A 122,008-nucleotide genomic window follows, 5' to 3' on the forward strand; every position below is an offset into this window, starting at 1 on the left:
ATTGACAAACTTAGTTATTGCTGTGACATACAACATGTTAAGATACTAATTAGAATTATGATTGATAGCATTATACCAGCACATATCCAATTTTTAGAAATTTTATATAATTTCTAGAATATTTATATTAATGACTTTTTATCCATACAATGCAAGCTAAGAAGTTTTATCTCCACTCAGCTGACAATGCTTCCCATGTAATCCAACATACCGAATAATGCTAATTAGTTTAATCTCTCTCTCTCTGGGATGCTTCAGGGACCCTCTGAAGCATTCCAAAGTTAGCTGGAGGCAGGAGAGAATTTTATGTTTAAAAATGTTCTTGTCCTCAATGCTTGGTGTCAGTTTATTTATCTCTTGTAAAAATAAAATACAGTGTGTGTGTGAAAAAAAAAAAATGTTCCTGTCCTCCTGTAACAGGGAAGAGCCAAATCATGTTGGATCTGTTTCTTTTACTTTAAGCTTTTCTTCCCATTGCTTTTGTTCACTAAAAGGATATAGTCTAAACACAGTGGTCTGCCTCAGGGAACCCTGCCCCTCTGCCTGAATGTTAAACCAGGGTGCCTTTGTTCGGGGAAATATCCTGACCCTGTCCACCTGTGGATGGCTGCAAGAAAGAAGAAATGAACACAACCTCTCCCCGAGGCTGGCCATTCCAGGGGACATTTGCAAATCTTATGGCCTTTTTACTTACTTCCTCATCTCCTCCCCATCTCTGTGCTATAAAAGAAACTGGCATCCAAACCCCGATAAGATGATTTTCGGAGGCATTAGTTCGCCATCTTCTTGGTCTGCCGGCTTTCTGAATAAAGTCGTATTCCCTGCCTCAACATCTCATCTCCAATTTATTGGCCTGTTGTGCGGCGAGCAGAGCGAGTTTGGACTCGGTAACACTCCCTTAAAATAAAAATAATTTTATTCCATCTATATATCTATAAAAATACACAAATGGTATTGCATGATGGGTATTGTTGTGCATCATGATGTTTTTCACTTTCACATAATTACTATGGAAGTTTTTTTCATACCTATAGATTTATCTCATTGTTTTCAAATGTTGCATAACATTTTACAGGATGAACTATAATGTATTGAGCTAGTGCCCTGTAAACATCTTTTTAAAAATGTTTATCTTTGGGGTGTAGTGGCATCGTGGGTGACTTTTTCTGCCCTATATTTAGAACAGTATTAATGTTGCTGTACCATTTCTATAATTTTTTTAATTAAAAAAAAAGAACCATCTTTTAGGGTGTGGTTTGTAGTAACAAAATTCAATAGGGGACTCTGGGAGTCAGTAAACACTGAGAATGGGCATTCAAATCCACCCATTCAGGAGTAGATAATGGTCCCTAACTACATTTTCAATAGAGGTCAAAACCAAATTATTGGAAGTTAAGAGGTAAAGATAATTGCCAGGGCAGGTGATTTGTTAGAAGAGTTTGCCAAAGACTGGTGGAAACAGGACAGAATCTTTGAAGAGCAGCAAAGTTGGGCAAAGGCTTTGTTCCAGTTTGGAAAGGCACAGACAAAACAGGTGTAAGCTCTGCCTCCTTAGCTATTTTGATTATAAGCCTAAAGAAGACCTGATTAACAGTGGAGAGTTGGTAGCAGCCTAAGAGACAGCTTTCTTACCTTTTTCTTTTCATTGTTTTACTTTGTAAAAAGTGAGTGAAGGTAAAGTGTCATTATAAATTATGCTCTTGCGAGGTGACAGGGCATTGGGAAGGGGAGGAAACCACTTGATTGTAAATCCCTCATGTTTCACCCATAAGCAAAATCTAGTTTGTGTCAAGCTTGCTCTTTTGAAAACGTGGGCCGTGGGAAAATGTATGATATTTAAAATCCTGAAATCAGATTTGCCTTGGTGAGGGTCTTTTTGTTTTGTTTTTGTTTTTTTTGGTTTTTTGGGGGCGGTTTTGGACGCGCCAGGCGGCATGCCGGATCTTAGTTCCCCGACCAGTGATGGGACCGAACCCCCTGCAGTGGGGCTGTGGAGTCCTAACCACTGGACTGCCAGGGAATTCCCCTTGGTGACAGTCTTTTGAAGAAAACGGAGAGAACAAAATAACCAGATAAAGACAGAGACCTACTAGAGAATGGACTTGAGGATATGGGGAGGGGGAAGGGTAAGCTGTGACAAAGTGAGAGAGTGGCATGGACATATATACACTACCAAACGTAAAACAGATAGCTAGTGGGAAGCAGCCCCATAGCACAGGGAGATCAGCTTGGTGCTTTGTGACCACCTAGAGGGGTGGGATAGGGAGGGTGGGAGGGAGGGAGATGCAAGAGGGAGGAGATATGGGGATATATGTATATGTATAACTGATTCACTTTGTTATAAAGCAGAAACTAACACACCATTGTAAAGCAATTATACTCCAATAAAGATGTTAAAAAAAACCCCAAAAAACCAGAGAATAATGATTAGGTTGATAAACAGAAATGCCTTAGGTAAAATTACTGAGTTTGACAGTTACCCTTTTCCTGTGTGGTTCTGGAAGTAAAGTCCTCATCTTTGCTTAGCATTAGGGTTAGCTCTCACGAGGGGGTTGAGGTGGGGGGGGGAATTTCCTGCTAGGTTAAAGGGGAAGGTGGTACTAGGCCAGTGGAGATATATTTTGGACAAAGCATTGGATCTTAACACACTTCTCAAATCACACCTCTGTGGACAGGGAGTGTTGCCTGCTATCCCAGTTCTAGCCACTGCAGCACTGACAGTATGCCCTGAGGGGAATTCAGGATGGAGAAAAACAGGAAGCATTCTGTGCTTTGGCTATTGGCCCTAGATAGTTAAGATGCATATCTAAGGAGTAATTTCAATGAACCCAGATCCTTGCATCTTCCCAAAATAGAAAAGCGCTAAAATCATCAACTTGAGATACCTGTTTTTCATGATTAGCAGTAATCTTTTGATGTTTGACTACTTTGTTTTCCAGCAAAAAACTCGTATACCCTGGCTTTCCCCTTACCTCTTCAGAACAGTTCCTCAGTTTTCTGAGAAGCTGTCTCCCAGGAGGGCTGTAGTCCTCAGTAAGAGCTCAGAAACAACTTGAAACTTTTAGGTTGTGCATTTTTCTTAAGCTTGACACCATGTAAAGAGCATTCTCTTCTAACACCTAGAACGTTCTCTGTTTAGGCTGAATCAAGGTCTCTGGATACACTATGGTGGCCAGGCTGGCTGTGTGTGTGTTGGGGGGTGTGGTGGTCGGAGGAGGGAGGAATAGTGACTTTTTTCATGTTACATCTTTTGTATCTTTTATTATGAAAATATATCATTTTATTCAAAAAATTAAGTTGTTGTTTTAAAGACTTGATTGAAGCTGAGAAGAGAAATTTGGTTTTGTTTTCTGGTCAGCACGGCCTCCTGGATTTACTTCATTTCATTCCTACTTCTTCATTTGCTCTGTGATTTCACAGTGTGACGTTTTAGTTTAGGGCCCTCTCCCCGCAAACCACGCCCCTGACCCAAATTAACTAATCTAATCTAAACAAGTCAGTTTATGTGTAACGTCTTCTTTTCTTCCACCTCCCTTTTTGTTTCCCATCAGCAAACAAAACATCTTGTTAAACAATGATTCCCCACCTCAAGCTTGAGATCTGAGTAACAGGCAGACGCCAGCCCTGCCTGCTATTTATTAGCTGCATGACCTTCAGCAGGGCTCTCGGAAAATGCTCTGGAATTTGGTTGCCTCATGTGGGGCCGTGGAAGGTGCACTCACAGAGGTCAAAGGGCGTGGGCTACATTTTCATTCTGCCACTTTGTTGCTGTGTAAACCTGGGCATGCTGCTTGGCCTATGAGCTTCAGTTTCTAAAAATGGCGATAAATCTTCCTTCCAGGGAGGTTGTGAAAGTGAGACAAGCTATGTGAAAAGGCCTGATGTCCAGGACAACTGGGCTCTCAAGCCATGTTAGTGTCTTTCCCTTCCTCTTCCCCTTATTTCCACTTTTGATTTGTTTTAACTTTGTAAAATGGGAATGGTGAACTTTGTCAAGCCTGCCTGTTACTCAGGCCCCCTGCCTTTCACAGTGCTTTGCAAACTGCGACGCAGAAATGTGATTGTTTTGGCACCAGGCAGACATGGGCCCCAGGCTGTGAATTTCTCTGCCCTCTCTAAATTGTGTTTGAATTCCAGAGGAGAGCTCTGTTTTTCTAGGTGGAAATTAGGTAAACTTTTCCAGGAGCTCGCCCCAGGCAGTAAGCTGGGGGCTGGGAGCTCCTTCTGGAAGACCTTTCCATCATTTTCACAGGGCTCAGCATCCCAGAGCCACCTGGGGTGGGGGGAGTCAGGGAAGGGTATTGTTCTTAGAAGCCACCTGGAGGCTGGCTTACTCCCTTAGGACGAGAGAAGCTGCTCAGACCTTTGAAACACATTACTGAAAACCTATTCACACTTATACGGAAGCCAAACTGATGAGGATGGCGAGGATGACAATGACTACAATAATGATAATAAACCACACCTGCTGTTCACTATGTATACTGTGCTGTGGGAGAAGAGAGGATGCCCTCAGCCCAGTCCTTGATTTGATTTTTAAAGCTTTTATTGCATTTCTATCTCCTCTGAAGTTTTATTCCTATGGCACATGGAGGTGTAAAAAGTTTTAAACTTGGACATACTAAGAGCAGGGAAGAGAGAAGACAGTTAAACTAAAAATTAGTAATTTAGTCAATTTAATTAGTTTAGAAATGAGCCAGAGGTACACATGGAGGTTTAGAAGACTTCATTAAGACACTTGGGGGAGCTCCTTGGTGGCCTGGTGGTTAGGATTCTGGGCTTTCACTGCCGTGGCCTGGGTTCAATCCCTGGTTGGGGAATTGAGATCCTGCTAAACCATGAGGTGCGGCCAAAAAAAAGAAAAAAATAAAATAAAGACACCTGGCATTGCCACTCAGCAGATTCGTAAACTGTATTAAACAAGCAACTCTCCCTGCCCCTCGGTTTCCTTGTCTTAAGATGAGGAGGGGCTTCCCTGGTGGCGCAGTGGTTAAGAATCCGCCTGCCAATGCAGGGGACACGGGTTCGAGCCCTGATCTGGGAAGATCCCACATGCTGCGGAGCAACTAAGCCTGTGTGCCACAGCTACTGAGCCTGTACTCTAGACCCTGCGAGCCACAACTACCGAGCCCATGTGCCACAACTACTGAAGCCTGCGTGCCTAGAGCCCGTGCTCCGCAACAAGAGAAGCCACTGCAATGAGAAGCCCGCGTACCACAATGAAGAGTAGCCCCCGCTCGCTGCAACTAGAGAAAGCCCACATGCAGCAACAAAAACCCAATGCAGCCAAAAATAAAGAAAGAAAGGAAGATGAGGAGGATTGGTGAAATAATATCAAACCCTTCTTAGCTCTAACTTTCCTAGGCCAGATGCTTACAAATTGAAGTTCTTTTGTTTCAGCCTGTCTTGTTCCATGGACAAGGGGGAGGGAAGAAAGGGTCCTAGTTTTTATAGAGCAAGTAGCATATGCCAGGCTCCGCATGAGGGATTTTGTTTACATTAATGTATACATTAACTCCTAGCACAGCATTGCTCTGTTAATTTGACCAGTGGTCTTAAAATGGGGGGTGGGAACGCATGCCAATAGTACCATCACAAGGTTCTATTATTTCTATCTTATCAAGAAAACAAGAAAGTAATTGATAAACAGAAATGGGTAGACAGAAGTGTGTATATATATGTGTGTATATTTATTATAAATAACATATATATAAATTATATATTTATATGTGGTACATAATTTAAATTTTACACTGGGGTTCAAAATTTAAAAAAAAAAAGGAGTTGAAACATTATCCTAGACACTGGAAATAAGATAATTACTGTTAATCTACCAAACAGGTATTTTACTTGGGGGAAATTGAGAGTTCGTAGTATGTCCAAATGAAGTTTCATGTATAAATCACAGGTGAGCTGTTTCTTAATCCATCCTTTCTGTCCTTCCTTCCCTACTTCCCTGGCGGTCCAGTGGTTAAGACTCCATGCTTCCAATGCAGGGGGCAATTACATATGTAATTCACTAAAACATTCTCATTGTAAAAGAATAAAAAAACATAGAGCAAAGCCTTCTGGGCCATTCTTCACTCTGCCCTCCTCCCCACCCCCAGTCCTTGAACTTACCCTCCTACCCAGTCCTATCCCCAGAGATAACCACAATTATCATTTAGATGTATATTCCAGCCCTATAAAAAGTAAAGTTTCCTCGTTGCTCTGCTTAAGTTGTTGCTTTAAGAAAAAAGAGACGGGAAAGAGTAAGGGGAAAGTGGGACTCGGTAACCGGTAACCGACAAAACGTTTTAGGCAGGACGCTTTTCAAAACCCAAGAGCAGAACTGGAACTTGAACCGTGCGTGGTTTCCAGCATGAGCATCTGGTCACCTCCACCTTGGTAAATACTGCTGATTGACTGGCTCTGGCTCTGGCCCACCTGCCAGTGACGGCCAAACACAGGAAAGCTGACAAATCAATAGCATCTTTCACTTTTTTATTTTTATTCTTTATATTTATCAGTCTCCCGTACTCTGATGATTGCCAAGAATAGGAGTTTCTCTTACACACAGTAGCAGGGACGTAGTTTCTCTCTTTCTCTTTCCTTTCTAAAGGACAGTGTCAAGGACATGTTGAGGCCAGGTCAGTAAATGTTACATCAGAGATACTGCTGCTATATTTACTCCCACTTGCCTTTCAAGCAAAGCAATTTATATGATGAAAAACAGCAGAGACAAACTGACCTGGGTATCTTCAGAGAAAGAAAACATGGAATTTTAAAGCTGTGTATGATCTTACATTGCAGTAAATTTCTCTGGGGGCTAAATTTCCTTTTTCTCTCTCTTTCTACTTTTTAGAATTCTCTCTGAGGAGAGAGTTAAAGAGACATACTACTTCATCCCAGGCCTACAGACCTGCAGTTGCTATTCAGGGTTTAATTCATTCTAGGCTGTCACCATAGCCTTGAGATGAGAGAGACTAAACAGACAGAAGAATGACAAGCAGAATTACCACTGGATTTGCTTTGGTCTGGAAGTTCCCATATCAGCTTCTGTCCCACCCCCACCCTGAAACCCCCTCTGGACCAATTATTTTTATTCTTCAAACCTCAGTTTTCTGCTCAGTAAAATAAGAAGAATCAATTCTGTTTCACTTGGAGGGGTATTGTTAGGAGAATGAATAAATATGAATAAGGTCTTGTGGGGAAAGGAAGGTTATTCAACACTGATTCAATTCAACAAGCATGTCTTTTTTTTTATTGAAGTAGAGTTGATTTACAATGTTGCGTTAATTTCTGCTGTACAGCAAATTGATTCAGTTATATCTATATTTATTTATATGTACATTCTTTTTTTTTTTTTTTTTTTTTACTGTTTGGCCGTGCCACGCGGCATGCAGGATTTATGCAGGATTTTAGTTCCCCAGCCAAGGATCAAACCTGTGCCCCATGCATTGGAAGTGTGAGTCTTAACCACTGGACTGCCAGGGAAGTCCTTATACATTCTTTTTTTAATATTTTTTTCCATTATGGTTTATCACAGGATATTGACTATAGTTCTCTTTGCTATACAGTAAGACATTGTTGTCTATCCATTCTATATATAATAGTTTGCATCTTCTTACCCCAAACTCCCACTCCATTCCCTGCCCTTCCCCTTGGCAACCACAAATCTGTTCTCTATGTCTGTTGAGTCTGTTTCTGTTTTGTGAATAAGTTCTTTTGTGTCATATTTTAGATTCCACATATAAGTGATATCATATGATATTTGTCTTTCTCTTTCTGACTTACTTCACTTAGTATGATAATCTCAGTTGCGTCCATGTTGCTGCAAATGGCATTATTTCATTCTTTTTTATGGCTGAGTAGTATTCCATTATATATATGTACCGTATCTTCTTTTATCCATTCATCTGTCAATGTACATTTACATTGTTTCCATGTCTTGGCTATTGTGAATAGTACCACTATGAACATAGGGGCGCATGTATCTTTTTGAATTATGGTTTTGTCCAGATATATGCCCAGGAGTGGGATTGCTGGATCATATGGTAACTCTATTTTTAGTTTTTGAGGAAGCTCCATACTGTTTTCCATAGTGGCTGCACCAACTTACATTCCCATGAACAGTGTAGGAGGGTTCCCTTTTCGCCACACCTTCTCTAGCTTTGTTATTTCAACAGTCATTTCTTGAGTACATATTAAGTGCTGGCAGAGAATACCATCCAGAGTAAAACATTGTACCTACCCTTAAGTAGTTAACAATCTGTTAACTGGAAAAAAAAAACAAGTTTACAAAGAACCTTAACCTCAGGCAGCAAATGATAAATGACAAATGAGGGAATAGGAGAGGATTGGGGACGTTTCAAAGGGAGAAGCTGCACTGAGATGAGAGATAAGAAGAGGACATTCCAGATAGAGAAGAAAGATTAAAGAAAGGTGTAGAGGAGGCAAAGCTCAGGAGGAATTCAGGGGACAAGGAGTACAGCAATCTGGCATACGTCAGGGAGCCATGGATGGCAAGCTGGGTTCATATTGGAGAGGTTAAGAAGTCTATACTTAATCCTATAGGTGTCACAGATGTTTCGTTGAGGAAAGACACGATTAAAGTACTGCTTTAGGGCAATTACTATGGTGGCTGGGGATGGGGTGGGGAGGGGCAGCTTGGAGGGGTAAAAGGAACAGGTGAGGGTGATGGCAGAGCATCACAAAATCTTCCCTGACCCCCAATGAATCTCTGCATCACATGCTGTAAAGGAAGAACTTCCCTCCTAGTATTTACATATTCAGCATTTACACTCACCCCAGTTTGGTTTTGGTGGGTCTCTTTTCCAAGCATGACTCCTGACTCCCCATTCAGGGGGTGCTTCCTGAGAACAGGGCCTTTATTTGTTCTTTTCCTCTTTCTTCTCTCTGTGCCAGCAGCCCAAATGCCTATGCTATGGCCAGCCCTCACTCAGGTGGAAAGACTGGCACTTTCTTTCTGCTTTGGTTTTATGCATTTTTTAACATCAACAAGGACATGCAATGAATTCAGAGGGTAAAAAAAGGAAATAATTAGTAGGCAGATGGGGGAGGAGGAGATGTACCAGTGTCATAATGAAAGACTAAGCTTTGGTTATGGTCCTTTAAAGAAAAATTTAAGACAGCATTTGTTGAGCATTATTATATATCTTGTATTTCACATGCATTATCTCATTGCATTCAGTCAGCAATCCTATGAGATAGTTACTATTATTTACAGATGAGAAAACTGAACAGAAAAGTTCGATAATTTGGTCAATAGCCCATAACAAGTGACAAAGTCAGAATCTGAATGATGTTTCTCTGCCCATTATCTTAACCACTATAGTCTATTGGTCCTGCATTGTGGACCTAGATACCGAGGTCAATTAGTTCTTCAGTCCATACCCTTCTCCTCCAGTACAATGGCACTGTTGCTTGAATGTTTACTGAAGCAGTTGATCCCTTCAGGGTTAAGACTTTGTTACTGGAGATTAAATTGCAAAGCCCTAACCTTTTCAATGCTAAGTAGCTCTCAGGGGGATCTCAGTGCTTGGAAAGATTTTAGCCTGCCAGACGAATATCATTTATTAATAAATTCCATTTCCCATAAGACAACAAGACCTCCTACACTGAGTTGATGGGACTCCAGACAAAAAAAAAAAAAAAAGAAATCAGAGTAGCCTAAAAAGAACTGACAATTTCTATCAGGCTCCTCTGAAATGAAGAGCTCTCAGACCTCCTTGGAACCTCAGGGTAGTGGCCTGTGGGATAGTGAAAACTGAACCCCTGCTGGAAATCCCTGCTCCCACCATTTCTGTTAGATTTGCTTGAGTGTCTGGCATTTTGGAGATTTGATGGGAAGGGAGCTGCAAAAGGGAAGAGAGCAGAGCACCTGAGGAATGAGGGAGGGAGGAAGGGACGGTGAGAGAGAGGGAAGGATAAATTAAGGGGAAGAGAGACTCTGGGTATTCTCCTGGCTTGAGAATGACGCCTGTAGCTTTTAGCTAATTAACTAAATTAGAGCCTGTTTTGGTTCAGTTGAGAAGGCAGTGTGATAGGGCCTAAAGACGGTGGATTCTTTTTAAAAAAAAAAAAAAATTTATTTATTTTTGGCTGCGTCAGGTCTTAGCTGTGGCACGCGGGGGGGTTGCCCCGAAGCATGTGGGATCTTAGTTCCCCAACCAAGGATCAAGCCCATGTCCCCTGCATTGGAAGGTAGATTCTTAACCACTGGGCCAGCAGGGAAGTCCCAAAAGCGTGGATTCTGAAGAGAGACACATTTGGATTTCAAGTCCTGCTTTTTTCACTACCTGCATAACTTCTGAATCTCATGGAATAAAATAGCTATTTCTTAAGATTGTTATACATGAGAGCGGATAAGTTTTAAAAACTCCTGCTATTAATAGGCATTAAATGAAGGCCATTTATTCAAAGTCTTTGAGAACTACCATTTTGTATTAAGAGGCCTCAGAATTAAACAATTTGCATAATTCACACCTTCTTTTGAATTTCAAGTCTGTTATCTCTAAGAAATAATTGTTGAATTAAACTAGAAAGACCTCAGATATTTTTAGGAGATGATAGTGGTCAGCCAAACAGAAGAGCATGACCTTAATGAATTTGCTGATCCACAGGAAGACAGAATGTTGACGAAGCCACCAAATTGTCAGAAGTTTTCATTTAGCTTTTCTAACATCATCTCTATCAGTTTTAGACCAAAATGTAATTCTTTTCAACCTAAGGATCACCAAGAATGAACTAAGTTGCATCGTTTCAAGTTAGATCTTGAGACAAATATTTCTGGGGGGCTTGGGGTGGGGCCGGGGGCACCAGCCGTCTCACGGGATCCTAGTTCCCCATCCAGGGATTGAACCGGCACCCTCAGCAGTGAAAGCTCAGAGTCCTAATCACTGGAGCGCCAGGGAATTCCCCCCAATTTTCGTTTATTTCTGTTTTTAAGAGTTCTCATTCCAAGATCTTCTGGGTTGGAAGCTTGATATTTCAAGGTCCTAGTTTTCGGTTGGAAGCTTTTTCCTGACTTTCCTGTTTTGTTTTGTTTTCTCGCCTGAGGCCAGATGCTGAGCTCTAGTGCCAGGGTCTTAACCAAACACATGACCCTATTTCTCTAATATCTCCAGGGGATGTGGGGAGGAAGCAGTGGGGGGAGGCTGGCTCTCAAGCACTAAGGCAAGTGCCTCCTAAGCAAGGCTATTGTGTTGGTGGGGGGTTGTTTTTGTTTTTTTAAATATTCCCAAGTAATAACAAAATTTGCATATTCCATAGCGATTCTTGCTGGATTTCTGAGTTCCTTAATTTCAAAAAGTGTAAAATAAAACCATGTACCTCCATTGTAACCAATTTTAAAATTCAAGGAATGAGCACGATAGGTGTGTGTGCTCTCTCCCCTGTCCCACATGGAGATCTGTCCCCTTGGAAACTGGTTTGGTCAGGTAGGGGTGGATGGATATCTTTGTCTCTCCAGTTCAGGTATTACCCAGGGATGGGAGATGAAAATCAGTGAAATTTGTCAGATTTCCCTAAAATTAGTTAGGAATTCTACACATTAATGTAATAAATTAATAAATTAATGTAATAAAACAGCAAGACCGTCACATGGTCAGGCAGGGTCTCGGCCTGAGACCTCTTTCCTTACATTTTCATTTGGTTAGAGTCAGCTCAGCTATCCCCTCCTCTGGGAAGCCTTCCCTATCACCTCTCCAATCACTCTGGGTTAAGGGTAGGCTCAAGCTTCCTTCTCACACTGTCTTAACCTCTGTGTAGCATTGTCATCCACTGATTACAAGTTGATTGTCTTGCCAGAGCATTTGTTTCTCAAGAGATTTTTTTCACTCCATCTCTAGAAAGTAGTGGAGGACCTGGTATATGATAGATTTTTTTTTTTTTTTTTTTTTTGGCTGAGTTGGGTTTTCATTGCTGTGCGGGTTTTCTCTAGTTGCAGTGAGCCAGGGCTACTCTTCATTGCAGTGCGTGGGCTTCTCACTGTGGTGGCTTCTCTTGTTGTGGAGAATGGGCTCTAGGTGCATGGGCTTCAGTAGTTGTGGCATGCAGTCTCAGTAGTTGTGGCTCACGGGCTCTAGAGCGCAGGCTCAGTAGTTGTGGCGCATAGGCTTAGTTGCTCCACGGCATGTGGGATCTTCCTGGACCAGGGCTCGAACCTGTGTCCCCTGCATTGGCAGGCGGATTTTCAACCACTGTGTCACCAGGGAAGCCCTGTGATTGATATTTAATACCACTTTGCTCATGGAAGGAAGGAAGGAAGGAAGGAAGGAAGGAAGAAGAAAATGCATTTTGCATTCCCAGTTCATTAAAGTTTATCTATTTACTAGGTCTCTTCAATCCAGCACTGAGTAATTGAGAATGGAGGGCTTTCATGCACCAAACTAGCATATTTTAAAAATTCTCCCATTCCAATCAAAGCTTTTGTTCATAGTCAGATCTAGCTCCCTGCAAGAAAAGTTGAGTGTTCTAATTCTGGTATTGATGCTGGTGGTGACTTGGGCTTTCCTTTTGTTTCAGTTTGTTCATCTGTAAAATGAGCCTGTGTTTCAAAAATGTGAGTTGTAATCCATTAGTAGCTTTCCTTACCAACTTAGTGGGTGGCAACTGGCATTTTAAAATTGAAATCATAGTGTAATTGTTTGTGGTAAGGTAAGGATTGCTTCATGAAGCTTAAGGTTTTGGTTATACTCTATGTATGCAGGTACTAGGTCGTGGTGTAAAATGTACTTCTTACTGTGTTATCACAACAAAAAATTTTAAAAGAATTGAATTGGATGATAAATGAAGCCCCTCTAATCTTAATCTGTGTGAATTTGGCAGGACTGCAGTGTAACTACTAAAATAGAGGGGAAAGAGGGGCTGCCAATAATTAAAGAGAGATCAGAACAGTTCAAAACAGTAAGCAAACTACAGAACAGGAGGAACTGACAGAAGAGCACCAGAAAGGTTCAAAATAGAAATCCTTCAGAGAATTGTGCAGTTTGGCCCTTCCCACCTTTTGAGCCTTAAATCTCTGACCTGTCTGTTGCCTTTGTTTCTATGAGTTGGGAAGAACAGTGGTATTTTCATGAGCTGTTCCCTCGAGCCCCACCCTTTCTCTTCTCCTCTGCTTATATATTATAACTCCTCTCCTTGCCTCTCGGCAGCTCCTCCCCACCCTGATGCACCCGCATGTGTGTGCTCGCACCTCTTTCTATTCATGCTTGCTGGTCAGCCACATGTAACCCACATGGAGCCAAGAAGTATGTGTCAGAATGTGGGGTCTGGACGGGGTGGGTAAAGGGGTGGAGTGATTCCCTCAGCATCCCAAATCTTCCCAAGAAGGCAGATCAGTATAAATTCAAAACACATATTTTTGGGCTTCCCTGGTGGCACAGTGGTTAAGAATCCACCTGCCAATGCAGGGGACACGGTTTCGAGCCCTGGTCCGGGAAGATCCCACATGCCGCGGAGCAACGAAGCCCGTGCGCCACAACTACTGAAGCCCGTGCTCCACAACTACTGAAGCCCACACGCCTAGAGCCTGTGCTCCACAACAAGAGAAGCCACTGCACTGAGAAGCCCGCGCACCCCAACGAAGAGTAGCCCCAGCTGGCGGCAACTAGAGAAAGCCCACGCACAGCAACAAAGACCTAACGCAGCCAAAAATAAGTAAGATGAAATAAATAAATTTAAAATATAATAAAAATTAAAAAAACATTAAAAAAACCACACATATTTTAATCCCAAACACTGTTTCAATTCACATTAAAAGAACATATCAGTATTTATTATTATTAATTTTTAATCAAGAGGCATCATGAGCTTTAAAAGTTTGAGAATCACTGGTCAATAGAGGCAAAAGTGCCTCCCATTACCCACCAACTCCAATCACCTGTCTTTGTTTCAGGGTATTAAGGCCAGCCAGCATCAAGGAGATGCAACTAGAGAGAGATGGAAATGGGTCTTAGAAACCCTGCTGTAGAATGACTGATGGGAAGGGTTTGGGCCACAGAGCAAGGACAGTTTGATTTCTAAAGTCCCTTGTAGTTATTAGATTCTTAAAAACTAAGATTTTTAGGATTTAATGAACAAATGAGAAGTGAGAGGAGGTTTTAGCACGTACCTACTCTGTTTTGTGATTGGGGGGCCCAGCCTTAGGACAAGGAGACAAGAGACCTTGGTGTATAAGCCTCAGCTCCCTATTCTGGCTGTGGATGCTTCTGGACAGTGCTTAGCTGAAACCCATGAAAGAATGGATTGTTCTCAATGCTTGTGTCAGGAAAACGTGTTATGGACCATTCCTCCAGATTCTTCAGCAAGCTCTGAGTCACTGCTAGAAATTAAGGGTGGGTGGGCTGAATGCTGGCATCCCAGGGTTTCAGTCCTTTGCAACTGACCAATCAAATAATCTTTGACATCTGGCTTGACCTCTCTGTTTCTCATTCTTCCTTTTCTGTTAAATGAGTATTCAAGTAAGCAATAAAGACTTCCACTGCCAAGCACTTTTTAAGGTAACTTACGTAAGTTAAAAAGAAGTGGTAGTAGTAGAAAAAGTAGTAGAAATGGAAGCAGTAAATATTATTATTTTATAAATTAGAAAACTGAGGCACAGAGAGTTTAAATATCTTGCCCAAGGGTAACCAGGGATTTGTGTACGTGACTGAGTCTACAACCACCTGAGTCTGTGTGACTCCAAGGTGAGTAACCGGTGTTGGGTGCTGGGAGCTGTGGCGAAAGGGGCTAAGGAGGAACTGAAGACTGGTCTGGCCCTGCCCTGAAGAGTCTTGGAGTGGTGCTGAGTCACAGCCCTTCTAGGTTCCCCCTCTGGAAATGACTTTAGCCTAGAGCTGGAGTCCTCAAGTGTTTTTGCTCCTGTATCTTTCTGAAAGAGTTCTGAAAAACCATACATCTCTTTGCACATTTTAAACTTGACATCTAACGTTTTTCATTGTAAGCTTAAAGAGTTGTAAGAGTTGTAAAATATAATTACTGGCTTTTGTAAATATCAATATAATAAAACTATGAAATCATTCTTTTAAGTAAATCTAGAGGATTCATAGAAATATCATAGTAGTTTGATATTAACATCATCAATTTCACTAATTCATACTAAACTCTCTAAATTGGAAGTTTTATATTGTTTTTTTCTTTGAAATCATATTTTGATTCCTCTTTCATGTAATCTTGTCTTAATATAATTTGGTAATTGAAAGCATTTTACTGATTCTCTATTATACATACTTTTCTGCAACAAAAATACATAAATTGACATTCATTTAAAGATATTTCCAGGGACTTCTCTGGTGGTCCAGTGGTTAAGACTCTGTGCTCCCAATGCAGGGGACCCAGGTTCGATCCCTGGTTAGGGAACTAGCTCCCGGATGCCTCAACTAAGAGCCGGCATGCCGCAACTAAAGATCCCACAACTGGCAATGAAGATCCCGCGTGCCGCAACTAAGACCCGATGCAGCCAAATAAATAAGTAAATATTTTTTTAAAAAGCTATTAAAAAATATTTCCACTGACAGAAGGTTCTAATTGTTTAAAAAATATTACTGTTACTAATAGCATTTATCAAAACAACAGATATTACAAATCTTTATAATTAGTAAACATTATTACTGTATAATGCTTATAATTAGTAAGAAGTGAAATTTTATTGGGAATTTGTCTCTTAAGGAGATGGAAAGAATGGGGAGGTGTTTATGGTTCTTTGGATTAAAATAATTGTGGAAATGTCCCTTTGATGTCCCAGAGGATTTTATACCTTAGAGCAATGAATGCATCATTTAGCAGGATTAGAGAAGAGGGAGAGGTAAACTCCTTTCTTTTTTGAAGTGGCAAGAGGGCAATTGAGAAAGAGATAAGGAAAAGAAAATCAGGGCTGCAGATGTCCTCTGAGGTACACCAATTTTAGGGAAGAACATGAATGAAAACTGAGGACCTGGAAATTGAGTCCTTTGAAACCACTATGGTCCTGTACCCTTTGGAAAGGATTTACATGCCCGAACCCCTAGCAGCCCTGTCGATCTCCATGTTAACTGGGTTCCCCCATGTGCCCAGGGGAAGAAACTGGGTCATGGTAGCCATAACCAAGCAATGCTCTTTGTTTCCTACGCCAGTGTATTTAAACAACCTACCCCTCCTTCAAGGTCCTCCTGAGTCATTCTGGAGTCACTGGGCGTGGCTTTCTTGTGCTCACAAACTGGTCAGCTGGGCCCTTTTGTGGTTTCTGCCCGTTTTGCTTATGTTCTACAGTCTGGCACAGCAAGCTGCTAGCCCTTTAGATGCCAGAGCCACGTAGATGGTCATATGAGGAAGCTGAGCATCAGACCCTAGATCCTCAGGCCTCTTCTGGCTCACACAGTGGCCTCCAGAGGGAAAAGTGACCCCACCCCCCTAGTGTCTTCCCTGGGATAGAGGGGGTCTTTGCAGGGAAAGTACCTCCTGCTGACAGTTCTTAGAGGAGTTTGTGAAACAAACCTTCCCATTTGGTCTCCTTTTTGGCTTAGTAGTGGTGATAAATGCCCAAAGTGGGCTGAAGTACCAGGTGCTCTGAAAGGGGACCCTCATCCCAGCCTGCATTTTATATTTCAGCATTTCCCCAATTTTCTTCATATCCCAGTATCAAATGGCTCCTTCTCTTGCCCTTGACCTTTTGTCTCCTTGGTGAACTCATATTTACTCATCAAATCTCAGTGCAATTTCTTCTTTCAGGATGCCTTCCCTTTCCTCTGATGGCCTCAAGGGTTTTTTGCTATCTCTCTGCTCTTACTACATTTTGGTAACATTTGCTCTTACATATTTGTCAGTCTTTCTCTCCAATTAAACTATGGGCTCCTTAAGGGCTAGGACTAGGTATATCAGAGTTTTCTCTGTTATCTTTCGGTGCACAAGCAGAAGTGAGTAGCTCTCCTTAAGTCACTCTACTAGATGCCTTTAAGTGCTCAGCTCTCTGGAGGATAACCAGCTTATTCCACCAACCTCTGTGACTATAGAGGTTCTGGAGTTTGGACGATGCTGAGGAGGGGACAGAGGCCTCTGGGCACAAGCTATTGAACACAGCCAGGGTTGTGTAGATAGAGTCTCCATCCCCTGCCTACTGTGAAGGAAGGGCCTATGGGATTCTCCCGCCCTGTTGGGATGAAAGAAACAGTTAATGGAGAACCAGCCTATTATCTGAACTCAGCCCCCTCCAAACAATGCTCTGCTTGATACAGTCTCTGCTCCTTTTCCAAGGGGAGGGAACAGCAGTAGGCTGATCTATGAGATCTTCTGGCCTGGATTTGGAAGGATCTGGACTGCCTGTTCTAAGGGAGTTGGCTTTATCAGGATTTTATTCAAGCAAGCCCCTGACGCAGATCTGTATAGCCTGTTCACTGCATTTGGTGTACAACAGTGCTACTCGAGATGTGGTCTACCACTGGCAGCATTAAAATATCTTGGGAGTGTTAAGAGTGTAAATTCTTGGGCCCCTCTCTGGACCTACTAAATCAGAATTCCTCAGAGAGGCCCCGGAAGCTGTGTTTTAATAAGCTCTCCTGATGATCTTGATGTACACTAAAATTTAGAAAGTACTGTTATACTGGATACACACACACATTCCTTCTCTCTGTCTCTCTCATACACACACACACACACACACACACACACACACACACACACACCCCCAGCTGCCTACAGCTCCTACAGCTGTTAATGCCACTTGGTCATTTCCCCATGGTTTCCCTCATCAGGGCCCTGGGATTTGTTTTCCTCCACTGTGGATCTTGTTCATTTCCTGCTGCTTCCAAGGGGTTGGGAGAGGAAAGAGCCAGCATGAAGGCAGGAGGGAGGGGGAAGGGGTTAGCTAAGGCAGTGGAGCTTTCAAGAATGAAAAGGAAAATGCTTAGTGACAATGTTCCTTTGTGAAGAGGTAGCTTTATGATGTAGCTGCAAGTCATTAGCGATCGGGCGCGCGCGTGTGCGCGCGGCGGGAGTTGACCCGGTCATTCTCCAGGGCCAGACCGCCCTCTGCTGCCGACTGATAAATAATACTCCGGGACTCTGGGACTGCCAAGGAAAAGAGGAAGAGTCCCTGGGGCTGGCTGGGGTGGGAGAGAGGACGTGACTAAGGCCAAGAGGTCACAAAGTCACCACTTCAGGCAGTAGAAGAATCTTGTTCCAATCTTGTTTGCAGGAAGGACGAAGAAGCCAATTCAGTGGGTGTTTCCAGGACCCATCCAACAAACAGTGCGGTTCTGCCGAGATCTCCACCGGCTCCCGTGATTACAGACTCTCAGCTTGATTTGGCGCTGCAGCCACGCTTTCCCCATTACCTCACCTTGAAAAAAAAGAAGGGGTGTTTAAAATAGGAAGAGGGATTTAAAAAAAGAAAAAAAAAACACGAAAATTTTTTGGTGTGATGCCATCTAGGGGCAGTTGGTCAAGGCTCAGACTTTTTTAAAAATGTCATTTTCTCAGAGTCCCTTTTTTCCTTTTGTCTCCATGAAAGCATTATGTCTTTCTATCTTTCTTCTCTTGCCAGGGAACACATACACCACAGATGTGGAATCAGTCATTCTTTATTGCCCCACTTTATTGCTGTTGGGAATTATGGTTCATGCAGGTCACTGGCGAAAAGAGCAAAGATTTGTTCCTGGAATAAAAGCTCAGGCACAGCAGTTGTTCCTGCCAAGCACTGGGCAGTGACCCATTTCCTCCTGGTTCTTGTTTTTGCCACTTCCCAGCTGTGACTGGAGCCGGGCACCCGTAGGCCATTACCCCCGTATCCCCAACTCTTGGGACTTCTGCAGATTATAGGACTCCTGATGGGGAGATACCATGAGGGTCCAGTCTAGAAAATTCCTTAAACTGCCCTAAAAGGGGTAGGGTGGAGTGGAGGAAGGGAGGAGAAGAAGAGGGTGGGAGATTAGGGAGATGATGAGTCGGGGTGGGGATGGGAGTGTAGGTGGGGAGGAGATGAGAGCAGCAGCCAAAGTTTTCAGAATGTTCTGGTATCGTGGAACATTCTGGCCTCTCCCCAAAACATCCTCATGTGCAGAGTAAGTCTATGTGATTCCAAGTCCCTCAACCAAAACACATCTTAGATAAACCTGTGGTTGTTTTCTTGGTTTTTGGTCTACTTGCGACCAAATATCTGGATCTTTAGATAACCACATTTCGATGATGGGATCTGTATGACCCCAGATATATGCTGGTTATCTATTTGTATTAAAATCAAAGCACTTTGGGCTTCCCTGGTGGCACAGTGGTTAAGAATCCGCCTGCCAATGCAGGGGACACGGGTTTGAGCCCTGGTCTGGGAAGATCCCACATGCCGCAGAGCAAGTAAGCCCCTGCACCACAACTACTGAGCCTGTGCTCTGGAGCCCGTGAGCCACAACTACTGAGCCCGCATGCCACAACTACTGAAACACATGCACCTAGAGCCTGTGCTCTGCAACAAAGAGAAGCCACCGCAATGAGAAGCCCGCGCATGGCAGTGAAGAGTAGCCCCCGTTCGCTGCAACTAGAGAAAGCCCGCGCAGTAATGAGACCCAACGTGGCCGAAAATAAATAAATAAAAAATAAATAATATAAATTAAAAAAAATCAAAGCACTTTATACACTGCCTATGGTACTTGAAGGACAATTTCATCTCTCATAAGTGATCTACTTGGTTGTCTTCATTGTGAGCAGGGTTGCATCTCTGGAGCAGTTTGTGCCTGGAGTTGGACCAGAATTCTAAGTACAAGGGGCATAATCGTAGACACTTTGGCTGGTGAGAGTGATCTGGTCTCTGCCAACATAGGCAGCTAGGGAGTTGGGTAGAGGAATTGTTCATAGAGGGTGTGATTGTAACAATGTATGGTGGTTAATTGTAACCAGAATTATTGTGGTGATCATTTCACAGTATACACAAATAGTGAATCATTATGTTGTATACCTAAAATGAATATAACATTTTATATATATGTGAATTATATATCAATTTAAAATATGGAGAGTGTGAGTAGCTACATAATTTGCAAGATTCATGGCAAAATGAAAATACAGGACCTCTTGTTCAAAAATTTATTAAGAATTTCAAGATGGCAACAGCAGAACATTAAATGTGGGCCCCTTGTAAGCATGGGAGCCTGTGTGATTGCACAGGTTGAAAGCCCATGGAGCCAACTCTGGTAGAGGCTCCCCTTGGGAGGGTGTGGACTAACAAATTCAAAGAGCTGTGATATGTCCCCTCCAGTTTAGGTGCCTCTCCATTTCAGTGGCATGCCTTATGTGAGACTTAAGGCTCTGTCAGACTTTTTTTGACACCCACTTGCTGGTCTTAGCTCTATTTTGGGGAGGGAAGGGCAGAGCCTGTGTCCATGTTGGGGAGACACACCTTGGGGAGAGCAGCAGCAGTATCCAGTGTTGGGGAGGAGATAGTGCCCAGATGGCATCCTGTGGCCTTGGAGATGTGGAACAGCCGCAAAGGTAGCAAATGTACCTGGTGAGGAAACCTGCAAATGCCAGGATCATGTTGGCTTTCTTCCGTGATTCCTGCCACAAACCAACGAGAAAGAAAAGTGGGATCCAGGAACTTCACTGGTGGTCCAGTGGTTAAGACTCCGCGCTCCCAATGCAGGGGGCCCGGGTTCCATCCCTGGTCAGGGAACTAGATCCCACATGCATGCCACAACTAAGAGTTCACATACCACAACTAAAGGAGCCTGCATGCCGCAACTGAAGATCGCGCATGCCACAACTATGACCCGGAGCAGCCAAATAAACAAATAAGTAAATAAACATTAAAAAAAAAAAAAAGAAAAGTGGGATCCAATGAGAATCAGCTTCTCATATTCTAGAGAAGACGACTTGGAGTCATTGTAATGTGTATATTTAAAAAGTGTGACCTGATTCTCTAGTCTTGGGCTAATGAAGTCTTGGGACACTTTGGTTTGCATAATCAGGCATAACTGGTATGACATGCCTTGTAGCTTAGGGTATAAATATAGTCTCATCTTTTAATTTTCCATTTATCACCTAGCCCCTAACTTTCTTTAGTGGCGGGAAGTCCAATATCTCCTTGGAGACCTTCCCACCACCCTTCTGAATTGTTCAAGAAGGTCTTCTGTAGGTCTGGCCAGGTCCTTACTTGGAAGGGGGAACAGCAGCAAGGAAAGCTTGAGAGAGCAAAGGAGATGATGCCCAGGTGCTCACTGAAGCCGAGAAAGCAGCACCCCCCCAAGTTCTACTTTATTTCCTTCCCCTCTTGGTCAGGATCAGGACTATATCTGTGGGTTAATGAGCCAATTACATCCTTCCTGACTTTTTTTTCCTCAGAATTACGAAACCCTGATGAGCTTTCAAAACCTCACTTTTCAGAGACATCAGTCATTAAAATATCAAGACCTAGGCAACACACTGATGACATCTCATATTAAGGAAGTTAATAAAATATATTAAAATATGTTTAAAATGTGTACTTTAAAATGTGTTTAAAATATGTATTTAAAATATTTATGTCTCAATAATTAAAATTGCAGTTTAAAATGAGAATTGATTGTTATAGCTTCTTCCTTCTAAGGAAGGTGACAAAATGCACACTGATAGGGAAATAAATTTCTGTCTTGGGCTTCCCTGGTGGCGCAGTGGTTAAGAATCTGCCTACCAATGCAGGGGACACAGGTTCGAGCCCTGGTCCGGGAAGGTCCCACATGCCGCGGAGCAACTAAGCCCGTGTGCCACACTACTGAGCCTGAGCTCTAGAGCCCACGAGCCACAGCTACTGAGCCCGCGAGCCACAGCTACTGAAGCATGCGCCTAGAGCTCGTGCTCCGCAACAAGAGAAGCTACTGCAATGAGAAGCCTGCGCACCGCAATGAAGAGTAGCCCCTGCTCACCGCAACTAGAGAAAGCCTGCGCACAGCAACGAAGACCCAACACAGCCAAAAATAAATTAAAAAAAAAAAAAATCTCTGTCTTGGTTCCTGATCCTCCCAGGGGCTTTTGGGGAAGAAGAAAGGAAAAGAGTTTTCTAAGTGGCCCTGGAGGGTTGGCTCTGGGAAAATGCTCACAGGTTAGCAGAGCATAGTCAGGAGTCTATCTTTGCAGAGAAGGCCTGGGGTTGAGTTAGCGGGTGGACAGGTCAGTTGTTTTGCATAACGGAGAGAGGGGAACTGAGTTTCTGAGAGGTCAAAGGAAGGGGAGTGGGGTCTGAAAATTGGATAAGCAAGGAGGCTTTGGGGGAGAAATGATGATCAAATTCAATTTGTGGTGTTAGTATTTCTATAACATCTCCCCAAGTCTTCAGTAATGTCTGCTACACACATAAATACCTTAGGCTAACAATTAATGAAACAACAAATAATACTTGCTGTGTATCACATACTATTCTGAGTACTTTACATATACAAACTTATTTAATCCTCATAATAATCTTATGAAGCTGGTCCTATTATCCCATTTTTATGGATGAAAATACTGAGGCACAGAGAGGGTAAGCAGTTAGCCTAATGTCACTCATGGTTATTTTGAAATGTCACTAGAAATTAACATGCTTTTACTTATTTAAATGCCAGTAATTCAAAGGGTTCAAAAAATTGTACATCAAATACCTGATGAATGAATTTTAAGTTATCAAGTTTAAAATTAATGGAGAGATGTAACAAGGAGGAGCGTGGGCCAAGACTGATTTTTGTTGATTTGGTTGTTTCCTATTTTTCCTTCCCACACTAAAGAAGCCCTGAGACCAAAACTCATCTACACTGCAGACACTGTAAGGTAGAAAGGGTCTAGCATAGCAAGTGTAAAGACATGAACAATGCTGAGAAGAAATTGAAGTCAGAGGGAGTAAGGAGATGGTAAATGAGCTTTTTAAAAATGCTCCCCCCACGAAAAAAAAGTTTTTAAAAAATGCCCCCAAATCTCTGGGCCCAGAGAATTATATTTCATAGTAGTAAAATAATTTGTTGATGGGATCATGGATCTACTAGCAATTTTCTATCTTTGACCATAAAGTTATAAACATTTTAACTTTAAAAAACTCTTGAGAAGTTGTGGTAAAAATAAAAGGGTGCCAGAAGACAGGAAACATGAAAACATAAATTTCATAAATGAGAAAAGGGCGGATTCCAGAACCTCAGTAGCAGAATGTTGATCACAGGAAAAAATCTCAGAACAGTGTATTAAATAGTTATGTTGACACTTCATAAAGAAAGATGTTGACACTTGGAATGAGTTTTCTAGGAATATTTCCTGTCAAATTGTCTGTATTTTATTTTATGATAAAGTTACTAGATGTGTGAATTAGGGCGATACAATAGTTATACTCTATCCTGATTTCAGCAAGACAGTTACAGAATTCATTGATATCATTATGGAAATGATGAAAAATGTGACAAGATTCTAATATGGTGTGCTGGGTTGTATGGGTTAAACAGCTCATGTCAATGTGAACTGATTCAGGGCCTTTGGTCTGTCCTCCTTGGTGTTTCTTTTTTAATTTAATTAATTAATTAATTTTTATTTTTGGCTGCCTTGGGTCTTTGTTGCTGCACGCGGGCTTTTCTCTAGTTGTGGCGAGTGGGGACTACTCTTCATTGCGGTGCGTGGGCTTCTCATTGCGGTGGCTTCTCTTGTTGTGGAGTACAGGCTCTAGGTGCATGGGCTTCAGTAGTTGTGGCACTAGGGCTCAGTAGTTGTGGCTCCCGGGCTATAGAGCGCAGGCTCAGTAGTTGTGGTGCACGGGCTTAGTTGCTCTGCAGCATGTGGGATCTTCCCGGACAAGGGCTCGAACCTGTGTACGCGCACTGGCAGGCGGATTCTTAACCACTGCGCCACCAGGGAAGTCCCCCTCCTTGGTGTTTTAATCAAGGACTTAAGAAAGTATTTTTATTAAATTGGTAGATGACAAATTTGGGAGCAATATCTAATGAATTAGCTAACAGAGCCAAGATTCAAAAAGATCTTGTTGTTTTGGAATAATTACTCCAAATCAATAAGAATGTTATTGCATCCTGCAATTAAGTCTAGAAACAGATTGAACAGGTAGGAGATTTTGGATGAATGGTTCTAAAGAAAATCCTATGAAAAACCCTGAGGAGAAGGGGCCTTCATTATATTTAGTATGACTACTAAAAACAGACATTTTTTCTATTATTTATAATAGAAAAAAACTGGAAATGTCTCAAACATCTATCAATAATGAATGGATAAACATACTGAGATACATCCATACCATGGAATATTACTCAGCAATAAAAAGGAATAAAATATTGATATACACAATAACATGATGGATCTCAAAATAATTACATTGCATGGAATAAGCCAGACCAAAAAAAGAGTACGTTTTGCACTATTTAATTTACATAAAACTCTAGAATATGTGAACTAAGCTATAGTGACAGAAGGCAGATCCGTGGTTGCCCGTGGACAGGGTTGGTGGGTGGGGGAGTGAGGGATAGATTACCAAGGAGCATGAGGAAACTTAGGGGGAGCAATTATCTTGATCATGGTTATGGCTTCACAGGTGTATATGTGTGTTCAAACTCACCAAGTTGTACACTTTAACTATAGGCAGTTTATGATATGTCAATTATACCTCAATTAAAGCTGAAATCAAAAAAAGAAAATGTGTGAAAGGAAATACAGGACACCATAAACAGTAATTACCTCTGAAGTTAGGACTGTGGAGGTGATAATTTAATTTCTCCTTTTTGTGCTGTTTAAATTTTTATAAAAAAAGATAAAAAGTTAACAAAAAATGTTTTAAAAATAAAACCATTCACAGAAGCAAAAAAAAAAAAAAGCCTGTTTTGAACCCAGAAATTAATGGATTTGGTGAAACTTTTCAAAATGGTTGCATGCAGAACAAAAAAGGCCACTGTAAGAAGTTGTTCAAAGGTGGCCTAGTTAGAACTGCAAAGGCTGAGCTATAAGCTCTCTCAAAGGTTTCCTCATGTTCCTCTTCCCTTGGGGTCAAAGTCTTTGGGACTCATCAGTAATCAGAGAATAGCATTCTGCCTCTCTGGGATTAAATTAGAGGTCTTTAGGTTAAGAACTCTGGTTGTTGTTCACTTTCAACAATGTGTACTTAGTACTTAGAACATGCAGGGGACTAGGAGGGGAACTGATTGTCTTTGCTGTCAGTTGTAATCATCGTCATAGCTAACCTGTGCAAAGAACTCTGCCAGAGCACTTTAGTTGCAGTATCTTGTTTAATTCCAATCATCATGTGTGATATGGATATTATTATTATTATTATTATTTTAAAATTTTATTTATTTATTTATGGCTGTGTTGGGTCTTCGTTTCTGTGCGAGGGCTTTCTCCAGTTGCGGCAAGCGGGGGCCACCCTTCATCGCCGTGCGCGGGCCTCTCTCTCACTATCGCGGCCTCTCTTGTTGCGGAGCACAGGCTCCAGACGCGCAGGCTCGGTAATTGTGGCTCACGGGCCTAGTTGCTCCGCGGCACGTGGGATCTTCCCAGACCAGGGCTCGAACCCGTGTCCCCTGCATTGGCAGGCAGAGTCTCAACCACTGCACCACCAGGGAAGCCCTGGATATTATTTTTAAATCCTCGTTTTACAGATGAGGAAGTTGAGGCAAAGAGAATTATCTTACCCAGGGTAATAGAGCTAATGAGTGGTAGAGCTGGGATTTTAAACTAGGCAATCTTCCTCTAGAACCAGTTTACTTAACCATCACTTTATACTGCCTCTTTAGGGATACTGAGATGATAAAGATAGAGGCCCTGCTTGTGAGGCAACCATGGTCTGGTGGGGAAGACTGGCGCAGGAACACATGGACCCTAGCATGTGAGAAGCACTATGATGAAGGTGTGTACAGAGGACCATGAAAGGACCAAGGAAGGCCCTCCTGCCCTGCCTCTGGAAAATGGGGAAAGTGATACTTGAGCTGGACCTTGAAGGTGGATTTACCACGTAGAGAAGGGGGAAAGAGTATGGCAGGCAAGGGGAACTGCATGTGCATAAGGCACTGGAGAATGAAACACGAAAGCATATTGGATTTGGAGAATAACAAATAGTTTCACGAGAGAATAGGGTGGTGTAGCGAGAGCTGAGAATGGAGGCAGATTGTAAGGGTCCTTAAGGGGTGTTGAGGAGCCATGGAAAGTGTGTGAGTAGAGTAACAGGGTCCGAGCTGTGGTGATGATGCTGGTGTAACTGCCCCTCAACAACTTAATGAGGAGAACCTAAGACTTTTGCCACAAGTTCAAAAGACCCTGAGCTCAAACTGGTTATGACTTTGAAAGGAGAGTAGTCACTGCTCTGTTTATTGTTTATTTGCTTTTGCTTAGGGAAGTCAACCTTGGGGTATGGGTTCTAGAAAGAGCAGGAAGAGGCTCTAGCAAAATACTTGTTATTTTCATGTGAAATAGAAACACCAGGCATTCCTTGTCCACTGTTATTGCTACCTACATAAGAAGTACTTTATTGGGATGCTTTCAAACAGAAAAATAGACTTGAATAAGGAATTTGTCAGCTCATGATGTTAGGAAGTCCAGAGACAACTAGCTTTAATTATTATTTTTTTATTTTTTGTTTTTAAATTTTTTGGCAGTACCATGTAGCATGTGGGATCTTAGTTCCCCAACCAGGATCGAATCCACGTCCCCTGCATTGGAAGGGTGGAGTCTTCCCGCCAGGGAAATCCGGAGAGACAGCTTAGCTTTAGATGAGGCTTGATCTGGCAGTGAAACAATGTCTTTCTTTCTTCTCTGCTGTCTTCTTACTAAAGCTGACTCCCTTTGGGGTCCCAAGATGGCTAAAAACAGTTCCCAGGGATACCTGCTTTCTCATTCACACTCAGGAGGAAAGACAGCATCTTTGTCCCAGTATTCCCAACAATAGTCCTGAAAGTCACGTGATTACAACAGTTTTGATCACATGCACACTTTAAACCAATCATAGTGGCAGTGGATAAAATGCAACGGCTACCTTAGCCTTCAGGAGTCTCCTGCTTGACCTCTGAAGTCAGGGGAGGAGTCAGCTTCCCTAGGACTACACAGATCTCCCCATGTAAAATAGGATTACTGGGAAAGTGAAAAGGGGTCAACCAACAACCATCCTCTACCATCAGATGTCAGAGATTCAGACGACTCGCTCAGTTAAAGCGAGTCATCTGAATATAGAACCTCATTATATAACCTCATATAATATAACCTCATTCATTGATTCTTAGTAGCCCCCAAAACTTCACACACATGGCAGTGATTCTCAACACCTTCAGGGATTCTGATTTCTTGGCCTAGCCATCAGTATTTTGTTTTCAGCTCATCAGATGATTCTAGTGAGCAACCAGGGCAGCAGTAGAGAACTACTAGGTTAATCTTTCGTTATTGCCACTTCTTCAGTCATAGGCTTAGCTTTATGTACAGCTGAACTATGTTGAATCTAACAAATAAAAAGAATATAGGCAAACATATAATAAAAATGAATAATAACTACACTTACTGAGACTTATATGTTCCAGGCATATTACAAGGTGTTTTACATGCATTATCTCATTTCATCCTCTCAATAATAATCCAATGAAATAGAGAATTTTATCTCTTTTTCACAGATGAGAAACGTGAGGCCCAGAGAACTTAACTTGGTAGTCCAAGGTCATACATCTAGTATGTGGTTAAGTTAGGACTTGAACCCAGGTGTATCTGATTCCAAAATTCCATGCACTTAAACCCTGTTACACATTGTTTGTTCCAGGATCATGGCTATAAGAGATCTCATTTAGAGTTCCTTTCCCAACCCTTTTTAGTCTCTGACATACTTTTTTCTTCCAGTTTTATTGAGAGGTAATTGACTTACAGCACTGTATAAATTTAAGGTTACAGCGTAATGATTTGATTTACATGCATCATGAAGTGATTATCACAAGAAGTTTAGTGAACGTCCTTCATCTCACATAGGTACAAAATTAAAGGAAAAGGAAAAAAATTCTTTTTATCGTGATAAGAACTCTTAGGATTTACTCTCTTAACTTCCATATATAACATACAGCAGTGTTAATTATTTTTGTCATGTTGTAGTCCCTGACATACTGTTTGTCAGGGCCTGCCAGGTGACATTTAGGCGGGGGTTTTATCTTTAAGCCACCTCTTAGTGTCTCCTGCACAGAATGTATATAAAATCTACCACATTTTATATACATTGTATTATACATACAGAGATTACACCTAGTATATGTCTATTGGTATAAAATAGGGGTATAATCTAAATAAGTGTTCACAAATTACACATGGTGTAATAGTGTTTATATCTATACACACACATATAAAAATTGTGGATGTAGTGTAAGGGGAAGAACACCGACTTAGAGTTCCACTTTTGACTGCCACTGTGACCTTAGGCAAATCACCCAAATTTGTTAGTCTCCGTTTTATTATCTCTAAAAAGCAAATGCTTGCTTTTTTCTAACTGTATGATTATCTGAGGATCAAATGAGATCCCAAACCTAACAAGAAGTCTTGACCATACATTTTTTTGCCTGCTAATGAGCTGTACATTTGAACTCTAGTCAATATATATGATGTGTTGGCATCACCTTTTACAGAGTATTGCATCTCTGTGTGTCCCAGTGGATGAGCCATAAATCCCGCCTCCCCTTGTTTCCTCATCTACTGACAAACCTTTGGAATTCTGTGTAATATGCATGGGTCAGAGGTTGTGAATTTAATAGAAAGTAGGTGAAAGGACAGAAGGAAAGGGAAAGAGCGGGAGAGGTATCTTTACAATTTACATACTAGCATTTTTTTTTTTTTTTTTTTTTTTTTACTACAAAGTAAGTCACTGTTGGCTAGGATGGAAGGAAATGTGCCCTTTTATACACTGTTGGTGGGAGTGTAAATTGGTATAAAATTTTGGGCAGCTTGTTGTCAAATTGAAGGTCAACATATCAATCCCGTTTTGTGTTAGATAATAAAAAATAAAAAATGTAAGCTCATAGTTATGCCAAGATTTAGCAGAAAAAGGTATGAAAAGATAGACAGTAGATAGTTAGCAGTGGTTATGGTGGGTGGGAGTATCTGGGAGGGGAAGTTTCACTTTACATTTTATATTCTTCCATATGGTTTGAACTTGCCTTACAAGCATTTCTTATTTTTTGCAAAAAACAAAAGAAGCCCAGAGCAGAGGACAGCTAGATATGCACTAGCTATGGACAGCTAGACATATCAGCTGTGCTCCTGTGTCTTTATTCTTTGACTCCTCTCTCTGCAAGGCAGAACCACAGTCCTCGGAGGGCGCTGAACCCTGCCCACCAGGCCCTTCCTGTGTTGTTTTGCAGTCCATTACCAGCTGCTTAAGCAGCAGGTTCCCAGTGGCTGGTCAGCTGGAACTGCTTCAGAAGGACAAACAGGAAGGATGCAGCTACCAGTGCAGATTACCCTGTTGGCCTCGTTGACAGAAGAACACTTTTTTAATCTTAAAATGTTGAGGAAAACTTCTTGCTATTAACAACCCCCTCAAGTCTCTGCCTGGAGAGGGGAGTGAGCCGGATTTAGGTTGCCCTGAAGGAACACTTGTAGTTGCATCCATTATAAGCTTCTAGACCCAGATCCTGGCAATTTATCTTCCATGCTTGCTTGCTTAGGCTTCAGTTCCACAGGCTAAATCTCCTGGCGATCCCTATCCTCTAGGTCAAACTGGAGCTTCCACTAGAGAGAACTAAACCGTCTCACCATTCCTGCAGCTAGCCTTCTCTTACATAAGATGCCTGCAAGAGCTCAGGGCAAAGAGAGATTAAGGGAGGCAATGAAATAAGGTAAAAACTCAGGTAGGCGGAGAGCAAACCCCTGCTCTCCACCCACCTGAGTTGTGTGGTCTTTGGCAAATTACTTTACCTCTCTGAGCCTAAATTTCCTCATCTGTAAAACAGGGACAATAAACCTACTTGTCTTATAGGGTTGAAGGTGCTGCTACCTATAAAGGGTTTAGCACTCTCTGCCTGAAATAGAGGAATGCTCAATAAGAGCTACATTTATGAACGCTTGGAGCCTTATTCCCTACCACTTCCCACAATGGCAGTAGTAAAGAGTCTGGGCTCTGTTACTCATTACAAGTATGATTTTGGGCAAACCTCTTTGGGTCTCATGGGCAAAATGAATATAAAGATTCCTATCTCATATGGATCTTGTGAAGATTAACTGAGATAATGCTCCTAAAACAATAAATTGCCCAGATCACAGGCTTTCAGGAAATGAGGATGTTGCAATTTGCTGATGAAAATTTACCATGTTTCCTATAAAAAGCGTGAGTGTTGTGAAACCATCCTCCAAATCCCTGCCTGCCCACTCCCCGAGCACATAGAAAGTGAGCCGCTCGTTCCAATCTGAAATCTTGTCCTGAACTCCTATGCTGTAGATATTCCTGTCTTCATCCCCTTCCTTCTCACTCTTCCAGCTTCTCTTTCTCTCCCTGCCTAAGCCTCTCATTAGTCCAGTTAATAAACTGTTGCTGTCATTTTAGTTCAACCCCCAGGAGCAGGGTCCCGTGGGGATGCACATTATGCTGGGGAAGTGAGGCGGCAGGGGAGCTGCAGGGACACCCCCATTTCCACAGGGGAGTAGAACAAGGAAGCAGAGTTGGCAGCAGATGGGCCACCAGGGGCCCCTGTCTTTCGGGGCATCATCAGGATAATCAGTGAGCACTTCATTATACAGAGTGAGAGTCTGGCTGTTTGGCAGAGTATCAGGGTCCCATTTAGGGATTGGAAGGTTCTGGCCTGGAGATAATGACCAGCCGGAAGCCTCTGGCCTTTGGCTCCCCCTTGGGCATGGACACACACACACTCACACACTCACACGCAGGCACGTACGCAAGTTCCTTGGGTTTTAAGTCAGCTAAAAAGTTTGTGGGTACATTCCAGGCCTGGAAGGCTGGTGAACAGAGTGAAGCTGGAGGGCCCAGAAACGCACGACTGCTCCTGCTGATTGCTGAGAATATCCAAACCCCAAGGTTCCCAAGAGCCCATTAAACCATCACAAGTGCCTCATCCAGAGTGGGAGTAGGTTCCCTCCCAACCTGGGAAGGATAAAGGAGCAGGCCTGGGGAGTGGCTCTGCTGGCCGAAAACAGGCCAATGGACTAACAAGTTAACTCAGAAGCTCAAGCAGCCCAGGGAGAGTTGGTTTGTTGGGTACACAATGGAGTCAGCATTTTCAACCCCCTTTCCCCCCACCATCAGTGTGTGAACTGGAGTTTATACTGAGGATGGGGGAGGTGGGACAGTGAGGGTTGAGGGGAAGCCAGCCAGGTTACTCTCTCAGCCAGTTACATCACACACACCTGTTTAGGCATATATTTAGGGAAAACTCATTCCACTGACACCTGGCTCCTACCTGTTGTACTGTCAGCACTCCCATTCGCCACCTAGAATTTTGAGCTTCTGTGCTGGCCTCAGCCCAAGGTAAATGCAGAGAATGCCTCATTTTCTTTCACCGCTTTGTTTCCTAGTTTCCCACAACCACAAAAACACATGTGCTGTGTATGATAGACTGTACTGTAGGTCTCCAAGTGTGGTTTTCAAAGTGTGGACCAGCTACTTCAGCATCACCTGGGAACTTGTTAGAAATGCAAATTCTCAAGTGTCTCCCCACACCTACTGAATCAGACACTCTGGGGTTTGTGTATTAACAAGCCCTTCATGTGATTCTGATACTTACTGAAATTCAAGAACCATTGCTGTATGTTTGTATATAACTTGAAAAAAATTACAATGTAGGGAAGGAGACTAAATTAAAACAGAATTGTAAATAGGACTGTTTGCAAGTCTATAGGAACATAAAAAGGGTCTTTCATGAAGTTTTTTTTTTAATTAAGTAATTTAATTAATTTTTGGTTGCGTTGGGTCTTCCTTGCTGTGCACGGGCTTTTCTTTAGTTGCAGCGAGTGGGCGGTGTACGGGCTTCTCATTGCGGTGGCTTCTCTTGTTGCGGAGAACCGGCTCTAGGCGTGCGGGCTTCAGTAGTCGTGGCATGTGGGCTCAGTAGTTGTGGCTCGTGGGCTCTAGAGCACAGGCTCAGTAGTTGTGGTGCATGGGCTTAGTTGCTCCATGGCATGTGGGATCTTCCCAGACCAGGGCTTGAACCCGTGTCCCCTGCATTGGCAGGAGGATTCTTAACCACTGTGCCACCAGAGAAGTCCTCTTTCATGGAGTTTTTAAAAAATTAATTAATTTATCTACTTTTTGGCTGAGTTGGATCTTTGTTGCTGGGTGTGGGCTTTCTCTAGCTGTGGTGAGTGGGAGCTACTCTTCGTTGCAGTGAGCGGGCTTCTCATTGTGGTGGCTTCTCTTGTTGCGGAACACGGGCTCTAGGCGTGTGGGCTTCAGTAGTTGTGGCTCGCAGGCTCTACAGCGCAGGCTCAGTAGTTGTGGCACTCAGGCTGCAGTAGTTGTGGCTCGTGGGCTGTAGAGCACAGGCGCAGTAGCTGTGGCTCACAGGCTCAGTTGCTCCGCAGCATGTGGGATCTTCCCGGGCCAGGGCTTGAACCCATGTCCCCTGCATTGGCAGATGAATTCTTAACCACTGCACCACCAGGGAAGCCCCTTTCATGAAGTTTTGCTTCCCTCTCTGGAGGTCCACATGCAGAGGTTGATTTCTTCTCATACAAAGACAATTTAAAGCATGTGCGCACACACACACACCCCACACCACACCTCTCCAGAGAGGCCACAACATTCTTGAATTTGGTGTTTATTATTCACACGCATGTTTTTTTACTATATATTTACTAGATAGTATTTTTTTGTGTATTTTTATCTTTGTGTATTTTGGACATGCTGTACATATCTATTGGCAGTTTGCTTTTTCCATTTGCCATTAAGTTTAAAGATTTACGTTTGGTGCTCCTATATCTGTCTATTTTCTTGTTGATGGACTTTTAGGTTGTTGCCAATTTTCAGTTATTATAAATAATGCTGCAATTAACATTCAAGTATATGTCCCTTTGTACCAAGGTACAAGTGTTTCTCTAGAATGTATATGTAGGAATGGAATTACTGGATGATAGTAATGTGCAACTTCAGCTTTACTGTGTCTTTCAAAGTTATTCTCCAAAGTAGTTGTATTGATTAAGCTGCTACAAAAACAGGGTACAAGAGTTCCTGTTGTTCGTGCCAAATATGGTATAGTTAGACTTTAATATTTTTGTTATATTTGCCAATTTTTGGATGTGAATGGTATTTTTTTGTAGTTTTAATTTGCATTTATCTGATTACTGTTTAAGTTGAACATTTTTTATATGTTTATTTGGCCATTTGGTTTCTTTTGTGATTTCATGTTTATTTCATTTGTCTATTTTTCTATTATGTTATCTTTTCTCCATTGATCTGAGGAACTTTTTATACTCTGGATATGCATTTTAAGTATCTTTTTTCAACCACAGCTTGTATTTTCATGGTATTTATGCTGTTTTGTGGTATAGATATCTTTCATTTTAGTGTAGTCATATTTATTATTTCCCCATCTAGATGGTGCTCTTTGAATCATGGTTACAAAATATTTCTTTTAGTGAAGACGGAGATGCCAGAGCAAACAGACCCTAAAATACAGTGGTTTAAAGAACAGAGACATTTATTTCTTTCTCACAAAACAGTCCAGAGATGAGTAGTCCTCATTGCTGAGCTGGTTTTGTTGTACATAGGCAATGAGGGACACAGGTTCATGCTATCTTGTGGGTTTGTCATCCTCCTGGGCATATTACTATTTCATATAGCCAAATCTGGGTCACTGCCATATTCAGATTCTAACCAGCAGGAAAGAGGAGAGCATGGAGGAGACAGTCCTAATGTCAAGTCCCAGAGCTGCAAGTGGCACCCATCACAATCGTCCTCCTCTTCTGTAGAAGTCACCACTCTTAGCTTTTATAATTTCCTTGCTTTTCTTGATGGTTTTACCGCCTATGTATGCATCTTTAAATAAAATAGTTTTCCTTGTTTTTAAGCTTTATATGAAAAGAATAATATAGTATGCACTCTTTTGTAATTTGGATTTTTGTCTCAACATTATGTTTGGGTTGTTTCCAGTTTTTGGCAATTATAATAATACTGCTATCAACATTTTGGTACATGTATCTAGGTGCATAAGCATGCCTATCTCTAAGGTGGACACCTAAAAGTAGAATTGTTGGATCATGGCATATGTACATTTTCAGCTTTATTATATGATGGTATGCTGCTTTCCAGTGGGTTATGCTAATTCCCATTCCCGCTAGCCTTTGGTGAGACACCTCACTGCTCCACTTCTTACCAACACTTGGGATTGTCAGGTTTTATAATTTTTGTCAATCTGATGTGTGTAGTGATATTTCACTGTGGTTTTATTATTCTATTTCTCTGGCAAATACTGTGATTGAGCAATGTTTCATGTGCTTTTGGCTATTTGTATTTTTTTTTCTCTTTTCAGGAGCATGTTAAAATCTTATGCTCAGTTTTCTTTTGGGTTTTTGCCTTTATCTCATTGATTTGTTGAAATTCTTTGCAAATTCTGGATACTTTTTTGGTTAAGAATGTTGCAAACAGGGCTTCCCTGGTGGCGCAGTGGTTAAGAATCTGCCTGCCAATGCAGGGGACACGGGTTCGAGCCCTGGTCTGGGAAGATCCCACATGCCGTGGAGCAACTAAGCCCGTGAGCCACAACTACTGAGCCTGCGCGTCTGGAGCCTGTGCTCCGCAACAAGAGAGGCCGCGACAGTGAGAGGCCCGCGCACCGCGATGAAGAGTGGCCCCCGCTTGCCGCAACTAGAGAAAGCCCTCGCACAGAAACGAAGACCTAACACAGCCAAAAATAAATAAATAAATAAATTAATTAATTTTAAAAAATTAAAAAAAAAAAGAATGTTGCAAACATCTTTTTATGGTGTCTTTTGTGAATTAAAATTTATCATTCTTTTATTTAGAACAACTATTTTTTCCATTTTAAGATATCATTTTGTACTCCAAAGTGAAAAAGATAGTCTTTACTATTCTGTTCTAAAACTTCATGATTTTGCCTTTCATTTTTAGGTCTTGAATTGATTTTTGTATATGGTGTGAGAAAGGATCCAATTTCATTTTTTTCCCATATGATTATCTAATGATCTCAACCCCATTTATTGAAAAGTCTGTCCTTTCTCCACTGATCTGAAGTTTCACCTGTGTCATAAGTCAAATGTTCAATCAGGTCTCTCTTATGTACCAAAAGTCTATTTAATTTTCCCTGTGGCAATCCTACCCTTTTTTTTTTTGAAAAAATTGAGGTATAGTTGATATACAGTATTATATAAGTTTCAGGTGTACAACATAATGGTTCACAATTTTTAAAGGTTATATTCCATTTATAGTTATTATGAAATGTTGGCTATATTCCCTGTGTTGTACAATATATCCTTGTAGCTCATTTATTTTGTACACAGTAGTTTGTACTTCTTAATCCCCTATCCCTACTTTGCCCTTCCCCCTTCCCTCTCCCCACTGGTAACCACTAGTTTGTTCTCTATATCTGTGAGTCTGTTTCTTCTTATTTATTTATTTATTTTTGGCTGCATTGGGTCTTCGTTGCTGCACACGGGCTTTCTCTAGTTGTGGGGAACCGGGGCTACTCTTTGTCATGGTGCATGGGCTTCTCACTGCGGTGGCTTCCCTTGTTGCAGAGCACGGGCTCTAGGCACGTGGGCTTCAGTAATTGTGACACATGGGCTCAGTAGTGTGTCTCGCAGGCTCTAGCGTGCAGGCTCAGTAGTTGTGGTGCACCGGCTTAGTTGCTCCACAGCATGTGGGATCCTCCCGGACCAGAGCTCGAATCTGTGTCCCCTGCATTGGCAGGCAGACTTCCAACCACTGAGCCAACAGGGAAGTACCCATTTCTTTTTTGTATATTCACAATTATGTTTTATTTTTTAGATTCCCCATATAAATGATATTATACAGAGTCTGTCTTTCTCCGTCTGACTTATTTCACTTAGCATAATGCCCTCCAAGTCCATCCATGTTGTTTCACATAACAAAATTTCACTCTTTTTTATGGCTGAGTAGTATTCCATTGTGTATATACATATACACACACCACATCTTCTTTACGCATTCATATGTTGATGGACACTTAGGTTACTTCCATATCTTGGCAATTGTAAATAGTGCTGCTATGAACATTGGGGTGAATGTATCTCTTCGAATTAATACTACACTTTTTTTTTTTTGGCCATGCTTGTGGCATATGGGATCTTAGTTCCCCAACCAGGGATTGAACCCATGCCCCTGCAGTGGAAGTGTGGAGTCCTAAACACTGGACTGGACCACCAGGGAATTACCCCAAACCTATGCTTTTTAATTGCTACAACTTTAAAACCTATCTTGATATCTGGTAAAGCAGGTTCTACATTTTTTTAATCCAAGAGTGTCTTTGCTATTATTTTCCCCTTGCAATACAATGTACGTTTGGGATTTTTACTGGGATTGCATTAAGTCTACAAATTGACCTGAGGGAATCGATATCTTTATAATCATTCTTTCAGTGTAAAAGCATAGTAAAACTCTCCATCTACTTAAGTCTTTTAAAAATACTTTTCAATAATGTTTTATAATGTTCTCTATATATTGATACTTTTTTTCTTGCACTTCTTTGTTTGATCTAGGTATCTTTTAGTTTACTCTAAGATTCTTTTAGTTTTTACTGCTATTGCATATGCTATCTTTTAAAAAATTATATTTTATTATTCCTCACCTACTAGAATAATATTGATTTCAGTATGTTTATCTTGTAGGCACAAACTTGTTGAAACTTTTTACTAGTTCCAATAGTTTACTTGAAGATTTTTTGGATTGTTTTCTTCAGACAATCATATCCTCTGTAAGTACGGGTAGTTTTCTTTCTTCTTTTAAAATCCTTATGTCTTTATACTGGCACAGAAAAAAAACAAAAAGACACATAGATCAATGGAACAGAATAGAGAGCCAGAAATAAACCCATGCACTTATGGTCAATTAATCTATGACAAAGGAGGCAAGAATACACAATGGAGAAAAGACAGTCTCTTCAATAAGTGGTGCTGGGAAAACTGGACAGCTACATGTAAAAGAATGAGATTAGAACATTTCCTTACACCATATACAAAAATAAACTCAAAATGGATTAAAGACCTAAAAGTAAGCTTTTGCACAGCAAAGGAAACCATCAACAAAATGAAAAGACAACCTACTGAATGGGAGAAAATATTTGCAAATGTTGTGACTGACAAGGGGTTAATATCCAAAATATATAAACAGCTCATACAATTCAATACCAAAAAAACAAACAATCCAATCAAAAAAATGGGCTGAAGATTGGAGTAGACATTTTTTCAAAGAACACATACAGATGGCAACGGGCACATGAAAAGATGTTCAACATTGCTAATCATCAGAGAAATGCAAATCAAACCCATGGTGAGAGATCACCTCACACCTGTCAGAATGGCCATTATCAAAAAGACCACAAATAACAAATATTGGCAAGAATGTGGTGAAAAGGGAATGCGTGTACACTGTTGGTGGGAATGTCAATTGGTGCAGCAACTAAGGAAAACAGTGTGGAGGTTCCTCAAAAACTAAAAATAGAACTACCATATGACCCACCAATTCCACTCCTGGGTATATATCCAAAAAAAAAAAACAAAACAAAACCCAAACCAAAAACACTAATTTGAAAAGATACATGCACCCCAATATTCATTGCAGCATTATTTACAATTACCAAGATACGGAAGTTACCTAAGTGTCCATGAACAGATGAATGGATAAAGAAGAAGTAGTATATCAATGTGATGGGATATTACTCAGCCATAAAAAATAATGAAACTCTGCCATTTGCAACCATGTGGACAGAAATAGAATGTATTATGTTTAGTGAAATAAGTCAGACAAAGAAAGACAAATACTCTGTTATCATTTACATGTGGAATCTAAAAAATAAACCAACTACAGAATATAACAGAAAAGAAACAGACTCACAGGTATAGAGAACAAACTAGTTGTTACCATTGGGAAGAGGGAAGGGGGAGGGGCAAGATAGGGATATGGGATTAAGAGATACTAACTACTATCTATAAAACAGATAAGCAAGGGACCTCCCTGGTGGCGCAGTGGTTAAAAATCCATCTGCCAGTGGTTAAGAATCTGCCTGCCAATGCAGGGGACACGGGTTCGAGCCCTGCCCCGGGAAGATCCCACATGCCGCGGAGCAACTAAGCCCATGAGCCACAACTACTGAGCCTGCGCTCTAGAACCCATGAGCCACAACTGCTGAGCCCACGTGCCACAACTACTGAAGCCCGCGTGCCTGGAACCCGTGCTCTGCAACAAGAGAAGCCACTGCAATGATAAGCCTGTGCACCTCAATGAAGAGTAGCCCCTGCTCGCCGCAACTAGAGGAAGCCTGTGTGCAGCAACGAAGATCCAACGCAGCCAAAAGTAAATAAATAAATAACTTTAATAATTAAAAAAAAAGTTAATAAAATAGATAAGCAACAGGATATATTGTACAACACAGGGAAATTTTGTAATAACTTTAAATGGAGTATAATCTATAAAAATATTGAAAAAAAAGAAAAAAAAATATTGAATCACTGTGTTGTACACCTGAAGCTAATATAATATTGTAAATCAGCTATAGTTCAATTTAAAAAATCCTTATACCTTTAATATTTTTACTTGCGTTCCAACCTCTAGTACACTGTTATATAGAAGCAGTGATAGACATTCTTGTCTTGATCCTAATGTGAAATAAACAGTTTTAATGTTTCACTATTAAGTATGAAGTTTGCTGTAGGTTTTGGTAAATACCCTTTATCAGCTTAAGGAAGTTCATATATTCCAAGTTGGCAAAGAGTTTTCGTAATGAATATGTCTAGAATATTATGTTTTACACACATGTATATCTCATATAGTAGATATTTACATAACTCTTATATGGTATATGTGACCTATGTTATATAACATATACTGTACTAGTGTATATATGTGTGCATCGAAGAAGAAAAACCATACAACTATTTCAGTACATATGTCTCTGTACTGAAATAGAGACAATGGGAGAGTTAATGGGAAATAGATAATGGGAGATGGGACAGCTGAATTTTAAGGGGGTAGTGTTCATACAAAGGTCTGGTATTTATACAGAGGTCTGGAACAAGGGATCTAAAGTGAGCAGTTTTCTTTAGGAGTCTGGAGCTGAGTTATCTCTGCTTATAGGTCACACTGAACTCTAAAAACTCTCCCCAGGTACTTTGGTGCCCAAGGATTAATTAGATAATTCTAGGGCAATGAATACAAAAACTATTCCATTTTTAAGGAGAAACAGATCACTAAACTCTTTATTTTACTTTTAAAAATTTATTTATTTAATTTATTTTTGGATGTGTTCAGTCTTCATTGCTGCGTGTGGGCTTTCTCTAGTTGCAGAGAACCGGGGCTACTCTTCGTTGTTGTGCGTGGGCTTCTCATTGCGGTGGCTTCTCTTGTTGCGGAGCACGGGCTCTAGGGCACAGGCTCAGTAGTTGTGGCACACGGGTTTAATTGCTCTGTGGCATGTGGGATCTTCCCAGACCAGGGCTCGAATCCGTGTCCCCTGCATTGGCAAGCAGATTCTTAACCACTGCGCCACCAGGGAAGTCCCTAAACTCTTTATTAAAAACATGTATTTGGTAAATCTAATTGGCTACATGGGGGCTTACACTGTGATTCTCTTCATTGCTACATATATTTTTCATACCAAGAAAGTTTTAAAAAAAAATTTTTTAGATAACTTTATTAAGTAGAGTGTAAAATAATCTCATCATCTAGTCATTTAACAAACATTTATTGAATATTTATTATGTGGCAGTTACTGTGCTAGTCCATATGGGAGTACAAAGATATATAGGTACATATAAGTGCTATCAAATATGGTAAAAAAATAATGTGCAGAAGGCATTAAGAGCTAGGAGGGACTCCTAGCTGGTGTGACCTGCACCACTTATTGGGGAAGACACAGGATAGAGAGCATGAATTTCTAAAGAGCCCATAGGGAAGCTTTGAAATTATAATGCAGAGTGGTACTAACATGTCTCTCCCCTTTTTTTTTGTGGGTCTCTTGCCTATGCCCAGTTTCTTAGTGGAGGTTGTTAAGCATTTTCAAGAGCCGGGGAAGTGAGGCTAAGAGTAAGTTTCACTCTGCTGTCTTGGTTTTTTGTTTTTTGTTTTTAATTTATTTATTCATTTATTTATTTTTGGCTGTGCTGGTTCTTTTTTTTTTTTTTTTTTTTTTAATTTTTATTTATTTATTTTTGGCTGTGTTGGGTCTTCATTGCTGCACGCGGGCTTTCTCCAGTTGCGGCGAGCGGCGGCTAACCCTCGTTGCGGTGCGCGGGCTTCTCATTGCGGCGGCCTCTCCCGCTGCGGAGCACAGGCTCTAGGCACGCGGGCCTCAGCAGTCGTAGCACGCGGGCTCAGTAATTGTAGCTCGCGGGCTCCAGAGCGCAGGCTCAACAGTTGTGGCACACGGGCCCAGCTGCTCCGTGGCATGCGGGATCTTCCCAGACCAGGGCTCAAACCCGTGTCCCCTGTATTGGCAGGCGGATTCCCAGCCACTGCACCACCAGGGAAGTCCCCTCTGTGCTGGTTCTTCGTTGTTGCGCAGGGGCTTTCTCTAGTTGCAGGGTGAGCAGGGGCTACTCTTCATTGCGGTGGGCGGGCTTCTCATTGCCTTGGCTTCTCTTGTTGTGGAGCATGGGCTCTAGGTGCGCGGGCTTCAGTAGTCGTGGCACGCAGGCTTCAGTAGCTGTGGCACGCGGGCTCTAGAGCGCAGACTCAGTAGTTGTGGTGCACGGTCTTAGTTGCTCCGTTCGTGGCATGTGGGATCCTCCCGGACTAGGGCTCGAACCTGTGTCCCCTGCATGGGCAGGCGGATTCTTAACCACTGCACCACCAGGGAAGTCCCCTGCTGTCTTGGTTTTAAAAGTTCAGTTTGGATTGGAGCATTGTCCTTGATTCCAAGAAATATTTCAATATTAAGAAACAGAAAAAGGTTTTTAAAAGCATAATTGTGACTCCAAACCTGCCATGGAACGACTGATTTCAGTTACTTTCTAGGACAACCCTATGTTCTAGGCATTATCATTTCCTTTTAACCTGCTCAGGTTTATAATTTACAAGGGTCAGAAAACCCAAAGTAATGCCAGCCTACCTCTGTTTCTGGCTAGGTTAGTTTAACCTGTCTGGGCTTGTTTCCTCAGCAGCAGTAACTGTCTTGCCAATTTCACAGTAGTGGAGGGATCAAACAATGTAACAGACGCAAACACTCCTTGAAGAGCATAAAAGCACTAAATGTAAGTGAACTATCACTGTTATTTTTAAAGTCTTATCCATAATCTTGGGTATAATGCACGGCTGAGTGAATCTAAGGTTGTAACTGAATAGGACCTTATGTCGCCTTCCCAGGACAGGCCTTCCCCCATATCCTCTGCTTTAGCTCTTCTCTGAAGTACATAGATAACAGTATTTGATGCACATTTCCTGAGTTGTTTTACAGGTGTGAAAAACCCCCACCAAATGGATGATAGTAACTACTTGGTGACCATGAGCACATAGCCCCAGGCCTCCTGGAGCCTAAGGACTGATAATGTTAACCCCTGTGACACCGCCCTGTTACCTCACCATCAGCCAATCAGAGAATTGTGCATGAGCTGATCACATACCCTGCGACTCCCCTCCCTCATCTGGCCTTTAAAAATGCTTTGCCAAAACCCTTTGGGGAGTTTAGGGATTTTCTGGGCCTGAGCCACCTGTCTACTTGAATGGCCCTGCAATAAACCCTTCTCTTCTCCAGACTCCGACGTTTTGGTTTGTTTGGCCTCACTGTGCATCGGGCACACGAACTTGCGCTAACAAGGTGGCCAGACTTCACTGTTCCTGGTAGGTTTTCCACAGCCTCTGCTTCAGAATAAAAAAATTCCTTACATCCAACCTTTACTTTGTTGACAGTTCGACACCCTCTTTATCTACATGCCCTGCTTGCTTTTTTGAGAGAGTGTAAATATAGGACAGCATTCTCCAAAACAGAGGAAAGAAGAGTATTTTCCTTAAAGACATGCCTTGCAAGTGCGGCCCAATCAACATTTATTGAATTCCAAGACAACAGAAGCTGGAGGTACACATGCAAAAACAGGGCATCTGGGCTTCCCTGGTGGCGCAGTGGTTGAGAATCTGCCTGCTAATGCAGGAGACACGGGTTCGAGCCCTGGTCTGGGAGGATCCCACATGCCGCGGAGCGGCTGGGCCCGTGAGCCACGGCTGCTGAGCCTGCGCTTCTGGAGCCTGTGCCCCGCGACGGGAGGGGCCGCGATAGTGAAAGGCCCGCGCACCGCGATGAAGAGCGGTCCCCGCACCGCGATGAAGAGTGGCCCCCACTTGCCGCAACTGGAGAAAGCCCTCGCACGAACCAAAGACCCAGCACAGCCAAAAATAAATAAATAAATAAATAAATAAATAAAAAAAAAAAAAACAAAAAAAACAAAAAAAACAAAAAAAAACAGGGCATCTGCCTTGAGGAGCTTAAGAACCCATCAACTGATAGTGGTAACCTGCTTCCTGTTAGGAGAGTGGGAATTTCCTTCCACTTGCAGGATTGCAGGAGCCGCAGACCAGGAGGGGCAGAGGAGGACCCAGCTCGGCTCTGGAGGCCGTGGGCTACATGAAAGCTCCCGCGCCCCCTTAGTGTTTGCGACTTGGAAGGCACCCCTTCTGCCATTCCCCTTTCTTGGTGCCGGGAGAAGATAAAAGATCCTTTTCTACGACTATAGTAGATACATCTCAAATCAGGACTTAGGACTTCAGCGCTTCAGCCCTCACTCCCTCCTAAGGAGCCACTGCACCCTCCAGCGGAGGAACGGCGGCGGAGCTCCAGGAGGCTCCCCAAACAGCTGAGCACCTTAAAGTCCTCCTTAAGGAGCTCGCTGTCTCCAGCCCCGCCCCTCGTGGAGTCCCGCCCCCGACGCGACCTCGTCCTGTGGCACCGATTGGTTGGCTCCTGTGCGTGAAGACGTTGCGTCGTGGGGCGGGGCGGAGGAGCGTTGTCCGTAGAGCCTCAGCCCTGTGTCCTCGGCCACCGCCCCCGCTGCTGCCCCGTATCCGCCCCTCGCCTGCCTTTAGAGAGTACAGGCGACAGCAGTTTTTCTAGGTGGTCAAACAGCCGCCAAACGTCTTCGTCGAGCTGCCTTTTCTAGCTGGCGGCTCTTCTGGGCTGGGTCCAGGTCGGGGGGTGGTGAAAAATGGCGCCGGCGCCCCAAGGCGTCCGGGAGGAGCCGCTGCTGGAGTGTGGGTCCGGACTGCTTTCCCGGCTACTCTTCCTCGCCCAGGCAGTCCTCCTCCTGCTGCCGGCCGCCCGGGCAGGCCTCTGCCCCGCGCCCTGCTCCTGCCGCATCCCTCTGTTGGATTGCAGTCGCAGGAAACTGCCAGCGCCCGGCTGGAGGGCGCTGTCGAGCTCGCTGCCCCCCGACGCCGTCAGCCTGTGAGTAGAGTTGCCGGGCGGGGGACCAAAGGAAAGGGGGTGCTCCCCTTCCTCGAGGGACAGGAGGGAGACGGGCCTGGTCGGAGGGCGCGGCCAGAAGCCTAAGTTCTGAAGGGGAATGCCATTGCGATGTTGTGAACTTTTTTTTGTGGGGGGTGGTGGTGGTTGGAGCCTGAAAACCTGGTGTTCAGGTTCTGGAGACTTGTACGAAGACCGGGGTTAAAATTCTTGGGAGCAGGGAGTCTCTGATTCCTGGGCTCTGATTCCTGGGCTGAGTTGGGGCGGCGATATTGTTAAGGGCTCACTGGTCCTGGGCTCCGGCATTGGCTCTTGAATGGTTGGGGCTCCTCGCTCACTTTGGGCTGCATCATCCTGTGCATCAGCTTGAATGGTCCCCAAGCACGTGATTTTATAACCACGACCATAAAGACTTATGAACTGTTTTTTGGCTGTAGTTCACGTTGTGGCTAATTTTGCGCTGTATTTTTGACAACTGGGTTAAAACTTCATGTGTTAACTACAATTACATCCAGTACCACCTTGAACAAATATCTTTACAAATAGCATTTTTGATCTAATTTAGGATTCACCTTGTAAAGAAGGGAAGGTGTATCTGTTACAAAATTAAGTGATGTTTTGTTTTCAGTGCATTTCCTTGTGGCAAAGAACTTAAAAATCAGTCCTCTTTGTTTATGTGTGAGAAGCAAGTACAATGGTTGGATGAATTCTTCCGGAGACTCCACTGCAGAGTGCTCATCTAGACAGGCCTGTGTTAGACAGTGGCACCTGGAGAGCTCATTAGTCTGAGTCAGCCTGGTGGCATTAGGAGCAACAGTAGGTATTAAATGCTGCAATTATGGGGCTTGTTAACCACTAACATACGGTTATTTCTTTGCCGCTAACAGAGCAATGTATTTATTAATTGACAGACTTCTAACAGAGTCATCTCTAAAAAAAGACCTGTCACAAAAAAAAAAAAAAAAAAAGCTCGAGGTGTGATTAAAATATGAGGGGATGTTTGGATTTCCATTGGAAATGGAATACAAATAGAAGGTCTCTCTCTGCAGACGTTAAAGTGTGTATACATTTGCAAATAGCTTATGTTAGATAGGAAAGGAAGCCACCTCATAAACTCCTTGAGAAAATTAAGGTAACTTAAATAACCAAATGTAGTAGCATAGATTTGCAGTGTAATAAGGTGTTTCCTGTTGTTTTATGATAGTGATACCTGTAGCTAATTCTGGTTCTGTTGATGCAAATAACATTTAGAAATTCATATCAGTTGCAGCATAGTCTGAATTAAACCTAGCATAACATCTTAGTAATGCAGTAACTACCTTTTTCTAAGAAATTCTTGGAACAACTACCTGATTCTGAGAAACTGAATCTGATTATGACAGACTAAATCTGGTGCAGGTTTAAAAACGACACAACTTCATTTAGCTGTAATTGAAATAAATGTGGCCTACTTTTTAAGATCCTCCATTGGTAGATAAACAATAATTAGAAATAGTTTTATGTAAGATACATTTATTTTGTGTCTAGGTTTGATTTTTTTTAATCAAGACAAATTGTCTAAAGCCAAATGACATTCAAAAATTTTAAATGTCCTATAATGAAATTGACATTTTCAGTTGAAGTGAAATGCCTTGGAGAGCAATTCTCTTGTAGAAATGTAATTGGATGGAAGTCTTACATTAGCAGAAGAACTCTTAGAATATTAAAGAATGAGGTTGTGCTGTTTTAAACTGAGAAATGTAATATTTTTCATCAGTTGCCTTCAGCTATAAAACAGGTACATGTGGTTTTCTTTATGTAATTTTGAATTTTTAAAACACATGCAATGCTTTAAATGTATTAGTGATTCAAACTCAAATGCTCAGACTTGCACCAATCATCAAAAAGATGGTAGACAAAATTCCTTAACCCTGGGTTTTAAAATATGTATCTGCCCCCAGTTACTGGCACAGAGCCCCTGAAACCCTTGTATCAATAATTTCCAAAGTGATCGGAGAACTAGGAGCACCTTTCCTTTTTATATTTGGTCTTTGACCCTAATTCCTGGCACAGAGCTCCTACATCTCTTGGAATCTCCTGGGTGATAGGAGTATCGTAGACCTAACGAGGTGACTCTTGGTCGGCTCCTGGATAACTTCAGGATTGGGGTGGGTCACCAGAAAGACCAAGCTGTGCTTAGAAGCTTGGAACTTTCAGCCCCCCCCCCCATCCTACAGAAGAGGAGAGGGGCTAGAGATTGAGGTAGTAATTGATCATGCCCATGTGATGAAGCCTCCATAAAAATTTTCAAAGTATGGAGTTCAGAGAGCTTGTGAGTTGGTGAACACACCTACCAGGAGGTATGCTGTGAGGGTGGTGCATCCCAACTCCATGGAAACAAAAGCTCCTGCGCCAGACCCTTCTGGATCTCGTGCTATGTATCTCTTCACCTGGCTGTTCATCTGTGTCCTTTATCATGTCTTTTGTTATATAGTTAACCAGTAAACATAAGTAAGTGTTTTCCTGAGTTCTGTGAGGTGTTCTAACAGTGCTTGAATCCAAGGATGGGGGTCGTGGCAACCTCCAATTTGTAGCCAAGTTGGACAGAAGTTGTGGGTAACATGGGGAGCTACTGCTTGTAATTGGTTTCTGAAGTGGGAGGCCGTCTTATGGGACCGAGAGCTTAACCAGTGAGGTCTGCACTAACTCCAGTTAGTGTCAGAATTGAATTGAATTGCAGGACATCTCGCTGGTGTTGGAGAATTGGTTGGTGTGGGGAAAAAGCACACATCTAGTGTCAGAAGTACTGTGTGTGTGAGTAAAGGAAGAAACCAGTGACAAAAATTTTTTGCTTGAGCAAACTTTAGTCAGGCTCCTGAACCTTATCCTGGGCCATCTGTGCACACCCTTGTAAAATGCAGTTTTAGCAGTATCCCTGCTAAGTTAGTTTAGTAGGAATCCCCCACCCTCAACGTCTGATCAGATTCCTTCTCCTGCACCATCCCCCAGGTGATATCTGAGTATCCTGGCCTGTCTTCAGCAAGAATCCTGTTGGGTCTGTTTAGTTAAAAACCCCCTTACCAGATGTTTTGTCTTAGTAGTTTTCCATTCACCGACCCCACTCTGCTCCTTAGCTATAAGTTTTCTCTTATTCATGGAGTATTCAGAGTTAAGCCCAATCTCTTTCCCCCACTTTAAAGTTTCACTGTAGTGGTTCCTTTATGTATCGAGAAAGCCCCGTCCCCCAAAGTCTTCCTTACCATGCTTCAACAAGTATCATTGAGTATTTTTTTTCCTTTTAACAGTTATGGTGCCACAACTCGGGATAGGATCAGATTCATCATTGGACCCCCGGACCTCTCACCCAGGACCCTAAGTGCGTACCTTTGAAGCCTTTATCTTCACTCCTGACTGATTGATCGGGGATCCATTGTTGAGTCCGACTCCTGAACCATTGCTCCGGACAAACGTCCGTGGAAGCTGGTAAGGACAGATTTTGATTGTTAAGAGTCTGAGTACAGTTGACCTTGAACAACGTGGGTTTGAACTCTGTAGGTCCACTTATATGCAGATTTTTTTCAATAGTGAATACTCCAGTACTACACGGTCCATGGTTGGTTGAATCCATGGATGCAGAGCCTTGGATACAAAGGAACTGCACGTATGGAAGGCAATTACAAGTTATATGTGGATTTTTAACTTTGCAGAGGGTCGGTGCTCCTAACCTTAGTGTTGTTCAAAGGTCAACTGTATACTCCAGGAGTTGGGATAGAGTCCCAGATAAACACAGGCTGGGTTAGAGTACCAGGTTTCTCTGTTTGTAAGAAAGCTCAGTTAGAGTCCTAGGCTTCTTTGTCTGAAAGGTACTTACTGGGTTGGAAATCTCTTCTTCCTGGCTCTTTTTTTCCTGAGTGGGGATTATTTATTCCCTGACTCTTTGGGCTGAAGTCTCTTCTTCCTGGCTCTTTTTTTATTATTCCCTGACTCCTTATGCTGGAAGTCTTTCTTCCTGGCTCTCTGTGAGGCCTCTTTGTTCTCTCTCTTGGGTCCTGCTTTTCCCATGAGAACTTATCAGATGGCTCAAGCCCCCTTCTTGAACCCCTGCTGAGTATATTCTCTGTCTACCTCCATTCTTGTTGGCATGCTTTTGTTGAGGATAACGTGGAACTTCACTGGCTTCTTTCGGAAACTTGTGATCTCTTCACACTGGCTCCGCTAAGACGTCTCCCTTCTCATTGCTTCTGCTCCTCCTTTGCCCTCTCACCACCTTCAGTCTTCCCTCCAATTCTCTTGAATACTATGATATGTCCTTCTCAAAGCCCCTTCATCCTCCATCCCCTGCCAGACCTTTTTCCACCTCCGTCTTTTTTTTTTTAATTAATTAATTAATTTATTTTTGGCTGTGTTGGGTCTTCGTTTCTGTGCGAGGGCTTTCTCTAGTTGCGGCAAGCGGGGGCCACTCTTCATCCCGGTGCGCAGGCCTCTCACTATCGTGGCCTCTCTTGTTGTGGAGCACAGGCTCCAGACGCGCAGGCTCAGTAATTGTGGCTCACGGCCCCAGTTGCTCCGCGGCATGTGGGATCTTCCCAGACCAGGGCTCGAACCCGTGTCCCCTGCATTGGCAGGCAGATTCTCAACCACTGCACCACCAGGGAAGCCCAACCTCAGTCTTAATAGTCACTTGATCTTTGGACCCCCTGCCCTCCACTGGAGGCTGTTAAGAAATTTAGGGACCCCCCCCAAAACAACTACTTGAAGCTGAAAAGGAAAAAGGCTAATTGGAAATAGACTGGATGTTTTCAGCAGTTGGATGGGCTTTGGAGACCTGCAGACAGACTCTAGATGCCTCTAGATGTCTCCTTGGTCAACACCTAAAATTTGGTCCATAGCCTCCATAAGATTACATATCAGGGCAAGGGAAGGTGGTCTGTACAAAATTGGTAAACAGGTAACCTAAACTTGTCCCATTTGCCATAAACACAATTCACATAAAAACAGAGAGTAAAGACAAGAGATTATTATTTTATATAAACCAGTGAGTTTGTATTACTATGTTTTACTAACTCATGACTAAAATTTTCCAGTGAGAACTTAAGATCTCTATTAGCATCTGTCTGTATATTTATGTATGTCTGTATATATGTTGTAGAGGTGTGCTGTTTTTCTACTTCTAGATGGTATTACCAAATTAATTTATAAAATCCAATCCTGTTCAAATTAGCTTAGAGATAAATGAGCAATTACATAAATTAAGTATTCCTGAAACTCCCAGAAACACAGAAGCTCAGTGTTTTAAGTTTACATGATCTGGGATAATTTTTTGTAAATCTAATTTGAAAATTGCTGGTAAAATAAAAACAGGCATGTCTTCAGAGTTGTCAGCATTAAATATAGTGCAGACATTAAATCTAAACTAAGAACAAAATGTACAAAAAAAATGAATTGCTTCCTGTATGTCAAGCACGGCAGTAAAATAAAGAAAAAAGGGGGAAATACCATGTATGTAACTTTTTAGGTTTTTGCTTTTGTGATGTTTGCCTAACATGCATGTGTTATAAAAAATAGTTAATAGGGAAATAACTTCAGATGATGGCTGGCTTTGTTTGGTGTTGTGTCTGCCTAAAATAAAAATCAAGGTCATTTGTAAGTAAGATAAACTACTGAAACATTCATTATTGAACCTAAATTTAAGTTTATATACTTTTGGCATCTTGTTTTTACATATTATAAAGAAACAAGATATTTGGATCTATTAGTAAACATTCTTTGGCTACACTGAAAAATTGTACTAAGAGGAATCATATGCCTCTAGAAATTGCAAAATTGTATTATATTCAGAAATATACTAGTCTACTACAGAAAACTGATACATGACAGACCACAATTGCCTACTTCCTAGTTTTCTCTGTTAAAAAAAAGGTTATTAATGGTTAAAAATCATAATATATGTAAATGAAACTACTAGAAACTGTAAGAATGAAGAGAAATAACTTTGTATGCAAGGTATGAAGGATGTGTTTTAGTTAAGGGAAAAAAAGATTTTTATTCTAAGGTAGAATGAGTTCCAGAATGAGAAAGAGGAAAAATACAGTACAAAAACTGAATAGATATTAGAAAAATGGTTGTAGAAGATTTGCAGAACAGGAGTTTTGTGTTTGGTTAAGTTGCTAAGATTGAATGGATTTATTTATAAGTTACAAAAAAAGTGAACTTTAATATCAAAAGTGTACTGGAATTCCCTCGCGGTCCAGTGGTTAGGACTCGGCGCTTTCACTGCCTCGGCCTGGGTTCAGTCCCTGGTGGGTTCAATCCCTGGTCGGGGAGCTAAGATCCTGCAAGCTGCGCGGTGCGGCCAAAAAACAAACACAGAAGTGTACTGATGCAAAACTAGAATCCCAAAGTTTTATTGGATTGTTGGTCTGTTCTTATTAAGAAACTGTAAAAAGGTTTACCTTTTAAGTAGTCTGCCTAGGAAACAAAGATTTTGTGTCTTATCAAAATAATTTCCTGTGTTTCATGTTGTCTTTATCAGGTCTTTGATTACTCTAAAACATTGAGTTTTCTCAATATTAGAAGAGCTAAGTTTTTTTTTTTTTTAAACAACTGTGTGACTTTCTGTATTTGCCTTTGAAATCTTTTGTCACTTTGTTTAAATGGATGACTAAGTATTGTTTCACAGTGACCTGTCATCTTATTTAGTCAAGTGTTTAAACTTTTCAGTATTTTTGACAACTTCTCAAGATCAGATTCTAAATGGAGTCTTTTTGACTCCATTTAGAATGGAGTCTTGAACTAACTTCGAGACTTTCCAGAGGCCCCTGGAAAATCTCAAAGGATATGTCTCTCACGTTTTAAAAGGATATGTTAAACTAATTAGGTTTATTTGGTATTTTAAATTACATGAGAAGCATAGTCAAATAAATGAGGACAAATATTCTTAGGTTATAGACGTACAGATATATGTTACTAATAATAGGTATTCCAGAGAAGTATGAAGTTCATAGAGATTTGAAATAGCCTTGTTGTCTGGTTATTATGATAAGATATTGTATGCCACAGAAATAACTAATTTTTCTTATCAAATGAACTCTCATCAGAACTTTAACCATGGCCATCTTAAGTCTTTTTTCATTCACGGACAAGTTGTTGTTTTACTCTCATTCTTCTCTGAAAGCATAAACAGTCAGCCATAGGCAAGAATGCTCCATGATGCCCATCAGTAAGGCCATGCCACGAGATTGAGAGAATTTCCAGAAGTAATGAAGAAGCTGATGGATTTATGAAACTGTTAACTCAAGATCAAGTAGAACAAGAATTAATTACGTTGGACTGAATAAACTGATGAGGATGGTTATAACTTTTTTATCACTCTTTGTTTGAAACATTACTGGTTCTTTAATATTTTGTTCTTCAGATTTAAATAACCTTTTTTGGACTTCCCTGGTGGCGCAGTGGTTAAGAATCCGCCTGCCAATGCAGGGGACATGGGTTTGAGCCCTGGTCCGGGAAGATCCCACATGCCATGGAGCAACTAAGCCCGTGCGCCACAACTACTGAAGCCCGTGCACCTACAGCCCGTGCTCCGCAACAAGAGAAACCACCACAGTGAGAAGCCTGCGCACCACAACGAAGAGTAGCCCCCGCTCGCTGCAACTGGAGAAAGCCCCCACTCATCAATGAAGAGCCAACGCAGCCAAAAATAAATAAATAAATAAATTAAAAACAAACAAACAAAAAATAAATAACCTTTTTCTTTTCTCTTATGTTATCTATAGCTTACAACAGTAATCTGGTAGATAATACCTTTGTGAACAAAGATGAAACAATTACTTTTTCTCCCTACCTGATTCCTCCAGAATTCAGAAACTTTTAGCCAGTATTGTTATTTTCATGACAATGTGGTAGTTTAAGTTCAGTAAGAATGTGCTCTTGTAAGAGGATACAATTGGAAATATAGGTTATATTACCATGGCTTTGACTGAAATGTTATATTTAAGAGTGAACTGTGCATAGAATCTGGTTTAAGGGACTAAGGTTGCCTTCATGGAACCAGTTTTTCCAACCTTCTTGGAAAAACTGCCTGCTCTCTGGCTTACAGGGTTCTCAGCCTCATAGGTGAGTAAGGAAAGTCACTTCCTGGCAGGCCCAGGAACCCTAGGATATCTTGGGGACATCAAGAAGAGAGATATTCACCTGAATCTTTAGGAATGGGAGATGAAGTCTGGTGGCTAGTTCCTGAGCTGGCTTCCTAGCTTCGAGAGGCTTTTAAAAGCCTAATCTGAGATTCCTTATGAAAAGTTTCAGCAAAACCAACTCAAAAAGAGCCTGCCTATATGGTCAATAACTATTCTTGCTGCACTTAGTGAATAATCAGGACAAATCTAATGAGACCAGAATTATGTAAACAAGAAATAAAAGGTTAACTATAGAGAGAAGTTTTTTTTGTTTCATTGTAAAACTGTAGTGCACCCTTGTGGTCTCCATCTTGCACACTGGCCCGTCCTTACCACATTCTCAATTCTGGTTTCCTCCAGTATCTGACTCTAACTCTCCAAACTAATGTTTCCAGTTTTTTTTTTTTCCCACCCTCCTGACGTGATCACTGAGAACTAAAATTGCCCTTTTCCTGAAATCCTGCAAGCTGAAGCTGGATGACTTGATATAAACTTAAAAAAAAAAAAAAAAAAGACCACAACACATTGTATATGGGCAACCTTTGTGCCTCCTGCTGTGTGGACCACTTACAGAGTTCACCAGAACATTTAATGCCATCCATCACCAGAGACATTCAAACTGCAAACCAGGAAACTTCTTCAGGTGGCCACTGCCATCCTCATTCTACCATTTAAAGATGCTTCAAGTTCAAATCTAAGAATCCCAACTGGCTACCCTCTGGACTGAGAAACTGGATCTCTAACTATTAGTTTTGGCTTTTCTTTTACTTTCATAGAAACTCCCCTCATTAAATACCTGACTGCTGGTACCATTGAGCAAATATAATACCAAGTCCCTACAGAAGGTTCACCTGGTCCTTAATGAGCAAAAGGCTACTGAATGAGAAAATAGACATATTGTTCAGAGGAAAGAAGAATGTCTCTTCTTTCCTTGAACAAGAAAGGGGCCTGACAAAGATTCTTTGACTAAATTTTAATTGACTCCTGAACCATCTTCATCCAGGCTCATCTGTACTTCCTTGTAAAATGCAATTTTAGCAAGAAGCCTGCTAAGTCAGTTTAGCACGAAACTCTTGATACCTAATCACCCTTGATATCTGATCCGGTTTCTCATCTTCCACCATCCTCCAGGTGATGTCTGATCACCATGGCTTGTCTTCAGCAGGAATCCACTTAGGTCTGTTTAGCCAGAACCCCCCTTACCCTTGTTTCCAGTTTTCCATCCACTGATTTTGTCCACCCTGCTCCATGGCTATAAATTCACACTTGCCCATGCAGTATTTGGAGTTGAGCCCAATTTTTTTCCCCCACTGCAATATTTCATCATAGTGGTCCCTATACCCTTAGAGATAACTTGCACCACCTTGAATAAAGCCTTTCTTAACCAGGTTTTAACATGTGTCATTGAATTTTTTTTTTTTTTTCTTTTAACAGAGTTTTTCCTAGACATTTGGTATCACAGGAGTGAGATTTGCTAGAGTGGATCTGGCTAATGGAAACGTGGTTTGGGAAGAGATAGGATAAAAAGGCAGGGGATCCAGAACCTTTGATTCCTGGGCGACCACATGGTCACCCATGGTATGGAGCAGCAGCTGTGCTGCTCTCAAGTTACTGAAGGTAAAAGTTACCAATGGAATTTAGAGATGGATCCAATTCCTAGCATGTTGGTTCACTGGATGCATAAGGAGATGGGAACTAGTAAGAAAAAGATGAACTGTTTAATCCCTTGGTTATTGTGGTAACCAAATTACAATAGCTAAAATTGAAATAATGTAATAATATAATAAGTAATATGTAAAAGCAAAATTAAAGGAGAGTGCCGGGTCAGACCTTGATGCTGGACCAAGCTCAGATTTCACTAAGTCTGAGCTTTGGTCACTAGCCTCAAAGCTGCCCACCAAGAGAAAAATTAAGCAAGGACAACAGAAAGTACTTCTAAGACCTCTGGTCACCAAGAATGTAGTCAGTGTGTGGGGAGGGCAAAACCAAGAAACTACTGAAATCAGGGAGTACAGTGTGAAGGAGTTGTTTCATTTTGTGGATCAGTAACATCAGCTTCCTGAAGAACCTTTATTAAAATGGATTGTGAGAGACTTCCCTGGCGGTCCAGTGGTTAAGACCTCACCTTCCAATGCAGGGGATGTGGGTTCGATCCCTGGTCAGGGAGCTAAGATCCCACATGCCTCGCAGCCACAAAAAAACCCAAAAACATAAACCAGAAGCGATATCGTAACAAATTCAAGAAAGACTTTAAAAAAAAATAAAAATAAAAATGGATTGTGAGAGTCATTAGTTTAGGAGCAGTATCTGGTTTTAGACGCTACAGTGGGGAAAAGCATGTTTGGGTTGATGGAGGATCCGCAGGTCACTATGGAACAATCACTGATGGCCATACATGATCCAGACACAAAGTAGTTTATTCCTGAGGGAACAGCCAGCCTAATGGATTGGGCAGAAGCCACTGTAAGGTCTGTTTATCCCTGAGAAAGAGGACTGTCCGCCTCCTCCAATAAATGCCAAGTGGAAGCAGATGATATGTTTTGTGTATAAGCCATGTGGGATTATCTTTATGATAATTGGGATATTCACTTGCTGAATGTGCCTGTTACCCAGTCCATGGTAAATGCTGTGGTTAAGGGGAAACTCTTACATGGACACCCCATATAACCTTACTGCTGCAAAACCAAGGGACAGTTGGGGAAGCCTTATGTATTGGCTGCATCAGCTTCCCCTCTGGGTCTTACAAAGATGCTAATAAAAACATTAGGTTAGTTAACAAGAGAATGAGGAAAGGCAAAGGAGAGAGTCAAGGAACTGATCTTAGCAAGGTGGACATTTTTAAACAGTTATTAAGAAATAAGGTGAATAAAGCAAATATTGTTAGGAGCAAAACAAAGGAAATAGGGAAGAATCATGGAATTCAACCCAGCAGAATGGAAGGCTTTAGATGGTTTTAAGAAATGGGATGAATAAAACAGACATTAGTGGGGTTAAAACAAAGCTTTTAATACTGCACTACCCAAGGTTGGGCAGGCTGAAAAGACCTCCTTCTGATCCCCCAACATTAAAGGTCTCCAAAGAAGTCTGCTCTGTTTAGTTTGAAGAAATCTAAAAATCCAAAGACTGAGATTGCAGTGAGAAACTTGACCAGCACACGCTTGGGTCATTGGTTAGACAGATTAAATGAGATAAAAGTTGACAAAAAGGTACACTTTCCTGGCTGTCCAGTGGTTGGGACTCCGTGTTTCCACTGCAGGGGGTGCGGGTTTGATCCCTGGTCGGGGAACTAGGATCCCACATGCCTTGCAGCACAGCCAAAAAATAGAAAAAAAAAATTGACAAAAGGGCCAGGGTCCCTTGACTCAACCCAGAAGGGGGGACCCCAAAACCTTTTGCAGTAGAGTGGATAAAATGGTCAGAAGGTAGAGAATTTCCCAGGATTTCCTGATAGGAGATCATCTTGCATTGTGGTACCAAAACCCACTGGTGAAACCTGATACAGCTGAGAACATAAAAATATAAGGGTTGATAGGATTATGAAAGTTGGAATGTTTAAACAGGCTTTATGTAAAGAAGTTGTATTTTCTTTACCTGAGTGTTTTATAGGAATGGGTGTTATGTCTGGATGGGGACTGCTTCCCCTACCTAGTATTCTAAAACCAAAATTTGTTAATATAAGCCCTAATGGAGGCTACAGTTAAAAATGTAAGGTGAAAGTTTGTAGGAGAATGGTATATTTGATCAGACTTTTACCTGGTTGTATAATGAAGATGGACATTGTATCTGGTTGGGGAATGTTTTCTCTACCTAGTGTTGTAAAACAGAAGGCATGTAAATCTACACTTCAAGCAATATTACTAATTGGACACGCTAAATGGGAACCAATAAGGTGGCCCAAGCCCACATAGCATAGAATAGAAGCTGGAGTGTTGGTATGGGAAAATTCTCTGTGTGATAACCCTGTGTGTACCTGAGTGCCTCCCAGCAACAGCTTCTAGAACTTTGGACTGGAGAATTTCCAGTTGAAGGGTAGTTATTGGCTTCCTTTGGACATTAATTGAAGCTGCCAGTATGACTAAAAGCCATAAAGTAATCTTGAAAAGAATCTTCATGTCTTGCATAATGTCTGATAAACACTCCAGTGGGGAGGACAGTGCCCAGAAGACTTTCATAGTAAAATAGTAATGGTTTACACAGGATCATACTGCCTGGGGAATGCAAGGAGATACTAAAGAATAGGGAGCCTCTTTTCCCTTAGGACTGACTCTGGAACTGTGTGAGGAGCTGCTGGATTATGTTGTCACTTGAAAGTGTCCTATAAACAGCTCATAACTGACCAAAAAAGTTGCTTGGTTGGTGAATGACAGTTGCAAGGTGAACGGACAGCATCCTATTTTGAAGGCCACCACGGATAGAAGAAGGTAAAGACATTAGCTCACTGGGTTGAATTGCGTGCTGTTTTCCTAGAGTAATGCAAGAATTGAACAGTGGTAAAACCCCCTATGTTTGAGTTTTTACTGACTTATGGACAACGGCCTATGGCCAGACCATATGGTCAGGCAGAAGAGCAGTGGAAACTTGGCCTATTAAAGGGATGCCCTTATGGGGCATAGCCCTATGGGAATTACTGTGGGAATTTGAAGGGTGCATTAAAGTAGGGCTTTGTCGATGTCCACCAGGAGAAGCCCCTTCTAAGTTCAGAAGGTGATTAGAATCACCAGGCAAATACCCCTGTGTGCTCACTTGAGGTGGCCACGTGGGTCCATGAAATGAGTGGATATGGGGGCAATGCAGCGATGCAGAGATGGGCTAAATCCAGACGTATTTCTCTTGTACCCTCTGAGGCACAAAATGACAGTAAGTATTGACAGGATAATGTTCTGTCTGCAAGCAAAAAAGACAGAGATGGCAGATGGCTAAGTGTCAGATTCCTCTGGGGGAAAGGCCTTGAATATAGCTAGTAAGTGAGACTGATGTTGGTAGACCTGGGGGGCTACAAATGAGTCCTGATAGGAATAGACATTGACTCTGGACCAGGCTTTGCTTACTTGGTGGTAGATGCAAATGTACAAGAGTGCTTTAAAACAACTGCAACAGAAGATAATTGTACCAATTTGGATGGCCGACCATCATCTCTTCAGACCAAGGAATACACTTTATAGCCCATAATGTCCAAGAGTGGGCAGAGAGAGAGCCTCCTCAGGGTACTAGTTTGGAGAACTAGAATGGGCAATTAAAACATTGGTTATCTAAAATGGGAGAGAAAAAGACATGAAGGGCTGGCTTATATACCATGAAAGTGTACTCATACTCAACATGGGGTGGGGCTAAAGGAGTGGCCCTACTGTGTAGAGTCCTCTTTCTGGTGGGTCTGGGGAAGAAGGTGTGGAATGACTATGCAATTCTTACCAAGGGAGAAGTATTCTGGTGTAACAACTATACTTTTTTCTTTCTTCCCCCTATTAACTTTTTTCCCCCTGCTTGATGCAGTGGTCATAGGACCAGGCCTGCAAATATAAGTGCTGGAAACAGAGATGATTCCTAAGCAAGAAGCTAACTGTAATTTAAAATTTGGGCTCAAGATTCCTAAGTACCTGATGGGGTGGGTTGTGCCTTCACCCCATCTCGCAAAATTGAGGTTAACAGTGAATGCCACTATATTGCCTGGTGGTAAAAATAGCCCAGGTAGTTCTGTAACTGTGTAACCTTACCCTAAATGAACGGTGGACTGAAGGGGAGGAACTTGCTAAACTAGTGTTGCTGTTTGCTATCTAGACCAGCACAGTGGCTGAACCTGATGTTCCTTCCAAAGCTGAAAGAGTTTGGGTATACAGGGAGAGGAGGAGCAATAGTAGCTGAAGATAAACAAATAAATGGGTTGTGTAGTGAGGGAAATCCAATAACAACACCTCAAAAGGGCTCAGAGTAGTCGATTATATCTCTTAATTCAGTTACACCAGATGACTGAAAGAGTGAAACCATATGTTTGCCTAGACCATACCTGCATTTGGAACCTGACAAGATTAACTGGAAGCCTGCAAACCCGAGTGGCCTTAACTGAAAATTATTTTTCATACCATATGATGATGGACTGGTCCAGTTATTAATGACTGAATGGGATTCTAACAACGTGCCAGTATCTTTTGAGTATATATATTGGTCTCTGCCCCTGGCACACAGCTCCTGAAACCCTTGTAATTTCCAAAGTGATAAGAGTATTTGGAGTGCCCTTTGTGCTAATATTTGGTCTTTGACCCTGATTCCTGACACACAGCTCCTACATCTCTTGGAATTTTCTGGGTGATAGGGGTGTCTTTTGATCTGATGGGGTGACTTGGTGGGCTCCTGGATAGCTTCAGGATTGGGGTGGGTCACCAGAAAGACCAAGCCGTGATTAGAAGCTGGGAACTTTCAGCCCCACCCCCCCATCCTACAGAAGAGGAGAGGGGCTAGAGATTGAGGTAGTAATTGATCATGCCCATGTGATGAAGCCTCCATAAAAATTTTCAAAGTATGGAGTTCAGAGAGCTTGTGAGTTGGTGAACACACCTACTAGGAGGTATGCTGTGAGGGTGGTGCATCCCAACTCCATAGAGACAGAAGCTCCTGCACCGGGCCCTTGGATCTTGCCCTGTGTATCTCTTCATCTGACTGTTCATCTGTGTCCTTTATCATATCATTTGTCCAGTAAATGTAAGTAAATGTTTTTCTGAGTTCTGTGAGCTGTTCTAGCAGGTGCTTGCTTCCAAGGAGGGGGAACCTCCAATTTGTAGCCAACTCGGACAGAATTTGTGGGTAACATGGAGATCTACTCTTTGTGATTGGTGTAGGGAGAAGTCTTGTGGGACTGAGCCCTTAATTTGTGGGGTCTGCAGTAACTCCAGTTGGTGTCAGAGTTGAATTGCAGGATATCCAGCTGGTGTTGGAGAATTGGTTGGTGTGGGAGAAAAAACCCAAAAATATCTGGTGTCAGGAGCATTGTGTGTGTGAGTAAAGATAGAAATGAGTTTTTTCCTAGACAGAACTTAGATACTGTTTTTTTTAAAAAGAATTTGTCGTTGGTTTACCATATTGTGTTGGTTTCAGGTGTACAGCAAAGTGATTCATTTATATATATACATATATCCATTGTTTTTCAGATTCTTTTCCCATGTAGGGTATTACAGAATACTGAGTACGAGTTTCCTATGCTATACAGTAGGTCCTTGGTGATCATCTATTTTATGTATAGTAGTGTGTATTTGTTAATCCCAAACTCCTAATTTATCCCTCCGCTCCATGTTTCCCCTTTGGTAACCATACATTTGTTTTTGAAGTCTGTGAGTCTTTTGTTTTGTAAATAAGTTCATTTGTATCTTTCTTTTTTTTTTAGATTCCACATATGAGTGATATCATATGATATTTGCCTTTCTCTATCTGACTTGCTTCACTTCGTATGGTAATCTCTAGGTCCATCCATGTTGCTACAAATGGCATTATTTCATTCTTTTTTATGGCTGAGTAGTATTCCATTGTATATATTTACTACATCTTCTTTATTCATTCCTCTGTCAGTGGACATCTAGGTTGCTTCTGTGTCTTGGCTATTGTAAATAGTGCTGCAGTGAACATTGGGGTGCATGTATTTTTTCAAACTATGGTTTTCTCGGGATATATGCCCAGTAGTGGGATTGCTGGGTCATATGGTAGTTCTAGTTTTAGTTTTATAAGGAACCTCCGTACTGTTCTCCATAGTGGTTGTGCCAGTTCATAGATACTGTCTTTTTATTTTGGGCCACACTACTTGGCTTGTGGGATCTTAGTTCCCCCACCAGGGATGGAAGCTGGGCCTGGCAGTTGAGAGCACCGAGTCCTAACCAATGGACTGAGATACTGTCTTTATGCTTCTTCTTTTTTTAAATAAATTAATTTATTATTTATTTTTGGCTGCGTTGGGTCTTAGCTGATGCGTGCGGGCTTTTCTCTAGCTGCGGTGAGCGGGTGCTACTCTTCGTAGTGGTGCCTGGCCTTCTCATTGCGGTGGCTTCTCGTTGCAGAGCATGGGCTCTAGGTATGCGGGCTTCAGAAGTTGTGGCACGTGGGCTCAGTAGTTGTGGCTCACGGGCTCTGGAGTGCAGGCTCAGTAGTTGTGGCGCATGGGCTTAGTTGCTCCGCGGCATGTGGGATCTTCCTGGACCAGGGCTCAAACCCATGTCCCCTGCATTGGCAGGCAGATTCTCAACCACTGCGCCACCAGGGAAGCCCTGTCTTTATGCTTCTATATGTCAGAAACTCTTTCAAATTTTATTTGGTTATTTAAAACTTGACTGGATTCTCCATGGCAGAGCTCTGTGTCACATTGTTCTGATCTTACACACACAGACACAGACACACACACACACAGAAGAATTGAAAGACCAGGTATGTTAGTCAACTTCTTGTTTTTTCAAGTAAGGGCATTAGAACCCCTCTCCTCCAACAATTATTTGCTGTTATGGTCATTTCATGATAGCACCAAAAAATTAGGAAGTACATGATTTTGTTTTATTTTTTTAAATTTTTATTTATGTATTTAGTTTTTTGGCCACGCGGCATGCGGGATCTTAGTTCCCCGACTGGAGCTCGAACCCGTGCCCCCTGCAGTGGAACTGTGGAGTCTTAACCACTGGACCACCAGGGAAGTCCCAGGAATACATGATTTTAGAGTTAAGGAAAATTCTGTAGATTAATTATATTTAGCTTTATGGAAAACTTGTAACCTTGACCTTATTATTTTCATTGTACTGTTGACTGCTGAAAACTTCATCATGGATTTGGGAACCACTGCTGTACTAGATTAATTGGAAAGAGATGGCAGAAGACAGCCATCTGCCATCTCTGTCTCTTGCTTGCAGACAGAACATTTTTCTGTCAATAATTAACTGTCATTTTGTGCCTCACAGGGTACAAGAGAAATACGTCTGGATTTCATATACATTTAGTTGTTACTTCTAGTTTCTTAATCTCCTCTGTTCTCATAATAGTTACTGTTTAAGATTTGTCCACATTGTTCTTTGGAGCAGTTGTGAACAGATTAGTTCTTTAGCATAGGAAAAGGGCAATTTATGTTGAATCACTCCAGGAAGTCTTTCAGATTTACACATAACTTGAGCTTTAACCTCTTTAGCTGTTGCTCTGTGTGAGTGACATTGGTAAAATGTTTTCACTGTTAGTTACAGGTGGAGTTAGCCTCAATTCCTTCAAAGGTCCTGAGCTCACTACCAATGACTTGCGTGATGTCAAGCAAAAACCGCAGAGCTTTGCCTATACTTCATATTTCTTTCCTAAAAGGGCAAATAATTTGTAGTATCCTTCCATTCTGCATTTTTAGTGATACTGGTAAGGACTGAGATACTCTTTGGAAAATATTCTTAGGTTTTAGAAAGGTAATATGGTAGAGGAGTTGATGTGAGGATGTTTGTTTTTCTGAAAATGAACTCTTCAACCTTCTATTGCATGTAGAGGATACAGGTTGTGAAGAAAACTGAGAGGCAGAAACATAACTTTGACATAACTTGATGCTTTTCAATTGGATAATCCAGCTGGGATGTGAAGAGAAGAACCACTTTAACTGCTTCAAACCACAAGGTGGTGAACTGAAAATGAGTCCCTTTAAAAAAGGTACAGATTAGATTTCCCCTCTATTAAGGTCCCTCGTATTTACCCCACTTGTTACTATCTACCCTTGTTTTATACCTCCTTCTTCCATTTTGTGTTCCATGATATTTTCACTGCACTTTATGGAGAAGTGAGATTGACTGCGGGGCTGAGCACAGTGAGATTGGCCGTGGGTTTAGAAACGTGGTTTACTCTGTCATCAAACCAAAGTAGCACTTCCCTCTCTTGGCTTCTAGGCCTCCTTAGGTAGGAATCAAGAGGAAACACTTCTTGCTCTGAATAATATCATCCTATCCCAATTCTACACTCCAGAGTAAAGAAGAACTGTGCTTATTCCTGGGAAGATTCCCCATGCCTTCCTTGCCCTAACCCTCACATCCTCACCACCAACCAGTATCTGCTGTGAGACCATCAGCCCCAGGCTCATTATGCCCTTTATTCTTGTTCACACCAGTCTCCACAAGAAACTCAGGACTTACAGGTTAACTCTCTTCTCTATAGAAAACCCCAGCCCTCTTCTTGGCTTTATTTTTGTCTTTAGTAAGCATCATCTTCTGACACGCTACATATTTTACTTTGTCTTTTCAATAGAATGTTTTTGTCGCGGGGGCATGGAGTTTTATCTGTTCATTCATTGCTATAGATGAACAGTGACCAGCAGTAGGTACTCAAAGGTATTTGTTGAATGAATGCAGCAAATAATTGAATTAAAGAAAACCTTTTGAGGGAGATTAGGAGAAACTCTCAAAGAAATTAAAGCAGTCCTTTCTCAATTGCTTCTCTAGTTTTTTGTTTTTCGTTTTTTAAAAATTTTATTGGAGTATAGTTGATTTACAATGTTGTGTTAGTTTTAGGTGTACAGCAAAGTGATTCAGTTATACATATATATATGTTCATTCTTTTTCAGATTCTTTACCCATATAGGTTATTACAGAGTACTGAGTAGAGTTCCCTGTGCTGTACAGTAGGTCCTTGCTGGTTATCTGTTTTATATATGGTAGTGTGTGTGGGTTAATCCCAAGCTCCTAATTTATCCCCCTGCCCCCTGCAACGTTTCCCCTTTACTTCTCTAGTTTTTTATTTTACATTTATTTTTGGCTGCGTTGGGTCTTCGTTGCTGCGTGCGGGCTTCCTCTAGTTGCAGCGAGCGGGAGCTACTCTTCGTTGTGGTGCGTGGGCTTCTCATTGAGGTGGCTTCTCTTGTTGCAGAGCACAGGCTCACGGGCTTCAGTAGTTGTGGCTTGCAGGCTTAGCTGCTCTGCAGTATGTGGGAACTTCCTGGACCAGGGAGCAAACCCGAGTCCCCTGCATTGGCAGGCGGATTCTTAACCACTGTGCCACAAGGGAAGTCCCTCTAGTTTTTAAAATACCTTATTAGATGATTTCTTTTCAGCGTGCCTTATTCCCCATAGTAAACATTTTGAGTGAATCAGTATATTATCTTAGCTAATTATTTGTATTTTAAGATCATCTTTTTAAAAAAAACAGAAAAATTTCTGAATATAGGCATACTAAGTTACTACTAATTCTAACTCCCATCTCACTCTGGGATGTTTTGTTTAATTGCACCAAAATTCAGAAAAACTTTTGCGTAAACAAATAATCTTTCATTTATTCTGATTGTCTTTGTTTTCATAGGACTTTGCAGCGTCTATTAGATATTTACTAAATATTAGTGAATAATCAGTTGCACAAAGTGTCATTATAGCTTGCAGCCATAGTTTGAGGGGTTTTTAATAGTCTACAACTTCATTCCAACCTGTACACCAGCCACCTATTTCTAAAGTTGAGATCCTTCAGAGGCATTTGGATGTCTTTCACTTACCCTATCTTTCTAGGCGCTAGCAGCAACACCAGTTTTATTCTTTAAAAGAAACAGACCCACTGGTAAATCCCTAAAGCACATTTGGGGGAACGGGGAATACACTGCTATGGTGCTTCCAAAATTCAATATCTGTTGTCCTTGGCTTGCATACTACTGTTATATCGAACTGTTTCACTTCCAACAATTATTTCAAAGCATATACAATATGCCTTTCTTGCATTGCATTAAGGATTTTAACATATTTCATCTTCTTTATCCTGGTCTGCCTGGGAAAGTGATAAACAGAAGATGTGAGCCCATGAAATTTATTGTAATCTTCAAGGCATTTTTGTTAGTTCAGAAAATAGCTAAAGAAGAAAGCCTATAATGACAGAGCCTTAAGAAATCTTGTCTAATACATATTCTGTGAAGATCACTTAGATCTCATTGTTAACACAAGTCTGCACTGAATTATCTTGATATTTTACATTGAGCCCAGCATAATTTACCAACTTAAACTCCTTTTGACACTGAGAGTGCCTGTCTTACCATACTTTCCCTAGCATTGATTATCATCATCTAAATTATTTTTTGCTAATTTGGTAAGGGAAAAATCATATTGTTTTAATTGCTTTTCTTTGTACAATTTGTTTGATTCTATTAATGTTAACTTTGTCTTCACTGCTTCCCTTGCCCTGAATGGCACTTGATTTTAGTTGTTAGAACCACTTGGAAAGAGGAGAGTAGTGTGCTCAGTATATCCCTAAGGAGTTTTACAACGTTGACCTTCGCCCTTTTTGACAAGATCTTTCTGGGCAAGGGAACAATAATTAAGAGATGAAGAGAGACAAACAAGTTTACTACTGGAAAGTGGTAAAGAACCCTAGGGTCATTTCACCTTGCTATAGACTCCCATACCTAAACCCAAATCCTTACTCTCCTTCCCAGTGAGATATGTAGCCAAGGAGCTATCCAACAATGTACTAGTATGTCTTGCTGCGTTTACCTAAGACTTCATTTTTTAAATCTTATTTTAGGGAACACACATAAATTATAAAAGAGCATATATTCTCATTAAAAGAAATCAAGCAATACAGAAGAGAATTAAATAGAAATAAAAGCACCCATTCCTCCTTCTATCCCTTCTATTCCCACCCTCCTGTGGTATAAATAGGGATTTACAGGAATTTCATCCTGATAGTAAATATAATTTAGTGGCATTTTGGTGTCAGTGAGACTTTAGTTTAAGGTGATCCTGTAAACTCCAGGAGGGATTATATAAACTCCCCACATGTCTGTTTTGTTCCATACTACTTAGTGCAGTGCCCAGCATATGGTAGATGTCAAATATTTGAGGACAGTTTCATTGTAAGGCGAGAAAAGGAAAAGAATTGAAAGAATCGTAACAGAGCATCGTCTGGCCATCAGGCTTTGGGGTATTAGATTTCTGGAGAAGCGCAAGGGTTCTCAGCACTGGCTGCATGTTAGACTATCACTTGGAGAGCCTTAGCAAAATACCAGTGCTTAGGTCTCACACCCCAGTGATTCTGCTTTGATTGGTCTGGATGAGACGCCAGCATCAGTGTGTTAGAATCTTCCCTGGTGATGCTGATGTGCAGCAGTGGTGAAGAACTACTGAACCATAAACAGTTGTTGCTTACTGAATGTTAATTGAGGAGATCTGTGCTTTACTTAATTCTTTAAAAATCCTTTATGCTTTGGAGGACACTTTTATTTTTATAGAGATTATTGTCCTAATTATGTTTCGCTATATTAAAAATATTTTGCATTTCCTTATATACAACATATATAGTAAGCACATGGATAATCAAAGAATTACTTAATTACTTGTACATTAAGATAATCATTAGGCTTCCTGATGCTAGAAAATATATTTCCCTCATCTTAGGACCATGACATTTTATATGGTATACTTTCGTTTTTAAAGGCCCTTTAATCCTAATGGAAAACTGGCATTTAAGCAGTAGAGAAAACAAATCATATTAAAGAGCTTAGCAAAAATGTTTTTTAAAAAATCTGAATGCATTTGTATGATGTTTTCTATGCCAAACTAAATGACTCAACTTGTTTATTCTGTGTTATTCCAGTCATCAAAAATGTTAAGATGTTCAGCTGATGCAAATAAAAAATAAAAGCAATTTAGGGACTTCCCTGGTGGCCCAGTGGGTAAGACTCGGCGCTCCCAATGCAGGGGGCCTAGATTTGATCCCTGGTCGGGGAGCTAGATCCCACATGCTGCGACAAAGATCCTGTGTGCTGCAACTGAGACCCGGTGCAGCCTAAATAAATAAATATTAAAAAATTAAAAGCAATTTAAGTAAATAGATTCCATCCAAATTATTAATTTCATGTTTGGGACAAAAACCAGAGGAACAGAATATTTAATGTAGCTTTCTTTACTATGCTGTAAACCTGTTTTTTTTTAAAGTGTGTGTATTCTTTACCTCTCCTTCTCTTGCCCTTCCCCAACTTTTCCCCAAAAAGGAGACTGTAACTGTGTTGTTTGTAATAAACTTAAATGCCGGAATAACTGTCAGAATAACTAGTAGTGATGAGTAGTTTTAAGGTTAAACCATAAACAGTGCAACATTAATGAAGTGTGGTGTAAATAAATTTGTAGCTAAATGCTTCTTAACTTTGGCTTTCTCTTATACATTTTTATTTTTTGTATATCCATTTCAAAATCACTATGACATCTTAGTTATATAATCAAAATCTTGGCAGGTTGCAGCAGGAAAAGCATAGCCAACCCTGAGCATAATTATGCTTATTTGAGGAAATATTAGACTTGGTGCCAGGTTAAGCTGCATGGGTATTAAGAGATAATAATGAGAAACCCAACTAATGCTTGGCTTTGATTAGACCTTCTCTGCCAATAACATAAGTGATAAGACAGTTTATATTAAATTTAATATCTATTCACTCCCTAAAATATAATAACTTAATAATTATAATAAAATATAGTCTCTCCAAATATAAGTATAAAATAGTCTGATAAGATGTGAACTCAGTTCATAGTCAGAAAATGCTCACTAATGATAATGGAAAGTATCTTAGCTTTCTGTAGATTCTCATGTATAAGCAACAGCCTTTGTTCTGCTATTGCTGAATTATTTTTATTCTAAATGGAAAAAACATTAAAAACATGAGATTAATATGCTGTGTTTTTTTACTGCTTGCTAAAAATTCAGCTGTTCATTTGCTTGAAATTTGAAGGCCAGACAATGGGTTCTAAAATGCAATTTACTGTTTCATAGATCAGTCCAAAAACTAAATCTAGTATGTGTGTTCCACTATCTTTCTGAGGTATACTACTGATTAGGAATGCAAAATACATCTAATTATTATTTTTTTCCTTTGTCTAGTGTCATAATTAATCTGATTGGGTCAGTTTAGAGCATTATTCTGAAAACATTCTGTAAGAAGAATTCTAGTCTCTTAGAAAAGTAACAATTAAAATCTTTTCTAGTCACATTCTGGGCTAAAGGTAGATTTTATGTGTGACTTTATTTTTAAATAATACTTTCCCATGATAAACTATTAAAACAGTACAAAAGCATATAAAATGGAAAAGTAACAAGTTCCTTGTTCCACCTAAGGAAAATTCACTGTTAACTATTTCTTGGGTGTACTTCCACAGAGTTTTACACATACATCTTTTCCCTTTTCTTTAGAAACACCTCCCCACCACAAAGCTGTACTATGCACTATGTATAAATATCTGTTATTCTTTTATTTTTTAATTGAAATATAGTTGATTTACAATATTATGTTTCATGTGTGCTACATAATGATTTGACATTTGCATGCATTTTTTTTTTATTTGCATGCATTATGAAGTGATCACCATGATTAGTCTGGTGTCATGATAACCATCTGTCTCCGTACAAAGTTATTACAATATTATTGACCATATTCCTTATACTATTCTTTTTACTGGCTGCAGAGATTTCCATTGTATGGAACTTTCATAAGTTATTTAACTGATCCCATTTTATTGAACATTTAAGTTTCTTTTTATTTTATGATTTTGCTATTACAGTAACTTCCTGGTAGATATCTCTTAATAATTATATGACTATATGTAGAATAGAATTCTTAGGTTATTCTAAAACATCATATCTTGTGATATAGGTTTATACCTCAATAATTTGACCGAATCTTTGGTGGGCTGCCTTGTTATTGGCATCTTTCTCATGAAATTGGAATTCAGAAGCAATATTTAATTTATTACTTTAATAAGCTAATTTAGGGGAGTAGTTCCTGTTAATTCAGATTTTACCTTGGGAAGTGTGTACACCTTGCCTGTGTGTACAAAAGATAAATACTTAGAAAAGGTGAGAGTGCTGGACCATCATTCTATTTCAAATCTAGTATTATATAATGACCTACTATTTACACACTGACCTGTATTCTAAGCATTTTATTTATATCCTTTTAATCATCTGAGCAATCCATTGAGGTAGGTACTAGCATCCTCATTTTTTTTTTTTAAACATCTTTATTGAAGTATAATTGCCTTACAATAGTGTGTTAGCTTCTGCTTTATAACAAAGTGAATCAGTTATACATATACAATATGTTCCCATTTCTCTTTCCTCTTGCATCTCCCTCCCTCCCACCCTCCCCATCCCACCCCTCTAGGTGGTCACAAAGCACCGAGCTGATCTCCCTGTGCTGTGCGGCTGCTTCCCACTAGTTATCTATTTTACATTTGGTAGTGTATATATGTCCCTGACACTCTCTTACCCTGTCACATCTCACCCCACCCCCTCCCCATATCCTCAAGTCCATTCTCTAGTAGGTCTGTGTCTTTATTCCCGTCTTGCCACTAGGTTCTTCATGGCCTTTTTTTTTTTTTTTCCCCTTAGATTCCGTATATATGTGTTAGCATACTGTATTTGTTTTTCTCTTTCTGACTTACTTCACTCTGTATGACAGACTCTAACTCCATCCACCTCATTACAAATACCTCCATTTCATTTCTTTTTATGGCTGAGTAATATTCCATTGTATATATGTGCCACATCTTCTTCATCCATTCATCTGTCGATGGACATTTAGGTTGCTTCCATGTCCTGGCTATTGTAAATAGAGCTGCAATGAACATTTTGGTACATGACTCTTTTTGACCTATGGTTTTCTCAGGGTATATGCCCAGTAGTGGGATTGCTGGGTCATATGGTAGTTCTATTTGTAGTTTTTTAAGGAACCTCCATACTGTTCTCCATAGTGGCTGTATCAATTTACATTCCCACCAACAGTGCAAGAGTGTTCCCTTTCCTCCACACCCTCTCCAGCATTTATTGTTTCTAGATTTTTTGATGATGGCCATTCTGACCGGTGTGAGATGATATCTCATTGTAGTTTTGATTTGCATTTCTCTAATGATTAATGATGTTGAGCATTCTTTCATGTGTCTGTAGGCCATCTGTATATCTTCTTTGGAGAAATGTCTATTTAGATCTTCTGCCCATTTTTGGATTGGGTTGTTCGTTTTTTTGTTATTGAGCTGCATGAGCTGCTTGTAAATCTTGGAGATTAATCCTTTGTCAGTTGCTTCATTTGCAAATATTTTCTCCCATTCTGAGGGTTGTCTTTTGGTCTTGTTTATGGTTTCCTTTGCTGTGCAAAAGCTTTTAAGTTTCATTAGGTCCCATTTGTTTATTTGTGTTCTTATTTCCATTTCTCTGGGAGCTGGGTCAAAAAGAATCTTGCTGTGATGTATGTCATAGAGTGTTCTGCCTATGTTTTCCTCTAAGAGTTTGAAAGTGTCTGGCCTTACACTTAGGTCTTTAATCCATTTTGAGTTTATTTTTGAGCATGGTGTCAGGGAGTGTTCTAATTTCATACTTTTACATGTTCCTGTCCAATTTTCCCAACACCACTTATTGAAGAGGCTGTCCTTTCTCCACTGTATATGCTTGCCTCCTTTATCAAAGATAAGTTGACCATATGTGTGTGGGTTTATCTCTGGGCTTTCTATCCTGTTCCATTGATCTATATTTCTGTTTTTGTGCCAGTACCAAACTGTCTTGATTACTGAAGCTTTGTAATATAGTCTGAAGTCAGGGAGCCTGATTCCCCCAGCTCCATTTTTCGTTCTCAAGATGGCTTTGGCTATTCGGGGTCTTTTGTGTTTCCATACAAATTGTGAAATTTTTTGTTCTAGTTCTGTGAAAAATGCCAGTGGTAGTTTGATAGGGATTGCATTGAATCTGTAGATTGCTTTGGGTAGTAGAGTCATTTTCACAATGTTGATTCTTCCAATCCAGGAACATGGTATATCTCTCCATCTATTTGTATCATCTTTAATTTCTTTCATCAGTGTCTTATAATTTTCTGCATACAGGTCTTTTGTCTCCTTAGGTAGGTTTATTCCTAGATATTTTATTCTTTTTGTTGCAATGGTAAATGGGAGTGTTTTCTTAATTTCACTTTCAGATTTTTCGTCATTAGTGTATAGAAATGCAAGAGATTTCTGTGCATTAATTTTGTATCCTGCTACTTTACCAAATTCATTGATTAGCTCTAGGAGTTTTCTGGTAGCATCTTTAGGATTCTCTATGTATAGTATCATGTCATCTGCAAATAGTGACAGCTTTACTTCTTCTTTTCCGATTTGGATTCCTTTTATTTCTTTGTCTTCTCTGATTGCTGTGGCTAGGACTTCCAGAACTATGTTGAATAATAGTGGTGAGAGTGGGCAACCTTGTCTTGTTCCTGATCTTAGTGGAAATGGTTTCAGTTTTTCACCATTGAGGACAATGTTGGCTGTGGGTTTGTCATATATGGCCTTTATTATGTTGAGGAAAGTTCCCTCTATGCCTACTTTCTGCAGGGCTTTTATCATAAATGGGTGTTGAATTTTGTCGAAAGCTTTCTCTGCATCTATTGAGATGATCATATGGTTTTTATTCTTCAATTTGTTAATATGGTGTATCACATTGATTGATTTGCGTATATTGAAGAATCCTTGCATTCCTGGGATAAACCCCACTTGATCATGGTGTATGATCCTTTTAATGTGCTGTTGGATTCTGTTTGCTAGTATTTTGTTGAGGATTTTTGCATCTATGTTCATCAGTGATATTGGCCTGTAGTTTTCTTTCTTTGTGACATCTTTGTCTGGTTTTGGTATCAGGGTGATGGTGGCCTCGTAGAATGAGTTTGGGAGTGTTCCTCCCTCTGCAATATTTTGGAAGAGTTTGAGAAGGATAGGTGTTAGCTCTTCTCTAAATGTTTGATAGAATTCACCTGTGAAGGCATCTGGTCCTGGGCTTTTGTTTGTTGGAAGGTTTTTAATCACAGTTTCAATTTCAGTGCTTGTGATTGGTCTGTTCATATTTTCTATTTCTTCCTGGTTCAGTCTCGGCAGTTTGTGCATTTCTAAGAATCTGTCCATTTCTTCCAGGTTGTCCATTTTATTGGCATAGAGTTGCTTGTAGTAATCTCTCATGATCTTTTGTATTTCTGCAGTGTCAGTGGTTACTTCTCCGTTTTCATTTCTAATTCTATTGATCTGGGTCTTCTCCCTTTTTTTCTTGATGAGTCTGGCTAATGGTTTATCAATTTTGTTTATCTTCTCAAAGAACCAGCTTTTAGTTTCATTGATTTTTGCTATTGTTTCCTTCATTTCTATTTCATTTATTTCTGACCTGATCTTTATAATTTCTTTCCTTCTGCTGGCTTTGGGGTTTTTTTGTTCTTCTTTCTCTAATTGCTTTAGGTGCAAGGTTAGGTTGTTTATTCGAGATGTTGCCTGTTTCTTGAGGTAGGCTTGTATTGCTATAAACTTCCCTCTTAGCACTGCTTTTGCTGCGTCCCATAGGTTTTGGGTCGTCGTGTCTCCGTTGTCATTTGTTTCTAGGTATTTTTTGATTTCCCCTTTGATTTCTTCAGTAATCACTTCGTTATTAAGTAATGTATTGTGTAGCCTCCATGTGTTTGTATTTTTTACAGATCTTTTCCTGTAATTGATATCTAGTCTCATAGCGTTGTGGTCGGAAAAGATACTTGATACGATTTCAATTTTCTTAAATTTACCAAGGCTTGATTTGTGACCCAAGATATGATCTATCCTGGAGAATGTTCCATGAGCACTTGAGAAAAATGTGTATTCTGTTGTTTTTGGGTGGAATGTCCTATAAATATCAATTAAGTCCATATTGTTTAATGTATCATTTAAAGCTTGTGTTTCCTTATTTATTTTCATTTTGGATGATCTGTCCATTGGTGAAAGTGGGGTGTTAAAGTCCCCTACTATGATTGTGTTGCTGTCAATTTCCCCTTTTATGGCTGTTAGTATTTGCCTTATGTATTGAGGTGCTCCTATGTTGGGTGCATAAATATTTACAATTGTTATACCTTCCTCTTGGATCGATCCCTTGATCATTATATAGTGTCCTTCTTTGTCTTTTGTAATAGTCTTTATTTTAAAGTCTATTTTGTCTGATATGAGAATTGCTACTCCAGCTTTCTTTTGATTTCCATTTGCATGGAATATCTTTTTCCATCCCCTCACTTTCGATCTGTATGTGTCTCTAGGTCTGAAGTGGGTCTCTTGTAGACAGCATATATATGGGTCTTGTTTTTGTATCCATTCAGCCAGCCTGTGTCTTTTGGTGGGAGCATTTAATCCATTTACATTCAAGGTAACTATCGATATGTATGTTCCTATTCCCATTTTCTTAAATGTATTGGGTTTGTTATTGTAGGTGTTTTCCTTCTCTTGTGTTTCTTGCCTAGAGAAGTTCCTTTAGCATTTGTTGTAAAGCTGGTTTTGTGGTGCTGAACTCTCTCAGCTTTTGCTTGTCTGTAAAGGTTTTAATTTCTCCATCAAATCTGAATGAGATCCTTGCTGGGTAGAGTAATCTTGGTTGTAGGTTTTTCTCCTTCATCACTTTAAGTATATCCTGCCCCTCCCTTCTGGCTTGCAGAGTTTCTGCTGATAGATCAGATGTTAACCTTATGGGGATTCCCTTGTGTGTTATTTGTTTTTTTTCCCTTGCTGCCTTTAATATGTTTTCCTTATATTTAATTTTTGACAGTTTGATTAATATGTGTCTTGGCATGTTCCTCCTTGGGTTTATCCTGTATGGGACTCTCTGTGCTTCCAGGACTTGATTAACTATTTCCTTTCCCATATTAGGGAAGTTTTCAACTATAATCTCTTCAAAAATTTTCTCAGTCCCTTTCTTTTTCTCTCCTTCTTCTGGTACCCCTATAATTCGAATGTTGGAGCGTTTAATGTTGTCCCAGAGGTCCCTGAGACTGTCCTCAGTTCTTTTCATTCTTTTTTCTTTATCCTGCTCTGTAGTAGTTATTTCCACCATTTTATCTTCCAGGTCACTTATCCTTTCTTCTGCCTCAGTTATTCTACTATTGATCCCATCTAGAGTATTTTTAATTTCATTTATTGTGTTCTTCATCATTGCTTGGTTCCTCTTTAGTTCTTCTACATCCTTGTTAAATGTTTCTTGCATTTTGTCTATTCTATTTCCAAGATTTTGGATCATCCTTACTATCATTATTCTGAATTCTTTTTCAGGTAGACTACCTATTTCCTCTTCATTTGTTAAGTCCAGTGTGTTTTGAGCCTGCTCCTTCATCTGCTGTGTGTTTTTCTGTCGTCTCATTTTGCCTATCTTACTGTGTTTGGGGTCTCCTTTTCACAGGCTGCAGGTTCGTAGTTCCCGTTGTTTTTGGTATCTGTCCCCAGTGGCTAAGGTTGGTTCAGTGGGTTGTGTAGGCTTCCTGGTGGAGGGAACTAGTGCCTGAGTTCTGGTGGATGAGGCTAGATCTTGTCTTTCTGGTGGGCACGTCCACGTCTGGTGGTGTATTTTGGGGTGTCTGTGGCCTTATTATGATTTTAGGCAGCCTCTCTGCTAATGGATGGGGTTGTGTTCCTGTCTAGCTAGTTGTTTGGCATAGGGTGTCCAGCACTGTAGCTTGCTGGTCGTTGGGTGAAGCTGGGTCTTGATGTTGAGATGGAGATCTCTGGGAGATTTTTGCCGTTTGGTATTACGTGGAGCTGGGAGGTCTCTTGTGGACCAGTGTTCTGAAGTTGGCTCTCACTTCAGAGGCACGGCCCTGATGCCTGGCTGGAGCACCAAGAGCCTTTCGTCCACACAGCTCAGAGTAAAAGGGAGAAAAAATAGAAAGAAAGAAAGAAAGAGGATATAATATAGTGAAGTAAAATAAAGCTATTGTAAAGCAAAGCTATACAGACAAAATCTCACCCAGAAGCATATACATATACACTCACAAAAAAAAAGGAAAAGGGGAAAAATTAATATCTCCTGCTCCCAAAGTCCACCTCCTGACTTTGGGATGATTCGTTGTCTATTCAGGTATTCAACAGATGCAGGTACATCAAGTTGTTTGTGGAGTTTTAATCCGCTGCTTCTGAGGCTGCTGGGAGAGATTTCCCCTTCTCTTCCCTGTTTGCACAGCTCCTGGGGTTCAGCTTTGGATTTGGACCCTCCTCTGCGTGTAGGTCGCCTGAGGGCGTCTGTTCCCCGCCCAGACAGGACGGGGCTAAAGGAGCAGCTGCTTCGGGGGCTCTGGCTCACCCAGGCCGCGGGGAGGGAGGGGTACAGAGGAGGTGGGGCGAGCCTGCGGCGGCCGAGGCCGGCGTGACGTTGCACCAGCCTGAAGCGCGCAGTGCGTTCTCCCGGGGATGTTGTCCCCGGATCCCGGGACCCTGGCAGCGGCGGGCTGCACAGGTTACCGGGAGGGGCGGTGTGGAGAGTGACCTGTGCTCACACACAGGCTTTTTGGAGGCGGCAGCAGCAGCCCCAGCGTCTCACGCCCGTCTCTGGGGTCCGCACTGATCGCCGCGGCTCGCGCCCTTCCCTGGAGTTCGTTTAGGCGGCGCTCTGAATCCCCTCTCCTTGCGCGCAGCGAAACCAAGAGGCAAGAAAAAGTCTCTTGCCTCTTCGGCAGCTGCAGACTTTTTCCCGGACTCACTTCCGGCTACCTGTGGTGCACTAAACCCTTCAGGCTGTGTTCACGCCGCCAGCCCCAGTCCTCTTCCTGCGATCCGACTGAAGCCGAGCCTCAGCTCCCAGTCGCGCCCGCCCCGGCGGGTGAGCAGACAAGCCTCTCGGGCTGGTGAGCGCTGCTCGGCGCCGAGCCTCTGTGCGGGAATCTCTCCGTTTTTTCCTCTGTGCCCCTGTTGCTGTGGGGTCCGCGCTGATAGCTGCGGCTCGCGCCAGTCTCTGAAGTTCGTTTAGGCGGTGCTCTGAATCCCCTCTCCTCGCGCACCAGGAAACACAGAGGGAAGAAAAAGTCTCTTGCCTCTTCGGCAGCTGCAGACTTTTTCCCCCGGACTCCCTCCCGGCTAGCTGTGGTGCGCTAACCCCTTCAGGCTGTGTTCACGCTGCCAGCCCCAGTCCTCTCCCTGCGATCCGACCGAAGCCGAGCCTCAGCTCCCAGCCCCGCCCGCCCCGGCGGGGAAGCAGACAAGCCTCTCGGGCTGGTGAGTGCTGCTTGGCGCCGAGCCTCTGTGCGGGAACCTCTCCGCTTTGCCCTCCGCACCCCTGTGGCTGCGCTCTCCTCCGTGGCTCCAAAGCTTCCCCCCTCCGCCACCCGCAGTCTCCGCCCGCGAAGGGGCTTCCTAGTGCGTGGAAACCTTTCCTCCTTCACAGCTCCCTCCCACTGGTGCAGGTGCCGTCCCTATTCTTTTGTCTCTGTTATTTCTTTTTTCTTTTGCCCTACCCAAGTACGGGGGGAGTTTCTTGCCTTTTTGGAGGTCGGACGTTTTCTGCCAGCGTTCAGTGGGTGTTCTGTAGGAGCAGTTCCACGTGTAGATGTATTTCTACTGTATCTGTGGGAAGGAAGGTGATCTCCGCGTCTTACTCTTCCGCCATCTTCTCCCAGATCTAGCATCCTCATTTAATGGTAGATGAGACTGAAGTTTAGAGAGGTTAAATGACTTGCCCCAGGTACCAGAACTGGGTGTGCAAAAACTCTATTAAAGGTAACTGTAGAATTCATATTTCTTGTTTTGTTGTTGTAGTCCTCACAGTGAAGCAATGTTTTTAATCATTCAGAACCCAGGGAAAGATAATGGAAGAAAATAAGATATGCCTCTTATTCTTGAAAATTAATGCTCCCATTTTCCTACCACATCCAACTTTTTGGATTCATATAAAAAGTGTTGTACAGTGTAAATAAGTAATGCAATTGAAGGATGAAACTTTAATTTGGAATAGCATTATGCTTCATGCTGTAATACAAGCTTTTGAGAATAGTCTGAAATGTGAACTTCAACGATAACAAAATTTCTGATAAAGGGACCCTTTGCAAAAAGTTAAAAGATAATAACATATTGTATATCCAATAGTTTAGGTATGACAATGTTTTATGTATTTATCCAGCATAATTTGCCCTTTCTTTTGTGAATGGAAATCCCTGTTTTGCTAATTAGAGTGTAGCCAGCATAATTTACTTAAAAAAAAATACTCAGGATTATCATTTCACTCATTTATAGTACTCTGATTTATTTATTTATTTATTATATATTTATTTTTAGCTACGTTGGGTCTTCATTGCTGCGCACGGGCTTTTCTCTAGTTGTGGCAGTGGGCTTATCATTGAGGTGGCTTCTCTTGTTGCGGAGCATGGGCTCTAGGCGCGCGGGCTCAGTAGTTGTGGCTCGGAGGCTCTAGAGCGCAGGCTCAGTAGTTGTGGCGCACAGGCTTAGTTGCTCTGCATCAGGTGGGATCTTCCCAGACCAGGGCTCGAACCCGTGTCCTCTGCATTGGCAGGCGGATTCTTTTTTTTTTTTTTTTCTTTAGTGGGGAAGGAGGAGAGAGGGGAGGAGAGGGGAAGGGAAGGGAGGAGAGGAGGGAAGGAGGGAGGAAAAAAAAGTGTCTCCAGCAGGCAGATTCTTAACCACTGTGCCACCAGGGATGTCCCGGTACTGTGATTTAACAGGCTGATTATCTTAAGTACTCTTGGAGTATACTAAAGACAGGGATCCCAAAACAACTCAAAATTCTGTCTGCTTTTAGGTTTACTTTTCCTTTATCACTAACAGCTTTATACCAAAAGCTATCTCAAAACAGCAGATTCTCAAAAACAAAACAGATTGATGATGACTCAAAAGTGTACATATGTGACTGGGCAGAAGAAAACTTCAACATCTCCATTGCTACAGGACTTCTTTGCAATTAGCTTGCAGAACTTGATTCTCCTCAAACTGTTGTGATTGCTCTGCATATCCCATAAATTATTTACCCCCTGATGGTACAAAATGGCTACATTAATGGCACCTCTGGCTCCACATGGTATCAAGAACTTTAATAATTCATCTTTTATTACAGGTACGTCCCTGTAGATTAGCATGAGTGGGAACTGAGTATAACACTGAGCTAAGTAAGGCCTTCTCTGAGACCTTTACTCTCCAAACATCGTATCCATAAATATTCAGATGTTAGTGCTGTTAAAAAATAAAGATTATTGACTGTTAAAAAGCTAGACTCTTTAGGTTATGTTTGTCAAGCATTAGATTACATCACGTATTTAAGTGCATTTTACGGATATTTCAAGGGGAAAATCTTTGAAAGACATTCTCCATTTCAGGACTTGAACTTAAAAAACAAAAACAAACAGATAAACTAGCATTAGTTTATGTGAACTAAATGAAATTAATGACTGGCCGCTGGCAAGAATAGAGACTTTCATTTTGAAAATTATTCAAATTCTTAATCTAAGAGTTTTACATCTGATATTTGAAGTCTTCAAATTTATCTTCTCAGTCTTTTTGGACTACCTTAAAAAAATAAATTGGAAATTTCTTATGGAGAGCAAAAGTGTGTCTGTGTATCTTCATATACCCATGTCATATTAAATGCCAGAGTGAAATTTAGATATAAAAGAAAGTTAATTTACGCATTTTTCAGTGAAGGATAGTAGTTGAGTTGATGTTGAATTTATGTTTACCATATTGAAGTGACTCCACAGAGTACTACAAATGTTGCTTTCAAAAAAGACAAAAAAGTTACTAAAGTTGACAGTGGTTGTAACCTTAGCACTTAGCACAGTGTCTCGCACATGGTTCAGTAAATGCTTATTGCATGAATACCTGGTGATCAGATCAATCCATATAATTCTAGTTACACATCTGGTATTTTGAGAAAACAACTATACGATTTATACTAGTTGCTTTCTATGATAGTACCACTTTGGGAGTGTATTTCAGTTCACTGTTAGTGTTTTTTTTTTTTTCACTGTTAGTGTTTTTTAATCTGTTCAATGTGGATTTGTTGCAGAAAAGTCCAGAGAGCCTCATTATATGCGGTTCTGACCTATGAGGCATATATTCTTTTTTCTTTTTAAATTAATTAATTAATTAATTAATTTTTGGCTGCGTTGGGTCTGTGTTGCTGCACGTGGGCTTTCTCTAGTTGTGGCAACTGGGGGCTACTCTTCATTGCGGAGCACAGGCTTCTCATTGCGGTGGCTTCTCTTGTTGTGGAGCACAGGATCCAGGTGCGTGGGCTTCAGTAGTTGTGGCACACGGGCTCAGTAGTTGTGGCTCACGGGCTCTAGAGCACAGGCTCAGCAGTTGTGGCACACGGGCTTAGCTGCTCTGCGGCATGTGGGATCCTCCTGGACCAGGGCTTGAATCCGTGTCCCCTGCATTGGCAGGCAGATTCTTAACCACGGAGCCACCAGGGAAGCCCGAGGCATATATTCTTTTTTTAAAAAAATAAATTTATTTATTTTATTTATTTATTTTTGGCTGCATTGGGTCTTTGTTGCTGCACGCAAGCTTTCTCTAGTTGCGGTGAGCAGGGGCTACTCTTTGTGGCAGTGTGCAGGCTTCTCATTGCAGTGGCTTCTCTTGTTTTGGAGCATGGGCTCTAGGCGCGCGGGCTTCAGTAGTTGTGGCACGTGGGCTCAGTAGTTGTGGTTCGCAGGCTCTAGAGTGCAGGCTCAGTAGTTGTGGTGCACGGGCTTAGTTGCTCCGTGGCGTGTGGGATCTTCCCGGAGCAGGGCTGGAACCCGTGTCCCCTGCATTGGCAGGCGGATTCTTAACCACTGCGCCACCAGGGAAGCCCTGAGGCATATATTCTTAAGACAGCATTAGTCTGTAGAGAGGCTCCAAATTATTTCAGGTATCTTTTGGATTCCATCAAAAAGCATTAGAAAAGGAGAAGTAACCACTGACACTGCAGAAATACAAACGATCATGAGAGATTACTACAGGCAACTCTATGCCAATAAAATGGACAACCTGGAAGAAATGGACAGATTCTTAGAAATGCACAACCTGCCGAGACTGAACCAGGAAGAAATAGAAAATATGAACAGACCAATCACAAGCACTGAAATTGAAACTGTGATTAAAAATCTTCCAACAAACAAAAGCCCAGGACCAGATGGCTTCACAGGCGAATTCTGTCAAACATTTAGAGAAGAGCTAACACCTATCCTTCTCAAACTCTTCCAAAATATTGCAGAGGGAGGAACACGCCCAAACTCATTCTATGAGGCTACCATCACCCTGATACCAAACCAGACAAAGATGTCACAAAGAAAGAAAACTACAGGCCCATATCACTGATGAACACAGATGCAAAAATCCTCAACAAAATACTAGCAAACAGAATCCAACAGCACATTAAAAGGATCATACACCATGATCAAGTGGGGTTTATCCCAGGAATGCAAGGATTCTTCAATATACGCAAATCAATCAACGTGATACACCATATTAACAAATTGAAGGAGAAAAACCATATGATCATCTCAATAGATGCAGAGAAAGCTTTCGACAAAATTCAACACCCATTTATGATAAAAGCCCTGTAGAAAGTAGGCATAGAGGGAACTTTCCTCAACATAATAAAGGCCGTATATGACAAACCCACAGCCAACATTGTCCTCAATGGTGAAAAACTGAAACCATTTCCACTAAGATCAGGAACAAGACAAGGTTGCCCACTCTCACCACTATTATTCAACATAGTTTTGGAAGTGTTAGCCACAGCAATCAGAGAAGAAAAAGAAATAAAAGGAATCCAAATCGGAAAAGAAGTAAAGCTGTCACTGTTTGCAGATGACATGATACTATACATAGAGAATCCTAAAGATGCTACCAGAAAACTACTAGAGCTAATCAATGAATTTGGTAAAGTAGCAGGATACAAAATTAATGCACAGAAATCTCTGGCATTCCTGTACACTAATGATGAAAAATCTGAAAGTGAAATTAAGAAAACACTCCCGTTTACCATTGCAACAAAAAGAATAAAATATCTAGGAATAAACCTACCTAAGGAGACAAAAGACCTGTATGCAGAAAATTATAAGACTCTGATGAAAGAAATTAAAGATGATACAAATAGATGGAGAGATATACCATGTTCCTGGATTGGAAGAATCAACATTGTGAAAATGACTCTACTACCCAAAGCAATCTACAGATTCAATGCAATCTCTATCAAACTACCACTGGCATTTTTCACAGAACTAGAACAAAAAATTTCACAATTTGTATGGAAACACAAAAGACCCCGAATAGCCAAAGCCATCTTGAGAACGAAAAATGGAGCTGGGGGAATCAGGCTCCCTGACTTCAGACTATATTACAAAGCTACAGTAATCAAGACAGTTTGGTACTGGCACAAAAACAGAAATATAGATCAATGGAACAGGATAGAAAGCCCAGAGATAAACCCACGCACATATGGTCATCTTATCTTTGATAAAGGAGGCAAGCATATACAGTGGAGAAAAGACAGCCTCTTCAATAAGTTGTGCTGGGAAAATTGGACAGATACATGTAAAAGTATGAAATTAGAACACTCCCTGACACCATACACAAAAATAAACTCAAAATGGATTAAAGACCTAAGTGTAAGGCCAGACACTTTCAAACTCTTAGAGGAAAACATAGGCAGAACACTCTATGACATACATCACAGCAAGATCCTTTTTGACCCAGCTCCTAGAGAAATGGAAATAAAAACACAAATAAACAAATGGGACCTAATGAAACTTAAAAGCTTTTGCACAGCAAAGGAAACCATAAACAAGACGAAAAGACAACCCTCAGAATGGGAGAAAATATTTGCAAATGAAGCAACTGACAAAAGATTAATCTCCAAGATTTACAAGCAGCTCATGCAGCTCAATAACAAAAAAACAAACAACCCAATCCAAAAATGGGCAGAAGACGTAAATAGACATTTCTCCAAAGAAGATATACAGATTGCCAACAGACACATGAAAGAATGCTCAACATCATTAATCATTAGAGAAATGCAAATCAAAACTACAATGAGATATCATCTCACACCGGTCAGAATGGCCATCATCAAAAAATCTAGAAACAATAAATGCTGGAGAGGGTGTGGAGAAAAGGGAACCCTCTTGCACTGTTGGTGGGAATGTAAATTGATACAGCCACTATGGAGAACAGTAGGGAGGTTCCTTAAAAAACTACAAATAGAACTACCATATGACCCAGCAATCCCACTACTGGGCATATACCCTGAGAAACCATAATTCAAAAAGAGTCATGTGGGCTTCCCTGGTGGCGCAGTGGTTGAGAATCTGCCTGCTAATGCAGGAGACACGGGTTCGAGCCCTGGTCTGGGAGGATCCCACATGCCGCGGAGCGGCTGGGCCCGTGAGCCACGGCTGCTGAGCCTGCGCTTCTGGAGCCTGTGCCCCGCGACGGGAGGGGCCGCGATAGTGAAAGGCCCGCGCACCGCGATGAAGAGCGGTCCCCGCACCGCGATGAAGAGTGGCCCCCACTTGCCGCAACTGGAGAAAGCCCTCGCACGAACCAAAGACCCAGCACAGCCAAAAATAAAATAAATAAATAAATAAATAAAAATTAAAAAAAAAAAAAAAAAAGAGTCATGTATCAAAATGTTCATTGCAGCTCTATTTACAATAGCCAGGACATGGAAGCAACCTAAGTGTCCATCATCGGATGAATGGATAAAGAAGATGTGTCACATATGTACAATGGAATATTACTCAGCCATAAAAAGAAATGAAATGGAGGTATTTGTAGTGAGGTGGATGGAGTTAGAGTCTGTCACACAGAGTGAAGTAAGTCAGAAAGAGAAAAACAAATACAGTATGCTAACACATATATATGGAATCTAAGGGAAAATAAAGGTCATGAAGAACCTAGTGGCAAGATGGGAATAAAGACACAGACCTACTAGAGAATGGACTTGAGGATATGGGGAGGGGGAGGGGTAAGATGTGACAGGGTGAGAGAGTGGCATAGACATATATATCCACTACCAAACGTAAAATAGATAGCTAGTGGGAAGCAGCCGCATAGCGCAGGGAGATCAGCTCGGTGCTTTGTGACCACCTAGAGGGGTGGGATAGGGAGGGTGGGAGGGAGGGAGATGCAAGAGGGAAGAGATATGGGAACATATGTATATGTATAACTGATTCACTTTGTTATAAAGCAGAAACTAATACACTATTGTAAAGCAATTGTACTCCAATAAAGATGTTTAAAAAAAAAAAAAAAGCATTAGAGGTTTTTCAAACACACAGAGAAAATTATTCTTTTACCCAGTAGAGACAGTGGACAGTTTTCACTGATACTGAATATATAGTGGTTTATACTCTGTATAAATTGAGTTTAATCTGATTGCTTTAGATTTCTTTAATAATGGTTTTCTTTAAAACTGATTGTCTGGTCATCATTGACATCCATGAGAGAAATATAGGGGATAGTACAATCAAAAGTTATACTGTCGGGCCTCCCTGGTGGCGCAGTGGTTGAGAATCTGCCTGCCAATGCAGGGGACACGGGTTCAAGCCCTGGTCTGGGAAGATCCCACATGCCGCAGAGCAACTGGGCCCGTGAGCCACAACTACTGAGCCTGCGCGTCTGGAGCCTGTGCTCCACAACAAGAGAGGCCGCGATAGTGAGAGGCCCGCGCACCGCGATGAAGAGTGGCTCCCGCTCACCGCAACTAGAGAAAGCCCTCGCACAGAAACGAAGACCCAACACAGACAAAAAATAAAATAAATTAATTAATTAATTTAAAAAAAAAGTTATACTGTCAAGGAGGTTAGGGTTTGGAAAGGCATTAGAGGCACTGATTAAAATGAAAGCCCTTAATATGTAAAAGGAAAATTCCAGAAGGCATGAGATGTAGAAGTAAATGATGCTGTGGTAGCCTACTATACAGATGATATTAGCTGTTTGCCAGACCAGCCACCTTGGAGTAGAATATGGAGTATCTAAGTTAAATTAGAGCAGTCGCACTTCTCCTTAAGTTGAAACACCACAGTAAATAAACATCTTTTCACTCGTGTGAAATTCTGTGTTTGTTGTTCGGTAGCAAGTGTGAATTGGATGACAGTGTCTGCATATAAGATTTTTATGTGGAGTGAATTCATGTTTTTCTCTCAACATTTCCCAACACACCCCTCCATTCATGAGTGTCCTTGAGCTGATACCTGGTGCCGCATATCTTAGAATAAAGGTTTTAGAACTGTGTGAAAAAGTGACAGTTTGATCTAGCCTTAGTTATATTATGGTGTAAATTAAGCTCGTAAATGAAAGTGGCTAGGTTTTACAGATGGACAGACACGAAACTAGCTGAGAACAAATTGTTGTGCTGTGATAGAGACATCGTTCAAAACTGCATGCATCTGTCAACTGCCCGTGGTGGTACAGTGAGATAAAGTGATCTGTAATGTTTCTCTAGTGTATCCCTATTGCTAGCCATATTGTAATGTGTAATACATCTCTTTGGCAGACAGCTTGTGTGGGCTAGATTCCACCTCAGTCTTGAAAATATGCCAGAAAGCAGCAAGGTGAATTTTTAAGCCTATTTAAATATCTAGACTCATGACTAATTTCAGTGAAATCTCTGCTGTATCTAATAAACTACTCACTAGAAGTGAGATGGAATTTCAAGTTTTTGACTTCCTCACTTATTAGCTGTGTGACCTTGGATTGACAAATTCAAGGTCACACAGCAAATTCAAATTCAAATTCAAAATCTCTGTCTGTTTCTGTGTCTGGAAAGTGAGGATTGTAAAAGTATTTGCCTCATAAATTTGTTGTGTGGATTTAGGCAGATTATATGTATAAAGTGCAAAGAAGAGTGCCTGGCACTTAATAAATGTTAGCTGCTGCCGCCACCACCACCACCATCATCATCATTAACGTAACTTGGAGTGAGATGAATTTCCCTTCCCTGAAGCTAGATTGCTCTTTTTGCTTTTAAGGAAGACTACATCTCTGTCAAGGATGTGGTCAACCCCAATTCTAATACAGAAGCTCACTGTCTTGACTTGTAAAATCTAATCCATCTTCAAGTTTATCTACAGCTAAAGTGTAATATATTATATATTATAATATATATTATGTAAAGTATATATTACTTTAAAAGTATATATTACTTTATATTATGTTACTTTAAAAGTATATATTTCTTTCAAAAGTATGTAAAGCATACTGCATTATAATAAAGTGTAACATAATCACTAGAAGGGATAAAGAAACTATAATATCACTGTGGAATGATCTACAAGATGTGTTGTTAAGTGAAAAAACCAAGGGGCAAAATAATGTGTAAATTATTCTACCATTTGTGTAAAACTTTTCTGGTACATGCATAAAGTATCTGACAGGCTGTAAAAGAAATGGTATATTTTCACTTGTTGCTGTTGGGGAGGGAAATTGGATGGCTGGAGACAAGGGTGGGAGACTTTTTACTGTATATCCTTTTATACTTTTTGATTATTGAACCATGTGAATGTATTTCCTAGTTAGTAAAAACAAAAACAAAAAACCCTCATAAAAAGGAGAAAGTAAAAGAGCTATTTTGAAATCTACATAAATTTTTATTCATCCTTTATAAACATTTCTTTTTATCTGTACTACTCAAATTCACATTTGATAGGGCTTTTAGATTCCTATTTTCGTTTCGTTTTTTGTTTTTTTTTTCCTTTCCTTTAAGTGTGCTTTCCAGGGCTAAACTAAGAATGATCTCTTATCCTCCATTTAGGGATTTGAGTCATAATCGGTTGTCTAACTGGAATATCAGCTTGGAATCTCAAACATTACAAGAAGTGTAAGTTATTTTTATTTATTTAAACTTACATTAAATCCTTTGAGGTGATTTGATGAATTATGAATTTCAGGATGTTCAATGCAAAAATGTCAAAAAATTGAAGGAAAGAAAACTTTAGATTAAAACATGTTTAAAAGCCTAAACTTGTCTTTGGCTTTGTTAGTATCACAAACTCTCTGGGTATTATGCCATTGCATTGGTGATTTCAAGTTGTAAACTGCATAGAAATACTTTTCTACTTCCTTGGGGCCTAATGTAAGATTTTCCCTCTTCAGAGTGAATATATTTTATTTTTTTTGCCAGAGTTTCAGCCAGTGAAACTCTGTATTGTGTAAATTTTTTTTTTTTTAATGTTTTGACTTGTCTAAGGTGGAAGCATCATGTCTGAAGTAGGTTTATATGAAATACAATATTTTTGGTATCACCTGGAATATGATAGTTAATATAGTTCAGTTTTCCTCTTCATTGAAGTTTTTCCTTTAGTACTGAGATGTATTATTGTGTAGTTTCTGGAGAGAAGTTTCTAAAATATTATTAATATCAGTTATTGCATTGTGGTATTCCCAGAGGCACAACTGTTGAGGCCTATTTACCTCTATACTAAACACCCTCAGAATCCTCAGATGAATTTTTCTTTTGAATTTCTTTCTGACAAGGGGTACTTTGTGCTCTCATTGTCTCTGCATTCTCTCCTTCCCTGCCTCAAATTGGCTGCCCCTAATCTGCTGTGGACTGAATGAACAATTGACAAGCTTATTAGCTGAAAGAGTAGGTCCTGAGGAAAGGAAAATGCTCAGTGGGAAGTGCATGAGCTTTATTATTTATTACATGGACTTTGTAACTTCAGTTGGTTACTTGGAGGCCTTTTACTTCTGGCTTCTTTTCTGTATTCTAGATTGTTGAGGTTGTTCAGTGATTGAAAAACAGGTTGGTGAGATGTGATTGCATTAGATTTGCTACTAAAACAATTGAGATAATCTGTTAGGTCTGTGGTCTCAAGCAACTTTCCCTAACTTTGAGTAACAAAAAAATATGTGTGTGTGCGTGTGTATTTCAAAAATTTACTTAATTAACATATATAAATTTATTTTATTTATTATAAATAAATATATATAGAGAGATATGAATTATTCTTTCTTTGTTTAAGAAGGACTTAAATTAGCTGTCATAAAAGTAACTATTCAAAGAACCTTGCTGGGATTAAAAATATTTAATGTGCAAAATATTTCCTAACCTTTCTAATATTGGTATCAAATCATAGATCTATACCGTGAAAACATTTTTTTATTAAAATCTCTGATTTCTCAGTAGAAAATATTTAGTCTAACTCATTCTGGGTCATAGGCTTTTTTCAAATTTGGCATTTATCCTAAAGAATATGTACTAGCCAGAAACTAGAACTCGAGGTAGCATTTCCCTCACTAAATTTTTATATCTATTTTTCCCCCTACTCAGGAAAATGAATTATAATGAGCTAACTGAAATCCCATATTTTGGAGAACCAACCACTAATATTACTCTTCTCTCTTTGTAAGTAAATAAGATTTCAGGTCTTTTACTTAAATTATGCATAGTACACAGTTTTTTTGTTTTTGTTTTAGGTACCCTTGTTGTTGATCCTAATTATTTAACATTTTTGTGGTTAAGGGTGGATCACTGGCAATAGCTTCAATATAATCTTTGTTTTGTAGAGTCCATAATATAATCCCAGAAATAAATGCAGAAGCGTTCCAGTTTTACCCTGCTCTCGAGAGTTTAGATCTCAGCTCAAATATAATATCAGAAGTCAAGACATCTTCATTTCCTCGAATGCAGCTTAAATACCTGTAAGTAAAATAGAGTTTAAACTAGATTTAATTTGAAGGGCATGTTTGTTATTCATTGATATTTATCTTCCCAGATATGTCTTATTTATTGTGATTTTGATATGCTTATGTGAAACAAACCTAGGTTAGATTTTTGTTGTTTTTTTTTTTTTCTGCCCTTAAAGAGTACACTATTTTCAGAAAATATTAAGTATCCAGGGTAATTTTTTTTTTTTTTTTTTTTTTTTTTTTTTTTTTAAATTTAATCTTTTATTCTCTATTCCTCACTTCCCTCCAATTTCTGAAAGGACATTCCTCCGAAAGAGCTAAAATCACCCTGGGCAGAAGTATGAGCTTGAGAAATATAGGAGAATCAAGCTGGATAATAAAGGTGGGAGGGAAAAAGGAGGAGCAAGTCATTAAGAGAAAGCTGAGGAGATGTAGTAACAACAAGTTGAACTGTGGGTGACTCAGTTTCTGAAATGAGTTTGCAGTCTCCACCAGCAACATCAATTTCCTTTCTACCCTCTCTTAATTTCTTTTTTTTTTTTTTTTCCACACACACACACTGTATTTTATTTTTACAAGAGATAGATAGACTGACACCAAGCATTGTACATGGATGACCACAACAAAAGCAACAATGATTGCAATTACCAAACATGAAACCCACTTATACTATGTCATAACATTGACATTCAGTCCAGTAATCCTCCACTGTAACAGCTCCTTTACTTTGCAGTGAAAATTGATTTGTATATTCTTTTCCTCTGAGTCCTTGTGGGATTTTTTTTTTTTAATTCAGACAGAAAGTCACAAAAATTATACTCATCCTCATCAGTTCACTCAGTCCCATGTAATTAATTTCTTTTTTTTCATCTTGATCTTTTGTTAGCACTTTTATGAGTTCATCAGTTTTTCATTAGAGTTCTGAAAATGCTTATTCATTCAGTTCAGCAGTACAGTCAGTTACCAGAAACCTGTACTTGTCAGAGTCTTTTCCATGAATTTCTTGAAGATGAAACTCTTTTATAGGAACATATTTGCAAAATCATCAGAGTACACCCAGAACTGTCTGTAAATGACAAAAGACTTAAAAATGACCATGGTTAAAGATTTGATGAAAGTTCATAATAATGCAGTTGACAAGAAAATTAGTTATTTCTGAGATATACATTTTAAAGTAATAACTAGGATTATTACTTATAACATTATACCAGAACATATAAGATTTTTAGACGTTTCCTGTAATGTCTGAAACATTTATATTAACATATTTCCATACATATTTCCATACAAATACAAATATAAGATTTTTAGAAATTTCATGTAATGTCTGAAACATTTATATTAACATATTTCCATACATATTTCCATACAAATACAAATATAAGATTTTTAGAAATTTCATGTAATGTCTGAAACATTTATATTAACATATTTCCATACATATTTCCATACAAATACAAATATAAGATTTTTAGAAATTTCATGTACTGTCTGAAACATTTATATTAACATATTTCCATACATATTTCCATACAAATACAAATATAAGATTTTTAGAAATTTCATGTAATGTCTGAAACATTTATATTAACATATTTCCATACAAATAACCCAATGAAAGTTTAGTATTAGTTGTTTTGTTTGTTTTTTTATACTGCAGGTTCTTATTAGGCATCAGTTTTATACACATCAGTGTATACATGTCAATCCCAATCGCCCAATTCAGCACATCACCATCCCCACCTCATCGCAGTTTTCCCCCCTTGGTGTCCATATGTCCATTCTCTACATCTGTGTCTCAACTTCTGCCCTGCAAACTGGCTCATCTGTACCATTTTTCTACGTTCCACATACATGCATTAACATACGATATTTGTTTTTCTCTTTCTGACTTAGTTCACTCTGTATGACAGTCTCTAGATCCATCCACTTCTCAACAAATGACTCAATTTCGTTCCTTTTTATGGCTGAATAATATTCCATCGTATATATGTACCACAACTTCTTTATCCATTCGTCTGTTGATGGGCATTTAGGTTGCTTCCATGACCTGGCTATTGTAAATAGTGCTGCAATGAACATTCGGGTGCACGTGTCTTTTTGAATTACGGTTTTCTCTGGGTATATGCCCAGTAGTGGGATTGCTGGGTCATATGGTAATTCTATTTTTAGTTTTTTAAGGAACCTCCATATTGTTCTCCATAGTGGCTGTATCAATTTACATTCCCACCAACAGTGCAAGAGGGTTCCCTTTTCTCCACACCCTCTCCAGCATTTGTTGTTTGTAGATTTTCTGATGATGCCCATTCTAACAGGAGTGAGGTGATACCTCATTGTAGTTTTGATTTGCATTTCTCTAATAATTAGTGATGTTGAGCATCTTTTCATGTGCTTCGTGGCCGTCTGTATGTCTTCTTTGGAGAAATGTCTATTTAGGTCTTCTGCCCATTTTTGGATTGGGGTGTTTGTTTCTTTGATATTGAGCTGAATGAGCTGTTTATATATTTTGGAGATTAATCCTTTGTCCGTTGATTCATTTGCAAATATTTTCTCCCATTCTGAGGGTTGTCTTTTCGTCTTGTTTATGGTTTCCTTTGCTGTGCAAAAGCTTTGAAGTTTCATTAGGTCCCACTTGTTTATTTTTGTTTTTATTTCCATTACTCTAGGAGGTGGATCGAAAAAGATCTTGCTGTGATTTATGTCAAAGAGTGTTCTTCCTATGTTTTCCTCTAAGAGTTTTATAGTGTCCAGTCTTATATTTAGGTCTCTAATCCATTTTGAGTTTATTTTTGTGTATGGTGTTAGGGAGTATTCTAATTTCATTCTTTTACATGTGGCTGTCCAGTTTTCCCAGCACCACTTATTGAAGAGACTGTCTTTTCTCCATTGTATATCTTTGCCTCCTTTGTCATAGATTAGTTGACCATAGGTGCGTGGGTTAATCTCTGGGCTTTCTATCTTGTTCCATTGATCTATGTTTCTGTTTTTGTGCCAGTACCATATTGTCTTGATTACTGTAGCTTTGTAGTATAGTCTGAAGTCAGGGAGTCTGATTCCTCCAGCTCCATTTTTTTGCCTCAAGACTGCTTTGGCTATTCGGGGTCTTTTGTGTCTCCATACAAATTTTAAGATGATTTGTTCTAGCTCCGTAAAAAATGCCATTGGTAATTTGATAGGGATTGCATTGAATCTGTAGATTGCTTTGGGTAGTATACTCATTTTCACAATGTTGATTCTTCCAATCCAAGAACATGGTATATCTCTCCATCTGTTGGTATCATCTTTAATTTCTTTCATCAGTGTCTTATAGTTTTCTGCATACAGGTCTTTTGTCTCCCTAGGTAGGTTTATTCCTAGGTATTTTATTCTTTTTGTTGCAATGGTAAATGGGAGTGTTTCCATAATTTCTCTTTCAGATTTTTCATCATTAGTGTATAGGAATGCAAGAGATTTCTGTGCATTAATTTTGTAACCTGCAACTTTACCATATTCATTAATTAGCTCTAGCAGTTTTCTGGTGGCAGTTTTAGGATTCTCTATGTATAGTATCATGTCATCCGCAAACAGTGACAGTTTTACTTCTTCTTTTCCAATTTGTATTCCTTTTATTTCTTTTTCTTCTCTGATTGCCGTTGCTAGGACTTCCAGAACTATGTTGAATAATAGTGGTGAGAGTGGACATCCTTGTCTCGTTCCTGATCTTAGAGGAAATGCTTTCAGTTTTTCACCATTGAGAATGATGTTTGCTGTGGGTTTGTCATATATGGCCTTTATTATGTTGAGGTAGGTTCCCTCTATGCCCACTTTCTGGAGAGTTTTTATCATAAATGGGTGTTGAATTTTGTCAAAAGCTTTTTCTGCATCTATTGAGATGATCATATGGTTTTTATTCTTCAATTTGTTAATATGGTGTATCACATTGATTGATTTGCGTATATTGAAGAATCCTTGCATCCCTGGGATAAATCCCACTTGATCGTGGTGTATGATCCTTTTAATGTGTTGTTGGATTCTGTTTGCTAGTATTTTGTTGAGGATTTTTGCATCTATATTCATCAGTGATATTGGTCTGTAATTTTCTTTTTTTGTAGTGTCTTTGTCTGGTTTTGGTATCAGGGTGATGGTGGCCTCATAGAATGAGTTTGGGAGTGTTCCTTCTTCTGCAATTTTTTGGAAGAGTTTGAGAAGGATGGGTGTTAGCTCTTCTCTAAATGTTTGATAGAATTCACCTGTGAAGCCATCTGGTCCTGGACTTTTGTTTGTTGGAAGATTTTTAATCACAGTTTCAATTTCATTACTTGTGATTGGTCTGTTGATATTTTCTGTTTCTTCCTTATTCAGTCTTGGAAGTTTATACCTTTCTAAGAATTTGTCCATTTCTTCCAGGTTGTCCATTTTATTGGCATAAAGTTGCTTGTAGTAGTCTCTTAGGATGTTTTGTATTTCTGCGGTGTCTGTTGTAACTTCTCCTTTTTCGTTTCTGATTTTATTGATTTGAGTCCTCTCCCTCTTTTTCTTGATGAGTCTGGCTAATGGCTTATCAATTTTGTTTATCTTCTCAAAGAACCAACTTTTAGTTTTATTGATCTTTGCTATTGTTTTCTTTGTTTCTATTTCATTTATTTCTGCTCTGATCTTTATGATTTCTTTCCTTCTGCTAACTTTGGGTTTTGTTTGTTCTTCTTTCTCTAGTTTCTTTAGGTGTAAGGTTAGATTGTTTACTTGAGATTTTTCTTGTTTCTTTAGGTAGGCTTGTATAGCTATAAACTTCCCTCTTAGAACCGCTTTTGCTGCATCCCATAGGTTTTGGGTCGTCGTGTTTTCATTGTCATTTGTCTCTAGGTATTTTTTTATTTCCTGTTTGATTTCTTCAGTGATCTCTTGGTTATTTAGTAACATATTGTTTAGCCTCCATGTGTTTGTCTTTTTTACGTTTTTTTCCCTGTAATTCATTTCTAATCTCATAGCGTTGTGGTCAGAAAAGATGCTTGATATGATTTCAATTTTTTTAAATTTACTGAGGCTTGATTTGTGACCCAAGATGTGATCTATCCTGGAGAATGTTCCGTGCGCACTTGAGAAGAACGTGTAATCTGCCGTTTTTGGATGGAATGTCCTATATATATCAATTAAATCTATCTGGTCTATTGTGTCATTTAAAGCTTCTGTTTCCTTATTTATTTTCATTTTGGATGATCTGTCCATTGGTGTAAGTGAGGTGTTAAAGTCCCCCACTATTATTGTGTTACTGTCGATTTCCTCTTTTATAGCTGTTAGCAGTTGCCTTATGTATTGAGGTGCTCCTATGTTGGGTGCATATATATTTATAATTGTTATATCTTCTTCTTGGATTGATCCCTGGATCATTATGTAGTGTCCTTCCTTGTCTCTTGTAACATTCTTTATTTTAAAGTCTATTTTATCTGATATGAGTATAGCTACTCCAGCTTTCTTTTGATTTCCATTTGCATGGAATATCTTTTTCCATCCCCTCACTTTCAGTCTGTATGTGTCCCTAGGTCTGAAGTGGGTCTCTTGTAGACAGCATATATATGGGTCTTGTTTTTGTATCCATTCAGCCAGTCTATGTCTTTTGGTTGGGGCATTTAATCCATTCACATTTAAGGTAATTATCGATATGTATGTTCCTATGACCATTTTCTTAATTGTTTTGGGTTTGTTTTTGTAGGTCCTTTTCTTCTCTTGTGTTTCCCACTTAGAGAAGTTCCTTTAGCATTTGTTGTAGAGCTGGTTTGGTGGTGCTGAATTCTCTTAGCTTTTGCTTGTCTGTAAAGCTTTTGATTTCTCCATCGAATCTGAATGAGATCCTTGCCGGGTAGAGTAATCTTGGTTGTAGGTTCTTCCCTTTCATCACTTTAAGTATATCATGCCACTCCCTTCTGGCTTGCAGAGTTTCTGCTGAGAAATCAGCTGTTAACCTTATGGGAGTTCCCTTGTATGTTATTTGTCGTTTTTCCCTTGCTGCTTTCAGTAATTTTTCTTTGTCTTTAATTTTTGCCACTTTGATTACTATGTGTCTCGGCGTGTTTCTCCTTGGGTTTATTCTGTATGGGACTCTCTGCACTTCCTGGACTTGGGTGGCTATTTCCTTTCCCATGTTAGGGAAGTTTTCGACTATAATCTCTTCAAATATTTTCTCTGGTCCTTTCTCTCTCTCTTCTCCTTCTGGGACCCCTATAATGCGAATGTTGTTGCGTTTAATGTTGTCCCAGAGGTCTCTTAGGCTGTCTTCATTTCTTTTCATTCTTTTTTCTTTAGTCTGTTCTGCAGCAGTGAATTCCACCATTCTGTCTTCCAGGTCACTTATCCGTTCTTCTGCCTCAGTTATTCTGCTATTGATTCCTTCTAGTGTAGTTTTCATTTCAGTTATTGTATTGGTCATCTCTGTTTGTTTGTTCTTTAATTCTTCTAGGTCTTTGTTAATCATTTCTTGCATCTTCTCAATCTTTGCCTCCATTCTTATTCCGAGGTCCTGGATCATCTTCACTATCATTATTCTGAATTCTTTTTCTGGAAGGTTGCCTATCTCCACTTCATTTAGTTGTTTTTCTGGGGTTTTTTCTTGTTCCTTCATCTGGTACATAGCCCTCTGCCTTTTCATCTTCTCTGCCTTTCTGTAACTGTGGTTTTTGGACCACAGGCTGCAGGATTGTAGTTTTTCTTGCTTCTGTTGACTGCCCTCTGGTGGTTGAGGCTATCTAAGAGGCTTGATGGGAGGCTCTGGTGGTGGGTAGAGCTGACTGTTGCTGTGGCGGTCAGAGCTCAGTAAAACCTTAATCCACTTGACTGTTGATGGGTGGGGCTGGGTTCCCTCCCTGTTGGTTGTTTTGCCTGAGGCAACCCAACACTGGAGCCTACCCGTGCTCTTTGGTGGGGTTAATGGCAGACTCTGGGAGGGCTCACGCCAAGGAGAACTTCCCAGGACCTCTGCTGCCAGTGTCCTTATCCCCACGGTGAAACAGAGCCACCACTTGCCTCGGCAGGAGACCCCCCAACACCAGCAGGTACGTCTGGTTCAGTCTCCCCCAGGGTCACTGCTCCTTCCCCTGGGTCCCGATGCACACATTACTTTGTGTGTGCCCTCCAAGAGTGGGGTCTCTGTTTCCCCCAGTCCTGCCACAGTCCTGCAATCAATTCCCACTAGACTTCAAAGTCTGATTCTCTAGGAATTCCTCCTCCCGTTGCCGGACCCCCAGGTTGGGAAGCCTGACGTGGGGCTCAGAACCTTCACTCCAGTGGGTGGACTTCTGTGGTATAAGTGTTCGCCAGTCTGTGAGTCACCCACCCAGCAGTTATGGGATTTGATTTTACTCTGATTGCGCCCCTCCTACCGTCTCACTGTGGCTTCTCCTCTGTCCTTGGACATGGGGTATCCTCCTTGGTGAAGTCCAGGGTCTTCCTGTCAATGATTGTCCAGCAGCCAGTTGTGATTCTGGAGCTCTCGCAAGAGGGAGTGAGTGCACGTCCTTCTACTCCGCCATCTTGGTTCCAGGGTAATTTTTGAGATTTAATTCTGGATTGTGTTTTGCTAACAGTTATGTAAAAGGTAAATGGGAGTAGTTTGTTAAACTGTGCTTAACCTGTGTAATGGTGGTGATAATTAGTGTGAGTGCTAGTGTTTTACAGTTTACAAAGCATATTCACGCATACTGTTTCAACCCAAATGAAGTAGGTATTATCCTTATTTTGTACTTGAAGAAACAAAGCAGTTAAATGATTTGTAAAGTTGCATACGGTTGCTAAGTGGTAGAGCTGGGGCTCAGTCATAGACTTGAGGCAGCTTTACAGTGGTAGAATGTTTAGTTTCACTGAATTTTTTTTGTTGTTATCTTGTTCATTTTAGGAATTTGAGCAATAATAGGATAACCATCTTGGAGGCTGGTTGCTTCGATAATTTGTCAAGTTCCTTATTAGTGGTAAAGTTAAACAGGAACAGAATTAGCATGATTCCACCCAAGATCTTCAAGCTACCTCACCTCCAATTCTTGTGAGTAACTAAATAGATGGATTATAAGAAGATTGTTTTTTCTTATAGTGTCTGTTTCTTTTTATTATTATTAGGGCGAATCAGCAAACCAGTTTTCTGACTGTAAAACTATTTTTGTTAAAGGGAACTTAAAAGAAACAGGATTAAAATTGTGGAAGGTCTCACATTCCAAGGTCTAGACTCCTTAAGATCTTTGAAAATGCAGCGGAATGGAATTAGCAAACTCAAGGATGGAGCGTTTTTTGGCTTGGATAACATGGAAGAATTGTAAGTACTATGAACTAGAATAGGAGATTGTTAGGAAGGGAGTCTGGGGCTTTTCAGTGCCGAACAGCTAGGATAGTAGCTTTAATTATAACAAAGTACTTTAGCTCTTCCTCCCTTCTCTTATGTGAAATAAATTAAGATTTAAGCTTTGTTATCTAACTGGTATTTTTGTCATCATTCTTCCAAACATTTCATCTGAAAAGTTTATATTCCCTTAATGTTTGGCTGATGAAAATTATCAGGATTTATCCAGAACAGGTATACTATATCTCTTGGTGAGTTGATTTTATAGATATGATATTTTAGACAGTCTTACAGGCTTCTTGCACTAAATCTTAAGAAACATGTACATATTTATGAATAGAATTTGTCTGCTCACTTGGGTTGAGCAAAGGTATATGCCTCTCTGTGCAAGACTTAATGAAGATTTTTGGAATCTTCTCATTGCATGCCTTGTTGGTTTTTGTTTTTTTTTAAAGATTTAATTTTATTTATTTTTGGCTGCATTAGGTCTTTGTTGCTGCACACGGTCTTTCTCTAGTTGTGGCGAGCAGGGGCTACTCTTCGTTGTGGTGTGCAGGCTTCTCATTGCGGTGGCTTCTCTTGTTGTGGAGCACGGGCTCTAGGCATGTGGTCTTCAGTAGTTGTGGTGCACGGGCGTAGTTGCTCTGCGGCATGTGGGATCTTCCTGGACCAGGGCTCGAACCCATGTCCCCTGCATTGGCAGGTGGATTCTTAACCACTGTGCCACCACGGAAGTCCTGCATGCCTTGTTTTGAAACATATTTCCTCCTTTCTTTCTCTAATTCTGCAGAGAACTGGAGCATAATAACCTTACAGAAGTGAACAAGGGGTGGTTGTATGGCTTGCGAATGTTACAACAGCTCTACGTGAGCCAGAATGCTGTTGAAAGAATCAGCCCTGATGCATGGGAGTTCTGCCAAAGACTGTCTGAACTGTAAGTGTGGGATGGCATTTCAGTGGAAGCTGTGAGACTAGAGCAGATAGAATATGTCATTCCCATGGCCAGTAATGAGATCTAATATCCCTCTTTATTAGAAGTTTGAAAGCTCTAAATTTATCATGTAAATAGAATAAGAATATGAAAGTTGAACTAGAAGAGAGTGAATTTTTTCACCTTCCATGTTTCCTGTTTTTAGTGATTTGTCCTATAACCAGTTGACCCGCCTGGATGAATCTGCCTTTGTGGGTCTGAGCTTACTGGAGAGATTGAACTTAGGGGACAACAGAGTCACTCACATTGCTGATGGTGTATTTAGGTTTCTTTCCAATCTTCAGACACTGTAAGTATATCTGTCCTTTTTGGGGATTTTTTTTTTATTTTATTTATTTTTTAAACTCTATACTTTTATTTATTATTTATTTATTTATTTATTTATCTATGGCTGTGTTGGGTCTTCGCTTCTGTGCGAGGGCTTTCTCTAGTTGTGGCAAGCGGGGGCCACTCCTCACCGCGGTGCGCGGGCCTCTCACCGTCGCGGTCTCTCTTGTTGCGGAGCACAGGCTCCAGATGCGCAGGCTCAGTAATTGTGGCTCACGGGCCCAGCTGCTCCGCGGCACGTGGGATCTTCCCAGACCAGGGCTCGAACCCGTGTCCCCTGCATTGGCAGGCAGATTCTCAACCACTGCGCCACCAGGGAAGCCCCGGGATTTTTTTTTTTTTAACTAATTTTTTTAAAGTACTAAAGCAAAACAGCTAATCAGTGTACATATTATGTATGTTAATATTTTGCAGTTCTTCTCTCCTATGCCTTGGGACAAGACAGTCTTGCTTATCTCTATCCCTGTATGTAAATTTTATGTATCTCTAGCCATTTCAGTTTGTACTTTAATTCTGAGTTACCTAAACAACAAAGCATCTCTTATTGTGCCAGTTACTGTGGAATAAAACACAGTTGCTAGTGTCAGGAATGCACATTTTCTTACTCCTCTGACCTTGAACTGCCAGTAGTGTACCAGATCTACCACTTCTCATTCAAAAGGATGCAGGACATATAGTGGGAACAGCTCTGGCAGGAGACCTCTTCACTGTTACCAATTTGCTGCATGACTTTGGACAGAAAAAACTAACATTTATTAATGATCTGATATGTGCCAGGTGCATTCAGAGTACTGGGATATTATTGCTCTTTTCCATATTGGGAGACTGAGGTTCAGAGAGATTAAATGATTTGTTTAAAGTCATATACCTTGTAAATGTTTGGGCCAGGATTAGAACCCAGGTCTTTTTCCAGGTCTTTTTCATACTGAAGCTCATGTGCTTTTTTTAAAAAAATAAATTTATGTATTTATTTATTTATTATTTATGTATTTTTGGCTGCATTGGGTCTTCGTTGCTGCATGCGGGCTTTCTCTAGTTGCGGTGAGCGGGGGCTACTCTTTGTTGTGGTGCACGGGCTCCTCATTGCGGTGACTTCTCTTGTTGCAGAGCATGGGCTCTAGGCGTGTGGGCTTCAGTAGTTGTGGCACGTGGGCTCAGTAGTTGTGGCACGTGGGCTCAGTAGTTGTGGTGCACGGGCTTAGTTGCTCTACAGCATGTGGGATCTTCCCAGGCCAGGGCTCGAACCCGTGTCCCCTGCATTGGCAGGCGGATGCTTAACCACTGCACCACCAGGGAAGTCCCTCATGTGCTTTTCATTTTACTGTCAGACGAACAAAATCACTTAGCGTTTCCTGGTTTTTTTTTTTTTTTTTAATGTCCAGTGAAGGATGGATATAGGATTAGGTGGTTGCAAAAGACAGTTTCAACTCTAAACTTCTGCTGTTCTGTAAGTTGAATGTTTTACCCTGATCATGGAATATAATTGAATGAAGAGGTATTTTAATGAAATATAGTAATCTCAAACATAGAGCAGAATAAGAGAAAAAGAGTAATTAATAGAATTTGTAGATTCTCAAGGTTCCTGAATAGGGGACTTTTTGGTCATCAGGTTTAGTTGATAAATGGTCTCAGAAAAGAGGCAGGTTCCCAACTTTGGGACCTAACCATAAGTGACAAAGAAAGCATGATAATTTTGTGAAGGTGTCTATGCGTGCACAAGTGTGTGTTTGATGTTTTTTTCTTTTTTTTTAACTTAATGAAGTAGTCCTCCTTTAGATTTGACCTTGAAAAAGTAAAAGTGATTTCCTTTTTTTAAAAAAATTTTCTCTTTTCTACGTTATCAGAGGTTAAATTAGATCAGTGCAAACTCAGGAATTTATATTAGATGCAGCTGTAGTCTTTTGGCAGTGCATGGGATGGCAGACAGGTTCTTTTATGACGCCACTGATTATTACTTTTAGTATTAAAGTTTAGGAAAGTAATTGCAGACGTAAATGATTATCTAATGCTACAAAGATAGTTAAGGCAGAATTAGGAACAGATCTGAGATATTCCGGCTTTAGACCATTGCTCTTGCCAGAGTAGATATACTTCTTACTCACTTTGGTGAGTGAGTTCTATTTATGCTGTTCTGTGGAGGAGAGGGAAAAGTCCTGCAGAGTTGAGCCATCAGTTGTTCAGTGTTTATTCTTTAGTAAAATAAAATGATCTTGGGGCTTCCCTGGTGGCGCAGTGGTTGAGAATCTGCCTGCTAATGCAGGGGACACGGGTTCGAGCCCTGGTCTGGGAGGATCCCACATGCCACGGAGCAGCTGGGCCCGTGAGCCACAATTGCTGAGCCTGCGCGTCTGGAGCCTGTGCCCCGCGACGGGAGGGGCCGCGATAGAGAAAGGCCCGCGCACCGCGATGAAGAGCGGTCCCTGCACCGCGATGAAGAGTGGCCCCCGCTTGCCGCAACTGGAGAAAGCCCTCGCACGAACCGAAGACCCAACACAGCCAAAAATAAATAAATAAATAAATAAATAAATAAATAAATAAATAAGAAAATCCTTTAAAAAAAAAAAAATGATCTTTCTTAGCTTTCACTTCAGGTAAAGACATAGCTAAATGGGAAGAGTGATCTCCTATCTCCTTACTGTTATTCACATAACTTTACATATGTCTTATAAAGCAAAAAACTTTGTGCTTTATTGTGAGATGACTTAAGGAAGCAAAAGTGATTAAATATCTTTAACTGGTATTTCTTCCATGATGACATGGTGTGGTGCAATTGCATTTCGTCTGAGAATGGAACAGTGGATTTTAAAAGATCCATACTTTTCCTTTTAAAGAAAACAGAGTGATCACTCTAGCACATGGGTATATCATTCTTACTTCCCAAGGGGCATGTTTAATTGCTGTTGAGCTGTGAAGCTCTGTATTGACATTACTTTTTGTCAGCCATTTTAGATTTAAGGGCTCAGGGGAAGGCTTGGATCACCCCAAAATCCCATTAGTCTGAAATCAGATTTGTAAGCCATACCCCCTGCATCTTGAAATCCTCCTGCTCTTTGTAGGGCCCTGACTATAATTTTTAATATGCTAACACAATTACGGGCTATTAGCTAGGAAGATTAATACTCTTAACAGGTTGCTTAATTTATTTATCAAGGTCGGCTTAATTCTTAGCTTACGAGAATTAGCCCTTACATGCTTATCTCAGGTATTCTTTAAAAAGAAGAGTTGAGTGTTTATCATAAATAGCTTAACCTTTACTCTAAGGATCAAAATTAAAATTAGCATTGTTATGTCAGGATGATGCCTGATGGTGTAATGGTCATGTTGACTAACATAACCTGTCTATCCCTGACATTCTCGTAGAAACTTAAGAAACAATGAAATTTCATGGGCCATAGAAGATGCTAGTGAAGCCTTTGCTGGACTCACAAGTCTCACTAAATTGTATGTACTTATGATATTTATGTATGTCTATGAAGGTATATTTTAAAGAACCAATTGTAAATGTGATTGGATTGTGTCTATTTGCTGTGGCTAGAAAGTCTGAGCCTTCTGGTTCACCCACTAAAGGAAGAAGCTTTGTTGTTTATTAAGGTTTTTGTTTTTTGGTTTGTTTTTCATTTTGTTTTTTTGTGGTGGGGCACTTTCTGAAAGAACATTCTTAATGCCACTTAAAGAGAAGTTATTTATGGAACTAGAATTTTGATTTAAGTAAAAGAAATGCACTGAAACCAGAATTGAGCCATGATCTGTTTAATCATGTGAGATTTACGGGTAATTTAGCAAGAGAGGATTCTCTCAAGTAAGGGTTTAGGTCTTCTCCCATAAGAATGTTTCCCAGGCTTCACACATGTCTGAGTTTCTTTGACCGGATGATCTTTTGCTGAGAAGGGAGAAACTGGGAATGTAATCCAGTTTATTATATGAAAACTACAGGTGTATCTGTGGTCAGGATGGTTGTTTACAACCATCCTGATACCTCACTGAGCGCTGACATCTTAATAGACACATTTATTCTATGCTTCACACTGGTTAATAATAAAGGTTCACGACTTTCTTAAAAATGCATGTTAAGCTTATTTTCACTCGTTATAGGTAAATGTTTATTTTAATGAATTTAATTTTGTTTAGTGGAGAGCTTTATTAGAAAGGTCTGTTTGTATTTCAGAATCTTACAAGGAAATCAGATTAAGTCAATTACAAAGAAAGCATTCATTGGTCTTGAATCCCTTGAGCATCTGTAAGTATTTTTCAGCCACTTTGCTCAGTATATAAATAATCTTTGCTCTTAGCAGAGGTTTTCATGACCATTTAAAGTGTTTATATAACTTAATTGTAGAAACGGTGACTGGTAATGTTTCATTTCTCTTCATTTCAGAGATTTGAACAACAATGCTATAATGTCTATCCAAGAAAATGCTTTTTCCCAGACTCGCTTGAAAGAACTGTACGTAACTTAAGTCTTTTTTTGTCACTAATTAGATCATTATCCACGCTTGTGCTTAAAGTGTGATGAATGTGACCCAGATGTTTCCCAAAGCGCACAATTCAGGCAGGAAAAAAGAAAGTGTTAACGTTCAGTTATTTTAGTGGCTGGAGGTAATTTAAAAATAACTCAACATTGAAAAGTCCAGAGTGTGTGGCTCCAGGACCTTCTGTTTTTTTCCTGTGTTGCTGATGCACATAGTTAAAGAGACCTTAGCAACGCTGCTTATGCTTTATGTTTACCCTCCTGTTCCTTTTGTATTCCCCTCTTCCTTTTTGGACTGTTGGAGACATGTGTTCTCTTGGGGTGAGTTACAATTAAGGTATTATGTAATTTTTTGGAGGTGACCTAGCACTTTCAGTATAATGGTCACAGAGGATGTCTCTAATCTGTTCAAACTACTAACATGTTCCCAAACTGTCGAATAGTTATGATAGAAAAATACATATCATTTTAACGTTTTTTCATTCATGATTTTTAAAAAATTGTTCTTATTTCCCAGGGGGGATTTCCCAGGGGTGGGGTGGTTAGTTGGGCGTTGCTCTTAATTTTAAACTGGTGATTCAGATATTGAGCCACTGGTAAGAATCAACGGGCTCTATCAACTTATCTTGCCTTGCCTGAAGGCTACTCAAAGGGAGGTCTGTGGACCAGAGCTGATTCATGACGAGAGAAGGATAGAAGTTCAGAACAAGCTTTTTAGAAACTTATAGAACAATTTGACCTTACTGTGACACTTCTGTTGAATTTTATAAAAGTATTGATCTATAACAGATTGGGAATTTAAAAAACTGGTCCTTCTCCATATATAGTTTGAGATACACTGGAAGTATGTGAGTTCAAATTGCCTAGGTTTAGATTCTTGCCCCATTCTTTACAACTGTGTGTTTAGCCTAAGACTCAGTTTCCCTTCTCAATATGGGAAGAGCACTGCCCTCAGGCTTATGTGAGGATAAAATGAGATAATTTGTTTATGGAAGAAATGTTTATTGTCATCTGCTATGTAAGGTACTGTTCTAAATGCTAAAAACGCAGTAGTGAACAAGACAAAGTCTCTGTCCTTGTAGCATATTACAATAAATTCTATAAGGAAGATAAATAATAAACCAGTAGGTATATAATATCTCATCAGATAATAAATGTTCTGAAGAAAAAGCTGGGTCAAAGGTGTACAGAGTGACAGGGATTGCTATTTTGAAGTAGTGAGGGAAGGCTTTTCTGAAGATAACAGCCTTTGAGCCAGGCCCTTAGTGAGATGAAGTGGCAAACCATTTTATACTGGGCGAAGGGCATTCCAGGCACAGGGAAGAGCAAGTGAAAAGGCCCTGAGGAAGGAGCTTGCTTTTTGTGCTTGAAGAACAGCAGAGACACTGGTGCGGCTGGAAGACAAGAGCAAGGGGAAGAATGGTAGGAGATGAGGTCAGAGACATAAGCAGGCCTGATCATGTAGGGCCTAATAGGCCATGAGGAGTTAGGACTTTTTTCCCCCTAAATGCACTAGAAAGCTTTTGAGGGTTTTGAGAAGATGCTCCACACAGAGCCTGGCATATAGTAAAAGGTGAATAACTAAGATAATAACAAAAGTTAAAATGTTATGGAGATCATCTTTTGTTATTTTCTGCCAGATTTTTTTTTTTTAATAAATTTATTTATTTATTTTTGGCTGCATTGGGTCTTCATTGCTGCACACAGGCTTTTCTCTAGTTGCGTCGAGCGGGGGCTACTCTTCGTTGCGGTGCGCGGGCTTCTCATTGCGGTGGCTTCTCTTGTTGTGGAGCACGGGCTCTAGGCACGTGGGCTTCAGTAGTTGTGGCACGCAGGCTCAGTAGTTGTGGCTCGCGGGCTCTAGAGTGCAGGCTCAGTAGTCGTGGCGCATAGGCTTAGTTGCTCCGCAGCATGTGGAATCTTCCCGGACCAGGGCTCGAACCCTTGTCCCCTGCATTGGCAGGCGGATTCTTTTTTTTTTTTTTTTTTTTTTTTAATTTTTATTTATTTATGGCTGTGTTGGGTCTTCGTTTCTGTGCGAGGGCTTTCTCTAGTTGTGGCAAGCGGGGGCCACTCTTCATTGCGGTGCGCAGGCCTCTCACTATTGCGGCCTCTCTTGTTGTGGAGCACAGGTTCCAGATGCGCAGGCTCAGTAATTGTGGCTCACGGGCCCAGCCGCTCTGCGGCATGTGGGATCTTCCCAGACCAGGGCTCGAACCCGCGTCCCCTGCATTGGCAGGCGGACTCTCAACCACTGCGCCACCAGGGAAGCCCGGCAGGCGGATTCTTAACCACTGTGCCACCAGGGAAGTCGTCTGCCAGATTTTTAAAGTGGCTTGCTTATTTATTTATTTATTTTTTGGTCTCTTGAGATATTTTGAGTTATTTCTCCTAAGGCTTACTTTAACTTGAAACAACTTACTGCATATCAGTATTACCTTTTTTTGGTTGTGATAATCTGAGGGCCAGCAAGAAAGTTTTAACTCTTGTTAAGATAAATCAATTTAAAATATAATTTATATAGTAGGTGAAAGCAAATATCGTAGTTTCATTTTTCAGAGAGTCATTTGGTGATTTTTTTGAGTTGGTTTGTACAAGCTGCTAATTCAGGAACTCTAATGCAGCTAATTTACTGAGAAGTTTTAGTTGCTCTTGGTTACTTTAAATTTAAGTCATATTTACAATACAGAATTTCACATCAACATTTATTAAAGTATCTCTTAATACTTTTGGTATCCTTTGCAGTGCTTTGCATAAATATTGGGGGGAGGTGGGAGAGTCAAATATGAATTAAAAATTGTTTTGCATTAAAATTGTATAATCATGGTAGAAAATTAGATAGTTAAACCAAGAGGGAGAGAAAGACCCCAAATCCCCAGTACTCAAAAGACAACCACTGTTGATATTTGATATATATCTATCCATATACTTGCGGAGAGAATGCAGGATATACTCCATTAGGTACAGCAGAGTTCATTAGCATGTGAAGGGTGGAAAGATGCAAAAGAAACAGAAGTGAAGGGAACTAAGTGAATCTTGTGGTATCTGTGGCCAGACACTATGCTAAATGCTTTATTTAAAAACATTTTTGAGGTAGGTGTTCTTAATCCCATTTTCCAGGAATAGAAACTGAGATTTTGGAGGCATTCAGTATCTTGCCTAAGGTAAGTAGTGGAATTAGGATGTAAGTACATGTCTCATGAGGCAACTTATATTATACCTGAGAAAGCATAAGTTAGGGCTTTCCTGGTGGTGCAGTGGTTGAGAATCCGCCTGCCAATGCAGGGGGCATGGGTTCGAGCCCTGGTCCGGGAAGAGCCCACATGCCGCGGAGCAACTAAGCCCGTGCCACAACTACTGAAGCCCGCATGCCTAGAGCCCGTACTCTGCAAGAAGAGAAGCCACCGCAATGAGAAGCCCGTGCACCACAACGAAGAGTAGCCCCCGCTCGCCACAACTAGAGAAAGCCCACGCACGGCAACAAAGACCCAACGCAGCCAAAAATAAATAAATACAATAAATAAATTTAAAAAAAAAAAAAAAAGAAAGCATAAGTTAAACCATATCATTCCTCTGTTCTTAACCTTCCGGTGCCTTCCCAGCACAAATAGGAAAAAAACAACTCAGGTTCTTTCCTTAGTTTATAAAGCGCTTTCATGGCCTGGTCTTTCTTGCCCATCTCTGTGACCTCATTCCCGTCACTGTCCCCTCGCTTTCTGTGCTCTGGCTTCAGTGGCCTCCTTGCTTTTCCTGGAGCACACTAAGCATCTGCCTCAAGGTCTTTGTGCATAGTTTCCTCTGTCTGTGACACTCTTACCTCAGATCTTCATGTGATTTGCTCTCTCGATTCTTTCAGGTCTTTGCCCAAATGCCATCTCTTCAAAGAATCTTTCGCTGACTGCTTTATCTAAACTGGTAGCTGCTGTCTCTATGTCTCTGCCCAGCTTTGTTTTTCTTGATAGGACTTAACTTTCTGACACTATACTTTGCATTTCTTTGTTTATTGCTTGGCTCTAAATACATAAGCTTTGTGAGAGCTGTAGTGCAACAGCCTAGAACAGTGCCTGGCATATAGTAGACTCAAATATTTCTCGGTGAATGAATGCATATAACATAAGAATTCTGAAATGCAAAAGGTAACTTTTGGCCTGCTTAATTAAAATTGCCCTTGATAAAGTATGGCTTTTGGGGTACCCTTAAAGACTGTTTGAAACTTCTTTGGAATCAGATCTTAGGTTTTTTTGTTTTTTTTTTAAAGATTTATTTATTGATTGATTGATTGATTGCTATGTTGGGTCTTTGTTTCTGTGCTAGGGCTTTGTGTAGTTGCGGCAAGCGGGGACCACTCTTCATCGCGGTGCGCGGGCCTCTCACCATCGTGGCCCCTCTTGTTGCGGAGCACAGGCTCCAGACGCGCAGGCTCAGTAGTTTGTGGCTCACGGGCCTAGTTGCTCCACGGCATGTGGGATCTTCCCAGACCAGGGCGCAAACCCGTGTCCCCTGCATTAGCAGGCAGACTCTCAACCACTGAGCCACCAGGGAAGCCCCGATCTTAGGTATTTTTATACCAAACTTTAAAATTACTTGAGGATTTTGGTGATGCACGCAAAGCAGGTTATAATGTTGTCAGAATCACTTGCTTTCCCTACTTCCAAGTGGATGAGACATTTAAGGGTCATTAAAATAAAACACTGACTTTTCACATATATTTTATAGGCCTATTATAACCACAAACCATTTTTCAGTGGTTCTTAGTTTAGGTTGCAGTACACATTGCCACAGGGCTGAAATGTTTTTAGTCTTGATGAAATAATTTGAAAATAATTATATCCTCTCCACAACAAAGATGTCTCTATGTCCCAATATATATAGTAAGCTCTTCCCCAAATTTCTCTGGGAAAAAATTTAAACGTCAAAAGTTTAAAGGACAGTACAATGAACATCCATATGCCATTTACCTGGATTCATCAATTGTTAACTCTTTGCTAAATTTGTTACCTGTTGCTCTCCCTCCCTCCTTCCTTCTTTCCCTTTCTCTCTCCTTCTGTCTCTCTCCCTCTTTCCACACACACTCATATACATATATACATACACTTATTATTTTGCTTAGCCAGTCGAAAGTAAGCTACAGACATCATGACACTTCACTCCTAAAATATCTCAGCATGTATTTCCTATGCAGGGTTATTTTCTTATATAACCACAGCACTATTATCACACCCAATGGAATTAACATTGATAAAATAATATTATCTAATATGCAGTCCATACTCAGATTTCCCTAATGTCCAAAAATGTTCTTTGTGTATATATATTTTCTTAATGAAGGATCACGCTTTACATTTGATTGTAATGACTCTTTAGTCTCCTTTAATCTAAAATAAATCCCTTACCCTTATTCCCCCCACCCCTTTTATTAGTGTCTTTCATGACACTGTCATATTTGAGGAAACAAGGCTGACAGTCTAAATTTGTTTTTTCATGGTTAGATCCAGGTTAAACATTTTTTTGGCAAGAAAAATGCTTAGGTGTGTAGTAAGCTTTTTTTTTTCTCTTAATTTATTTACTTTTGGCTGTGTTGGGTCTTTGTTGCTGAGCGTGGGCTTTCTCTAGTTGCAGGGAGCAGGGGCTACTCTTCGTTGCGGTGCGCGGGCTTCTCATTGCAGTGGCTTCTCTTGTTGCGGAGCACAGGCTCTAGGTGTGTGGGCTTCAGTAGTTGCGGCGCATGGGCTTAGTTGCTCTGCTGCATGTGGGATATTCCCAGACCAGGGCTCCAACCCGTGTCCCCTGCATTGGCTGGCGGATTCTTAACCACTGCACCACCAGGGACGTCCCGTGTAGTAAGCTTTTAATGCTGGAGAAACTTGGAATGAAAAGTAAAGGGCACTTCTTTTCCTCTTTGTTTCTGCAGAATTCTGAACACAAGCAGTTTGCTCTGTGACTGCCATTTGAAGTGGTTGCTTCAGTGGCTGGTTGATAATAAGTTTCAACATTCTGTGAATGTAAGCTGTGCACACCCTGAATGGCTAGCAGGGCAAAGCATCCTGAATGTGGATCTGAAAGATTTTGTCTGTGGTTTGTATTTTTGTTTTAATATTTTGTATATTACGCACTTACTATCTTAACTAACAGAATTTTAAAAAATTTTAAATGAATGCTTTCCCACTAGCATATCTATTTCCATTTCTTTAGGTTCTTTTCTAACATTTTTGTATTGTAATTGTAGCTTAAATTTTGTGTTTTTCGACTTAATATATCATAAGCAGTTTTTTTCCTCTGTGTGTTCTTAAATGATCATTTAAAATACTGTCAGTATAATAGCATCTTTATGAATGTAGGCCTTTCCCTTTTAGGGAGATTATTAACCTTAGAATAAATATCTAGTAGTAAGATTCCTGAATCAAAAAGTATGAGTTTTTTTTCATGAATTCATTCAAAAGCATGATTTTATATTTAGTAGACCTTGAAAAGTGCTACCAGGTGTTTTCAAACAGATAGCACTAGTTTATGTTGTCACCAGCAATGTATGAATGTACCAGTTTCATTTGGTTTCTATTTTTGATGCATTTTCCTGAGACAGAAGCAGCAGGGTTTGGGAGTTTTTTGGAGGGGAAGGGAGACAGAGACAAGTTGTCATAGACAAGTTGTCTTGATTCTAGCACTTAATTATAATTTCAAGTATACATCTATATTGTTTTGTCTCAATTTGGAAATTTTTCTTTTACATTTACATTTCCTTTAAAGTAACTAATTCTTAGCTTTACACAGTGGAACTTTTAGATTAGTGTATCTGTGTTGCATATCACTAGTAACTCTGATCATTTAGATACCTGTATATTGCCAGATGTATTTCCACAGTCTACTTAAAGATGCTTAGGACATTTGGAAGTTCAGGCACATAAAATACTTAAGTTGTTTTTACAAATTTTAAGGAAGAAAACAAAGAACCTAGTAATGATTAAATTCTGCTTACATTGCCATGAATGCCCTTCTGACTTTACTTAGTTTTAAACGTAAGCATACACCATCCACTTTATCTTCTTTTTTTAGTTATCACTTTTATGGCACAGTGAAATGTTACCCAGTGAAGACATTGGTTAAGAATTCATATACCTGCTTCTCTGAATCAGTCCAATAATATATTATTATTTATGAATCTATAGTTTATTAGCCAGTCCTAAGCCAGTCTTCATTTGGACATTTGACATGTTTGGAATTTTTCACTATTTTAGGTGAAAGTTATGCACAAAGTACTTTCAAATAGTATGTTTTATTAATAGGAATACCTATTTTTATATATGTTATATATACACACAAACACACACATACACATACACACAAGGGGTAATAGAATTAGAGCTTGTTTTAAAATTCTAATTTAGGTTTCTCCTTTTCTCGGTAACTGGTAATACTTAAGAACAGTAAGGGATGGTAGAAAGAGTGCTAAGCCCTGAAGTCTGAAGACCTGGGTTCCAGCCCAGGCTTGGATGCGGACTTACATATCTTAGAGCAAGTCATTTGACCCTTCTGGGCATCATTTTCCTCATCTTAAAACAAGGAAATTGGATTCTAGCTCTATAGTCCCTTTCAACCTTAACATGACATTTTGTAAACATAACATGCAATTTTATATTATTTGTTTTAAAATTGAATCTATAGAAGCAAAAATAAATAACTGACTTGGCTCCTGCCCCATTTTTTTTCTCCTTAGATGATTTTCTCAAGCCGCAGATAAGAACCCATCCTGAAACCACAGTTGCTCTAAGAAGCATGAACGTGACCCTGACATGCACTGCAGTGAGCAGCAGCGATTCACCCATGTCTACTGTGTGGCGCAAAGACAGCGAAATCTTGTATGATGCTGATATTGAGAATTTTGTTCGTTATCAGCAACAAGCTGGAGAAGCTCTGGAATACACTAGTGTCTTACATCTTTTCAATGTAAATTTCACAGATGAAGGAAAATATCAGTGTATTATTACTAATCACTTTGGTTCTAACTATTCTCATAAAGCCAAACTGACTGTGAATGGTAAGAAATTATGCTCCCTGATAGTTTTTTGGTTAGAAGGATTTTTCATGTTTAATTTTTGAATCTTTGACCAAGAAAATTAGGATAAACCTGACATTGCGGGGGGAGCCCTTACTGTTTTTGTCTTTAGGGTTATGACAGTATACAGACTGGATTGCTAATTTACCCACTTACTGTCCCTAATCAGTCTTTGACTAAGGGGTAAAGGTGAATTCTGTGGCTCTAGGAGATGGGCTACTTTCACTTTTATTTATGCTTTTGAAAAAAAAATTTTTTTAATTCTCCATTTTCTTTCCAGAACCATAATTCTGTTCTAAAAACTATGAAATTTATTCCTGACATTGTTCACAGGCCATCCACCCATAACTGGGAGTATTGAGAACATTTCTGGGTCCAGTGATCATTATCATTGTCTAAATGTAGTCACACAAAACCATTATTTGAGAACAATGCTCTTTTTCATTGTGGCTGTGAAAGAAAAACACAAAACAGCTTGATTGATCTATCGCCTGTTAGGCTGAATAACTACAATACTTCAGGCTTTGTGCAACCAAAAGATGTACATATGTCTTGCTCCTGGGTTGTTTCATGAGATGTTTGAAGGCATAAATTTTTTTTATCATGCAGTTTCCTTGACAGCTTTGTAGATGTTTGTTTGGGAAGCACCATTTAGTCTCTTAAGTGAGGAAGTCATAGTAAATATTAAGTTCTAAAATATATGTTCAAAAAGGTTTGTGGCTTCTGCTTTTTCTGTCCCTATCAAGGAGATCAGGTAGATTTGCCATGCATTCTAGAAGAGTTAGTCATCACTGTACTCCGTGCTCTGAGGTTCTGGGAGAAAAGATGGCCTCTAAAGTAGTGTTTATTGTCGGTGCAGGGAGCATGTCTTCTCAAAGAAATGGAGCATTACAACAGTTGGTATTTTGCCTAATAGAGTCTCCCTTGTATGTATGTATGAGTGTATGTATATATATATATATATATTTCCGCCCCCCCCCCCCCCCACACCCACTTTCTCTCGGTGATCTTTTTTGGAACAGAGATGCCATCTTTTCTGAAAACTCCAATGGATCTAACTATTCGCACTGGTGCCATGGCCAGATTAGAATGTGCTGCAGAGGGGCACCCTGCACCTCAGATTTCCTGGCAGAAAGATGGCGGTACGGACTTTCCTGCGGCTCGAGAGAGACGCATGCACGTCATGCCTGAGGATGATGTCTTCTTCATTGCAAATGTGAAAATAGAAGACATGGGGATCTATAGCTGCATGGCACAGAACATAGCAGGCGGCCTCTCAGCAAATGCTTCATTAATCGTGTTAGGTATGTTTATTGCTCCGTGGGTCCCTGCTTTTGTGGGAGTCTTTTTATTACGGATTGACTCTTGGTCTTAATGGCAAGAAGAATCTATGTTTGAGATTTTAGTTGGGATTCTTATATCTTTGTTTCCTTGTTCTGCCAATTTATGCAGGGTTATGTCAGCCTAGGATATTAGTGGATCAGTTAACTGAAATCTGGGGAAATTCTGAGGGCAGAATTAGAGATTTTTTTTTTTTTTTTTAATTTACCATCTTAACCATTTTTTTTCAAATTTTTATTTATTCATTTATTTATTCATTCATTTATGGCTGTGTTGGGTCTTCGTTTCTGTGCGAGGGCTTTCTCTAGTTGTGGCAAGTGGGGGCCACTCTTCATCACGGTGCGCGGGCCTCTCACTGTAGCGGCCTCTCTTGTTGCGGAGCACAGGCTCCAGACGCGCAGGCTCAGTAATTGCGGCTCACGGGCGTAGTTGCTCCGCGGCATGTGGGATCTTCCCAGACCAGGGCTCGAACCCGTGTCCCCTGCATTGGCAGGCAGATTCTCAACCACTGCGCCACCAGGGAAGCCCAGAATTAGAGATTTTTATCCCATGAATTGAAAATTCAAATCCCTTTATCCTGTTATATTTCCCTCTGTAAGTTTTCTACTTCATGTATATGTTTTTTCTACTATTCAATAGTGCGTTTGCACTTTTATACTGCCTCACATACTGCTTCACAGAGAACTTGAGACAATGTAACTTTCCCCCCAGTTCATTTTTTTTAAAAAAATTATAAGACGAAAAAAATGATCTGTCTTCTGGTTAGATTTCCTGTTTTCCTTCCAGTGTGCTCCTGTTAATCCTATCCTCTGGTAAAATGTCTTTTCCCCATAGATCTCCCCTGACAAGCCAGTTTGTTTTCTTACGAGAACACTTTTCTTTTCTTTTTAAATTGGGGTATAGTTGTTTTACAGTGTTGTGTTAGTTTCTGCTGTACAACGAAGTGAAGTAGAGTTCCCTGTGCTATACAGCAGGTTCTCATTAGTTATCTATTTTATACATATTAGTGTATATATGTCAATCCCAGTCTCCCAATTCATCCCACCCCCCCACCCCCTTCCCCCTTTGGCATCCATACATTTGGAGAACACTTTTCTTCATGGGACTCAAATTCAAGGCAAATTCTCTTTTCCTCTAGATGTTAAGGTTTTTTAAAATGTGTTGGTTTGTGTAATTACTTGTGTAATCAGAAAAATAAGTTTATTGTTAAAAAAATTTAAGATATGTAGAAAATTAGAAAAAAAGAGGGAAAGTCACTCAGACACTGTTAAAGATTTTGACATATTCTGGACTTTTTAAACACTCATCTTGGGACTTCCTTGGTGGTCCCGTGCTAAAGAATCCGCCTTACAATGCAGGGGATGTAGGTTCAATCCCTGGTCAGGGAACTAAGAGCCCACGTGCCTCAGGGCAACTAAGCCCGCGCACCACAACTACTGAGCTCGCGCCTCAACTAGAGAGCCTGCCTGCCGCAAACCGCAGAGCCCACGTGCTCTGGAACCCATGTGCCACGACTACAGAGCCCAGGCACCCTGGAGCCCGTGCACCACAACTAGAGAAGAGAAAACCCACATGCCACAACTAGAGAGAAGCCCACACGCGTGCTGCAAGGAAAGATCCCGCATGCCTCAATGAAGATCCTGCATGCCGCAACTAAGACTCAACACAGCCAAAAATAAATTAAGTAAATAATAAATCTTTAAAAAACCCCACAAAACTCATCTTGGGACTTCCCTGGCAGACGAGTGGTTAAGACTTCGCCTTCCGGGACTTCCCTGGTGGCGCAGTGGTTAAGAATCCACCTGCCAATGCAGAGAACATGGGTTTGAGCCCTGGTCCGGGAAGATCCCACATGCTGCGGAGCAACTAAGCCTACGTGCCACTGAGCCTGCGCTCTAGAGCCCGCGAGCCACAACTACTGAAGCCTGTGCACCTAGAGCCCGTGCTCTGCAGCAAGAAGCCACCGCAATGAGAAGCCCATGCACCACAACAAAGAGTAGCCCCTGCTCACTGCAACTAGAGAAAGCCTGCACGCAACAATGAAGACCCAGTGCAGCCAAAAATAAATAAATAAATAAATCTAAAGAATTAAAAAGATCAATGAAAGAAATACTTATAAACAAAACAAAAGCTTCGCCTTCCAATGCAGGGGGTGCGGGTTCGATCCCTGGTCGGGGATCTAAGATCCCACATGCCTCACGGCCAAAAAACCAAAACATAAAACAGAAACAATATTGTAACGAACTCAATAAAGACTTTAAAAATGGTCCACATCCAAAAAAAAAAAAAATCTAAAAAAAATAAAACACTCATCTTTATGTGGTTATGTATACCTACTTTTTTCCACTTAACATTGTATCACAGGGTTACCTTGTCATTGTCTTCATGAATATCATGTGGCTGTGGTATAATTTACTTACTCATTTTTCTGCTAGATTTTTAGATTTTTTCCCTTTAAAAATTAGAACTAATTTTGTAATAAACATTTTTGTGTATAAATCTTTGAATTCTTTGCTTAGGATAGCTTGCTCAAGATGGAATTCCTGAGATGAGATTTAGATTTTTTGAGGCTTTTGCTTTTCTGAAACATTAACTTCTAACCCTCCCATGAGCATATGAAAGTGCTTATTTCATCATAACCTGATTAGTCTAATTCAATTAGGAATAAAACTGCCTAATATTTTTTAATGCATCTTTCTGTTAGAGACACCCTCATTTATTAGACCTCTGGAGGACAAGACAGTAACCCGAGGTGAAACTGCAGTATTACAGTGCATAGCTGGAGGGAGTCCTGCCCCTCGCCTCAACTGGACCAAAGATGATGGACCACTGCTGGTGACAGAACGGCATTTCTTTGCTGCAGCCAACCAACTTCTCATCATTGTAGATGCTGGGCTAGAAGATGCTGGGAAATATACCTGCATTATGTCCAACACCCTTGGGACAGAGCGTGGTCACATTTACCTAAATGTGATTTCAACCCCCAATTGTGACTCTTCCCAGAGTAGCATTGGGCATGAAGACGATGGGTGGACCACAATTGGCATTGTCATCATTGTTGTGGTCTGCTGTGTTGTGGGTACCTCTTTGATCTGGGTCATTGTTATTTACCACATGAGAAGGAAAAATGAAGACTATAGTATCACGAACACAGGTGAGTGGTACCCGGTTGACCCTTGTGGCTTATACCTGAGTCAGGAATGTAGTGTAGGATTTGTTGTTAAATATAAAAAACTAAGGAGCTTTGATAATTTATGTGTGATAGAAGGAAGAGTTTTTCTGTTAAAATGTCCTACTTCCTTGATGTATTGGAACCCCTCTAGTGAATAAGTTTAAGAATTTGTAGACAGTCCCCCAAAACTTCGTTCTTACAAACAGTTGCAGGTGCACCTTCTTTCTTTAATACCTAAGGCTCATTTCCATTGTAATTTTCCTTTGGGGAAGAGTGGAGTCCTTATGACAGAGATCAGTCTTTCACACCTGTCCCTCACGCTGAAATCCTGTAAGAGAAGAGGTGCAGCCAGATAGATTGCTAAAGTGTGTCTATGGATAAGATTTCAGACTTTAGGGTTTTTTTCTTTTGGTAATACTTTTAAAATCAAGCTTGGGGGAGAATTCTAGTGAGAAATAATTTTCAGAGAAAATTCTAGGAGTTGTTGAGTTCCTAGGTACATAACATTTTCCTGGCCATTAGTACCAAAGTAGAATACATTTCCAAGATAGTCTTCTGAGTTTTGGCTTAAATTGCCTAACTTTATTTGAGAGTTACAGATGTCTCTTTTACAGACGAGCTCAATCTGCCTGCAGACATTCCCAGCTACTTGTCTTCCCAAGGAACACTGTCTGAGCCACAGGAAGGCTACAGCAACTCTGAGGCAGGCAGTCATCAGCAACTTATGCCTCCTGCCAATGGATATTTACACAAAGGTGCTGATGGTAATGACTTTTTATTATGTATGCTTACAATTTCGGCCTACCCTGTTTAGTTTTTTTTTAAGTGTATAGTTTTCCCCAGTAATCTGAAACAATATTTTAAAGTAAGCTACTCAGTGAAAACATTTGTCCCATGCAAAATAGGATGAAAATTGACTAAAGTTTTTTTTTTTTTTAATTTTTGAATTTTATTTTATTTATATTTTTATACAGCAGGTTCTTATTAGTCATCAATTTTATACACATCAGTGTATACATGTCAATCCCAATCTCCCAATTCATCACACCACCACCACCACCCACTGCCGCTTTTCCCCCTTGGTGTCCATACGTTTGTTCTCTACATCTGTGTCTCAATTTCTGCCCTGCAAACCTGTTCATCTGTAGCATTTTTCTAGGTTCCACATATATGTGTTAATATACGATATTTGTTTTTCTCTTTCTGACTTGCTTCACTCTATATGACAGTCTCTAGATCCATCCACGTCTCACGAAATGACCCAATTTCATTCCTTTTTGTGGCTGAGTAATATTCCATTGTATATATGTACCACATCTTCTTTATCCATTTGTCTGTCGATGGGCATTTAGGTTGCTTCCATGACCTGGCTATTGTAGATAGTGCTGCAGTGAACATTGGGGTGCATGTGTCTTTTTGAATTATGGTTTTCTCTGGGTATATGCCCAGTAGTGGGATTGCTGGATCATATGGTAATTCTATTTTTACTTTCTTTTTAAATTTTTATTTATTTATTTATTTATGGCTGTGTTGGGTCTTCGTTTCTGTGCGAGGGCTTTCTCTAGTTGTGGCAGGTGGGGGCCACTCTTCATTGCGGTGCGCGGGCCTCTCATTATCACGGCCTCTCTTGTTGCAGAGCACAGGCTCCAGACGCGCAGGCTCAGTAATTGTGGCTCACGGGCCTAGTTGCTCCGCGGCATGTGGGATCTTCCCAGACCAGGGCTCGAACCCGTGTCCCCTGCATTGGCAGGCAGATTCTCAACCACTGCACCACCAGGGAAGCCCTATTTTTAGTTTTTTAAGGAACCTCCATACTGTTCTCCATAGTGGCTGTATCAATTTACATTCCCACCAACAGTGCAGGAGGGTACCCTTTTCTCCACACCCTCTCCAGCAATTGTTGTTTGTAGATTTTCTGATGATGCCCATTCTAACTGGTGTGAGGTGACACCTCATTTTAGTTTTGATTTGCATTTCTCTAATAATTAGTGATGTTGAGCAGCTTTTCATGTGCTTCTTGGCCATCTGTATGTCTTCTTTGGAGAAATGTCTATTTAGGTCTTCTGCCCATTTTTGGATTGGGTTGTTTGTTTGTTTAATATTGAGCTGCATGAGCTGTTTATGTATTTTGGAGATTAAGCCTTTGTCTGTTGATTTGTTTGCAAATATTTTCTCCCATTCTGAGGGTTGTCTTTTCGTCTTGTTTGTAGTTTCCTTTGCTGTGCAAAAGCTTTGAAGTTTCATTAGGTCCCATTTGTTTATTTTTGTTTTTATTTCCATTACTCTAGGAGGTGGATCAAAAAAGATCTTGCTGTGATTTATGTCAAAGAGTGTTCTTCCTATGTTTTCCTCTAAGAGTGTTATAGTGTCTGGTCTTACATTTAGGTCTCTAATCCATTTTGAGTTTATTTTTGTGTATGGTGTTAGGGAGTGTTCTAATTTCATTCTTTTATATGTAGCTGTCCAGTTTTCCCAGCACCACTTATTGAAGAGACTGTCTTTTCTCCATTATATATCCTTGCCTCCATTGTCGTAGATTAGCTGACCATCGGTGCGTGGGCTTATCTCTGGGCTTTCTATCCTGTTCCATTGATCTATATTTCTGTTTTTGTGCCAATACCATGTTGTCTTGATTACTGTAGCTTTGTAGTACAGTCTGAAGTCAGGGAGTCTGATTCCTCCAGCTCCGCTTTTTTCCTTCAAGACTGCTTTGGCTATTCGGGGTCTTTTGTGTCTCCATACAAATTTTAAGATTTTTTGTTCTAGTTCTGTAAAAAATGCCATTGGTAATTTAATAGGGATTGCACTGAATCTGTAGATTGCTTTGGGTAGTATAGTCACTTTCACAATATTGATTCTTCCAATTCAAGAACATGGTATATCTCCCCATCTGTTGGTATCATCTTTAATTTCTTTCATCAGTGTCTTATAGTTTTCTGCATATGGGTCTTTTGTATCCCTAGGTAGGTTTATTCCTAGGTATTCTGTTCTTTTTGTTGCAATGGTAAATAGGAGTGTTTCCTTAATTTCTCTTTCAGATTTTTCATCATTAGCATATAGGAATGCAAGAGATTTCTGTGCGTTAATTTTGTCTCCTGCAGCTTTACCAGATTCATTGATTAGCTCTAGTAGTTTTCTGGTGGCATCTTTAGGATTCTGTATGTATAGTGTCATGTCATCTGCAAACAGTGACAGTTTTACTTCTTTTCCAATTTGTATTCCTTTTATTTCTTTTTCTTCTCTGATGGCCGTGGCTAGGACTTCCAAAACTATGTTGAATAAGAGTGGTGCGAGTGGACATCCTTGTTTTGTTCCTGATCTTAGAGGAAATGCTTTCAGTTTTTCACCATTGAGAATGATGTTTGCTCTGGGTTTGTCATATATGGCCTTTATTATGTTGAGGTAGTTTCCCTCTATGCCCTCTTTCTGGAGAGTTTTTATCATAAATGGGTGTTGAATTTTGTCAAAAGCTTTTTCTGCATCTATTGAGATGATCATATGGCCTGTGTCTTTTGGTTGGAGCATTTAATCCATTCATGTTTAAGGTAATTATCGATATGTATGTTACTATGACCATTTTCTTAATTGTTTTGGGTTTGTTTTTGTAGGTCCTTTTCTTCTCTTGTGTTTCGTACTTAGAGAAGTTCCTTTAGCATTTGTTGTAGAGCTGGTTTGGTGGTGCTGAATTTTCTTAGCTTTTGCTTGTCTGTAAAGCTTTTGATTTCTCCGTCAAATCTGAATGAGATCCTTGCTGGGTAGAGTAATCTTGGTTGTAGGTTCTTCCCTTTCATCACTTTAAGTATATCATGCCACTGCCTTCTGGCTTGTAGAGTTTCTGCTGAGAAATCAGCTGTTAACCTTATGGGAGTTCCCTTGTATGTTATTTGTCATTTTTCCCTTGCTGCTTTCAGTAATTTTTCTTTGTCTTTAATTTTTGTCAGTTTGATTATTATGTGTCTCAGCGTGTTTCTCCTTGGGTTTATCCTGTGTGGGACTCTCTGCGCTTCCTGGACTTGGGTGGCTATTTCCTTTCCCATGTTAGGGAAGTTCTTGACTATAATCTCTTCAAATATTTTCTTGGGTCCTTTCTCTCTCTCTTCTCCTTCTGCGACCCCTATAATGCGAATGTTGTTGCGTTTAATGTTGTCCCAGAGGTCTCTTAGGCTGTCTTCATTTCTTTTCATTCTTTTTCCTTTATTCTGTTCCACAGCAGTGAATTCCACCATTCTGTCTTCCAGGTCACTTATCCGTTCTTCTGCCTCAGTTATTCTGCTGTTGATTCCTTCTAGTGTATTTTTCATTTCAGTTATTTTATTGTTCATCTCTGTTTGTTTGTTCTTTAATTCTTCTAGGTCTTTGTTAAACATTTCTTGCATCTTCTCGATCTTTGCCTCCATTCTTTTTCTGAGGTCCTGGATCATGTTTACTATCATTATTCCGAATTCTTTTTCTGGAAGGTTGCCTATCTCCACTTCATTTAGTTGTTTTTCTGGGGTTTTATCTTGTTCCTTCATCTGGTGCATAGTCCTCTGCCTTTTCATCTTGTCTATCTTTCTGTGAATGTGGTTTTTGTTCCACAGGCTGCAGGATTGTAGTTCTTGCTTCTGCTGTCTGCCCTCTGGTGGATGTGGCTATCTAAGAGGCTTGTGCAAGTTTCCTGATGGGAGGGACTGGTGGTGGGTAGAGCTGGCTGTTGCTCTGGTGGGCAGAGCTCAGTAAAACTTTAATCTGCTTGAATGCTGATCGGTGGGGCTGGGTTCCCTCCCTGTTGGTTGTTTGGCCTGAGGCAACCCAACACTGGAACCTGCATGCTCTTTGATGGGGCTAATGGTGGACTCTGGGAGGGCTCACACCAAGGCATGCTTCCCAGAACTTCTGCTGCCAGTGTCCTTGTCCCTTGGTGAGCCACATCCACCCCCTGACTCTGCAGGAGACCCTCCAACACTAGCAGGTAGGTCTGGTTCAGTCTCCTATGGGGTCACTGCTCCTTCCCCTGCGTCCCGATGCGCACAGTACTTTGTGTGTGCCCTCCAGGAGTGGAGTCTCTGTTTCCCCCAGTCCTGTCAGAGTCCTGCAGTCAAATCCTGCTAGCTCTCAAAGTCTGATTCTCTAGGAATTCCTTCTCCCATTGCTGGACCCCCAGGTTCGGAAGCCTGATGTGGAGCTCAGAACCTTCACTCCAGTGGGTGGACTTCTGTGGTATAAGTGTTCTCCAGTTTGTGAGTCACCCACCCAGCAGTTACGGGATTTGATTTTATTGTGATTGTGCCCCTCCTACTGTCTCATTGTGGCTTCTCCTTTGTCTTTGGATGTGGGGTATCTTGTTTGGTGAGTTCCAGTGTCTTCCTGTCGATGATTGTTCAACAGTTAGTTGTGATTCTGGTGTTCTCGCAAGAGGGAGTGAGAGCACATCCTTGTACTCCTCCATCTTGGTTCAGGCTCTAAAGTCTTAACAGAGGAGAAAATCTTCTGACAGAATGGAGTAACACATCCTTAAACAAGGGATTGGAGAACACAGCAGAGGCTCCCTAACCAAAGTATTGTTATGGGAAGGAGATGCTCTAGAAACTTTTTTCACGTGTCTTTTGTCCTTTTCAGGCATGAGCACCCTTCAGACCATATCCAGGGGAGGTTGTATCTCCTGTTGACAGGTAGACATTCACTAAAGTTTAAAGGGCATTGATGATTCTCAGCTTATATTGGAGAACATCAGAGAGATATAAAATAGTTAAGTGAACCTGACTTCTCAACACTACTTTTCCCAACTCCACTCTTCCCATAGGGAGTGACAGAACACAGGGAAGTGAATTAAGGGGTAGAATTGGGTTTGACTCCCAGTTCCTCTTTCCAGCCATGTGATCACCAACAATTTACTTAAAATCTGAGCTTTAATTTCCGCATTTTAAAAATAAAGAAACAATATTTTATAAAGCATTTCTCTCACGATTCTTAAATATTCTTTCCACAAATCTGTGTAGTACTTCAAGTACTATACACATGGAAGCTCTATTCTGTTATTTTGGCTTTCCATGGAAAGGGGGATATTTCTAGCTTTTTTTTTTTTTTTTTTTCTTTTTGGCCATACCGTGCAGCTTGTGAGATCTTAGTTCCCTGGCCAGGATGGCCTCTAGGCACGCAGGCTTCATTAGTTGTGGCACGTGGACTCAGTAGTTGTGGCACATGAGCTCTAGAGCGTAGGCTCAGTAGTTGTGGCGCACGGGCTTAGTTGCTCTGCAGCATGTGGGATCTTCCCGGACCAGGGCTCAAACTTGTGTCCCCTGCATTGGCAGGCAGATTCTTAACCACTGTGCCACCAGGTAAGTCCCCCTCTAGCTTTTTAAAGATTACTTAAAAGCCTCTACTTTTTGAAATTTGTAGGAAATAACACTGCTTTCTGGGTTAAACTTAATTACTTCCTGTTCTTTTCCAGTTCTAACATTCTGTTGCTTGAACATGAATAAGTAACTCTCTATTTCTCACTTTCCTCTTTTTTTATCATTCAGTTTTCAAAGCACATAATTGTCCAGGGAGCTCATTATTAAACTTTTACTTCTGCCAAACACACACTTGTCAGGCAGGACTCTTGACCGTCAGATGCTTTCTCTAGGGGTCCTTTTAGCAATTAGTGTTGCTTAACCTCTTGACTTAACGAAAGTTATGTGGGCTTTTGTGAAATAAAGTCATCAAAACTCCTTGTTCTCTGCTTTAGTTTGCTTAAGCTAAACATGTGTCTTGTAGCACAGTGCCAGCCTTATCTTGGCTCCCTTGATTTGAGCATGACCTTATCCAGGCTGGACAAAGATGGCTTAATGTACTACTCAAGAGCATGGGTGCTGGAGCCAGAGGACCTGAGTTTAAATTGTAGCTCTTCACTCGGGCAGTATGTCTTTGGGCAAGTTACCTGACCTCTCTGTGTGGTAGTTACTCTGTCTGTAATATAGGGATAATAATAATACTTACCTCTTAGGGATGTTATAAGGATTAAATTAGTTAGTTCACAGAAAGACCTTGAAACTTCATCCTGTTTATAACGCAAGTTTTGAACAAATGCCAGATATGATGACAACTGTTAGAGAAAACTGATAGTTGGCAAAACTGATTCCTTAACTGAAGGATGTTTGGGTTCTTTCCCATGTTGTCATTAGGTGGCACTGGCACCCGGGTTATCTGCTCAGATTGTTATGACAATGCCAACATCTACTCCCGGACCCGAGAATACTGTCCGTACACCTATATTGCTGAAGAGGATGTTCTCGATCAGACGCTGCCCAGCCTTATGGTCCAGATGCCCAAAGAGACTTATTTGGCACATCTTCCCCAAGATGCCACCACCCTGGAGAGCCTGGTATCATCAGCAGATAGAGAGATGTCTGCCTTTCCCACCAACCATGAGAGGATAAATGAGAAGAAACTTTCCTCCACACAGAAGAGCAGTGGTAAAGGGCACAGTGTGTTTTGTTATTTTGGTTTGTTTTCACTTTCACCTACTTGATTTTTCCTTCTGTCATATAGGTAGCACTCTCATTTGACAGAAGCAAACAAGTTGGTATAATGGAGTAATTAGCTACCACTAATTGGTATAAACTAGAGCCAGAGATTTTTAGAGATTAGATTTAGAAAGAAGTCTGGATCTGTAGGATGAAAACAGCTTTTGTGGGAGTAACAAGATCTTACTTCTGAAGATTCAGAAGCCATGTAGAAAAAGTTTCTATAAAGAGGTTTCATACAGGCACTACTTCTTTCTTCCATGTTTATTTAAATAATGGAGACTTGAAATGCTAAGGATATAATGATTTGGGCATAATTTGATGAAGATTTTCACTGAGAAGATTTAAAAATGTTTTATTTGGTTCCTGTTCTATCAGGTAAATGTTGAATGTCAGTATCACTTGGAAGGTATTTGCTTTCATCTGTGAAGTATTACAGTCAGCGCCATAAGTGGGAAAGCAGTTTGGGGATAGCAGCCCAGGAAAAGAAACACATGTTATATTGTGCCGACGAGGCATTTGAAACAACCCAGTCAATGAAGCAAAGCAAAACAAAACAAAACTCTTTCTAGACCATGAAGGGCACTACTGAGCATGTCTTCCTGTCCATCCAGGCTTTTTATCCACTGTCACCCTCCTGTCAGCCTGAAATGAAAGAGCACTGGAAATAGGGTGGGGCTTTGCACCGCAGGTTTACAGTGGAAGACATTGTATAGTGGTGCTTCCAGGGATGGTTCTGGCTGGAGTGAATGAAATGACATGGACTTTTAAGATGTGCTCTGTTGTTCTTAGTTAAGAGACCACCTCTAAAGTTTTCTAAAGAGGGTACAGGTCAGAGAAAAATATCCTGTTATTGAAGTTAGTCTCTTGTCTTTAAAATTCTGTGTCCATGAAAGAAAGGTGCCAACACTAAATCCATTTCCCTGTGTCCTAGAAGAGATATACACACACAAAATAACTTTAAGTAGAACTAAAAATGCAGTATCTTTCCCCAACTTCAGGGATGTCTTAATTGTTAATCTGGTCTGTAAGTGAGGAAATGAGCAAATGAGAGTGCTTTGGTGCATTGCTTGTTCCTTAGCTAGGGTGCTGTAGCTCCTTGCTACTCAAAGAGTGGTCTGTCAGCATCAGCATTACCTAGGAGCTTGTTAGAAATGCAGAGCATGGGTCCCACCCCAGACCTAGTGAACCAGAGTCTATATTTTAACACAGTCTCCAGGTTATTTGTGTGCATATTAAAGCTTGAGAAACCCTGCTCTAGCTTACTTTGCACATGGGTTTTATTTTTATTTCTGAGTGTTTGTTTCTAGAATGTTTGGCTAGCTTTTTCCAAAATACATCCCCATGGAAGCAGCCGCATAGCACAGGGAGATCAGCTCGGTGCTTTGTGACCACCTAGAGGGGTGGGATGGGGAGGGTGGGAGGGAGGGAGATGCAAGAGGGAAGAGAAATGGGAACATATTGTATATGTATAACAGATTCACTTTGTTATAAAGCAGATGCTAACACACTATTGTAAGGCAATTATACTTCAATAAAGATGTTTGAAAAACAAAAACAAAAACAAAAACAAAAAACAAAATACATCCCCATGAAGTTAATATAACTTTCAGTAAATGTTCTCTGGGGAAAGAGCCCACCACTGCAGTAAATAATAATGATAAATGCATATTTTTGAAACCAAAGTACAGATAGCCTGATTTAAAATACCAGCTTTTGGTTATTATTTTGTTGTTAGAGTTATTGGCTTGCTAGGAGCTGGAGGGGAATGGTTGTTTATTTTTAAAATGATTTTTAAAAAATAAATTTATTTATTGTATCTATTTTATTTTTGGCTGTGTTGGGTCTTTGTTGCTGCTCACA

General features: G+C 40.5%; 1 protein-coding gene across 5 annotated transcripts; it reads left to right on the forward strand.

The window, feature by feature from the left end:
- Positions 1-43,020: 43,020 nt before the first annotated feature.
- On the forward strand, positions 43,021-121,540 carry LRIG2 (leucine rich repeats and immunoglobulin like domains 2). Of its 5 annotated transcripts, XM_057555690.1 has the most exons (18): positions 43,344-43,481; positions 46,784-46,961; positions 84,131-84,196; positions 85,652-85,726; positions 85,888-86,022; positions 93,875-94,018; positions 94,142-94,285; positions 95,100-95,243; positions 95,446-95,589; positions 98,988-99,068; positions 99,793-99,864; positions 100,003-100,071; positions 106,007-106,170; positions 107,807-108,127; positions 109,168-109,449; positions 112,191-112,640; positions 113,273-113,422; positions 119,804-121,540. In XM_057555690.1, the coding sequence occupies exons 4-18, from the start codon at positions 85,656-85,658 to the stop codon at positions 120,148-120,150; spliced, it is 2,718 nt and encodes a 905-aa protein (XP_057411673.1). In that variant the 5' UTR covers positions 43,344-43,481; positions 46,784-46,961; positions 84,131-84,196; positions 85,652-85,655; the 3' UTR covers positions 120,151-121,540. The 5 variants fall into 5 exon arrangements, with proteins under 5 accessions (XP_057411650.1, XP_057411661.1, XP_057411664.1 ...); XM_057555667.1 differs by lacking the exon at positions 46,784-46,961 and having other exon boundaries at positions 43,021-43,481; XM_057555678.1 differs by lacking the exon at positions 46,784-46,961 and having other exon boundaries at positions 43,021-43,481; positions 113,273-113,413.
- The last annotated feature ends 468 nt before the right edge of the window (positions 121,541-122,008 follow it).

The sequence above is a fragment of the Balaenoptera acutorostrata genome, chromosome 1 (assembly GCF_949987535.1).
Source record: "Balaenoptera acutorostrata chromosome 1, mBalAcu1.1, whole genome shotgun sequence".
In the NCBI taxonomy this organism is placed as follows: Eukaryota; Metazoa; Chordata; class Mammalia; order Artiodactyla; family Balaenopteridae; genus Balaenoptera; species Balaenoptera acutorostrata.

Coding starts and splice junctions, on each gene's coding strand:
- LRIG2 (XM_057555667.1), top strand. CDS start 43,243: ATGGCGCCGGCGCCCCAAGGCGTCCGGGAGGAGCCGCTGCTGGAGTGT. Junction 99,069..99,792: donor CTCACAAGTCTCACTAAATT/GTATGTACTTAT, acceptor TTTGTATTTCAG/AATCTTACAAGGAAATCAGA. Junction 112,641..113,272: donor CTATAGTATCACGAACACAG/GTGAGTGGTACC, acceptor TCTCTTTTACAG/ACGAGCTCAATCTGCCTGCA.